This window comes from Diospyros lotus, chromosome 9, assembly GCF_014633365.1.
Source record: "Diospyros lotus cultivar Yz01 chromosome 9, ASM1463336v1, whole genome shotgun sequence".
NCBI lineage: Eukaryota > Viridiplantae > Streptophyta > Magnoliopsida > Ericales > Ebenaceae > Diospyros > Diospyros lotus.
This window is the reverse complement of record NC_068346.1, coordinates 978261-1096291: the sequence shown is the minus strand read 5'-3', so window position 1 is coordinate 1096291 and position 118031 is coordinate 978261. Positions and strand designations below refer to the sequence as shown.

At 37.5% G+C, this 118031-nt stretch overlaps 13 protein-coding genes across 17 annotated transcripts; 7 read left to right on the top strand and 6 right to left on the bottom strand.

Moving 5' to 3' along the window:
• Positions 1-1614: 1614 nt before the first annotated feature.
• On the bottom strand, positions 1615-2661 carry LOC127809715 (peroxidase 50-like). Its single transcript, XM_052348735.1, has 3 exons — positions 2366-2661; positions 2068-2268; positions 1615-1951 (listed from the first exon to the last, which is right to left on the bottom strand). The coding sequence occupies exons 1-3, from the start codon at positions 2657-2659 to the stop codon at positions 1733-1735; spliced, it is 714 nt and encodes a 237-aa protein (XP_052204695.1). The 5' UTR covers positions 2660-2661; the 3' UTR covers positions 1615-1732.
• An 8809-nt stretch (positions 2662-11470) lies between these two features.
• Positions 11471-16020, bottom strand: LOC127809713 (BTB/POZ domain-containing protein SR1IP1-like). The gene is made up of 5 exons (XM_052348732.1): positions 14209-16020; positions 14016-14085; positions 13174-13785; positions 12554-13093; positions 11471-12379 (listed from the first exon to the last, which is right to left on the bottom strand). The coding sequence occupies exons 1-5, from the start codon at positions 14259-14261 to the stop codon at positions 11837-11839; spliced, it is 1818 nt and encodes a 605-aa protein (XP_052204692.1). The 5' UTR covers positions 14262-16020; the 3' UTR covers positions 11471-11836.
• An 8562-nt stretch (positions 16021-24582) lies between these two features.
• LOC127809712 (casein kinase II subunit alpha-2-like) lies at positions 24583-41194 on the top strand. 2 transcript variants are annotated; one of them, XM_052348730.1, is made up of 10 exons: positions 24586-24909; positions 28687-28816; positions 30271-30465; positions 34952-35109; positions 36423-36513; positions 36678-36743; positions 37008-37090; positions 39035-39098; positions 39209-39277; positions 40824-41194. In XM_052348730.1, exons 1-10 carry the CDS (start codon positions 24677-24679, stop codon positions 40881-40883), a joined length of 1149 nt encoding a protein of 382 aa, XP_052204690.1. In that variant the 5' UTR covers positions 24586-24676; the 3' UTR covers positions 40884-41194. The 2 variants fall into 2 exon arrangements, with proteins under 2 accessions (XP_052204691.1, XP_052204690.1); XM_052348731.1 differs by lacking the exon at positions 30271-30465 and having other exon boundaries at positions 24583-24909.
• Positions 41195-43541: 2347 nt separating this feature from the next.
• LOC127809711 (acyl-CoA-binding domain-containing protein 3-like) lies at positions 43542-48371 on the top strand. Its single transcript, XM_052348729.1, has 5 exons — positions 43542-44267; positions 45284-45392; positions 45491-45576; positions 45689-45755; positions 48004-48371. The coding sequence occupies exons 1-5, from the start codon at positions 43672-43674 to the stop codon at positions 48013-48015; spliced, it is 870 nt and encodes a 289-aa protein (XP_052204689.1). The 5' UTR covers positions 43542-43671; the 3' UTR covers positions 48016-48371.
• Positions 48372-49928: 1557 nt separating this feature from the next.
• On the top strand, positions 49929-63490 carry LOC127809706 (uncharacterized). 3 transcript variants are annotated; one of them, XM_052348721.1, is made up of 11 exons: positions 49929-50255; positions 50530-50674; positions 51268-51354; positions 51438-51606; positions 51823-52081; positions 59849-59937; positions 61305-61487; positions 61596-61681; positions 61829-61913; positions 62553-62979; positions 63161-63490. In XM_052348721.1, exons 1-10 carry the CDS (start codon positions 50051-50053, stop codon positions 62685-62687), a joined length of 1443 nt encoding a protein of 480 aa, XP_052204681.1. In that variant the 5' UTR covers positions 49929-50050; the 3' UTR covers positions 62688-62979; positions 63161-63490. The 3 variants fall into 3 exon arrangements, with proteins under 3 accessions (XP_052204681.1, XP_052204683.1, XP_052204682.1); XM_052348723.1 differs by lacking the exon at positions 51268-51354 and having other exon boundaries at positions 63161-63484; XM_052348722.1 differs by lacking the exon at positions 63161-63490 and having other exon boundaries at positions 62553-63154.
• Positions 63491-64401: 911 nt separating this feature from the next.
• On the top strand, positions 64402-65072 carry LOC127809710 (uncharacterized). Its single transcript, XM_052348728.1, has one exon. The coding sequence runs from the start codon at positions 64626-64628 to the stop codon at positions 64899-64901; it is 276 nt and encodes a 91-aa protein (XP_052204688.1). The 5' UTR covers positions 64402-64625; the 3' UTR covers positions 64902-65072.
• A 2783-nt stretch (positions 65073-67855) lies between these two features.
• Positions 67856-70235, top strand: LOC127809707 (probable protein phosphatase 2C 63). Its single transcript, XM_052348724.1, has 4 exons — positions 67856-68123; positions 68456-68838; positions 69646-69882; positions 69966-70235. The coding sequence occupies exons 1-4, from the start codon at positions 67856-67858 to the stop codon at positions 70233-70235; spliced, it is 1158 nt and encodes a 385-aa protein (XP_052204684.1).
• On the bottom strand, positions 68123-74543 carry LOC127809704 (uncharacterized). Of its 2 annotated transcripts, XM_052348718.1 has the most exons (3): positions 72575-74538; positions 72105-72354; positions 68123-68254 (listed from the first exon to the last, which is right to left on the bottom strand). In XM_052348718.1, the coding sequence occupies exons 1-2, from the start codon at positions 74307-74309 to the stop codon at positions 72218-72220; spliced, it is 1872 nt and encodes a 623-aa protein (XP_052204678.1). In that variant the 5' UTR covers positions 74310-74538; the 3' UTR covers positions 68123-68254; positions 72105-72217. The 2 variants fall into 2 exon arrangements, with proteins under 2 accessions (XP_052204678.1, XP_052204679.1); XM_052348719.1 differs by lacking the exon at positions 68123-68254 and having other exon boundaries at positions 72139-72348; positions 72575-74543.
• LOC127809709 (probable esterase KAI2) lies at positions 70948-72024 on the top strand. The gene is made up of 2 exons (XM_052348727.1): positions 70948-71315; positions 71388-72024. Exons 1-2 carry the CDS (start codon positions 70948-70950, stop codon positions 71830-71832), a joined length of 813 nt encoding a protein of 270 aa, XP_052204687.1. The 3' UTR covers positions 71833-72024.
• A 1961-nt stretch (positions 74544-76504) lies between the features above and the next one.
• On the top strand, positions 76505-77833 carry LOC127809708 (lysine-rich arabinogalactan protein 18-like). Its single transcript, XM_052348725.1, has 2 exons — positions 76505-77282; positions 77551-77833. Exons 1-2 carry the CDS (start codon positions 76692-76694, stop codon positions 77620-77622), a joined length of 663 nt encoding a protein of 220 aa, XP_052204685.1. The 5' UTR covers positions 76505-76691; the 3' UTR covers positions 77623-77833.
• Positions 77834-81406: 3573 nt separating this feature from the next.
• Positions 81407-92375, bottom strand: LOC127809705 (FRIGIDA-like protein 3). Its single transcript, XM_052348720.1, has 4 exons — positions 92133-92375; positions 82782-83868; positions 82379-82554; positions 81407-82306 (listed from the first exon to the last, which is right to left on the bottom strand). Exons 2-4 carry the CDS (start codon positions 83830-83832, stop codon positions 81806-81808), a joined length of 1728 nt encoding a protein of 575 aa, XP_052204680.1. The 5' UTR covers positions 83833-83868; positions 92133-92375; the 3' UTR covers positions 81407-81805.
• Positions 92376-103623: 11248 nt separating this feature from the next.
• On the bottom strand, positions 103624-106016 carry LOC127809703 (metal transporter Nramp3-like). The gene is made up of 4 exons (XM_052348716.1): positions 105228-106016; positions 104977-105113; positions 104226-104875; positions 103624-104111 (listed from the first exon to the last, which is right to left on the bottom strand). Exons 1-4 carry the CDS (start codon positions 105743-105745, stop codon positions 103890-103892), a joined length of 1527 nt encoding a protein of 508 aa, XP_052204676.1. The 5' UTR covers positions 105746-106016; the 3' UTR covers positions 103624-103889.
• Positions 106017-107571: 1555 nt separating this feature from the next.
• On the bottom strand, positions 107572-110046 carry LOC127809702 (probable indole-3-acetic acid-amido synthetase GH3.1). Its single transcript, XM_052348715.1, has 3 exons — positions 109637-110046; positions 109435-109536; positions 107572-109298 (listed from the first exon to the last, which is right to left on the bottom strand). The coding sequence occupies exons 1-3, from the start codon at positions 109954-109956 to the stop codon at positions 107924-107926; spliced, it is 1797 nt and encodes a 598-aa protein (XP_052204675.1). The 5' UTR covers positions 109957-110046; the 3' UTR covers positions 107572-107923.
• Positions 110047-118031: the final 7985 nt, after the last annotated feature.

The window sequence follows — 118031 nt, the reverse complement described above, 5'->3', positions numbered from 1 at the left end:
TAGAAAAATAAAACAAAAATCATTAATTTACAATGTAATATCACAACTATATTAATTAATTTTTCATTTGATAAAGTTCATATTTTTTTATTTATATATTAATTAAACTAATGTGTATATAATGTATGTTTATATTTATATTTATATTGTTAATATGATTTTAATTCTAGGGCGGCTGAAAAGACTGGTCAAGCTAATACTGCAATGGTTTGAAAACTTTAATAAAATATTAAAATGTGATTAAGATCTCTTAGGGAAGAGTCTGCAAATGGAACTCTTAGGGCCGTTTGACAGCCTAATTTTTTTTTTCCTGAAAAAGTGGTTTTTTTCACTTAATTTTTTATTTATGCAGTGTTTGACAGTTAAATTTTTTCTAAAAATTCATTTTTCCATTTCTTGTCACATCATAGTTTTTTCCTTCAAATCAAAGAAATCAAATTCCTTGGAGGGAGGAGCTCTAATTTTTTAGGCAATTGAGAGAGCAAGCTAATGTGCTCCTATCTTCATCTCTTTCAACTTTTATGGAGATCTGCAACGAGAGAGACAAAGAGCGAACGAGAGGTAGGGCGGGCGAGCAAGAGAGAGAGTGGCAGCGAGAGAGGGCGAGCGAGGGAATGGGTCAGCAATGGTGAGTGACGACGGGTGGATGAGACAACAGATCTGTATGTATGTGTGCATATATATATATATGTGTGTGTATTTGTGTGCGAATGAGAGAGAGGGAAACACGAACGAGCAAGAGAGGGCCTCTATGTGTGTATATATATACATATATGTATGTATATGTGTGTATATATATATTTATGTATATATATGTATGTGTATACATTGATGGAGATGAAGAATTTTCGGTATTGATATATATATGTGTGTATATATATATTTTATATATATGTATGTTTGTATAGAAATTTAATATTTTTCAATACATTTTTACCATTGAATTCTATGAAGAATGTGTTATTTTTCATAGAAAATAATATTTATCAAATACAAAATGTCAGAAAAATGACCAAATTTTATAAAAAATATTACCAATCAAACACCAAAGATGTAAAATAATATTATTTTTCAAGTAAAAAAGTATATCAATCAAACAAGTTAAAGTTCCAATTTTCAGGAATTTATTTTCTCAAAAATTCAATTCTCTAGAATTCATTTTCTTTCCGCCTTACAATCAAAGGCACCCTATTGTTAACCCAATTAATGGTTTATATATATAAAGACCAATTGACTCAGTACTGGCAACCACTCTTGTGACGTCCAAAGGGTGTACATATTCTGTATTACATGTTAATTAGTCCATCTCTTGACTAAATTGATAGAATAATAACATTAAATTAACTATTAATTAATAATGAAACCATAAAAGGGTACCAAGCCGTGGCATTTTCATTGACTATTAAAGCCCTCGATGGTGACATGCATGCATGGATGCAAGCAATCAATCTTTAGCTTGAAATTATCCATTAGTAATATTAGTAGGGAAGATAGCTAATTAATGCTGGACTTTAAGACTTTATTTTTTTTTTAAAAAGATGGTTAAAACGAAAGGTGAGTTTCGGTCAATTTTTGAACGGTATTGAGTGCCATCAAAGTCATTATGGATAACTCTGTTAGGTAATTATTAGGGTTTTTATTCAAATTGGACACTTTTAATCTTTATTCAAGTTTGATTCTTATTGGGTTGCAATTTTTGGGTGACTTAGACTTTTAATGAAGAAGTAGAAATTTATAACAAGAAAATGAGTAGATAATTAATTAAGGGGGATTGATTTTGTTTACCTGAGAGGGCAATCATGTCGGTTCGAGACAGGCCATTAGCAGCAAACATGGAAGTGAGCTTATCCAAGCCGAAGCCAGGCTGAGGCAGCTTCCCGTCCACACTCGACGCCGTCGAGCTCAGCCCGTCCAATCTTCCCAGCTCCACCGCATACGACGGTCCTCCGGCCTGCATTTTCATCACAAGATCATACAGTTTCAGTCCCTCTTATCAATTGCCAGATCAGATAGCCACAAAGAAGATGAAGCCATCAAACCTGATGATCAAAATAACGTAGAAATTACCAGTGCAATGACGTCTCTGGTTGCCATGGCAAGAATGTCGGCGCAGGAGACCTTGTTCCGGCAACTCGAGACGGCATCCACCGCCGCTTTCGCCTTGATCACGGTGTCGAATCCATCGCCGGCCAGCGACAGATTGTCCGGGTGATCCTTCTCCGCTTTGTTGTTTGCGGTAGACACAACTATAACCGAAGCATCGCAACCCTAGATTGTGTATTCCGATTATCAACATGTACAGTTTAGAACAAATTAATTATAATTTAATTAACTTGCCTGACATTAATTAATGACGATCGATTACCTGGACAAAGCAATCATGGAAGAAGAGGCGAAGGGTGCCTGAGACAGTGGCAAACGTTTGTTGAAACTTTTTAGTAACTGCGTCTTTGACGATGTTTTCCACGTTGGGGCAGACGTTGGCGTAGTAGTTCTGTTTGAGCTGTGCTGATGCCGAATATGAGAAGAAGCACAAGCTCACGGCCAGTGACCAAACCGCCATTGTCAACACAGTCTTAGTCAATCCAGCCATCTTCAACGGGAGAGAGAGAGAGAGGAGGGAGATTGATGGGTTTCTGAGAAGTGGGCTGATTAGCATGACTGGGTTGCGTGGATATATATAGAGGCGAAAACGAATAGATCCAATTGAAGAGTCAATGAATAAGGGCTGATGAAAGCTCCCCACAAAATTTTGGTTTGAATTTTGATGTTAGTGGAAAGGGGCACCGGATATATTCCCCTATACCCTAAATACCTATACGGATGAGGTTTTTGTGCTTCAGAAACTAACATTTAAGAAAGAGATAATACAAATACTAAAATGCATGCTATGTAAGTTAAAGAATATGTCGATATCTACGTATTGAGATACTACAAGTTTATATAGGTTGAATATTTGATAATTAAGTATGTAAAATTCTCGACACAATAATCATCTTTTAAAATTGTCGAATGAGATCTTGGGGAGCCTTATTCCAAAGATTTATAGGCTATTATGGAAGGTCGCATGGATAGTTTCTTAGAACAACAAAGGAAGAAGTGTGACATAAGACATGGAAATCCTTCCACTAGGAGAAAAAAAAGGGGCTTTAACGAAAGAAAATTAATGAGAAGACAAATATTCTTTCATTAATTAAAGACATAATTTTCATAATTATAGTGAGAAATTATTTATGTGGAGAAGAATTAGTTTTTTAACAACGAACTTCTAAATTTCTAACTATTAATTAAGAAGTCTCATTGTTATTGGGTCTAAAAAAATGGACGAGAATATTTTTTCCTAAATACCTATAATCTTAGGCTAATTTTCTCTTAATTGATTTCTCTTTTACTTTTCATCTTCTTTGACAAGACCCTTCTTTCTCCCCACCAATCCAAATCCATAGACATTCTTCTCATCAATCAAAATCTCTAGTAATTTTATCTTTCGCTATTACGTTTTTTAGATTTTCTCTTATTTTTTCTGTCAACTCAAATTTAGCTTTCTATTATTCAGATTTTACCTTTCTCATCACTCTGTTCCCTTTTTTATTTGTGTGATATCTTTTTTCATATTATCGGTGATCGAAGCCTTTATAGGTATCGCTATTCTCAGTTGATCAAATATCATTATCGTAATATATATAATAATTATTATTAATTATTTATTTTAAAAATAAAATATAGATGTCTTTTGTTCAAAGATTCTGTCAGAATATTATTTTGTAAATAATAATTAAGCCAGCTGTATACAGAAGATTAGAATTCTTTTTAAAAGAAGGAAGAGAGAAAAGAAAGTTTAATCCAAGCTGAGACAAAATGGATTAATTAACTAACGATAATTGCCGTGGAAAGAGACAGCGGTACGTAGGAAGAGTCCACGGCCGCCTGTGTTTTAATATGATTATTATTGGGTTCACAACTGCTCCCCAGAAGCTTCAAACAGCGTGCATGCATGTGCCCAAAGCAGAAGTTGCCATGCATGCTCGCCAAGACAGCTTAATTAATTAATTTTCTGTGGGCTGCCCAATCAACATTTGTAGGAACCAAACGTAGCCTTAGTTAGCTACGTGTTAAATTCTGATTGAAAAATCATGAATTGACTGGTGTGGGTCTTAGCCAAGAGAGCAGCATCTTATTGACTGGAACGTCACAGTGAAGTGTTAGAATAGTTCTAAAAAACCTTTTCTTGGAGGCGAGATCAGGGGAGGGGAAATTTCAATTATCCAAACTAATTAAATTTATTAATTCGATTCAATTTTTTTTATATCGATTCGATTTAATTAATTTTTTTTAAAATTTAATTTTTTGATTAGAATAACCGAATTGATCAAATTTTAAAACGATATTATTTTGATTTCTAGAAAAGAACGTTGTTTTCTTTAATCTTTTGTATTTTTTCTATTAATCATTTTAATTTTTTATATTTCTTTAATTTAATCAATTCGATTCGTTTCATACAGTTTGAATTCAAGTTTTTCAATTATCGATTAATTCAATTTTTTGAATTAATAAATCAGTTCGATTTTACTCTTCAATTTAGTTTAATCGGTTAGTGAATTTTGATCGATTCAATAATCGAACATATTATTTGCACATTCTTATATGAGATTAGTGTTTTTACATTTTGATTATAAAGTAAAGCACCATCGTCATTCTTTTATTTCGATGATGCAAATATTTGTAAGAAAAAGTAAAATTAATTTTTTTAATATAGTCTCTAATTCTTAAAATAGTATTAAAAACGAAAAATAAAAAGAATAAAATATATAAAATTATTTGATTTATGTGTGAAGTTTCATGTTTTTATATAGGCGAGGAACCGAAATATTCGAATCATCGTCCCCTAAATTCCCGAATTTGATGATTTTGTGATATGAAAAAGTCCTTTGTTTCACGTAAATGATAATGGGTCCGGGTCGGGTCATGATAAGGCAATTATAGGTGGCAGGAAGAATCTTGTTCCTCTCAACGGATATAATAATTTTTTTAATATTTTTTAATGTTGTTCGTAACGACATCAGTCCCGATCGGCGGCGACGCAGACTAACAATAATAATAATAATAATAATAATAACATGTGTCTCAATTTAATAATAATAATAAAAAAATAATTATCAAATGGATGGGTCAATTACCATATGATATAAAACAATAAAGGGCATCTAATCGATTACACTAACATGTGCAATAATTTGGATTAATTCACATAAGCTTTGGAGTTTGACTTGTAATCAATTACACTAACATTATTTATAAAAAAAATTAATTCAACTTTATACTCTTCTATAACTAAATAAATTTTTATTCTAAATTAAGTATCAAATTGTTTAAGCGAGAACTTCCGTACACGCTCTTCTTTTTATTTCTTACAAAGTTCAAACAGTTTAGTAACGATATTTTTAATTAATAAATTCATTATTGTATTCGAGCGATAAACAAAAATATTTTTTAAATAAGAAATTTAATATTTTCTAAATTTGTATTAATATAATATATACAATATTAATTAATGAATATATTAAATTTAGTTTCTAAAACATGAATAATCGAGCAGTGATAAGATAGGATTCGTACCAACAGATCATGAGTTTGACTCTTCATTTTGCGAAATGAGACAAAATCTTACGCTTATGATTTATATCATCTATCAAATTCGAGGACACGAGTAGTAGAGACCGCGTAAAGGAGGTCATCTAAGATATTAAATTTAAATATATAAATAATAATTTGTGTTTTTCAGTTCTTCCCCAGCCGTGCCTGTCTTTTATTATTTAAAAATAACAATAATAATTAAGCGTCATTAGGTGGCATGGCATGGCATGTCAATGCCAGTGCGAAGCCGTGACTCGGATGGTGGACTATATAATAATAATCTTATTAAAATTGGATTAGTGATCCATCTAGTTGGTTAATGATTGCAATAAACAAAATTATCATTTTGTTCTACCTGGCCGAACCACTTGCCTAGCCAGGTTGGTCCAAATAATCTTTTTGTTTAGATTAATTATACGAGTATATTATTATTAATTATGAATTTAAAAAATAATATTAAAATATCATAAGAGTATGAATCACTAATTATTATGAAAATAATAAAAAAATCAAATTCAATTGTTGACTATTCTTATCAGAAATAAGATTGACTATAAATTAAGACCATGGTCGATCTTGGCCCGTGTTATTTTGAGATCATATTTAGTATTCAAAATTTATTTTAATTTATATCATTTTTATGCTCGCATCGAAAGAGTGCCTTATCACTAAATGTCTAGTCAATTGTTGTGCTTCAATGCATTTTTGGGTAAACCAGCTAGCTTTAGATTTAATGGCATTTCACCTCTAATCATAATTTATTTGTTAATTTTTCAATGCCAATCCATTCGAACCCTTATCCTCACCCAAATTCAAGTTTATAAGCAATGATAATTGATATATGAAGACTATTTTTGCGACGGGGTTCTCTTAATCAAGCTACTGCTTGGGAGCATTTCAAGTAATTGTAATAAAACTTGATTTGTTGACCTTTTGACTTTTCTAATAACACGAATGTATTTAAGTAATTATCGTTATGTAAAACTATAATGAATACATAATTTTTATTTTTTATTCTAGACAAATAAGATATTGAGAATTTTTCCGAGAATGCGATTAGTTTTTAAGATCATTTCCCCTTTTTAATGTTTTTTCTAACCTATAATAATTCTTTTCAATTTATTTAAGATCTGTCCCAACAATTTCATTATGGTTCACTAGCCTTATGCTCAGTGACAATAAAGATGAACTATAGGGACAAAGAGTAATTAGCCCATAATTCTTCGCCAACCAAAGTACAAGAAGTTCTGTTAATGTAAGGGGATGAAGTGTAATTAGCAACAAAAAAAAAAACAAAATTCTATAGGATAGAATGTTTCAATGGCCAATGTCCTTATGAATTCCTCTCCCCGTCTATATACTAACTCAAAACACAAAGCTCAAGTGGACCGTTTCGCTTTTCGAGCAATACGAAGGTATTTAAATAATTGTTGTTATGTAAGATCACAATAAAAATATAATTTTTTTTCTTTTAAAGAATACGATATTAAGATTTTTTTTTCAAAACGCGATTAGTTACTAAGATCATTTCATGTTTTAATGTTTTTTCTAGGGCATAATAATTCTTTTCAGTTTTTTTAATATTTGCCCTAACACTTTTTGTAATACCCAGGAAATTATTAAGGGTATAAATGGTATTTGAGGAAGGGTATAAAAGGAATTATCGAAAGAAAAAGGCTGTAAGATATACTAGCACAGCTTTAGATGACTGAATCAGTCGGAGAGAGTATCCCGGACCCTAGATAACCAAGGAAAATTATATAGTATCGACAAATGATTCGAATTATGATTTTTAGTGATGAAAGAAATGGAATTGGGAACAGTTTTCGGTACAACTGTAGACCGGGCTGAGAAAATCGAATCGACGTAGGAGACATCTGAAAAATCAACGGAGCATGTCAATGACCTATATTTTATGTATAAAACAACCCTTAAGAGATTTCGAGTTGAAACGAATGGATTTAAGGTCAAAATAATCAATCGGGCCTAAGTGCAATTTTCTAAATTTGCCCGAGGAATGTTAAAACGATAATTTTTCGAAAGTTTCGAGGATCAAATGAAGAGTGCTAAACTTGTGGGCCTTAGTGATGATGTTAGATAGGTCAGGGGCATCATAAAAAAGGCAAAAAAATTATTTGAAGAAAATAAGGGCCTAAAGTGCAATTTAGCAAAAATTACACAGTGTGAACGCAATGAGGATTTCGGCCGCCGCAAATCACCGCACGTGGAGGCCAAATCTGACGATGGGACGGACAAGGGCGACCTGGGAAAGGTAGTGACCGATGCTATGAGACTTGGGGACCAAGCCATGGCCGGTGATTGGTCGAAAAAATGTCGATTTTTCAGGTATAAAAGAGGCCGAGGGTTTCAATTTTTGAAGCATGAAATCGACCTCATTTTTGGATGATTTTGAGGGAATGGTTAAGGGGCTTTAGATCCTTGCATCAAAGAGAGTCATTCTGGAGCTTTTGGTGGGTTCTCGAGTGAGTTTAATGGCCGATTGAGGCTTGGCCGAAATCGGGTGGCGGACCGTTGCGAGCCGTCTGCAACTACCATTTTTCGATGGCCTTTCGGCCTGAAACTGGTACCACATGGATCGATTCAATGAGGGCTTCAAGGGGGTACCAATTTCGTGGCCATCGAACCATTTGCCGGCAGCAGAAATTTTGGAGAAGATGGTGGCGCGTGAGCTGCACACGCCACACATTACTTGCACCCACGCATTGGGCGCGTGAATAGGGGTATTCCGGTAATTTCTTCTCCAGTATTTTTATTGATTTATTTTAGGATTTATCATGTTGAAATAGTTGGGAAAATATTTGAGGAGATAATTATTTTTGAATTATCGAGATGAAAAATAGGAGAAAAATAGATAAAATTATGGAAAAATTGAGAAAAATGGATTTTAATGTTTCCTTAATTAAATATGGTGTTTAGGAGGTGTTGTGGCTCTAGGTTGAGTGTAACTTCAAGTGATTCCGATTTGGCATGTAAATCGAGATATTGCACGAGGATCGAGGCATTCTAAATGCGTTCAGGTGAGTGATCTGGCTCTAGTTTTACCCTCATTTTGTATATGTCTTGGTGTGAGTGTAGTGAATTTAGGTGAACGAGTGACATGGTAGGGCACTCGAGACCAGAACTCGGGATGTTATGCTTATGCGTTTTATTCATGTATATATGGCATCATTTTGCATATTGATCATATGGTATGTTGCATCAATTATTTTACTTGCAAAAGAGTCAGTGCATGGCGTGTGATTTTCATAATTATCGGGGTATTATTTTTCGTGTCATTGTTGGATCCGTGTGGGACGGGATGGGTTTTCTTGAGAATATGACAAGATTAATCCTGGTGAACGAGTGACACGGTAGGGCACTCGAGAGATTAAGTATGTCGTAGCAAGGTCAACCCCAACGGTGTGTGGAATGAATTTTCCACGGGAGGTTGAGTATGTCAGAGAGATTTCTCAAGATAGACGTGTTTGCGTGATATCATTTTGTCTGTGTAAGGCATTCTCGTATATTTGTTCATGCATTATGTAAACAGTTTCATGCCGTCACTTAGATGTTTTGTCATCTAACCTGGGTTATGCCCCTGGAACGTTCAATGTTCGAGTCAGGGACTGCTGCGAGGGCAAGGACATGGCTGGTAGAAGGTCAATGGGACTTAAATTGATAGTCATTGTAACCCTTTGGGGTTTTAGTATGTATTTCAACTTGTGTATTAATAGTTGTATGATAACATTGTTATCATTTGGTTATCTGTATTACGTATATTGTTATGGAAATACTATGTAAGAACCTCGATGTTTGATGTTAATATATCCGTTGCGTTGTATTATGACTCGTTTAGTTTAAGATTACTAATCTTGTTAGTTAAATGGGCAAGACTGAGGTTTTCGGGGTTTGTATCTACATGTAAAGATTGTTGATGTCACACCGCGCGTGTTGAATTTAAAAAAAAAAAAAGAAATCCCGAGAATTGCCTTATAATAACGCGCCGTGCGAGGCGAGGTGTTATACTTTTACTATGGCTCACCAGCCTTATGTTCTGTGACAATGAAGATGAACTATAGGTACAAAGCGTAATTAGCCCATAATTCTTCGCTAGCCAAAGTACAAGAAGTTCTGTTAATGTAAGGCGACAAAGTGTAATTAACAAAAAAAAATAAAAAATAAAATTCTATAGGATAAAGCGTTTCAATGGCCAATGTCCTTATGGATTCCTCTCGCCATCTATTCTATACTAACTCAAAACACAGAGCTGAAGTGGACTTTTTCGCTTTTCGAGCAATACGGAGGTATTTAAATAATTATCGTTCTGTAAGATCATAATAAAAATATAATTTTTTTTTTTAGAGGAATACGATATTGAGATTTTTTTTCAAAACGCGATTAGTTATTAATGGTGTGTTTGATTGCACACTTTTTCCATGAAAAATGACTAATTTCCACCCAAATTTTAGTTTTTGAGGTATTTGATTGGCCAAATTTTTCAAGTAATTTATTTTTTCACTTTCAATCACGTGATGCCCATTTGCCACTTTAGCTAGAAAACATTTTCCCCCCGGGGGGCTGGAATTGATTTTCCATTGAGAAATGAAAAATCAAGCAAACTAAAATCTTGAGCGAAAGAGAGGGTGAGGCAATCGAACGAGAGGCAGGGCAAGCTGAGCTAGTGAGGCGATGGCAACAGGAGAAGCCTAGTAGCGATGGCGATGGGGAAAGCTCGACTAGTGACGATGATGGTGACAGGGAAAGCCCGACAACGATGGCGAAGGGGGAAGCTCGGCAGCGATGGCGATGGGGGAAGCTCGGCAGCGATGGCGAAGGAGAAGCACAGAGATGGCAAAGGGGGAAGATCAGCAGTGATGACGATGGGGGAAGCTTGACGGCGATGGTGAAGGTGGAACGGCAATGGCAATGACGACAACCCTTCCCCTTCGTCTTCTTCCTCGTGACATTTGCAGCCATAATTTCATATATACACATATATATATATATGAAAATCAAACACCAAAATTAAAGAAATTTAATAATTTTTAGCTAGAAATTTAAGCCAATCAAACATCTTCAATTGACTTTTTCTTTGGAATTTAATTCTAGACAATTCAATTGCCTAGAAAATATTTTATTTCCACTCAAATTCTATGTTAACAATCAAACGCACCCTAATATCATTTCCCGTTTTAATGTTTTTTCTAGGACATAATAATTCTTTCCAGTTTATTTAATATCTGCCCCAACACTTTCACTATGGCTTACTAGCCTTATGTTCTGTGACAATGAAGATGAACTATAAGGACAAAGCATAATTAGCCCTTAATTCTTCACTAACCAAAGTACAAGAAGTTCTGTTAAAGTAGGAGGACAAAGTGTAATTAGCCACACAAAAAAAAAAACAAAATTCTATAGGACAAAATGTTTCAATCAATGTCCTTATGGATTCCCCCTCCCCCATCTATTCTATGCTAACTCAAAACACAGGGCTCAAGTGATTTCAAAAGCTATATTTCAGCTTGATAGAAGTAAATTTATATCGTAAAATTAATATTTTATCCTTATATTTTCACCTTTTTTTTATATATTCACTTATTTTTTTATTATTTTAATTATATTTTTAGATTTATATATCTAAATTAATTTAACTTTTTGTATTTTATTTTTTTTCGTATGATAACTCAAACTTTTTATTATTTCTATTATATCTCTAACTTATTTTTTTAAATTAATTTAATTCATATATTTTGACTTGAATAGTTAAATTGACTCTAAAATACATATCCATAACAATAACGTTGGATTGTCATAAAAAAAAATCAAAATACAGGAATTAAATTAACTTAAAAATTAGATTCAATGATATAATCGAAACAATAAAAATTTAAGTAATCGCACCAAAAAAACGTAAAAACATATTAAAAAAATATAGATTTGGCCAAATTTCTATTATAAGCAGGGAGACATAATCTGTTTTGCACTCAAGTAGGGAGCATATAAACGGAAGGAATCAATTCCTTAGACCTTAAATCTTAAACTAGCCGTCGGTTTCGGCATGAAATAGAAAAGCTTAAGAGGATGCTTGGCAAAATCTATGGAGAATAATTACCATAAACAAGCTAAAAGGATATCACACAGAAGTAGAAGAGATTGAAAAGGAAACAGCATGCAGCTGCTGAATTCAAACCTGATAATTGTGTCAAGATATGGAATGGCGCCTATCTCTGCTATCTTTCTTTCGCCCTTTGGTAGGAGTGGCTGTGGCTCCATCAGCTCGGAGAAACGGGTAGAGCCGGCCCAGTTTTTTGGACACCGAGCTGATGAACGATTTTCGGGAAAGGCGAGGCTTATCAGCAGATGACCCGGTGCTTCCTGATGGACTGTTCAAACCTAATTTATCAGTTGGTTTATCAATCTCTTGCAATCTAGTTCTCATCTTTATCAGCTCAAATTTGAGTTCCTGATTTTCTTTCTTCAACCTCGAGAGTTCATCGGGAACTGGGTGGATGTCGGTGGGGTAAACATCCCCTTTGGGAGGATGAGCAGGGGATTCAGCCCCCGTGAGGCTGCCACTCACCACTTCACGGAGCCTTTGTTGCTCGTGGTAAAGCACTTGAACGACAATTTGGACAGGAAGCCTGTCGTTCTTAGCAGCATGCGCGCAGGCCTCGCGAGATAGCTTCTGACAGTTCATCACGCTGCAAACTTTCTTCCTCTCCATGTCACTCAAAGCAGGATGAGCCTATGATCACAAATGAGAGAGGTGGATTAGCTTCTCCTCCTATCAAAACTTTAACTTCTTGACTGATAATTTGAAAAAATGAGATTGGCTGGGTATTCAACTAGTAATATGCAAACTTACTTTGAAAGATAAGAGACGGACAATATATCAATCAAATGTATAAAGGGACTGCACCTTCAAGTAAATATCTATGGCTCTGTACATCCCATCATCTGTGACCCTTGATTGTACTGGTATCAGTTCGGCAAGACTAGTGAACTTTAACACAGATAAGTTCCGGTCAGATGCTATCTCAGCAAGGTAGTTTTCCATTAGCTTTCCAACCCTTTCCACGTTACCTGGGGAAGGAGAAGCAAAATCTTCATCTGCACTGTAGCCTAAATTGTTCATCTCCATTTCTGATTCAACGAAATTAGCCAGGACCCTCCGCACAGTGTCCACGTCAAATAATGTGTCACCAGTGAAAGAAAATGAAGGGATCAGCAGATCATCAAGAGCAGCCTGTCCAAGTTGCAAGCCCATTCTCTTCTCCAAGTCAAGCCGGCAAGCAACTATTGTCTGGAGATATACTGCAGACCGTAGCAGCATTGAAAGGAAGCTAACTGAAACAGTATTCTTCTCCCTTGGCAGAAGACTAACTATTGTTTCTAAAACCATCCTCTTCTCATGTTCTTGTCTAGGATCAATCTTCTTCCTCCCTTTGCCAAATAGTTCCTGCCATGAACATACATATCAAATTCAAACAAAAACCCACATGATTGAAACAATTCAATTACTTGAGGATGAGATCTCACCAATCCCTGCAGAGATTTCTGCGCATACAGCATCAGTATTGGGCCTAGTGCCTGCTGTTTAAACCCTCTTGCCATCATTGCAACTAGAACACGCTGGAAGATATTGATTCTGAGAAGAGTTAAATCTTCGGCCCACCAATCAACTACAGGTTTCGAAACAACTGAAACAGAATTAACAAATCCAATTCCAGTTTCTCCCCGACTTGATGAGCAAAATTGGCTATCCTTGCAGGCTAGGTATGCTATCGTATCAATGCATCGACTCACTAATTTAACTTCCTCTGCTGTTGGAAGGAGGCTTTCCGAATTATGCAAAATGGAAATTGCTCCTGGAAGGCTTTTCAATGCTACTTCATTCAAGTAGGCTTCGGTTCTTCCAACAAGGTTTCCAACTGCATAGTCCTCTGTCATCTGTAGATATTCAGCCACACACCGAAGCATGGCAATATTTTCTGTGGTCATCTCAAAATTAATACCATAACAAAATTTTGCTGCAAACTCAAATGCATCTGCTCCACCAGGCACTTCAGGGAGTTCAATTGTAGAGAGATCAGCATCGCAGGTTTCTGATACCAATTTCCTTATGTGTCCACACTTTGAAATTAATGGAAACTGCATCGAAGTAAGGAATGTATACAAAATTTCTCCATTTCATGTAGAATTGTGAAACATATAATTTAGCTATGGCTCTTATCTTTCTGATCTGATGTTAGTTTGATTTGAGGGCTGAATTATACAAAAAAAAAAGGGGGGGGGGGGGGGGGGTGTAGGCCTTTGAAGCTGTTTTAGCTTTTAACTACACTTGAGTCTTGATATAATAAGAGCACAGTTTCATGATTTACCTTGTGCAATGCAAAGGAAGTTCCGCCAGCATGAACTGTAAAATCACTTGGAATCTCCTGGGAGAATATCCTGTTGAAGTTCATGGTGATTTCTCAAAATTCTTCCCTCCTTTTTATCAGGATCATCCTGTGCATAACAACAAGAAAAACAAGATCTTGGAAACGAAGGAAAAGAGAAGGATAGAACACAAACCATTCACTAGTCCTCTCCATGGCAGTAGAAAGAAGCTCCTTCTTGGTAGACATGTTAGTAGTGGTGACGGAGGGTGTAGTTTCTTCCTGAACAGGATTCACCACGGCAGAGATTAATGACAAGATTGTATGTTCACATCTCCATCACATACTGTATGAGGAGGCACAAGAAGGACGATAGGCACATGCTTTTCCACTTCTGGTTTCGTAAGAAAAAACAGCACACAATGAGCATGTCATCTCCTTTTCTTTTGTTTCCTTGTCACCACTTTCTGTTCCTAATGAACCCTGAATTGAATCGGCGGTAATAATCCTGATATTCATATTCCTTTTTTATAAACAACAACACGTCTAAAAGTCATGTTTGTTTAATCCAACGAGTTTTACATTGGCTATTAGCTTCCTAATGCAACGAGGTAGGAATCTCTATATAGGTGGACTTATATTCATATTCCTTAAGAAAATGGAAAAGAAATAGAGGTTAGAAAAATCACCATTCTTTGGTGAATTCCTAAGACTATCTATGTTCCAACTTTGACAAAAAAAAAAAACAGAGAGAGAGAAAAAAACGAGTGTACATGGGTAAGATAGTGTTCTGAAGGACAGAATTGGGGAAAGAATCACATTTTGGGTAATGAAGTGCACAAACATTCACGGGTAGATGAATCTAGAAGAGGATGAGTTTTTGGTGTGTGGTGGGGAGCTTATAGAATTCTGTTGAAGGGATGACGTTGTGGTGTCTAATGCTTGAATTTTCCACGTGGGAAGGACTTTCATCCACGAGAAATCAACCATTATTCCTTCTCATTATTACCATTCCCCTATATAGCAAATGCAGATCTAAATCCAAGAAAAGCAAAAGCTTACTTCAGATGCTCATTTGAGATTTAGTGGTAGAAGTTGTACATTTAAAGGTGTAAAGGAAACAGATACTCTAACAGAATTTATGGATAAAAAAATATTATCAGAGTAAGATTATATTTGCCACTTCTATAATTCAAAACCACTATGACAGACTATTTGCTTTACAATGAGTAAAAATAAAGAAATATGTAGTTCTAGTTATGACATGGATAATAAATTAATAATTTTGACTAATAATAACCCAGGTGAATGGGTCCATCCAAGTCAGATTCCAGTTCACAAAAGCTGGGTTAAATCACCTGGTGGACCGTGAAAGTTCAGTTGAACTGGATTCCTCTGGTGCCCGGAGATGCAACGTTTAAGTGGGAGGGTTAAAGTAGAACTGTACAAGAACATAGTACCTACAACTACTTATTTAAGCAAGGTCTCTGTAAGTGAGCAGCTTATGGCCTTTATACGCTCATTCTCTTTTAGCTTCCAATAAAAAGTAAAAAATCCTAACCAAAAGCTAAAAGAACTAAAATTCCAGTTGCAAAAGTTAAAATAAAAAAAAAAGCATTAGAAAATTGTTTTGTCAGCTTAGATGAACCCGGTCTATGAAAAATAATTCTCCCCAAAGCCCGCAATGCAGGAGCCTTGTGCACGAGGTTCACCTTGAACCTATGAAAAATTAATATATCAGATAAGTACAACAAACATTATACTGTCTATGTACCTGTCCGGACATTAAGTTCGCCAAGCCTCTGAAACAATTTTCTCCACATAAAAGGCTTCACCAATACGACTTTCCCTGTTACCTGTAAAAAAGCGGGGCACCGTGCACTAGGGACAGCCTTTAAACGGCTTCACCAAGAAACAGGAAGCGCTTAGACCCACCAATAAGCTGCTTCGGGTGCCGGTGCGTGCCTTTTTCTTCATAAATTAGAGGGCGGACCCCTTCAACTAAAGTTAATGGATCAATCAATATAAAATTAATCATTATATTGCAATCCATCTGCATGATAGTACATATCATTGTTCAATGGGGTCCTATAATAAAGACAGTGCTAGTGATAAGTCTTTGAAAGGACCCACCAATTGAAGTAGCCAGATGCTCCTGCAGAAACAATGTGTGGATACCATCACTTGCTCCTCTGTGAGTTGAGTTGCAGCTCTGCTTAGCAGTCTCACTACCCCTCCCAAATATATCAAACACCAAAGAAGGGATATGAAGTTGAAGCATTGCCATTGTGGTCTGTTTGGAGTTTATGGAAGGTAGGGCTTAAAAAGGGTAGGGAAAAATGGAAGGTGTAGGCAAAAAATCTAAGCTCGTTTGAGTTTGAAGCATTGGTGTAATATTAAATTCCATTCCCAAAGTTGTATGGATAATGAAAATTTGCCCCAAGGGGGCAGACGAATAGGGTGTTGGAGGGGGACACCCTGTTCTGCCACTCCCATCGGGAAAATTATCATTGACCGAATTGTATGAAGAAAAGTAAGCATACAAGTAAGAATCGAGATCCAGATTCAACTTCTTGACTAATATTTTTGAATGAATTTTCATCATAATTCCTTGTGGCATCTGGATAGATGTCATTTGCTACTCAATAAAATTTGTAGTAGTTCTACTAACCAGTATTACTGATTCAGTTTCTTGCTTCATATTAAAGGCCACAAAAAGAAGTTGAAAAATGGATATGAATGAAAATGACTCGAGTGTCGTTTGTTCAAGAATTTCATCGAAAGGTTCATAGGCATCAGAAACAAACAACACAGAACGGAATTCAAAGCAGGGAAAGTTTTCACACCAAGAATAATTGATGCTCCGGACATATATATCAATCAATCACACTCCAACACTTCCCTCCACGCGAGACATGGGTGGAAATTTTCACAGACAAAGGCTGCAAAATCAAACGGTGAAGATTCAAAACCAAAGAAGACGTTTTCAACTGAGTGTCCAATACTAGGGAAAACTTTCCTGCTGGGTTATGATAGAACGCGGGGCAGTACTCTACCATCAGACAAGCATGTGACTCATTACTCAGAGCCTTGCAGAAAGCAAGAGACCTGCTTTGTCTTCATCACTGTTGACAGATGGCCAATGCAATGCAGCATTTGAATTGGAGCAGTTGGATGCGTGACAACTACAAGAGATCCATGAAGAATAACATGACCATCAAAATGGGTCATGATTCATAATTGATGAGTGATGCAAATGCAATGCGGCATTTTCCATCTTTCTTTCTCATGCTAGGAGGGAGAGAGAGAGGGGCATAATTCCATGAAATTAGCACAGGCACCAAAGGTGAACTCTTTCACCTTAAGGTCCGCAGCTTAACCTTTTTGCAGGAGAGGTTAATCACGAAACCTAACAGCGTTATTCGAACATAAAACCCCTAACTGACGATTAAAGTCGAGGGCTCTTTGGGACCAACTCATATATAATCTCAACCATTAAACTATGCTCGTGGCGCAGAAATTAGCTCATGATTGGGCTCAGGAAAACCAGTTCATTCACGAGAATTGCCTGTAAAGTCATCTAGGGTTCATTAAACATGGACCCGCGAGTCCAGATTGATATTGATTAGGAATTTAGGATGCTCCTGTCCTTTCTACATTGCTTTCTTTCTTTTCAATAAGAAATTTGCTCTGTTCTCGGTGTATTTTGCAGTGTGGTGTATGATTGTGATTGTAATCTAGTATCTATAAATAGACAATTTTAGTAGATTATTCTTAATAAATTATAAAAAAAATATATTTAAATTATTATGCTTGTGTGTTATGTGTATTTTATACCTTAATAATTAGAGCGGGGAATAGTTACTTGAACACGAGATATTAATTTATTTTGTTTAATGAATTATTCTCTTATAAGATCATAAACATAAATTATCCAATTGAAGCAAGTTAATTTTTTTTACATATTATTATTTTTCTTATTTAATTTTGTTTTATCATTCTTGATCTAACAATTTAATCTTAATATTACTCAAGTTAGGGTGAAGCGGAATTAGACTTATTATTTGACAATAAAATAACAACAAATAAGTAAAGCTAGGGTTGAATTAAATCGAGTCAAATCGATTTTGCTCAGCTCAAGCTCGGCTTGAGGAGCTAGTTTCTAGACTTGAACTTGAGCTCCACGAGCTTTTGGTAAGCCTAAACTTGGGCTCAAGTTTAAATTTATCAGAATTATTTTTAAAATTTTTGATAATTTGATATACAAATAATTAACAAATATAATTTTAAATCAAATCTAATAATCAACAAATATAATATCATGATAATCAATTAAAAATAATTTTATGTTAAATTATATATTTATAAAATTATAAATAATGTACTTATAAATTAGTTTGTTCACGAACTTTTTGTGAATTTATAATCGAACATGTTTACAAACCTCTAATTAAGTCTATTAGTATTTACAAATCTTTAATCAAATATATTTGCGAGTTTTAACGAGTCAAACTTTATTGAGCTCCAACTTGACTAGTTTACAAATTGAACTTTGAAGTTATGCTCAAACTTGACTACTTTGCCTTAATAAACGAACTCGAATATTTTTTTGTCGAGTCGAACACCAATATACTCACGAACAACTTAGCTCATTTGTAATCTTAAATAAAAAGATATATCTATATAGTTGTCTTTTATTGGCATTGTTATGTATTGGAGTAAATTATATAGGAATAACTTTTGTGTCATTATGGTATATTTGCATACCTTTTCTAGTTCACAAATAAATTATACTTACATCTCAAATTTACTATCTTTCTTTGTTATATATAAAAATACAATTAAAACATATAAATCATAAAAATAATTATTATGTAATAAAGTATATGAACAATTTTTATTATTGTAAAAAGAATTAATTTAATTTTAAGTGTTTGAATGATTTATAAATAAGAGTATTCATTTAGTTTAGACTATTTTAAAATTCTTGAATTGATCATCGAATTAGTTAGGGTTGGGATTAGACCGATTTGATCTTATTTGGTCTTGAATATTCCTTTTGTTTTTCAATCTACAATTTTTAAAAGATATGTATATTTAAAATTTTAAATTTTAATATATTATATATTATATATTATATGTATGTTATTAATAAATAATAATATTATTATATTAATTGAAATCTATTTTTTATTTTAGATCGATCCCTGGACCAAATCATTTGGTTGAAGCCTATAAGTAACTAACATTCTACTAAATATTTTGTAAATTTGTATTAATATAATATATAGTGCAATATATTAATATAAAATATCGTTATAAAATTCTAGTTGGAGTATCTAAATAACGTTACGTTATTTTTGTTAGGGTCATGTGACAAATGTCTTGATCTAGTGGCATGACAAATACTCAAAAATTTTTTGAATCTTAGGGTGATTCATGTATTTAATGGATTAAAAATATTTTTTGTACATTCAATTATAATATTTATAGTGATGCTTATATATTAATATATTATATTTTGTGTTATATTAATATAATTATGTAGTATATTAATACACGGACATCATAAAAAATATTACAATTGTTGACGTTGGGAATTACTCGATCGTGATTCGTTAGCTCGCACTGAGTAAATGAACACGAAATGGAGGATGAGAAGGCATTTCAAAGAATGTTGTGTGATTCGGTCTGCGTTTCTCCGATCGGCCCATTCCTGCAAATACTCCGACGTTTCGAGTAAGTAAGGGAGTAAGGAAAAGCTGTGGATTAGTGGGTTGGCCAAAAGAAAAAACATATCTTGACTCTAAAAAAAGTTTATTGATATAAGAGGAAGAGATGTCCCTCCATACATCTGCATCGTGCGTATGCAAATAATAAGATTGAATATCCGGCATCGATGAAGGTATCTAGATGGCGATAAGGTGCCGACGAGACCCTCATTAATGTGGATGGGATTCGCCATTAATGAGAATATGATCTGAGGTGGGCATGTGGATCCCCAAAAGAGACTGCATAGATGTTGTTTGCAGGTTGATATAGTGTCAGGATGGGATCGGCATGGGCCAAAAAATGGGTCGAGAAAGGGGAGCCAGATTGGGCCTAGATGGCCCAGTTATAATAACGCTTAATTCACGATTGTTCTTTGGTTATTTCATGACCTTCTTGCTATGCGAGCTAAACAATTTGTCTAGTGAGCTGAAAATATCTCTAGGAGTTCGCTCAGCTACGTCAACGAGCTGAAACATCGCTAGGAGTTCGCTTGGTTCCCGCAGTCTAAACTCGGGCCTTAGCGAAGTGTGACCTTATTCTGGCGAGCTTGGCCTTGGGTGGTGTTCAAAAAAACCGGTACACCGCGGAAACCGGCCAGACCGAACCAGTTGGTTTTTTTGTTTTGCAGTCGAAAACGGTTTGAAGGTTGTCCAAACTGCGCGGTTCTCGGTTTGGACAGCAGGCGGTTCAGTTTTAAACCGAACCGCCCAAAAAATAAAATTAAAAAAATATATTAATATATAAAGTCTCCATCAGCCCCGTGCAACCCCTTCCCCCACACGCAACCCTAATCCCTAATCGCATTCGGCAGAGCCGCCTCCCCTACCCGCAACCTTATCACAATCGGCAGCCTCATCCCCCACCTGCGCAACCCTTCCCCAGTTCCCCCAATCGGAATCATCCATCAGCAACCCACACCCACGGTTCCACCGTCGGCTGTGACAAATCGAGGCAGATGAGAGGAAGCTCGAAGCCTCGAGCCGAAGTGGAGAGGAAGCCCAGTAGATCGAGGCACAGGAAAGGAAGCTCGAGTAGATCAAGATAAAGGAGAGGAAGCTCGGCAGATCTAGAGCTATCTACGAGACATAACTGGGGCCGAAGCTCAGGCCAAAATGGTTCGCCGATCTCACCAACGAGGATCATTTAGTGTTAATCTACTTCAAGTTTAAGGTGAATATATATATAAGCATCACATTCATTGCTACGTATACTTACAATGCTAAGAAAAGAATATCGATAGACTTTAATCATGTAGTGCTTTAAATGGGTTATATCCTTCATGTATATACATGCCCCTTCCTAATCCAAAAGCTCAGTGGAAGGAAGGAACCAACAAAAATTCCTGATAATTTCTTTTTGAAGCGGTCAGAAAACTCTATTAGTTTCTATTTTATTTGATGCTAATATATAGGTTCATTAGTTTCTGTTTTAGTGATTTTAAGGCACTTGTATTAGATTTTCAAACCGCGGTAAACCGCACCAAATCAGACCGTAAATGTGGTGCGATTGGTCGAAAAATCGCATTAACGGTTTGGCTTGCTGAAAATGGTTCAGATCGGTCAAACCGCACCGTGAACACCCCTAGTCTTGGGCTTGTTTGGGCTTCAAGAGATTGGACTGGCCTACTAGATTGAGTTCAGCCCATAAGAAGGGATTCGAAAAATATCCGTAACAACAATTGAGTAACACTTTTAGTATTCTCTGCACTAATTTATTATTTTTAGAAAATTTAGGGTAATGCTAACATTTGAGCAATGATTAAGTAACTAGTGTTAAACTCGCGCGTAATCATAATAAATTTATAATTTTAAAAATAAAAAATTAATCTTAGTATTTTAAATGACTATAATAGAACAGATGAACACTTTTTTTTTTAATACTCAACCTTTCATCAAAATTTAAGTTTAATTAATTATCCGTCATTCAATGTGCTAATAGAGAACATTCTTAATTTAATGTACTGTCATTCAATATTTTAAAAATAATTAACACATTAAGTAGGTTGTCACATTTTTTAACAATTAAACATCATGTTGAATATAAAAGTGATTCAAACAAATATTTTAATCTTAATTTGGTTTCTTAAATATTTTATTAAGAGCTGTTTCTTAAATATTTAACAAAATATGATAATTTAAACTAAATACGGTAATATTTATATAAATTGAATTTATAACAAAACAATTGTTGTATTTATGATTATATGGTAATACTAATATGTTAATATGTTATGTAATTATGAATATATACATATTAAAATTATAATAAGTTCATCTTATGTAATTCTAATCTCATAATTTCATTTTTACTAATATGTTATATAATTTGTAATATATAAATATTATAATAAAAATAAAAGCTATTATATAATTTAATTTTAGAATAATAAATCGTTAACCATACTTTTCTCGGTTGTCATTTCACAAGATTTTTGACACTTGACATTGTCTTTGTCAATGACCTATCTAATTATATATTTAATAAAATTAAAAAAAATGTCAATTATAAAGACATAAATAATTATATAATTAATTTTATATTTACAAATAATTCATTTTCGTCAATTTCAACTACACTCAAAATATTAGCAAATGATCTAAAAATATAATTTTATATTAAAAAACTTTCATCCATAATATCTATAATAGTAGTATTTGTGAATACAATTGTTGTATCCAACTACAAAATTTCTTAATTGGTATTTAAAACTAATTTCTTATACTTGTGACTTGTAGTTTACAATTTCATATTGTTGTATCCAACTACAAAATTTCTCATAAAATATAATTATTTTTCACAAATTAATGTTTTAAAAGACCGAATCAACGAACGTTTGATTATTGTATGAATTCTTCCATCCTATAAATTTGATGGCAAAATTTATATAAATAATTAATAATAAATTTATATAAAAAAAATGTTCATCCATAAAAACAATCTCAATGTTATAAGTTTATGACTTATCTTCAAAGTATGAAATCTCTCAAAACCTCATGACTTGAATCTTCCAAGTCCATTACGTATTGTTAGCACTGATTTGATTGACAAAATTAATTATTTTATTCATATTTTAAAAAATTAATTTAAAAAACTTTTATTAAATTATAGAACGTTATATAAAATGAAAAGTCTTAACATTAACTTCTTATTTAAACACAAAAGTTATTACATTGAAACAATAAATAATTAAATATTTATATTAAATTAAATGTAGTTATTAATTAATTATTAAAGTAAAATCACATTCCAATGCATGCATGGGTTTTTTTAATTCTAATTAAAATTTTTCTTAAAAATTTTAATTTATGCAATGATAACAAAATATTGAAAATATGAATTTTGACTTATTTTTCTTTCATGATGCATTAATTTTTTTCTATAGTCTTAAAAATATGATATATTAAATCTTAATTAATATTGAAAAACCCATACATTAGTTTTAAAAATGTGATATTTTAAATCTTAATTAGTATTGAAAAATTCATGTATTAGTCTTGCATTAAATTAAAGGTAATAATTAATTAATTATTAAAGTAAAATAATTTATTATATTATATATTTATTTATAAATTATAAATATAAATATAAATTAAAACTCTTAAAACGTGAGAAAGCATGGGTTTTCCATTGCTAATTAAAATTTTTCTTGAAAATTTTAATTTATAATATTAAAATTTAATTTATGTAATGATAACAAAACTTTAAAATACAGATTTTGACTTATTTTTCTTTCATCGTGCATTAATTTTAGGAAAATACTATTGGTACACCCATTTTGTACATCTTGGGCTACAAAATGGGATATTATGACAAAAAATCCCTCATGAGGCGCATAGAGGCGCGTGAGGCGCATGGAGAGGCACAGGGTATTTTTGTCATAATATCCCTTGTGTAGTCCAAGATGTACAAAAATGGTGTACATGTAGCATGATCCTTAATTTTATTTCATAGCCTTGTAAATATAATATCTTAAATCTTAATTAGTATCGAAAAATTCATGCCCTAGTCTTGAAAATGTGATATCTTAAATCTGAATCAACATCGAAAAACCCATGCATGATGCATTAGTCTTGAAAATTTGATATCTTAAATCTTAGTATTGAAAATATAATATAATAGATGATTTTATTTTAATATAATTAATTAATCACCACATTAATTTAATGCAAGTTTTGAAGGGAAAACAATTTATCACCACTTGACAAAATACTTTAGTGGACTATACTACTTTAATATATTAATAAGATAAGATAATAAATTTATGACTTAATACATATAATGTCTTTTCAACAATTAAAAAATATGGTATTTAGCTATTGATGTGTAAAATATCAAGATTTTTTATTTTAATTATTAAAAAATATTATTTTAAGTCTTTGATATGATAGAATGTTAGTGCATATATGAATGCGTCTGTTATCGTGAGAAGCACATCACGTAGATGATTAGTTGATAGTATTTGAATAAATTAATTATTTTATTATATTTTTTTAATAATTAAAAAATATAATATTTAATTTATAATATATAAAAACTTTATGATTTGTATTTCAATTATTATAATTTAATTTTAACATCTAAATACTTTTATTGGTTAATTAAATAATTTGATGCATAATATATTTATTATTAATTAATAAAATTATATAGATATTAAAGACAGTACGTAATAAATACATCGTATCCCATCTACAATAAAGATGTGCATTTATTACCACCGCTAGGACACGTGTATAGACGCTATCCGAGGACGTGTAAATGGGTTCCCAGTACGCATGCATTGCGTTCACTCCGAAAGCTACAGAATATTATGAAAATAACGATAAGCGAATCGATCGAAAAGCTTCTTCGATATAATCGTTGTTGAATGGATCGGGCCATGGCTACGGCACATGAAACATGCGCACAGGCCGACCCCGCTTCTCCTTTGCATCTCGCTAGCGTGCGCCGCGTGGGCCTTGCTTGCGCCGCCTGCGCTCGCTCTTAACCTGCTCCCCTCCTTCCCTTCCGTCAACGGCGCTCCTGATTGCTGCGGCGCCATGTCGAGAGCTCGAGTGTACGCCGACGTCAACGTTCTCCGCCCCAAAGAGTACTGGGATTACGAATCGCTTGCTGTCCAGTGGGGGTAAATTCGAAACCCTAAATCGCATCTAATCGTTTTTATTCAATTTTGCGTTTCCATTGCTTGATGCTGCTCTGTTTTCGCATAACTGGGACAAGTTACATTATTCCTAGCTGGATCACGGATCATTCCTAGCTGGATCACGGATCATTGGAAGTAAATTTAAAAGGAAATAAGTTGTAATCTTCCTAGCTGGATCACTGTAAATTTAAATTCCCATTTTGAACATGCTTACGGACTTAATTTTTGTGTTATTATGTATGTATTGTGGAGATATGTATTTGGAAAAGTCTAGAGAGCCCGATGGACTTACCCACCGGGTTACTGAAAGAGGGAAAAAAGACGAATTTGCCCCCACGAACCCCACCCCTGCTCTCTCCTCTCATGGCCGCCGCCGTCGCCTCGCCGAGATGAGGCGGCAATGGTAGAGAGGCGACGGCAGCGAAGCGAGACAGCCACCATGCGAGGGGAGATGAGAGAGTAGGGGCGGGGGCGGGGGCAGTGGTCCACTTTGCAAATTTGCAAAGTGGGTGGGGGCAAATTCATCATTTTGCCCCCATTCGGTGAGGTGCTCAGTAGGGCTGTCTGGCCCTGTAGAACGACTCTATGTATTTTGTATGTGATTACATCAGTCCATGAGGTTGACTTAGGATCTAACTAGATTAAATTATCTAATGATTTCCGTTTAACTTTATAATCATACTAGGATAGCAGTATTTACCATGCGTTTGTGTTGGTGTGTACCTAATACTTGCTGAGTTATTCCCTCTCCTCTGGAACAGGGGCGGAGCCAAGATTTTGATTGGCGAAGTTAAATACAAAAAATATAATTTAAAAAATAAGATAATAATAACAATAATAATAATATTAAAATATATATATTTACAATTATTCCTTACGACTTTTCATACTAGAAATTGCAATTGTTCAAAAAAGTTACCTTGATTATTTGAATCTTTAGAGTCGTTATGACCACAAAAGATTAGTTTTTGCCATAGAAGAAATCGAATATAATCAATTGATGCATTCAGACGAATTCGATAATCACACAGTGTTTGTTCTAACTGCTTAAAGAAAATTATTTCAATATTTTTCTCTTGATTCATTAAGATTTCACAGTTGTTTCAAATTTAATTGTGTGCACTATTAGCATCTCTACCATGAACTTGAAGTCTATTTTTTTTTTTAAATTACTGAACCATTTTTTCACAAAAGAATCACCATCTCCTTGTTCCCCATTATTTGTTTTAAAAAGATAACAGTATAAGCAAAATGCGACTTCTTTGCTTATACTATATTCCAATTATTCACCAAATTCATTGAGTCAAGCTGGAATGAATCGTCTTGATTTCGAGGCTAATACAGACCTCTTTGCAAGTAGGCTCTTTTAATTTGATCTCGAAAATTAACATTGTAATCCATTATTGTATTTCTTAGCCCGGGATTCATAGGAAGTTGTGCAACATCAATTTGCTCAATACTTGCTCTGTTAATTTGTTCATTTTCTTCAATATAAATTTCCTCCATACTTGCTTTCTTTGCTTCACAATTTTCTTCAATACTAAGCTTTATTTGCATCATCATTGTAAAAAAATAAAATTATGAGCAAATTGTAAAAAATGCTGCGATAGTTACTACTAGACCATTATATACTTGCTTTCTTCAATACTTATTTTTTTTTTATTTCTAGTAGTAAAGTATAATATAATTTTTTTTATTTCTAGTAGTAAATTATTGTAAAAAATAATTTTTTTTAAAAAACTGCCTCATGTGGCTCTGCCCTTGCTCTGGAGTATCTTTTTCTTCCCCCCTCTTTCTGTAAAATTTAAAGAGAAAACCTAACATTTAGGGTAATAGTGGAAGTTACAATTTATAGACATAATTTTCATATTCACGTCATAATCAATTAAAATTTATTTAAATAGAAGTTCTTGGAAACTATATATATATATATATATATATATGAATCATCAGTAAATTCAAGTTTTAAAAGCAGAAAGCAGGTTTAATGTTTCCTTATTTTGGAGCCCTGCCACTAATTTGAGATGACAAATATGCCCACACAAGTTTTGATTATGTAATCTTTAAATTAATTTCATCATAATCACAGTGTTTAGATTGTTGGGAAAATGTCTTCACATTTTCTCAATTTGAAAAGTGAAAAATCATTGAAGTAGAAGGGAAGATCAAAGAAATAGAAACTCAAAGAAGAGGTGTATCAATATATATTTTGGCACGCACATAATGTGTACCCTTTACCTCCCGCTTAAAGGCATAGTTAGGAATTATTTTGACATGTCTTCAAGAGTGGAAAACACCAAATTGATGTTTTCCTGTTATATAATGACAGAGGGATAGTGGCTTACAAGACAAGTTCCTTAGCTTTTCTATTATGAATTTTCTTCTGTTTCTCATTACCTCTTGATATATTGGCAAAAAGAGCATAGTGAGTTATTTTAGAAGGAAGTATCTATAAACAGATTTAAGTTTGGCTTTGTAAAATCCTAAAATTAAAAATTTCATGAAGGGATTAGTAGATATACTAGTACATAATTTTTAGTTTATAATTGTTGCAATTGAGAGCACTGGCAGTCTATTAATTCATCCAAGAAGCCAACAAATAACACTCTTCACTCTTTCAACTCACCGGTATTATCATAATACATAAACATAAATTAAAGAATTATAAAGAATAGAGTTAGAACAATCAAACCACACAATAGGCATCGAGAATTTATTGTGATTCGAACTGATAAATCAGTCCTACATCAAGCCTTCAACAGAGAGAGCAATCCACTAATTTCTTGATGAAAACAGTACAAGACTTTCACTCACACAATCCCTTCCCTTACTGTTACATGAGAACACTCACTGCAAGATTACAAGACTATCTCTCACACTAGCTTTCTCTCGCAATCCAGCCTTCGCACTTAACAATGAGAATGATCAGAAAAACAGGTAATCGACAGTCTCCTTCTCCCCCTTATTTATAGACACAAGGGCGAGATTTACAAAGAGAGAACTAATCTGGTTAATTCCCCATATACCCCTCACATAATAATATATTTACAATTAGCCTCTTTACCTAACTGCCACTGCCGCATTCAAATACCTAACAACTGATATGTCTGAGTCCCTCTAGTCTTCCAGCCACTCAAACAAAACTGAATAACTATAATTGAATTCCAACTTTTTGCTAACTCACAGTGTGGTTCTATTTTGTTGAAGTAATGGATAGCCATGTGTTTCAATAACTCCCCTCCCCCCCCCCCCCCCCCCACACACACACACAAAAAAAAGGTGCCAAAAGTGTCCGCTTGTGGAAGTTAAAAAATAAAATGGCACGGATGAGTTTTAATTTTATTTGGGAGTGGTGTGTTAAAAGAGTTTGTGTTACTAGATAGAAAGGGGAAAGAAAGGACAGAATTCAGGGAGGAGGAGGAGAAGGTAATCAAGGAGAAGTATGATAGGAAGTTAAGAGGGAGGACAGATAATAATTGATAGGGAGATGTGGATGAAAGTAGAGGCAGTGACAGGCACAGGGAGACCAAGAGAGGAATTCTAAATGGTCTATGAATAAATTAATGAAAATAAAATTTCCCATTCATTTTCATGCTTCCATCGGGATATTATTTGGTTCAACTACTTTGCTATTTTTCGCTTTTTTTTACCCCTAGCTTTCTTTGTTTCATTCAGTCAAATACTTCTATAGGATATATGATTTCTAATTTTCTATCTTCTTCGGAGTCTGATTAAGAATATTTTGAAATTTTGTTTCAGTGAGCAAGATGACTATGAGGTTGTACGGAAAATTGGAAGGGGAAAATACAGTGAAGTTTTTGAAGGCATTAATGTCAACAGCAATGAGCGGTGTGTGGTCAAGATCCTGAAGCCTGTCAAGAAGAAAAAGGTAATCCTTTCTTGGGGTTAGTAATGCATGAAGGAAGGTGGATTATCATCTAGGTGGTTCTCCCATTTTTTTTTTTTTTTTGCATCTTGTGGTGCAAAGAATGAAAAACTTTGTATTCTTGTTCACGTTTCTTGGACATGGACTCAGCAGAACCTGCAAATGCTGTCACAGTGAATCTTAAGAGGTTAGATTTTTTAAGACAAAAGGGCACAACTATTACATGAATACATATGCTAAAGTTCGACAGAAAGGTATAATTTTACTATTAATATTTAAGTCTACGATGAAACTTTCATCACTTTGTAAGGTGAAGCTCGACAAGTATGCATCTGTTATTATGTTTATTACCATTGCAACTATAACTTCGCTTTATTTATGAATTGTTTTAAGTGTGCTGGGCAGTAGTGGAGATAATTACTTACTCATTTAACATATATATAGGTGTAAGATGGGTAATCCCTAGGTTAGTGACAGAGCCACTAATTAACTAGGGTTCAATCGTGGCAGAAGAAGGATGCGCATGACAAGTTTTACAGTTGCTGTAAAGGTGGATGATATTGGTGAGCAGATCTTTAGTGTATAACGTTTTAAATCTCACAAGAGTATGTGAATCAGTGAGGTGATGTTTACCAGTTCCTTTCAATTATGACTGACCAAATATACAAATTCTACCAAAACCAAAAACCAAAACCATCAAACTTAGAGCCAAAAGAAAATACAAAGAGAGAGACAGAATGATGGAAGTCCCCCATCGGCCATGTAGGAAACTCACCCCTCCTTAGATAGTTATAAGTGACCCTTTGGGGTTTAGTGTAACATGTATCTTTTGAGTATGTTTTAATATCGTTAATACACAGTTTTCTTTGTTCTCTCTTCTCTAATTGACGAATTCTAGAGTGAGTATTTTGTATCATTGAGTTGGCCTCTCAAGCCTCAAGGTGGAGATTTGGCTAAAATTGTCATAGTGGGGTTATCAGCCTAACCAAGATTGACACCTCTTAAGACGTCCCTACGAGGAAGGAGGGAGGGCACGTACCTTGGAGCTTGAATCAATGAGCCCCAAAGCTAGGATTTATCACAGGTTTGCAGAGGAAGGATTGAAACACATGAGAGATGATTTCTGTGGTAACAATGGCGTGAGATTGATTGAGGAATCAGAATCAAAAACCACAATGTGCAGTGCAAATCGTGATTTAGGGGAATCAAATCAATGGTGGAATTTATGGATTGAGGGAGAAACTGAAATTGCACAGAACAGGAAATCGACTGAATATGTGAAGCCAAGGACAGAATGTTCGGTCAATTTCCCCATTCTGTGCAAACAAACTACAGGGGACCTGGTGCAAGTTATCCTTGATTTAAATATGATTATGTAAATCCATAGTATTTTGAAGTTCTTGATTGATAACTTACCAAGGAGGGTCCATCCTAATGTTCTTCATGATACTGTGCAGATAAAGAGAGAGATTAAAATACTTCAGAACCTTTGTGGGGGCCCAAATATTGTCAAACTCCTTGATATTGTCAGAGATCAGCATTCAAAAACACCTAGCTTGATATTTGAGCATGTCAACAGTACAGATTTCAAAGTCCTGTACCCCACATTAACAGACTATGATATTCGTTACTACATATATGAACTTCTCAAGGTAAATCAATAAGCAGCTTCTTCCAGAGCATTTCTTACCATCTTCCTCTTTTCTTATTTAATTCTTATCCAAATTGTGTAATTATGCTTTATTATGGAATTCTGTTATTGCATTGCTTACTTAGGGTATAAAAATTTGTTTGAGAATGAAATTAACCATATGAGGATATTAGGTGCATGATGGAAGAAAACTAGAAGACAAGGAAAAAGGTATATCAGCGGTAAGTTGTTAGAAACAAACATGTGCTTTTATGGGGGGTGCATGTGCAGGTGGGGGGGGGGGGGGGGGGGGGGGGGATTAGTTGGTCTTAGACATTCTAACACCTTTGAAAATCAGAAGAAATGCTTTAGAGCATCGTTTAACACATTTGAAAATCAGAAGAATTCCCGTTTAGACATAACTTGTCCGTAATATGCTTTTGTATCAAGAATTTTCATCATTCATTTTCATTAACTACACCTTATCATAACTAAGTTAGGATTGGTCGCGCAACATTCATAATGTTAATTGATTTCTAAAAGTCACATTAACAATATAAATTCATGCAAAAGAATAACATGGCAAAATTTTATATTGGATGCCCTTCTTGATGCAACCCTCTAGAGAAAGAATGATAAGATGAAATTCTAACACCTTTTTGATATGGGAAAGTTTCATGAGATGGTGAATGAAGATAGTTGATATGGTTGTGTTGTATCAAGAATTTTGTTTGAACAAAATAATTAGCTTAGGGTCCATTTGTCACTAGCTTCTTTTTGTTTTGAAAGATGCAAAAAATGTTTTATTTTTGCTTAAAATGAGAAAGCTCTTTGGATTGATAAAACCACAAGAAATCTAAAAAGCCAAAAGCACACAATGGCGTTTTTTTAGTTTTTTCCCACTTTTATCATAGAGATTATATATGTTTTACATTTTTTATCAATCTTTTTTCATAAGATGTTACATTCTTCCTATTCTAGGGTTTTGCTATTTTTAGTTATGCTACTACAAAAATGACTAATCAAAAGTCAATTTTTTTGAACACTCTGACATAGCTTGTTCTAAAGCTAGTTTGTGTGTGTATATACAAGAAAAAATAAAATTAGGAATGAGGGCGCTAGAAATTAGGTCAGAGCGGTTTCTATTGAAGATAAGATGTGTAAGACACAATTAAATTAGTTTAGTTGTGTGAAAAGAAGATTAATAGAAGCTCTTGTGAGGAGAGTAGATGTAATGGAATAAGTCTTTAGCAAAAGAGGTAGAGGAAGACCAAGAAAACTTGGTAGGAAACTCTTTAAGTATGATATGATTTATAAGGGCTTTAAAGAAGATAAGACCATAGATAGAAATGATTGGCAAGCTAGAATTAATGTAGCCTACCCCACATAGGGGGACTAAGCTTGTTATGTTGTTTTATATAATCCTATTGTCTTTTGTTGTCCATTGAAGCCTTGATATAATATCATGTTTCTTCACTTAAGTTAAAACCTTAACCAAGTATGAGTAATATTTTTCCTAACAAGACATCTCAATTAGCTATTCGTGTTTTCTTTCTTGCCCTGCAATTTGCCACCTGACAAATGAGTTTTGGAAACATATATTATAGACTAGTTTCCACTTATTTTGTTACTTTACAATCCTTGCCTTCAAAAAAAAAAAAAGAAAAAGAAAAAAAAGAGGAAATTATGAGGTCTAATACATTTTCAAAACTCTGCCATTTGGAACTCTATTATTTTCTTAAGTTGCACATTTAGGCATCATGCTTTTTGATACTTAAAGAGTACTTGTTTCAGCTGTTTGGAACTTTTAAGGGTTTCTTATGAGTTGCACATTTGTAGCATTATGTTTCTAGCCTTCTATAGATATGGTGTCATATAGATAAGATGGTTGAATGTAGAAAATAGATCAAAAGATGTAGAAGGAACAAAGAATAATACTTCTCTCAATTCATTGAGCTGAATATTACATCTCCTATTAATAGGGAAGAAGAATACAACATAGGAAAGATAAACAATAAGGAAGGATATGCTGTACACAATACAAAATTTAAAGATACAGAAAACAAGAATAGGAACTATCTAAATCTGTCTAATTTCTTTCTAAATACTGATGATAGAATCTATACTAGATTAGGAAGATTAGACCAAGAAATCATAATCTTCCCTATGGCTAGATCCTAAAATACACAAATATGAGGAGAAAAAATTATACAACAATTAAGATCTTGAGTGAGTTATGAATTGGTAGAAAGACTAGGCACATGAAGCACATGTTGGACAGGAAGGGAAGGGTTCAAACGCATACTTCCTTGTTCGGCTATAGGAACCATATGGCCATTAACTACTGTAATTCTTTTGGAGCTGGTTACTAGTTTATATGTCTCAAACATACTCAGGTTGGGAGTCATGTGATCAGTAACTACAGAATCCAAGATCCACAGCTCATTCCTAGTAGTGTTTGAGATAATGGAGAATTTAGAATTAAAACACATACCTGTTTGGGCTAGAGAGCATGATCCTCCTTGAAGAGTCTTGAAGAAGGATTTTAGCTTACTGATTTTTTCTGTGTTTAATGTTCCCAGATCTAAAGAGATAGTAGAATCGACTTTCTCAGCTAGTTCCTCTGGTTCTTTAGTTGTAACATACACCTTTGCTTGACTCTTAGGCTGTTGATTCTTAAATCCTCCCATTTTGGTTCAAAACCACCTCTTTTTCATGCAATTTAAAGCATGTCTCTCTTGTGTGTTTTGGCTTCTTATAGTAGGAACACCACAAGCCCTCTTTGTTTTTCTTAGAGGAAAACACATCTCTTCCTTGTATGATCCTTGATCCTTGTATCTTGTTAAACACATTGTTGACCCTTCCAGATTATGATCATTAAACATAATCACCCTTCTATGCTCCTCTCTACGTACTATAAAAAACACCTCATTCAAAGATGACATCTTTTCCCTGCTAAGGATCTGTGCTCCTGATCAAACTCAGAATTAAGCCCAACCAAGAATTCCGCTATTCTAACTCTTCCTAGCATAGAGGTTAGAATAACAATATCTTTGCTGCATACCATTTTAATGTCTTAATAATGGTCTAATTTAAGCAAAAAACCATTCATTTTATTGTAGTAATCAGTCACAAACATGGATTCTTGCTTTGTGCTACTGATTTTTTTTTTTTCATAGACAACTGATGCATCTTGCTCCTTAGAATATGTTTTCTTGACTGTATCCCAAATGTCCTTAGTTGTAGATAAAAACATATAGTTCTTGCTTACCTCAGGTAGCATTGAACTCCAAAGCCATGACATTAGCATTGAATCTTCTACATCCCAAGCAACAAATGCTGGATCCGAGGCTTTAGGTACTGGACCAATAAGGTGAACAATCTTCCCCCGACTCTTCAAAAACGTTCTCACCAACTGAGACCATTGAAGGTAATTCCCACCATCTAGGCGGTATGAATGGTGCATTCTTGGCAGCTCACTAGCAGGGGCACCATTGGTTGGTTGTTCGATTGGCATAGCTTCTCTCGTTGAGATGGGTGAAGCTGTTTCAGAAATTTCGGACATCATACAAGATTACAACAAAAAAATAGTGAACGGAAAAACAAGGTATAACCGTGGCAATTAAGGCTCACAAAGAATGATTTGAGAGAATAGGCTCTGATACCATGTAAAAAATAGATAAAAAAATGTAGGAGGAACAAAGAATAATACTTCTCTCAATTCATTGAGCTGAATATTACATCCCCTATTAATAGGGAAGAAGAATACAACATAGGAAAGATAAACAATAAGGAAGGATATGTTGTACACTATACAAAATTTAAAGATACAGAAAACAAGAATAGGAACTGTTAAAATGTTGTCTCAAGTATAGGATAAGAAGATCAATGAAAGCTGTGCACTTTGAGGGCCAATGAAGTTTTAACAGGAACTATCTAAGTCTGTCCAATTTCTTTCTAAATACTGAAGATAGAATCTTTGCTAGATTAGGAAGATTAGACCAAGAAATCATAATCCAATTTTCTCTATCATCCCGTGAATTAGTCAACATTGAACAATGTGCAATAAAGGGAAAAATTGCAGTACCAAGGAGTCCTATAATTCAAGTTAATTTTTTTTGATGGGGACAAGAAGGCAGTTTAACAGAACATGTGAAAGTGTTGGGTTATGATATCACTACCTTATAATCTAACAAAATCATGGTTATCTAAAAAAAAAATCTAGCAAAATCAGGAGTGATAGAGTTGATTAAAGAAAATGGATTCTTGTTGCGGCCCATGATCAGAGATTTATAGAATGGAGTTGATTAGATGAGCCAAATTTGATTTGCTGCATCCTTTCTTTACATTGGAATTAAGGTATATGCATATAGTCATGAACTGCAATTCCAGTTATAACATTCAGAGATGAACATGTAGATGTTCTTTTTTCATATTTTAGTGTAAATTTAACATCTTGTTTTATTTCAAATCTTGATGGTTAACCAGCAAAAAGTTTTGCATTTCAGGCATTAGATTATTGTCACTCACAAGGGATAATGCATAGAGATGTGAAGCCTCATAATGTTATGATAGACCATGAGTTGCGGAAACTTCGCTTAATAGATTGGGGTCTTGCTGAATTCTATCATCCTGGAAAGGAATACAATGTCCGTGTTGCTTCAAGGTTAGATGTTTTATTATTTTTTTATTTTTCCCAATAACTTTGAATTGTTGGTCTGTTTTTTAAGGAAGATGCCATCAGCTCTTAAGAATGGAGATGGCAACAACTCTTGATGTTACATTTTGCATGTCAAGGTGCAGAAGTCATTCAAGAGTGATGCAGATTTTCTAGAGCTTTTGGCTTTTCCCTTAACTTTTAGTTTATGCTTCTATAAAAGTCAAAAGTCAAATTAAATGACTATAAAAATTAGAATTGTGTACACATTGAGAAATTCCCAATAAACGTATATAAACAAATGCAAATGCATAAAGCTTTTCCTGAACTCTATGTTTGCTTGCATCTTTTTATTAGCTTTTCATTTTTTGTGAATGTGTTTAATCAGAAATGCAATTTTATAATTTTTTTTGATTTAATGCTAAAACTAAAACTAGTAAAATAAGCCCCTAATAAAGTTGCATCCAAAACTTTATGTAGTAGAATTGCAATAAAAGCATACTTATTATAGCTCCTATTTTAAATTACAATAGACTGTAAAGATCTAAACTAAGAGTGTTAATCAAAAACCTTGTAATGATTGGAGTGCTCTGTCTTCTGTAAAATAAAATTGAAATTTGCAAAAATTACAAAAAACTACAATGAGGGTTGGTGAGAGGAGCATGATATGTGATTTTATGTTGAGTGATTTATGAGGATATGGATTCTATGTAGAGTGATTTATGAGGAAACGGATTCTATGTTGATTGGTTTATGAGGATATGGATTCTGTGTTGATTGGTTTGTAATTTTTGTAATTTTAAATATTTATTGGAGGTAATTTTGGCTAAAAATAATTTTATTTCCTGCCTATGCTTTTGCTTTACAGCAGATGCTCCAAATTCATGGTTTTGGTTCACAGTGCAAAAATAGATTTTGCTGTCAGTAAACATGCCTTTTAATTTTGGCCAAACATGACAAAAACCTCACATAAGCACTTCTATGTAGAAAACAAAACAAAAAAAAGTACTTTTGTGATTCCCACTGCATAACCAAACAGACTATTAGTTCTGTAAGTAACGTGACATTGAATAAGAAAAACATGTAATCAGCAAAACTAGCACTCTTAAATAGACCCGCAATTTTCATTTCAATTCAAACCCAAAACAGAATGCATGGTCTGAAATGTCAAATCAAACATATATATGAGGTGGTTAAACACGTTCATATTACATGTTTTGGATGGTCTTATGTAACACTATGAATGCACCTTTCAGAGCCTATATTCAAAGTTCAGCAGTTTTTCTTGACGCAGATTTGAAACTTTCTTTCTTGTTTCTCAGATATTTCAAGGGGCCTGAACTTTTAGTTGATCTGCAAGACTATGATTATTCTTTAGATATGTGGAGCCTTGGTTGCATGTTTGCTGGAATGGTGAGAGTTACATCCACTTTCAGTATCATGCTCGAAACAAAAACAAATTCTCTATAAGAATAAATATCTTCATCCAAAGTCATTTAAAGTGTCATCTGCATATATACTTGGAAGGAAAGATAAGTTATCTGCATTGCTCACTGTGTTTCAGTGGTTCTATGTAGATATTTCGGAAGGAACCTTTCTTTTATGGGCATGACAATCATGATCAACTTGTCAAAATTGCAAGGGTAATGCAATTTCCAGATATCAGTGAAGTAATCTTTTTCCTATAAAACTATTGCAACCATAGAATTTCTGTTGAGACTGGATTTTGTCTGAAGAGCCAACTACACAAGCTTTTACCAGAGGTTTAATATCAAAAGCCTTGTTTTTTTCACCTATCCAAATGAAAATTTCTTAATGTTGTTCTTTCCCATGAAATAGCTAGATATTTAATTGCAGTTGTTCTTTATATGGCCAATGACTCATCTTCACATCAAATGCAATTCCAGGTACTTGGGACGGATGAGTTAAATGCTTATTTGAACCAATATCATTTGGAGCTTGATCCTCAACTTGATACTCTTGTTGGGAGGTATGTTTGACGTTATGCTACTTATGGACCATGCTGGTGACTAGATGATTGTTTTTTAGGGTTGTTCATATGATTTTTAAAATTGCCCAGCCAGCTAAAGGATTATGTTAGGCCTCCGGTACTGCAGACATACCAAAGGCGCTACAAGAATCAAAGGAATATTGGGGACACAGCTGGAGGGCGTAACAGCCAGCATGTGCGCCAAGGGTAGAGTAGGCACTTGGCTGGTTTGTTACACAAACCAGCATGTGCATAACCAAATACGGTTATGGAGGAGGGATAACAACCTATAAAAGGAGGTTAGAAGAGAGAGAAGGGTGTGAAGAATTTAGAGTTTTCTTGTAGGAGAGTCCTGGGCCTCTCGAATGCCCAGTCTTGTTGCTTGTTTACAATTTTTTCCTTGTAATTGGGAGTTGAAATACAGCCGAAACTCGCCTAATTCACTGGAATCCTACCTATTGTGTTGAATCTCATCAGATTACAGAAGTATTAGTCATCAACAACAACAATCACAAGGTTTAATCCCACTAGATGAGGACAGAAGTTATTAGTCATATAATCAAAATTTCCTTCTTGCTATGGTTACAAGAAAATTTTAAAAATCATTTTCTTGGTAAGTAAATGGATTGTATAATAAAGAGGCCCTGGGAGTCATGTTTATGCAACATTTACAGAAAACTATACACTTAGCCACCTAAATATCTATAGGAATATGCAGATCCCCAATATCTCCACAAAGTGAATTTACAATTTACAGAAAGCTATACACTTACCCTCCTAAATGTCTATTGGAATATGGCAATCCCTAATGTATCCACATTGTGAATTTTGGAAAGAGGGAAAGACTCTAAGCCAAAAATAAAAGGACAATAGCACTGTTCCTACAAACATGATAGAACTGTCCATTCCATCAAAGATCTGATATTCCTTTCCCAGCATACAGACCCCATCAAACATTAGGAACTACTTGTTCAACCTTTCCTATAAGCCTCTACATGAACACCTTTTCCCCAAACCACAAAAGTCCCTACTTTTTCCCATGAATAGAAAATACCACACCCCACACATCTGCAGCAATAAAGCGCTGCAATATGGTTCACACTAACCTGAAACCTCTGTATACAACGCCTGTATACAACACCTTCCCATCAAGAGCTTACCTTTCTTGAATCTCCATCATTATGTTATTTTTGTAAGCTGTTGTCTGAGCCATAAAGGACAGTTTGACAGGAACCTTTGACATCTCCATCCGGTCATTTTTCACTGAAACAGAGAAAAAAGATAATTGTTAGATTATTCTGTGTAGTGTTTTTTTGCTCAACTTGCTGTGTAGAGTATTAATTATGCCTCTGTGTGTGTGTTTAGGGTTTTTTTTTTTTTTTTGGGGGGGGGGGGGGTTCCTCACCTCTTTTGCTACCAACTCCTTCCATTCTATCTACTCTCTTCGTAAGAGTATTTATCTACTTTCATAACCAAACCACCTTAATTGCGTAGTCATTTTTTTTTTTAAATAATGAACTAAAGGAATGCAGTTGAAATTTGTGAATATTCATTACCAATTGCAGTAAAACCAGTAGTTCTGCAAATGTATAAGAATTGTGGGAAATTAAAAGAACAATAAGATTTCAAGCCTTAATCCCACTAGGTGGGTAAGAATTGTGGGAGAATAAACTCATAGAAAATAAACATGATTTCAAAATGGATTCCAGGCGGAGGAGATGGGTGGTGAAAGGAAAAGGGGAGAGTGCCCAAAATGGTTGGCCAAATATCACTGAACATTTGGCAGTCACTTATTTAGTCATGGCTCGGGCAAGCATTACTAGCCATCTGTCTGGCCATCCTCCTAGGATTTAATATGCGTGCAGCTCTTTCTTTGCCTTACCAGGAATCCTATTGCTTGGTTTTGTGGACATCTGCACTGTTTGTAATATTTTCTTTCTGCAGGCACAGTCGGAAGCCCTGGTCAAAATTTATAAATCCAGACAATCAGCATCTTGTGTCACCTGAGGTCTTTTGCTTTTTGTGTTGTTCTCTTTTTTACTTTTTTCAGATTGATGCTTTTGGATTCATTCTTACTCTGGCCTGTAACCTTCTAGCTTGTGTCTATGTGACATACAGGCTATTGATTTCCTTGACAAGCTTCTCCGTTATGACCATCAAGACAGGCTTACAGCAAAAGAAGCAATGGTAATTCTATACAACATATTTTATGTTTAACTGGGTTCTGGCCTTTTTTTATTCCTTCCACTTTGTTTCATTTTTCCCATGGTATCACTTTGGACAGCAAGGTTGCTCCTTTGTGACTGAAGGTTATGTTTTTGAGTTGTGGAAACAACCTCCTCCCTGCAAGAGAAAAAAGGGCAAGAGGAAGGCTACATACAAATATGATTGGCTGGCCCTTGCAAAGCATGGAGTCTTGTGCTCTAGCTTTTTATCTCGTGCTGACCTTATTTCATCTTGGAGATGTTATATCCTTCCACATGCAAGCATACACCCCGCCTGCGCCACCCCCCCCCCCCCCCCCAAAAAAAAAAAAAAGGGAAGGTTGATCTTCTACTGGCAGTGGCTAATGCATGGAGACATACATTCATACATATATATATATATATTTATATATATGAAATAAGCCATGTTTAGATTGCTTGCAAAATATCAGGGATAAGTAAATTGGTTCACTTTTCCCTGATCCCTCATCATTTTTGGAATTTAGGGTAGTTTCTGTGAGTTGTGTTTGATGGTTAAAAAAGCTTGTGATTTTGAAGTACTTTTTTTCTAAAATCAAAATTCTATTTGCTCTTCTGTTGCAATTCTTTTTTTAAAGTTATTTGGTCTATTATTTTTATTTTAGTGGGGAGTGTGAGAAGTCTGTAAGATCAAACTTTGGGAATGGGAGTCTTATAGTTTTTGTAGTTTTCCCTCGTTACATAATTGCAAGCAAAAAATCAAAAAGTGATCAAGATTCCCTGTTTTATTCCTTAAGTGGGAGAAGAGAAGACTGAAACTTGTGGAAATGTAGAGAGAGAAGTATGTCACTTCATTAGGACAATGGGTGTTGCACATAATTAGGAAAGTGTTATTAGACAATTATACGCCCATCTTTGTTGTATAGTTTAGAATATTGGGTAGTTTAAGTGCCAACATGTGTAAAATGTGAGTGTAGTTGAGATAAAAATTTTACAGTTGATATGCAGCCATACAAGAAAAGACAAAATAAGAAACGAGGTGATATGTAATAAGGTTGAGGTGGTGCCTATTGAAAATAGATGTGGGAGTCAAGATTGAGATGCTCTGGACATGTGAGAAAAAAGATTGATAGAAGCTCATGTGAGGTGAGTGGATGAAACGGAGAAAATTTATAGCAAAAATGGGAGAGGAACATCAAAGAGAATTTGGTGGGAAACTCATAGCCATGACATAAGATATAATAGCATCACAGAGAATATGGTACTGGATAGACATGCATAGCGGTCTAGAACTTATCTAGCTGACCCCACCTAGTGGAATTAAGGCTTGGAATTGTTGTTGTTGTATTCTGACAGAAGCATTTCACCATTAGAGATGGCCGGTGTTACCGCTTAACGCACTTGAGATTTAAATAATTTAGCTTATTTTCTCTCTTTTTCTGGTGTCAATTCTACATTTTTCACAACTTCTCCTGCTTTCTGTTAGAAAAGCAGCGTTTTCGTGGTCTTTGGTTGATATTGAGGTTCACTTATCTGTGTTCCTCGGACAGGCTCATCAATATTTTTCTCAAGTCAGGGCTGCAGAGAGTAGCAGGATTCGGACACAGTGACCCATTCGTTCATAGGCCACAAACAAGCCAGACTTCGTCTTATGAGAATGCAGATATTTGCTGTTCATACCACAAATCTGTTATTCTGACTTTTGAGTCTGCATATGGTAAACTTATATGCTCTTCTATCAATTTCAGATAATTTTGCTGTAACTTTAACCACCTCTTGGATTTGACATGTGGGTTTACACTTTACACGGCCGCCTATATTTAACCTGCTACTGTTCCATCATCCATGTATATATAGCTAGGTACTTCCTGCGTTGCTGCTGAAATGTATTTCTAGTTTGTTTATTCTATTTTCTTTGTCATCCCATGCTTACCTCGCTGCTGAAATTTATTGTTGTTACTTTACATAATCTTATTTTGGACCGCTTGACCTAATAGTGATCAATTTAAAATATAGATCTCATTCTATTCATTATGAAATATTTTCAATTTTATGTTATTTTTACAGGGCTGTTTTCTAGTTTTTAAGGTTAAGGTTGAGATAGAGATATGAACAGGCCATCCCCCCCCCCCCCCCCAGTCCATCGGCCTAGGCCAAGTCGGGCCGTGGCCGGCCAAATTGGTAGGCTTGCCAAGCCCATTGTCTTTTTTTTTTTTTTTTTTCCTTAATGCTATGGATTGGATATCTAGTAACAAGGGTGAGTTAAGTCGGGTTGGGTCGAGTGAGTCAAACCGGCACCATTCCTGATGCTGACCAGCAGAGCTCATGGAATTGGAGGGCCCCCGTTTAGTTGACATCGAATGCGACCCTTTTCATTTATGATCTTAAATAAGATATAAAAAAAGGTATTAATGTAAATTATCATTATAGATGTTAAACTTAAGTGCTTAAATAAATATTTTCGTAACATTTATAAGCGCCGATGAGTTGACGACGTTTGGGAGATGAAAGTCTTAAGGTCCTATCCAAGCAAAATGGCGTTTTCTTCACATGCATGTGAAGAACATGGCCAACAAGCAGGTATCGTAACCATTCTCGGGGGGGCCGACAATTGCGAAAGGCAGGGACGTGACAGCAAGCTTCAAACGCCACCGACAAGCATCGTCTGAAACTGTTGAATGCTTCATGTTTCTTATGGTTTGGTCAGTTGCTTATATTTCAAGCCCAAAATGTAATTAATTAACCCAAATTAATTCGGCCGAAATGGTGGATGGGACTGAAAGAGCTGCTTGATCTTATATTGCCCTTATTAATCAATTTCCTCTCTCTCTCTCTCTCTCTCTCTATATATATATATATATATTACAATTATTATGTATTTTGCCAAATGGATTGATAATCGTAGGATCATGACCATAGTAGAAAGATAATAATGGGTGGTTCATTTATGGCAGCTCTCATGTGGACGTAATATGGGTTACTTTTCCATCTCAAAATTGTATCGATTATGAAAGGAATAGTTGAATATTCAATCTAATGTTGGTATTATGTGTATTATAATAATGGCATGTATCCAAAATTTAGAACTAAAAGTATGATATCAGTTATTAAATTGGGCTTAGTATATGTTTTTGTTTTTTTACTTATATATTTTTTTCGTGTGACAGTTAAATTTTTTATTATTTTGATTTAATTTTTATACTTTAATTTTTTCTTTTGTATGACAATTTTAACTTGTTGTTTTGATTATATTTTTATTTTTATATTTTTAAGTTAATTTAATTTCTTATACTTTGACATGTAAAAAAATATTACATTAACTTATTTCACTTTATCTTTTTTTTTACATATCAAAGTATATAGTTTAAATTAACTTGAAAATATAGGTACATAGGTATAATTAAAATAATGAAAATTTTAAGTCATCATATGAGAACAAATTAAAATATACAAATTAAATTAATTTAAAAATATAAATATATAAGTGTAATTGTAATAATAAAAAAATTAAATAATCACAAAAAAATAAAAATACATGAGAAAAATGTAAATTTGACTTATTAAATTGTGATGTGAGTCAATGTAGACTATGTAATATTATTATTTTATTAAATAATTTTACTAAATACTTGTTTATCTACATTTATATCTATACCTTTTTATATATATCTACCTATTTACCTATTTACATCTAACATCTATCTATACTTAACAATAAAAATAAAATTTACTAATAAGATTATCATAAAATATATTTATGTTTATCATAAAATTTAATTTAATTTTGTCTAAAATATAAAAATTAAATTGTAATTATTAATTATTATTGAATGAACTTTTATTTAAAATATTTTATTTTTTATTTTAAATTTATATATATACCAAAATAATAGGTTAACTTATGTTAGTTTGATGGTGGGCCTAATGTAAATAAACATTTAAATAATTAAATAAATTTATTTTATAAGATAGATAAATAGGGACGCGAGTAAATGTGAGAAGACGGGCATAAACTCCATCCCCCTTCTCCTTGCTATCCCGCGTCAGGCATCTAATACCCTCATAACTTAATAGAAAGATATTAATGGTAACTAAAGCAGATAATATAATAGAACTTAATAGATAAATATTAACATATTAAGATGATAAAAGATATGATTAGCGGAATATAAATATAAAAATACTTTATAAATTAAATAGATAGATAAGATCGTAGAAAATAACTTTTAATTTCAAGGGGATACCTTAACCGCCTCACACTCACACACACTCTCTCTCTCTCCCTCACTCACATAAAAGGGTTGGTGAAAGAGTCCTTTTCGCCAGTCGTCTCCTTCTCTCGCCAACGCAGAGCTCTGCCGATTTTCCTCTGAAAATCCTCCATTCCGTTCCGTGAACATGGACTCATTAACGGAGATGATCCTCGTCTTCAGTTTCCATATTCTCTTTTGTAGCCTCATCTACAGGCTCATCCCAAAGCCGGCGAAAGTAGTTGCCGCTGCTCCTCAAGAATCCGGCGAAGAAACTGGCTGTTCAGACGCCGACGCGGTTAAATCTGCCGGAACCGAGCTGAGCGCTGAAACTGTTGGATCGGCGTGGCCGTGCGGCGGTGATCGAATCGGCGATGATGATGAAGAGGCGTCCGGGGGAAGGAAAGGGAGCGGGGTTGATGGATGTGCTGAGAAGGTTGAGGTGGAATCGGATGGGGATTTGGAGAGAGAGGATGGTGAAGGGAGTGAGGGAAAGGCTAGTGGCGGTGGAAAAGAAGAAGAGGGAGGACTGTTTGATGATTGGGAAGGGGTAGAGAGGACTGAGTTGGAGAAACGGTTTGGTCAAGCGGTGGTGTTTGTTGGCTCTGAGAGCAATGCTGATTGTGTTTCGAGGCTTGACAGTGATGTCGCGGACCAGTTGTTTGGGCTCCATAAGGTTGCTATTGAAGGTCCGTGCCGAGTGCCGCAGCCTATGGCTTTGATGCTCTCTGCTCGTGCAAAGTGGTAGTATGCTTCGTGTGTGGTCTTTCTTGTATGATTTTTTGCTATTACTGCTTTTACTTGTCTTAGTTTGCTTTCCAACTGCTACAATATTTAGGTCTGGAGTATGTTGGCTGCACTAATTTTGTAGGATTGAGTTAATTGTTCCCATTGGTTCTGTAAAATATTAATTAAGCAATACAAAGCAGAGAGTAACATCCAGACACTTGGAGTAAACCAGTGGTTAATATCGTACAAAAATAAAGGTGTATGAAAGATGGTAGGAATTGTGTGGTTGCATTGGGTATCATCTACTTCAAAACAAAAGGTTCCATCAACATAGCTTTTCAGTTCGCAAATGTCATCACTTATTATTTTGGAAGCATTTGATAAATGATTTTTATTTAAGAACAAACTTCTTGAAAGTATGGATGTTAGGACATGCTGAGTTATTAGGGAATTAATATGTTTTCAAAATAGAAATTGATTGTAGACATCAACAGTATAATTCTCTTATTCTGTGTTTTTTTTTTTTTTAACATTTTTTTATAAGAAGTTTCTTATTGATCCTTTATAATGCCATGATGGTCTTCCATGGAAAATGTAGATGAACTTCTATTCTTCCTCTATGTGAATTGTTGAGTCAGTGACAAGGAGGGAAGAAGTGCTTAACCTTTCGCTCCTTAAGCTTGGGAGGTCATTTTCCTTTTAAGAACAGATAATGGAGTTGGTTGCATATTGTTCTACTGCCCTTTTCAATTAACTTGCTTATGCCTAATACTTATGTTGCCCATCAATCTTTCTGTTTGGGATAGAAGTGTGGCTGCTTTATTGTAATATATAAGGAGGATTCCTGAAAGGGAAAAAAAAGGAAGAAGTTCCAGCATTCCCAATTAGATAACTAATGGCATAAGTTGGGACTATTTTGTATGCTTTGGTGCCCATTTTCTACCCATGTTCCCGTTGAGCTGCTAGTGTTGGTAGTAGTATTTTAAGGTGTACTGCCAAATTAATAAGGCAAGCTGGTGATATTTTGTTAGGAATGCTTGGAAACAGCTTGGGGACATTAGCCGAGAGGATGCTATGGAGCAATATGTTACCCTTTTGTCTAGGAGCATTCCAGGGTGGATGGGGGAAGATGACACAAAAGTATGTATTCTCCTTCAGCATCTACTGCTGTCTGTGTTATGAGTATATATTTGACATTGGTAGATGGTAATCTGTCTCTTAATTGACTCTTGTCACAGGATGGTAAACTGATTTTCCTGGATGCTGAATCATCTGCAGTTAATCCTTCCAGTTTAGGCAATCAACCTGGCACAGTAAATGAAAGGTAAAAGATACGTTTTAATTGTTTCTGTTGGTTGTTTTTGTGTAAAAAGGGGGAAAAAAAAAAGTAGGTTTCTTTATTGTTGATTTGTTGCTTTTCTCTCACCTTTCTGCAGTATGTCTCAATACCGTGGTAAAGATTGTGGGGTGATTGGGGCTGAGTGTTCAGAAACCGTAAACAAGGTGTGAACAAAGATTGATTAGTCAATATATCAACCCTCATGAATTTATTTCCTTATATTTTTGCGTATTTATGATGAAGATCTTTTGGATGTGCGTAGATATATTTGATATTTGAGAGAACTTATGGTTTGCATTACAAATGTCAATCCACGATCAATGTCCTGTTGAAAGGTCTGGAACTTACATTACACTTGCACACCATAATAGCTCAAAGTAAGGATTAATTTTGGTTCCTTTGGTCAGCCATAGCAGATATAGGATGCAATGACGTAGCTTCCACTCACAAAGTAGCTCAAAATCAAGATGACATAGGCACAACATCAACAGACTCTGTTGATAGTTTACCAAAACTGTCAACCATTTGGCCATTCTGTTGACTCACTCTAGTTGGTTGACTGGGTCCTTCAATAGCAACTATTGACAGCTAAAGAGAATCAGTCGATGACTCAATGCACAAGATCAACAGACTGTTGATAGTTTACCAAAACTGTCTACCATCTGGCCATTCTGTCAGCTCACTCCAGTTGGTTAACTGGGTCCTTCAACTGTCGAAAGTTCCTAAATCCTGTTGACAGTTATCATAACTTTCAACTGATTCTCTTTAGCTGTCAATAGTTTTACTCTCTTCTGCAGTCGCTAAACAGAACTTTCAACAGTTTCTCATTAACATTCAGTCTTTACTCAGGAATCCCATTGCTTCAGCTCTCAAGAAATATTCTATGCTTCAAAGACTTCAAAACATCATTCTTGGCCAATTTTTTTGTTTTTCTGGTTGGCTCTTGGCCAATTATTTTATTATTGAGAATAAATAATTATCCCCTCTCTGAGAGTTTAAATTATTAGACAAGTTGCTGCTATTAGTTTAATATGTCATCAAAACAAACAAATTTCCTAATTTCAAATCTTCTATTAGATGAGTTGGTGATTAACAATGTATTATGGCAGGCATCAAAACAAGCAAATATCATAAGTTCAAATCTCACTGCCAACCAATTATTTAAATAATTGCATGTGTTTAACCTAGTTATACACTGAAGTATTGCCACATGTGTGAGAGTGTGTTGCTCGTAAAAATAATATTATAAAATATGTAGTTATCCCTTTCTCTATATGCCTAAGTTTTTGGATGAGTCTGTGATTAATAATTTAGTGTTTGGCAACAATATGATGCTTAGCTATTCAACATTTTGAGCCATACAACAAAAATGCTCTTATAGTCATTTGATAAAACTATATATGCTTATAGCTTTAAAGGAATCTTACAATCGCATAAAATGCTGACCGCATTTCTCCAGTTTAACCATTGCGTCTTAAATCGATGAGTAATGTCCTCCATAATCTCATATTCTTTTTCAACACTTGATCCAAAGTATCAAAGTTAATCCTTTTTTTGGGAATAACTTTATCTCCCAGTTTCACAATAATATGATTCATGCTTATATTCTTACTGAACTTAAATTCCACCCACTTGGTTATCAGGGAAGGAGAAAGGTGATGTTTGGTTAGGTTTTTCTGCTTCAGACCTGTATCCTTGATCAAAATTTTGTTGGAAAAGGCCCTTAAACCCATACTTTTGTGCTGAAATGTCACCAGAACAATTAGGGGTGTTTCAGGAATATGGGCCACTTTGATGGTCTAGATTCGGGTTTACCACATCTTTCTGGTCAATTTTGCAATGGCACTCCATAGTCCGTGCCCTTCCCAAGGTTATTTTATCATTTAATTCTTCTTCTTATGACTGCCAAATACGATAATAAGGTGAATATATAGGTAGACTCCATCTATTAGTCACCTGATTTCTTTTCCCAACTGCTTGTGGATTGACTATTTGATTGCTATCTGTCTATTCTGCCGTATCAAGGGCCATGACCAGAACCAAAACAAAGTTATTTCTCTCTTTCTTTTTCCCTTTTTGTGTATGTTATGGATATAATTTGACATTTAAGTTGCTTTCCTGGAATGAAGGTCTTCTATAATAACTTATCATTGCCTAATTCTTTAAATTGAATTTCTACATAAAAGATTTAGACTGTTAAATGCGGGAAAAACAAGTTTCTTCATAGGCTATATTCGGTTGCTGGCCCTCACCTAGATAAAAAGCAACAATGACGACAACATATCAAACCCTTAATCCCTCTATGACAATTATAACCTACTAATCCCTCGCCCTAGCCATCCTCATGTACCAAAAACCATTATTGAAACCATTCATTTTACTTTCAGTAACTTGGTTCTTTTTGACGTGCAGGAACAAGAGTGACATCTTTGTCGATTGGTTAGACGGCCTGGCTTATCCAACTGGAAACTTAAAAACTGGTGCTTACGATGGCTGATTAGGAATTTGTCTTAAGGACTCAACGCTGCAGTCTGGCTTTTCCAAGTACATATTATGCTTTTGTAAATAAAGAACCACCCATGTGTCTATAGTCACTTATTTCCTGGGATTCATAGTGCTGGTTCTCATGGGCTTTAGTAGGGAGCATTTGGTTTATTAGGTTGGAATGGAGGAGGAATTTTTTAATTTCTTTCATATATTTACATATTGATGTAGTAGATATAAAGACGTTTTGTAGATAATTTATGGCAGTTCTTATTAACATTAGACATTTCCATTTTTATGAAGTTTGCATTTGCTTTCCAAAATAATTTCAACCTAGTCTTGTAAAAATGCAACTTAAGAGTTGTTAAGAAAAGTGTAGCGTACTTCTATGAGAAGCCAAACAAGGAGAGACTGTGACTGGGGTTAGTAAGGATTTGGGGCAGGGTCAACGGCCGTTGATTAGGGTTAGTTTCAGGTATTTCTGAATTGAAAATAGTTAAGGATTATAAAAGATTGATATTTAGTATCCTTAATTTATCTATTAATTAAGGAAATAGATCATTTTGAGATTATAAAATTGTTAATAATGGAAATTTTAAAAAGTCCTTTCTTATTTTACTAGAACAATAAAAACTTATGTGAACAATATTAAAATGTATTTTTCTATTTACATATGAATCTCTTTAAATTAATTTAATAGATATATTTGTATCTTTTATTTTGAATGTAATGTTATATTTGATAATTGACGATGCACAAGTTAAATGGTGACGAGGTTGGGACGGGATATACATTCTCTTGACCTCACCTCGCTTCTTCTCATTACTAATTCTATTATTTAACCTATATTTGGTCTGTTTGTTGCAGTTTAAAAGTTGTAACTTTTAGCTTCTAGTTTCAAAAAAGTTAGGATATAGTGTTTGTTTTAACTTATAAAATTCTAACTTATAGCTTCTACTAGCTTTTAGAAGGGGTAGAAGCTGATTTTTTCAAAGCTGGAGTACCCTAGCTTTTACAACTTCTACTTAAATGTTTACATTGTTATGACAATTTTGTTCTTATTTTTAATAAAGAATTACCCTCTTGTCTACGCAATCATGGTTTTTTCTTCTCCACCGCCATTTCCATTTTCAGATCTCTTCCTCTCTCTCGCCATCTTCCTCTCTCTCTATACTTTAATTAATTTTTTTATAACACTTGAAACTTATACATATACATTAATTAATTTTTAAATTATCATTCTATAACTACTAAGGATATTATGGATAATTAAATAAAAATAAGTTATTTTACAGTTTATGGTATCAAACATCACAACTACTTAATTACAGCTTCTAAGAAATTGTAACAAACAGGTTCACAACTTATTATAAGTTTTAGAAGCTATAATCTAAGAAATTAGAAATTATAATTTTTTTAATTAAGCTGCAACAAACGGAGCCATTATGAGTAAGAGAGAAACGTTTTAAGTAGATAAAAAAAATGTTTTAATAACAAAAATATTTTTTATAAAAAAATTGTAATAGTTTTGTTATTTTCTTTAATCTTCCCTTTTCATTATGTCAGATCCATCTCCTACCCTACCTTTCAACCAATCAAATACAAGTAAAAAATGAAATTATTAACTAAAATTATTTTTGATAAAAACATTTATAAAAGTAATTTTATGATAAAAATATCTAGCAAAATATCAAACTCATACGCTGGGCTGCGGAATCCACTTTACACACTCCTGGGCTTCCTTATCGGCCCATAAGCCAGCGGGCTGAAGTGAGGCCCAATTTTATATTCCCAGGAAACATAAAAAGGCGAAAAACATTAGAACAATCATCAGCTATTTGTTGTTGCAGAGCTCTTCATTAGCAAGTTTGAACTCCCCCCCCCAAATCTCTCTCTCCGTGCAATCGGGAGGCCGAATTCCGATCTAGGGTTTCTAGATCCCTAAATTCACCCACATTTTCTTTCCTCCCAAACGATGGGAGTAGTAATCGAGAGCGAAGTGTGGGAACCAAATCGGGCGCTATACGTGTTCATATCGGTGTCATGTTTTCTCTCAATCTTCTCTCTTCCTCGACCGTGGGCGAGTTCCAACAGATCTCCGACTCTATTCGATCACTCTCTTCCATCTTCCCTTCTTCGGTTCCAGAGACGGTTTCTTCTGATATATTCTCTTGCCTCAGGTATGTATTCTACATCCACACACTCATAGCCATCGGTTTGGACGAGAAAAGTGAGGAAAACGTGAGAAGTAAAATATCGAATACTGAAGGCTGAGTTCAACAGAATTGTTTATCTCGGCTGGTTAATTGGATCTGAAAAAAGTTGAGATCAACATTTGACTTCTTTGCGCTGATCTCAGCAACCAATCGGTGTCTGAATTTTTGCCGTGGTGAGTCTTGTTGCATCATTGAAAATTCATTTCTGATTATATTGTTTTCTCTATCTCTTCCTCAGTGATGGAAGGGCTGTGGTCAGTAGTTGGAGAGAATGAGTTGGCATACTACGGTGTTGGTCGGGGATACATGGTATTGTCGCTCTGTGTTGCTTATGCAGCTGCTCTCTTCCTTGGCACTTTGTTAGGCGTGCTTTCTGATCTAATGTGAGTCCACACTATGCAGTTGTTGCTTTTGGTTCTTTTTGATCTTATTGGCCTTTGTTGAGGCCTTTCCAGTTTTGGTCAAATCTTCGATGTGTTAATGTGATATCCCGGTAATCCATTTTTAATCTAACACGCATGCTGAGCCTACTTAATGCTTGATAATGCATAGATTCTAGAATTACTATGTATCTATGTGATAGCTGTTGGATGACATCTGAAACGGCAAAGAGCCCAAGGAGGAGACCATTCACAGGGTTTGAATTTTTACCTGTGGTTCATTTGGCAACATATTACAACATATTAGCTCCATAAATAAGTTGGCAATACATGAAGAAATTCGGAATTGTACAATAATGATGTCACAGTAATCTTAAATGCATGGTATTTGTTTGGAGACTAATTGTCTTCTGAACTATGCCCGCATTTTTTATGCAATTTGTTCTTTCCAATAAGATTGAACAGGCTCTTTGTTGATGTTATTTTGACATGAAAGCCTTTGCACTGGCATTCCTGTCTTTAGGTTCAGTCATAATATTTAGGATCATTATATAGATTTTGCGAGTGTAACACTTTATTGTCTACTGCGTAATCAGAATATGTAGAAATAGGTCATTTGCTCGAGTGCTGTTGCCAAAAAAGTGGAGCTTTAAGTTGAATGCTTTCCGTTTGGGAAATACAAGGCATGCTAAACTGAGTAAACTCTATCTAGTCAAATTATGTTTCTTTTCTTCCAAATAATAATGAAATGTTTTATTTAATGCAGAAGTCAAAAGAAAATTTGTTTGATATTTTTCATCCTACACCTCTTTGTTGGTGTGTGGAAGAAAATTATTGGACATCCAAGCATCTGGTTGGCAAGTGTCTGTCTCTCTATTGCCAGTTCTATATTTTCATTCAGTTTTGAGACATGGATGGTGGTTGAGCATGATAAGGTTTGTGTTATCTTTTCCATTTGTAATGATGGCTTATTTGATGCCACGAGATTTTAACACAAACAGGAGTCAATCTTAGGTTGATTTATGTGTATGTGCTATTTTCTTTTGTCCTTGGGAATACCAGGTCCCTGTTTGTCCTATTTCGCATCATGAAGATTGTGAGTAGAAACTGACAACTTACCGATGAAGAGTCTTTATGGTTTCTCTTTGCAGCTTGGGCACAGGCAAGATACATTGAATAACCTATTTTGGTTAATGACCTTCACTGAGTCAGCATCTCTCATTGGTAGCCAAGTAATGGCAAATTGGCTGGTAAATAATAATGTGGAGAAAAGCTTGCTTTCTCCTTCTACTGCAGCAATCTTGCTGGCGATTCTGTCTATCATTTTGCTCACTCGAGGGTGGAAAGAAGTTCCACAGAAAGCAGCATTTGAGGATTATAGGATATCTTTTGCTGCATACATCTTTGGTGGTATGACAAAACGTTCTCTTAATTCTTTCTACTTTTCTGTTGGTAAGATGAAATTTCTGAATGCTATCTGTAGGAGAGTATCAGTTATTCTTACACAAGCTTCTGTAGCTGCGGTACAAAAGATAGAAATGAATTTCTTTTCTTTTTTTTTTTGTAGTGGAAAATTATGTGGGTAATTGGAGAAAAAGATTGTGGTGTTCTTATTTAAACTTGATGATAATATCTCTAAATAAAGAGGGACAGGTGTATATTGTCTGGATTGAAATATCCAACAAATAGCAGTATGAGAAGACACCATTGTGGGGCTATGATCTATTTTAGGTTATTTTCTGTGTTTAATGTTGCTTTGGAGTCTTAATTACTATTTACATTTTCCGGAATTAGTTTAGGGTCATTCATTCAATTTCTAGTTAGGGTATATTGGTCATTGTGCTTTCACTGAAAAGATCATATATTCTTGATCCATGTAATTTTTAGTGAAAATTATTCTTATTTTTTGTTTTATCTGAAGAATAATAGCCCTTAAATTAGTTTTACTTAAATGGCTGTAACTTATCTTTATCCTTGAATTCTTATTCCAACTTATATTCACTAGCATCTGCACTGTATGCTTTTGCAAGTCTTGGTTTTGATATAGCAGCTTTCTTCCATTTATGAAGGGGCTTTGATAGGAACCCCGATAGAAATCCAAACAACAATCAAATATCAATAACTATCAATACCTTTCAGCAAGAAAACAAGAACAAACCAGGGCATTCGAGAGGCCCTTACTCTCCCAGTTCTTCTATAAAAAACTAGCTACCCTCTCCCTCTTCTTCTCAGCTCTTTATACTGCTCATCTACCCCTCTCTAACCGAATTCCCTTGCACATGCAGATTATTCCCTCAGCCTATGGATTACAAAACTACCCCCCATGCTAATTTTCCTATTCTCCCCTTCATGCTTGCTGGTCTTTGGTAGGTCTGGTACACCGGTGGCCTATCATTACTCCCCTCCCACACTTGGTGAAAAGTAGGAAATTGTTGCTGAATCGTAGGGCTCCCAGGTGGTCCAGGACCCATTTGGGCTTGGAATATGTGAATCTTGTCTTCAATTCGCTGGGCAGTCTCCATGATTTGCGATAGGCCCGATGGCCGTAACACCCTAACTTTTGTCCTGATTTTTGGCTTCAACCGGTTAACAAATGTGCCCTCCAGTATGGTCACTGAAACTTCTCCCACCCGGGCCACCTTAAGGAACTGCTTGGCAAGCTTATTCAGATCCGAATACTCTTGAGTATCACCTCGGCTCATCATAAGAAATGGGTGGTCGCAGCACTGGCGAAGACGCAATAGCGACGCAATAGTAGTTCCAGAATAGAAGCATAGTTATGGAGAACTCGTCCTTGCTCAACAAATTGGTCAAATTTCACCTTGGATCTTTTAAACAAGGCCTCATAGAAATCTTTTTCAGCCTCTGTGAGTTCACAATAAATCACCTTAATGTCTGCTGGCGGAAGAACTATAATTGGCTTGCCATCTCGGTCTATGCTAAACTTCGTTCTTCTTAACATAATTGGCCTCAAAATTGATTGCACCAACTTAGGTCCTCTCATCACCCTCCTCGAAAGGCCTTTGGACAGGTTTATTCCACTATGCCCACTTCCCCCATGGTTCCACTCTCAAAAAACGAAGGAGACTGTAAATGTCCTCCAGATTGTTCTCATCAAAAGTGGTAGGAGATGGCTGGACCCTTGATGGCGCCCCAATCATCGGTACGATGCCCTCCTTGGACGTTACTAGATCCGCTGTCCTTGACATCAGATTCTTGATCTTTTTCCTCGGCTGCTTCAATGCCTTGGCCGCTTCCAGTCTCGTCTTGAACTGGACGAAGCTGTAGCCCTTGGTCTTGCCCATGACCCGGTCGAAGATTACGTTGCAGTCCTCAATCTCGACGCATGACTTGAAGGTAGAGACTAAGGTTTCTCGCGTCGTGTCCCACGCGAGGTCGTAGACGACGAACTTGCAACGAGATATGTCGCGATCTAAGGCATCGCGGAGGCGAGTGAAAGGAAAGCGTCGGGCACGGCGGCGCCAACAAGGAAGTTAATCTGCTGGTACCTAGTGTAGGGCTCGAGAAGTTTCTGGATCTTCTTGGGCTTGGTCTCACCGGAGGAGGAATCATCGTCGGCGTCCGAATCGGACTGAATTGGCATTGCGGTGTCTTTGGTTGGGACTGGAGCTTGGTATTTCTGAAGCTTCTTCTTCTTCCTGCATTTCTTCTTGACGCTTTTGCTGTCACCTTGTGGTGGTCTAGTCACCGGTTTTTTCTTCTTCGCCTTCCCCTTCTTCGCCTTTTCTTGAGCAGAGATGCGATGGTGGCGCCCTATGGCTTCGTCTTTCAGGTTTGCTTTCTTACCCACACGAATCTCTCTTCGTCTCCTTTGCTCCCACGGGGCCCATGGAAGTGCAACACCCTCCAAACACAGTGTTGCTATGTTCGTCTTCTCATCAGCCAACACCGCAACTCCCAACTCCTCACCCATCGCCTTAGCGAAGGTCGGAGGCTAGTGTGATGTGGCGGGGCTGGGCATCACCCATTTTTGTGCCATCATCTGAGGAGGCAATATCACTACTCGCTGGTGATTCGAAATTGGGGACGAAGGGGCTTGACCTTTGTTTGGGTCGGGTCCAAAAATGCTTCCACGAATCACCAGATTCATCTCCTCAATTGGTTGGGCTAGGTCCATCATCTGCTCCAGCCCAATCGGCCTCGACACCCTCATCTCAGCTCGGATGATCGGCTCCATTCTGTTGATAAAGTGGCCCTCCAGCAACGCCTTTGGCATGCCTGTGAGCGGTGAGGTTAGAGTCTCGAAGCCAAGGCGGTAGTCCTTGACGGACCCCCACTGTCGAAGCGTGAAGACCCTTTCTTCCACTGTGCCTTCTTGCGCGAGCCTGAACCTATTCCTCAACATCGCCTTGAGCTCCTCCCAGCTCCTCACCTGTCGTTGTCTTTGCTCCCACTGGAACCAAGAAAGAGTAGCTCCTTCAAAACAAAGAGCTGCTGAGTCCAGCTTCTCCGCATCGAACAGCTGGTTCACAATGAAGTAGCGCTCCGCCCTAAAGATCCAGCCATCTGGATCATCTCCCTCGAAGATGGGTATTTCCAGGGGTCTCCCACAGTACTGCTGCCTTCTATCACCATCGACCCAGTCGCCCCCTTCGCCACTTCTCCCTCCAGCTACCAGCGTTCCCTCCCTTGACAAGGGCGAACCCTGTGTCATGAGCTTAGGGTTTAGCCTAGGATTAGAATGGAAATCGAAAGGATCCGATACCGTTGAAGTTAAGAACAAAATGTAGAGAAGGGAAATTGAAGAAGAATGGGGGAGAAAATTAGAGAGAATTGAGGGAGAATGGCAGAAGAACGAGGGAGAGAGACTAGAGAGAAATTGTAGAGAGAAATTGGAATTTCAATTATCATTCAACATCTAAAACCCATCCATTTACAGTAGCCTTATATAGGCATATTTGTCTCATAACAGCCTTGCACATGCAGCCATGTGCACCTAACTAATTGCTAAAATATCCAAAATAAACTATTCTACCCTATTACAATAATATCCTTTATTGCTTATATGGTCATGACAATTCCCCCTTCCTTAAGAAAGTTCTTGTCCCCAAGAACTTGCAACAAGTAGCCATGGCTTTTCATCCAATTCCAGCCTTTTCCATCTGGTTCATCCTTCTTCCTCCTTCGAGGTCTCTTCTTCTTCATTTTTAGGTTCTCAATTGAAACAAAAATGATAATCATTGCAGACAAGGCTGCATCTTCCTCCAAAAAGTAACATACTATTTCCCTTGGGTTTGTAATAGCTACCAAATTAAGATTGCTAGTACTCATAGTTTGGGGATCCAATATAATGCCAAAACCTGTCAAAGTGTCCACATCAAATGCCTTCAATGAATTTAGCCGCTCCTTGTCGCAGGTAGCAGCTGAAATATGCAACCCTACAGCTTTCAAATGTCGATCATTCTGAAACTCTAAGCGACCAGCTACCACATATGTTCCCCTCTTTTTATCATCTCCAAAATTGGCAGCAATATGGTGGCATTGTTTAGGATCAACAAGTCTTCCTTCTGCTGGGACTGTCTCCCTCTTATCATTTGATAAAAATCCCTCCACGTTATCTAATCCTTCAGCCTTCAATTGTTGTTGCTCCTCAATCTCAAAATTTATAGCAACATTGTGGCACATTTTAGGATCAGTTCTACACACCTTCACAACATTGGAAGATATTTCAGCTACAAGTAGGCCATCTTCATAGCAGTTCTGCTTCTGGTTCCGCCTTTCCTTCACTTCTGGTTCATGCTCCAAATCTTCCATAAAATGATCAATTCTCCTTGCTTCCTTGTTTGCTCTTTCTTTCAGCTTCTCCTCCTGCTCTCCATTCCAAGGAATTCCTCCTTGTTAAAGCTTCTATGATAATCATCAAAATATTCCACCGGAAAGTTGTAATGATATTTCTTAATAAGTATCATTGCAAACTCTTGTAGCTTCTCGCGGAACATTCGACTGAATTCCTTGCACTCTTCATCAAACCCACTACTGGTTCCTTTGTCCAATTGGCTGATCCCCTTCTTATGTTCCTTGTTGCTGCCAACTGAAAATGCAGCCTTCTTTGGCTGCCATTGAGGCTCCATTCCTACTGAAAATGCAGCCTTCTTTGGCTGCCATTGATGCTCCATTCCAACTGAAAATGAAGAATTCTTCTGCTGCAACTGAGATTCCAATGGTCTCAGATATGCACTGCTACCCATGGTTGAATTTTCACCAACAACATACTTCGACAGCCAAGGAATGGGAGTTATATACATGCTTCTGTTTTGCATGTTGTAGCAGTTCCTAGACTCGCCTCAATTGCAACTCAAGAGTCGGGCACCCACTCCTCTTTGCCTTTCCACTTTGACCCAAGTTAGCCAAAAATTTACAGCCAAAATCTACCTCTTGTTTCCTCTACTCACAGCCTCAACGCAATTCAATAGCCAAGGCAATTCGAAAGAGGTTAACAGTAATTCACAGCCGAAATTTGCCTCTTGTTTCCCCTTACTTACAGCTTAGATTTTTTATTGGAATTTTCGCTTGTGGAATACCTCTTCACTGATTCGCTGATCAATCCCTTCACCGGAGCCACGGATAAGTCGCCTTAAGCCTTACTCGTAGCTTCCAAAGTCACCAGCGCTTCAACACTGACTTTTGTTTCTATAAACGCCTACCACAAAGCGTTCAGCTTCTGCTTTTCCTCCACAATCTGATCTAAGACTCCTCTGACTTGATCTGTCTCCTCTTCTCTTAAATCGAATTGACCCACAACTGAGGCTCAAGGATTTGCTAATGGAACTGGAATTCGCGGCCAAGCATCAATCTCCGGTTTCTCCTTCGGAATTGAATGTGAGATATGCTCACCCGCTTCGATTTGCTTCCAGATCACGAAATGCCTTGTGGACGCCTCCCTGAACCACGCCTGGAATAGTTGAAATTCCAAATTCTATCGCGGCAAGGAAAGTTCGTTGGACTGGTGGACTCGCCTTGAATCCTTCCTCGGTTCTGCCTACTCACTAGTCGCGTTTGATAAAGGCCTCCACACCTTCCTCGCCCACGTCACCAACTACAATGGAGCTCTCGTATTGGCCTTCTGCTCTGGTAGTGAGTCTCCTGGCCGTCCGCGTTAACACCAAGTGGACTTGCTATCACCTTGGAACCTCTGCCTATTCACGAACGGCTGGGTTGCTCGCCTTCCTTAATCGGTTCTATTACTCAGTCGGCGCCACTCTAATATGTTAATCGACTCTAGCGCAACTCACGCTTCTTAAATTCGCGACCGAGAGTCATGGCGGACTCCTCTTCAATATTCCAACTCAAATCTACTACAATCACGAATGCCAAGAATTAATCCTTCGCCGAGAGCCCACCCAGACTCACTAGAATGCTGGAACTCGTTGATTCCGTTGAAATTGCTGCTCGATCAATCCAAGTCCAATTCCTCCTTGCACTGGTCACCACCCAATCACTGACCAAAAGCTCCAATCGTGAATCCTCCTGGCTTGCTCGCCTTCAATTCTGGACAAGATTGGAGTCTTAGCCGCGAGCCATCAGCCTCTTGCAGTGATCGCTCTCCACACAAGATTATAGCGGATTCAAGATTGCCCAAGCTCTGTGTGCGTTTGCTGAGATTCAATGACTACCTCCACTCGCTTCCACTTCGCGCCTTCCTTTCTCGCCAGAATCAACTCCTTTGTCTCACCCAACCGTCTTTGACGGACTCCCTCACCAACAACGAGCGTTGTCTGTTCGCAACGCTTCAAGTATGCTCGCCTATTGACCCACTCCAATCGTGAACACTCCACTATACTGATCGATGATGGGCTCCACTATGAATCGACGACGGAAATTACAGCCGACCAAATCGACCAACTCTCTTACAAGAACGATTGAATTTACAACTAAAGAACGATTGGCTCTAGTCGGAATCACCTTCGATCCAAATGAGCAGCACATTGCTGAGCCCCAATCGGATTCGCCTTCAAATCGAGCTGCAACAGAATCACAGCCGAGGATGGTAAGGCTCTGATACCAATTTGTCATGATTTTAGGGTTTAGCCTAGGATTAGAATGGAAATCAGAAGGATCCGATACTGTTGAAGTTAATAACAGAATGTAGAGAAGGGAAATTGAAGAAGAATGGGGGAGAAAATTAGAGAGAATTGAGGGAGAATGGCAGAAGAACGAGGGAGAGAGACTAGAGAGAAATTGGAATTTCAATTATCATTCAACATCTAAAACCCATCCATTTACAGCAGCTTTATATAGGCATATTTGTCTCATAACAGCCTTGCACATGCAACCATGTGCACTTAACTAATTGCTAAAATATCCAAAACAAACTATTTTACTCTATTACAATAATACTCTTTATTGCTCATAGGGTCATGACAACCCGCAGGTTGGTCTTCCTCATCTCGCTTCCCCTTTTCTCTCTCTCTCTTGCTCCTCCCGTCTCTCCTCGTTCTTCCTCTCTCGTTCTTGCTCTTCCCACCTTGCTCTCATCCAAGCGAACTGTTCTAGCAAGCTCGCTACCTTCTTCCCCACCGATTGGACCTCACTCCTCATGGCATCCATTCCCCGTTGCATGTTGTCCATCCTCCCTTCCAATTCCCTTACTTGATCCGTCAAGTTGACCATTAGGATCGATGATGCTCTGATACCAAATTGATAGGAACCCTGATAGAAATCCAAACAACAATCAAATATCAATAACTATCAATACCTTTCAGCAAGAAACAAGAACAAATCAGGGCATTCGAGAGGCCCTTACTCTCCCAATTCTTCTATAAAAAACTAGCAACCCTCTCTCTCTTCTTCTCAGCTCTTTATACCGCTCCTCTACCCCTCTCTAATCGAATTCCCTTGCACATGCAGATTATTCCCTTAGCCTATGGATTACAAAACTACCCCCCATGCGCACATGCTGGTTGTAACAACCTGCATGTGCTAATTCCCTATTCTCCCCTTCATGCTTGCTGGTCTTTGGTAGGTCTGGTACACCGGTGGCCTATCAGGCTTTTAGGCAATGCTTTATTTTTGCTAACTCCTTTTTTAAGTCTTTTTAACTTTTCTATCTTGTTTTTAATAGTGAATTGCATTGCTTTCAAATTCTTGATTCTTTACTGGTTGAGAAACTGCACAGCCCCAGCCCCATCAATGATTTTTTTATTTTTTTTATTTCAGATAAACGGGTATGGCTGTTGGGTTGTGCACAAGCTTCTGTTCAGTTATCTGTTGCAGTCTTCTGGATTCTGTGGGGGCCTACTATTGTGGTACATATTCTTGATCTCTATTTTACCACCAATAATTGATTTCACTTTTAGTTTCGAAAGGATTTTCAATCTAGGATGTAGGAACTGCAGAACTTGAAATCTAGTTACAATTTTAACTACATTTCTGTAGGTGTATAGCTAAATGTTTCTTTTGTTGATTTAGAATGAAGGATTTCTGATGAAAATTAATAATATAATAAGCATGGATGTTCCTAAAATTTTCAATTTTTAAAATGTATTGAAAACCATAAATGCCGATAAATAAAAGGCAAATACAAACTTGACCCTGGTGATTAGCCATGGCGGTGTCTACAGACATGCCCAAAATTTGTAAATTACCAAAATACTTATGTCTCGAGGGTGAGTCTTGGTAGCAACTATAAGGTTGTTCCTTTGTGACTGGAAGGTTACGAGTTAAATTTGTAAATTACCAAAATACTTATGTCCCAAGGGTGAGTCTTGGTGGCAACTATAAGGTTGTTCCTTTGTGACTGGAAGGTTATGAGTTTAAGTTGTGGAAACAACCTCCTTAAGAAAGAGTAAAGCTGTGTACAAAGACGATCCTCCCCAATCCTTGTAAAGTAGGGAGTCTCATACACTAAAGATGTCCTTTTACCAAAATACCTCTCTTAAAACTTACGAAACATAATTAGACTCAACAACATATTGAAGCTAAAACTAAAGCATTGTTGCCAAATAAGAAGTAGAAGCAGGAAATGATAGGGAAATTAAAGTCAGAAATGTCATGAAAAATATAGGAGAAAAAAAAAGAGGAAATGATAAAAAATTGAATGAAAAACTTAATAGCAACCTTCTAAGAAATTTTTGCGCCACTAGAAGGAAATTTTAGGAAATCTTACCGGAAACTTATAGTTATACTTTATTCAATTACGTCTGTATAACTTAATAGATGCTTGATTGAAAGTTAAAGGAAAAATAACATGAAAATATAAATTCATCAAGTATTTAAATATTTTTATAACCTTGTCTTGGCCTAATGGAGTTTCCTTTTAGTAACCAAAAAAATCCTAAATGTTTGCTGAAGTATCTGAAATGTTTATTTAAACTTTCTAGAATGTTGTCTCAAAAATTATAATGTAATCATATACTGTAAATGCTATTCAGAAGCAACTTTTCCCATTCAAATAGAGTTTTTCATTTTTGGGTTTATTGTCAACTCATGTAACTAGAATTCTTCTGATTGCTTCCAAAGGACTCCTAACTTGAAACCAACCACTTTATGTCACTTCATTGTGTTTGCATTACATTGATGTTTTTTGTAATCTCCATCTTCTTAGCTTTCAGCTAGTGCAAATTATAATATCCTGTTGTGAATAATTTATCAACTGACGTCTCTGTGGTTTTAGGCTGATGGACGTGAAGTGCATCTAGGTTTGATATACCCTTGTTTGCTGGGTGCTAGAATGCTAGGAAGCACGATATTTCCATGGTTCTTTAGTAGACCATCATCTCCTCGGATAGAGGATTGTCTGGTATATGTGTTCATTGTAATGGGTTTGATTTTGTCCATTGTGGCTTATGATTATCAGGTTAGGATGCCTTTACTCACCAATCATTTGATAACCGTATTTTCGGTTTTTTCTTGTTATTGGATTTGAAGTTGCGCTTGGACTTTACATTTTGACTTAAATATGCAGGAAATCCATGTGCTCGTGACACTGTTCTTTGTATTTCATGCTTGTGTGGGGCTGATTTTACCCTCGCTTGCCAGATTGAGGACCATGTAACTATATTGGGTTCCTTGTCTCTCTGGTTTCTATTTGGTTGCTAGTCTTTTGACTTGCTGCTTAATGGAAGGTTATTTCTGTGGATTAATTTGTCATTTAGGGTGGGACTGAGATATATTTCCTGCTGCTTGCTCAATGCGCAGGTACGTACCTAATGAGTTGCGAGGAGGGATGATAAGCCTTTCCCTGGCCCCTGCTCATGCCGCAATTCTGTTTCTCCTGGTGCAAGTATGTATTATCGTTCAACTAGGAAATATAAGTGTCCTCAAACCTCTATATGCCCAACATCCACCCAAAAAAATGTTAAATAAATAAGGCTAGAAGTTAAGTTTGCCCCTGTACTATATGCCACTGCCCACTGGTCAGTTTAGTACCTATATTTCTTTTTGGGTTAGTTGAGTACTTCAATTCTCAAAACTGTCCCAACTTCATACCCACCGCTAATTAAACTAACAGTTGATAAACGTCGGGTATGAAATTGGCCCATTTTTTGTATTTCAATTATTAAACTAGCCTAATTTTTTATTTATATGAAAATTCGAATTATTTTAGTGCTAATTTTTTTTTTCACAACTAAGTAGTAGTCACATGTCAATTTTAAATAATAGAGGTGCAAAATTATTTTCGAGAACATCTGCTAATTGTCAGATGCTAACTTTTGAGCGGGAAATATTATAACATTTATGCAGACTTCTTTCCATGAAGTTCCATCACTATGTTTGAGGCCTTAACATACTTCTCATATCTTATAATTTAACTTTTTTTTCTTTCTTCGTCCCATCCTTTATCTTTTCTTTTTTTATGATGAATTGGTGGGTTTACCCCAAATGGCAATAAAATATTAAGTTGGTTGCAACCTTTGTGCAGAGAGGCTACTATCAGAACATTGAGAATTCGACAATGATTGCGTTTACTGCTGTGGGTTTATTCACTGGAGCAGGTTGTCTGCATCTTTTAAGGCGCTGGGGGAAGCAACCCCACCAGAACTGGCACAAGAAATGATTTCATGTCCATGTTTCATGATCAAAGGCCAATTCAGGTAGATGTAGGTTTACCCGTTTGGTAAGCAAAAGAGGTTGAAGAATGGAATGGATACCATCAAGAAAATGCAACCCCATGAAAGCCCATCAAAACATGTAAAGTGGGAAAACAGAGCTCAGAAACGCCAATGTGAATCCAACACAGGGCAGTGCAGTTCGTTTGAGGCCCAGTTTTGTGATTCGTGCTAGGATGAAGGATGGCGGTTTCGCAGCTCTCGAAAAACACAGGGATGAGATGAAATGTTCCCTACCAAGTAAGAACAAGTTTCACGGAGACTTCCTTTTTTTTTTTTTTTAGTTAGCTATCCCCAGTTTGAAGTAGATTGATTGGCAAAGGAGTTTGCTTTCTCTCTCTGTGTTTTTTACTCCGTTTGTATTGAAAATTGCTTACATGATGACATGCGTTAATTTGCAATCTTTGATATAAATTTCCAGAGGCTGTCAGGAATGCATGCACCCTTGCGGATGAAGAGGTGTTCTAGTCCATTCATCCATGCATTTACAGAGCTTTACAGATGAACCAAAATTCGGGAATATGTTAATGAACAGTTGCTTGATTTTCTTGCATTTGAATCTTCTTGTTTATGCCCGAGCAACTGTCATGTACCCTTTACTTATTACAGTTGCTCCATGTTTCTAATGTTGTTAGAATGACTAGAACATTCAAATTAACAAAAGATCTTTCTCAAGCCATTTAACTTCTACAAAAGTGGTTGGGCCATGCCCATGTTTGTGTTTTTATATACTTTTTTGTATAGCCACTTAAATTTTTTTTTGTTTCAGTTAGATATTTGAACTTACATTCTCAGATAAATTTAACTTAGATATTTTAATGATTTTTTCTTGTGGCAATTTGTTATTATCTTAATTATATAATTATATTTATATTTTTGAATTAATTTAGTTTTTATATTTTGATGTGTTAAAAAAAATAAAATGAGATGAATGAATTTAATCTTTGTTTTTTTATAAGATTTAAATTGAATTGAAAATATAAGTAATTGAGTGTAATTAAAATAATAATAAATTTAAATAATTTAAGAAAAAAAAGGTAAAATTACATGACAAGGTATGAATTTGGCGAAAGTGATTGCTGTCCCAAAACAGAGGGACTCCAAAGTTACAAGTTATATTTAGAATATATCAGGTATTATTATTAAATTATTATATTAAATAAGGCATTCTCGAGATTAATTATACAATAAGCACAAATCAACTACCTTACCTCGACCCGAGATGATGAAGTAATCACCAAAACGAGAAGCCCTTGAACAGTATTTTATATAAGAATGTCGAAAATGAAAAACCACATTAATTAATTAATCAGAATCATATCTAACAAATAAATATTATTAATTAATACACACAAAAGTAACAAAGACAAACGATCAAACATATGTAATGCATCCATTATCCAGTGTCACATATAATAAATAAGTGGTATGTGAGCTTATTTATTATATAAAAGTGTCAATTTAAAAGAAAACTGCAACTCAATATTCTATATTTCAATTACGTCTTTTTTCTATTTTGTATATATCTTTTAAATGAAAAATTGGGCTAAATTTCATTTTCCCAAAATAAAAAAAAAAAATTACAAAAAAAAAGTTTCTTCTTGACATAATATGTAGTCAAAGGATAAGGCGGAAACACCGCTCCAGCCAGCCTCAAGCCGTGTCTCGCTCTCAAGCTTCCACCTCATACTCAATACCACACACTTGTCCCATTCGCGTCTTCCTCAATCACACCAGAAACCAGAAAATTACCATTTCCATATGTATATATATATATATATATATATATGCATCGAAGCCCAAATCCAAATCACAAACACAGAAAGCGGGAAAAAAATTAGAAATCGTTCACAAGCACGGGGAGAGCGAGAGAGAGAGAGAGAGAGATGGACAAGACGAGCAGATCGGAGCAGCAGACAAGAGATGAAGGCGGAGAGAAAAGGGCGAATTTGGAAGGGTTACCATTAGAGAGCAGTCCGTACACGCAATACAAGGACTTGGACGACTACAATCGCCAGGGCTACGGCGCTCAGGGCCACCAGCAGCCCAAGCCCGGCCGCGGCGCCGGCGCCACAGACGCTCCCACCCCTTCCGGCGCTGCCGTCAATTCCGACGCTCAGAACTCCGCCACCGGAGCCGTCAACCGCCAGGGCGTCCCTTAATTGAATTCTTCGCGTGGCCGGAGCGGAGTTTTCTGTAACGGATGCTAGGGTTCGCCTCTGTTTAAGAAAGCGTTTTATCTTCTATTTGATGACTCCATAATCTTTTATTTTATTTCATATAAAGTTAGTAACCCTATTTATAACGAGCAATTAAATCACTAATTTGGTCTCCTTTATATGTTCAAATGGGCCAGCAGTGGGCTCCGTAAATGTTATTTGGGCCAAACATGGGCTTAATTAGGCTCCAGAGATGTTGCTTGGGCCACAACAAGTTTGTCTTGTGCTTGTGTGTTAATTGTCTGGGTTCTGGTAGATGTTATTTGGGCTGGAATTGGACCTTAACCAGGGTACGAGAGTGTTATTCGGGCGAGCTTTAGGCTTCAATTGGGCTTTGGCTTTGATATATTTATTGGGCCTGACTTGGGGTTGGATTAGGCTAGAGATGTTATTTTATTTGGGTTAAATTACATCTAGCACCCTTAGGTTTAACTAAATTAGTGCATTTCATATTCTAAAAATTCCAATATTCTTTTTTCGGTCAAATTAGAAAAAAACCCTTAATTATGTCATAATATATAATCATTTTATGAAAAAAATATGATTATAGATACGACCTCAATTAGTAGAGTAAAATAACATGTGATAGGATAATAATAATTTAATTTAATTGCTATAATATTGTTGGAGTTTTGAAGGATAGAGGTCAATTTTAACGCATTATAAGCATATAAATTAAGCCAAATGACCAAAAAGACTTTGTCCAATCAATGAAAATGATGTGTGTGGTCGAAATTGTTTGCCCCACCCTTTGAAATCATGAATTAATGTGGGGGAAGGATTAGTCTTAGGAAAATGTTGAAATAAGACATCTAATAGTGGGGATGGATCTTTATGTCATTGTTTCATGGAGCTTTCTTTCTATGGTGACATCCAAAACTATTTGTCAAAACACTTGAACTTAGTACCCTTTGAACTATTTTAATGGATTTTTTTAAAAATATATGGTAAGTCAGTTGTCTAGTTTGATCTTGATACATGACCTAACTATAAATATAGAGAATAATGTTAATGAGTGTTATTATTGTGTAAACACAGTAGCAATAGAATTTATTTGTTAGAAAAGAATTATCTTGAGCCTTCGAATACTCTGCAAAAATAAACATGCAGAAGGCGTAAAGCATTTTTTGAGAAAATATTCTGATATCTAAGTTAGATTTTTGAAGATAGAAAAAGTAATTGCATAGTTTTTTAATCAATAAAGAGTAACTTATTTGAGAGAAAGAATTCTCCTTTTTATAGATGAATTTTTAAAAAGTGATAACAATTCTTAATATATTAGGATTGTATTAGAATTAAGATTGTTATAGATAATTCTCAAACGTTATGAATTTTTAGAAAGAGATTTCCAATATCAGTGTTTGCATGTTTATCAAGAAATTTTTTCATAATTTATTGGTCTTCTTTTAACAAAAGGCCACTGAGGGAGTCTCCTAGAGATATTATGGTCGAGAGGGTATTTTTAAATCTTTTTTTGTTGTGACTTCATTTTATATTTTATTTTTAGGCGTCATTTTTAATCTCTAGATGGACTGATTGGTCGATAAAATACTTAAGAACACAATACATTTATAATTAATTAATTAAATTTTTTAAAAAAATAATATTTAATAAATACATTTATTTTATTCAGAATATTGACTCTGTTGGCTGTTGCCTGTTGATAACCCAAAAGTCAGAAAAGAGATAAAAATAAAATCAGCATTTAACTTAGATATATAAAGTTGAGATATATTCTGACAAAGAAAGTGATTCCTCCGTTTGATTCGGACTATTGACTCTATTATTAGATTCCTCGAATTGGATCCATTTCCACGCAACCCTTTTATCTATTATAGTTGGAAATTTTGATGTTTATATTTATATTTATTTTTTTATAAAACATGCCGAAAAAAAAAAAAGACCCTTATTTAGAGAACGGTCAAAAATTTTATTATTTTAATTATACAATTAAATTTAATTTTTAAATTAATTTAATTTTTCTACTTTAACTTATTTTTTTATGTGATAATTTAAAATTTTTATTATTTTAATTATTCTTAAATATGTATTTTTGTATATCATGCCTCGTCTAATTTATATAAAAAGCAAAACCCGTACGAATAAAGATATTTAACTTACCTTGTTATTTAAAAATTTGAGTATCGATGCTAAACTAAGCGATTAAACCACACTTTTTTTAGCGAATAATTGTATTAAGATAGACTTTGGCTATCGATTTGAACCATCATCAATTGTAATATTTTATTTAAATTTGTTACATAACGAAAGACTATTCAAATTATAGTGTTTAAAACTTCAACTAAATTAAGAATAAAACCGAACTAATATGATTAGATTAGTTTAATTTTTATTTTTTTTAATTTAATTTTAGTTTTAATTTCTTTTTACTTACATATCGATTTTAAAAAATTATAAAACCACAATGGAGAGTCCATGCTCAACTAATCATCACTAACTACCTAGGTTAAAAAGTTCGATTCAAATTTGAATGATTTAATTAATTTATTTATTTTTATGTAATTCCAGAAGGGAAGATAGATTAGTTTAGATTTTTTTAACATTTTAATTAATTAATCATCACTTAAATATATAATAATGGCCACTAAGCTAATGTTAATTAGAATAATGTAGAGATTAGCCATTAAAATATAAAAATCTGTCAAATTCAACACCGAGAATTGAATGAAAGCATGTTCAAACAAAGGTGGTGCTGAGGGCACTAAACACGCCAATTCCGCGGCTCTCTTTCTCCCACGACTGGGATTCAACATCTGGTTTTGCAAATCAGCTAATCGCTTCACCAGAATCCAACAACTAAAGTTGATTTTTTTTTAGGAGAGAGCGAGCAAGAAACTACCATTTCTAGAGAGAGAGAGAGAGAGAGAGAGGGGAAGATGTTGGAGTCGTGTTACAGGCCACTGGAGCGGTGCTTCGGCTGCGATGGCGGTGGCGGCGGAGGCGACGGGCTTCTGTGGGACATGGGCTTGAAGCCCCACGCTTCCGGCGACTACTCGATTGCGGTGGTTCAAGCGAATTCTGCGCTGGAAGACCAAGGCCAGGTTTTTACGTCGCCTTCCGCCACCTTCGTCGGCGTCTACGACGGCCACGGCGGCCCCGAAGCCTCTCGCTTCATCACCCATCACCTCTTTCCTTTCCTCCACAGTACTGTTCCACATCCCTAGTTTCAGATTCCTCTTTTCCGTTACATTTTTGTGTGGATTTGTGTTTCGGTGCTTGTTCGTTCTGTACTTTCTCGGTAGCCAAACACATTGTTGCTCTCTTCAGTACGATTGCTGCAAAATTGGTTAATTGTTCATTCATTTTCAGTTAGGTTGGAAGATAAGAAGAAAATGAATAGATTCTTTTTATGAACTTTGTTAGAAGAAACGAGGGCACCTACTTATAGGGATAATTAATGGTAATACCTAATCAAAATTAAACTCAAATTAATCTAAATCGCTAAGATTTCATTAACAAATTTGTTTGCTTCCCAGAATTTGCTTTGGAAGGAGGAGGATTGTCTGCGGAGGTGATAAAGAGGGCATTTGATGCCACTGAAGAGGAGTTTCTTCGCTTGGTGAAGCGATCATGGATGGCTCGGCCACAAATTGCTTTTGTTGGTTCTTGCTGTCTTGTTGGCGTGATTTCCGATAACATCCTGTATGTGGCCAACCTTGGGGATTCCCGGGCGGTGCTTGGACGCAGAGTGGTGCACGGCTGGGCAGGTGGCTCCGCCACTGTGGTGGCAGAGCGCCTGTCCACCGATCATAATGTGGGCGTTGAGGAGGTGAGAAAGGAAGTTGTGGCGCTTCATCCTGATGATTCCCACATTGTAGTGTTCACACGGGGAGTTTGGCGAATCAAGGGCATAATTCAGGTATCAATTGTCGCTTTCATTTGCTAGCAGAACCAAATTGTTATGTCAAAAACTTTAATTGCTTATCTCATAGACTGATTGTCGGCTGTCGTTTTGCATTCAAATGTTGCATTCAATTTGTTCGGCGTGATTGACAAGAAATGGGTAAGATGACGGCTGTGAGTAGTTTGTTTTGATGATAATAGGAACAAATCCTGTTTGAAAGCAGCCCGCAATCATGAATGATTATTTCATTGAACTTATGATGCAGGGGAAAGAAAGGGTTTTCTAATTATTCATTCATGCTTTACTCTGCTATTAGTGTCGAGCCAGTGTTGCCTGTTCTAATTCATCTGTCATATCTGTTCATAGCTACTTTGGTATTCGTGTAATTGATATTTGACAAAAGAATTAGAGATGGATAATTGGGTTATCGATGCTTTTCACTAATCTTCCCTCTTTATGACTATTCGAATTCATCATCGTCCCTGAAGCTAAGCTGTATTCCAGAATTGGATAGAAACATCCCTTGTTCTCCCATTTATGCCTGTCCCTTAAACGGCTTTCTTCTTCCCCGCCGTGTCATCCTCCTTTCAGAGGGTTAATAAGCCCCAAAGAACAATCTATTGCAGCACTAATTGAAGAATCTCTCTTCCTGACATTTATCCAGTTGATTTGCATCTCACGCTCATCGATCATAATTATATATGTTTCCCATTGCAAATATGATATTTGTGCTGCTTCTGCGATGAAATTGCTACTCACAACTTCTATATTGATTCTTGTACTTAATGTGATGTCGTTCTTTTGATACTGATCCATCTCTAGGTGTCCAGATCGATTGGAGACATTTATCTCAAGAGACCTGAGTTCAATCGAGACCCTCTCTTCCAGCAATTAGGATCACCCGTTCCTTTAAAGAGACCCGTAATGTCAGCAGAACCGTCCATATTGATCAGAAAGTTAAGGCCGCAAGACTTGTTCTTGATATTTGCATCAGACGGCCTGTGGGAGCAACTGAGTGATGAAGTGGCCGTTGAAATTGTCACAAAACATCCGAGAGTTGTAAGCCCTTCCGATTTCTTATGAAAATCACACTGCTTGTAATGTGAATGTGATAAATAAGGCTTTTCTTCCTCTCTTTTTAGGGGATAGCCAAGCGACTTGTTATGGCTGCGCTCAGGGAGGCGGCGAGGAAAAGAGAGATGAGCTACGAGGACGTGAAACGAATAAGAAAGGGTAGTAGGCGACATTTCCACGACGATATCACAGTGGTCGTGATCTATTTGGATCGCCGGCAAACCTCTCCAGGTGCCGGATTCAGGGATCAGCGCACGGTCGATTGCACCAGTGCCCCGGTTGACATCTTCGCGCATAATGCAGATGAAGCCGATGATACACCTCGGATTTCTCCTTGAATCGTCGTCGACGGCGCTTTGATTGGTGGACTAAACAGGGAATTTAAGTACAGATTTCGATGTAATAAGCAGCAGGTGAAGTGGGGTTGTAGTTGTACATAGTGTTTTGGAGGAGGAAAGGAATTCTAGATTAAGCAGTCTTATATTCCCGCAGCCAGCTTGGGTTTTGACCTCAGTTCCCGCTGTCTGCGTTATGTCTGACGTAACTAAGATTGAATTGTACCACCTATGACTATGAGCACATTGCCAATGTTTGGGAGCAAAAGTTCAAATTCCTCGCCTCGGGCCCGAAGCTCAGCCCCAAAATTTTTGCAGAGGTTAAATTACGAAACCAACAATTAACTATATATATATATATATAGTAGTTTACAATCTAAGATCTCATTTTAAGAGTAATTTGTGCTCGCTCTCAACCGCTGTAATATGCCGTGTAGCACATTGCCAATGTTTGTTCCTTGTGACTCGGTGGTGTCCAATATGAATAACGTGTTTAATAGGGTGAGAGTATATAGTCTTATCATAGGCTGGACACGTGGATGGACAGATCTTGCACACAGTACGCCATTCATCGTCGTCATTGTCCATGTCTCCAACCACAAGACAACAATGAGCCCACGCTTTCAAGCTGAACTAAATCCAATACTGGATCGATCAAGATGGGGATTGTGCATTTTTTTATCTATACATTTGACCTTTTCCGACCAAAAAAAAGATGGGGATTGTGCAGGAAGCTCACAACGTCAAGGTCTTGGGCGCCGGCGAGGAGACCGTCGTGCTGGCTCATGGCTTCGGCACCGACCAGTCCGTCTGGAAGCACCTGGTGCCGCACCTCGTCGCCGGCTCCCGAGTCGTCCTCTTCGACAACATGGGCGCCGGCACAACCAATCCCGATTACTTCGATTTCGACCGCTACGCCACGCTCCAAGGCTACGCCTACGACTTGCTGGCCATCCTGGAAGAGCTTCAAGTCTCATCGTGCATATTCGTCGGCCACTCCGTCTCCGCCATGATCGGCGCCATCGCCTCCACCAGTCGTCCCGACCTTTTCACCAAAATTGTCATGATCTCTGCTTCTCCGAGGTAATGAAATAAATAATTCTCTAAAAGTTGATTTCTTTGAATGGAGAAATATTCATTTTGATTCGTGTTTAGGTACTTGAACGACGTTGATTACTATGGGGGGTTCGAGCAAGAAGAGCTAGAGCAGCTGTTCGAGGCGATGCGATCCAACTACCAAGCGTGGTGCTCCGGCTTTGCGCCGCTGGCGGTGGGCGGCGACATGGAGTCGGTGGCGGTGCAAGAGTTCAGCCGGACCCTGTTCAACATGCGGCCGGACATAGCCTTGAGCGTGGCCCAGATCATTTTCCAGTGCGACGCCCGGAGCTTGCTCCGCCATGTCACCGTCCCCTGCCACATCATACAGAGCGTCAAAGACTTGGCGGTGCCGGTGGTGGCGGCCGAGTACCTCCACCAGAACCTCGGCGGCCTGTCCGTCGTCGAGGTCATGTCGACGGACGGCCATCTACCGCAGCTCAGCTCGCCGGACATTGTCATCCCGATCATCCTCCGCCACATCCACCAAGATATTGCCGTTTGATTTTTCCAGAAACTAGAAAATTAACATAGAGAGGATGGAGTATATCTTCTTCCACTCAATACCCTTGAATGATTTTGACAGATTATTAGATGAACAGTCGAATGTTCTGAGGCTCTCTATAGTTTATTATATTATATAATAACCAGTAATTAAGGGGTGATTGCCAAATTAATAACAACCTAATTACCATTATTGGTGGAGGGTAGGTAGCACAAGAGATTTGGCAAATATAACTACAAGATTTTGAAGAGATTTGGGCAGATTTCTCGTACCATAAGAATTTTATAATGCAAATGGCAGGGAAAAGCATCATCAAAGTCGCTAGAATTATTGAACCCAAATGGTGTGGTGGGTGGGTGCCGACAGTGTCACCATGCACTTGGCTTCATTTCCTTCTCCATTTTACTTGCCTTATCCGAGCAACTTCAGCTTTGCCTTTGCCTTTGGCTTTGGCTGTGCTATGGTCTTTTCTGCTTTCTCCACTGCTTTCTTGCTTCTTCCACTGCTCTCCCCTTTCTAATCCTACCACGGTTGGTTACCAACGACAAAACAATGACAAAAAGGATGAGATTAGCCATCAAAGTCAAACCTTGAGCATATAATTAGATTCATGTATCTTCCCAAATAATATATATATATATTTATGTTTTGTGCTTGCTTTTTGACGTTTGTTTGGCCGCAAAATATGACACGATAGTGATATTTTATCATATATTTATCTGGTGTGTGTTTTGACACTCACCCGTAATGGCATTAGCATGGCCCATCTTCACGATCGTTGGATTGCGGGCCACAGAATCCTCTACTTCTCTGTGATCCTGAGAGTTCTCTGACCTGGCAGCAGCAAATATCCGCGTGGCGCTCATGTGCTTGCTGATCATCCGTGCAGCGTAGTGCGGGATCTTCGCCTTCCCCGTACGGATCCTTCCATTGATGAACATCAAGCAATCCATCAAGCTTTCTCGGGACATCCCCTTCATATCGTACGCCTGCGATCGCCTCCACAGGCTCTTACCGTGCATCCTCCCCTCACCCGATAAACACAGAGCTCGGGTCGCGTCTCTAATTGCAGATTCCGGATCGCTGAGCACCAAATAACACTGCGCCCGATTACTATACAGGACGATTCTCTCCTTCCTCATCTTCACCGGGCACAAATCCAGACCCTTCGTGTACCTCTTCACCGCTTCTTCAATGTCGCCAATCCAAAACCTTTCATTCCCTTCTCTTTTCAGCAAACCCGCCAATTTTTTCTTCTCCGCAGCGTCTTCCGGCATCATCTTCTCTCTCTTTCTTCTCTCCACCTTCAAATCCCATATCTCGTCGAGAGCTTTCTGAGTTTTACTGTTCTTCAGTCTCATTTTCCCGTACTTGATTCTACTGTAATCTTGCAACAGTGTTTGCGCGATAATGTCTCCAGTTTGCTCGATTTCAACCAAATCAGAGAGATACACAGCCCCCATATCTAGGACTAGTTGTCTCGTTTCTGGGTCTCTGAGAATTAACAGGAGAGACTCAATTGCCATGAACTCGAAATCGTCGGAAGATCTAGAGATATTGCAGAGGCTCTCTATGGCTTCCTTAGACTTGGCTACGTTTCTTCTTCCTGTTTTGGAGTTGCACAAAGTTCGGGTCAATCCAATTCCGGCCGGCGAATTTCTGTTATCTAGGCCACCCCAGAAGCCCGGCAATTTGTTCAAGAAATCTGGGTTGCAGATTAAGTGGATGGATCTTTCTTTGATGGCGAAACAGTTGAGGAGAAAGAGAGACCAACACCGGAGCTGGCCGGCCCATTCCTCGGCTTTTCGGCTCTCCATTTCCGACCCTACAAAACCTCTTGTGAGAAGATCAGATTGGTATTTGAATCTCCTTCTTCCCTTCACAAATTCAACATACACCAAATCAACACAGGTTTTGGCTATGTCAACGGTTAAATTCACAATCTCCACTTCGTGTTCTGCAATGGCTTCGAATGTTGTTTCGTGGCTGGCTATATGGCCAAGGGCTCGAACGGCGACTCTCTGCTCGACCCACGTGATCTTCCCTCTCAGAAGCTCCATTAATGGCGGCACAACGCCGCACGCGACGGCGATCTCCGCAAATTCGGCCTTGTTCATTGTGTAGGAGCCGATGACATGGGCTGCGTAGTAAGGAATGTATGTGTTTTGGCCTATGGAAAGCCAGTTCCGGTCATTGGCGCCTCGGTGAATGAGCTTAGCCATGCATTCGAAGATGCCGAGGGAGATGAATTCTGCGTCTTCTGGCTCGGCCATGGCAGTGTTCCACAGCCAGCTCACTGCCAGGACGTGCTCTCTGTTGTCTTGCAATGGCATCTCCTTGAAACTTTTGGAAATTAGGGTTCTTCTTGCAGATGGGTTTCGTTCATTCATAGCGCAGAAGAAACAGGAATGGATCGAGCATGCTTGATCCCTGGGCTTGCTGTGAATGGCGATCCTGTTCTGCAGCCTCCACTCCATTGCAGCAGGCTTCGAGAGATTCACAGTTCTGGAAGCTTTTTAAATTCCTTGCCCATGACAAGCAGGGATCAGAGCATGCAGATTTGTTCTACCCTCGAGATTATATATATATATATATAGACGTGTGGGCAATAAATTGGATTTATATACTATATATATATATATTCTAATTAATAAACAAAATGGTATTTCAATAATTGAACTTGCAATGTACGAGACATAATAGAGTTAATAGTCTTTCTTACCTTAATATGTACCAAAACTCATTTTCGTATAATTAAAATTTGCTATCGTACGTGTCGCCCCCTTCAAAATGAATATCATTAATCTCAACTCATGCACTCACTGCTTTGTCTGAGTTGCATTATTCTTGGTCCCGACTTACATATAATTAACCAAAGAATTTGAATAACATATAAGTTGCCTTGGCTGAACTGAACTCTTGTGTTGATAATTTGCCACATGCCGAACAGGTTAATTAGGGCCCTGTCTGGACCCAAGAAGGCCACTGCCATTGATGATCAAGGATCCCAACTCCATTAACAATGAAAAAAGCTAGCTAAAGGAGGAATAAGAAAGTCATGGAATACTAGGGTTTTAGCAGGGAACAACTAGCTAGCTAGCTAGCTAGCTAGGGTACGTTATGATGCTCTCCACCTTGACCTTGAAGAACCTAGCTCTGGTCCCCTCCACAGCAAGCCAATCAACGGCTTCCGATGCCAAGTTAAACCACTAGCTAGCAGCAGCAAAGCAAGCAAGTACGACTGGGTTGGTCTCAAGAAGAAATTAAGCGGCGAATTAAGGTGGGAAAAGCAAGTGGAAGTGGAAGCGCCTTAAATTATTTTAATGGTGGAAACTCGCGTTTACAGTGTCACTCCTGATGGGAACTTCAGTTCAACTGATCAGTTCAGATCTTGAGGGTTGGTGATATCGAGAACGGGATGAATACTGTTCGTTTGTTCGGCGTAGATTCACGCCATTGATTTCTCCGCACATGAACTGTGGCCTGCGGGAAAGCTCTGCTATAATTAACCATCTTTTTTTGGTGATTAATTAGCTATATATTACCTGCAGGGTCAAACACATCTTTTTCCTAGTTTGGCAATTCAAATTTTTCCTAAATTTGATTACACTCTTATATTTATATTTTTTAATTAATTTAATTCTTTTATTTTAATATCTAAAAAAAAGAAATAAAGTGAGATAAATTAATTTAATCTCTTTTTATTTTTAAAATATAAATATTAAATTGACTCAAAAATATAATACATAGTAATTGAAATAATAAAATCTTTAAGTTATTATAAAAAAATTAAATTAATTTAAAAATACAAATATAAGAATATAATCAAAATAAAAAAAAAGTTTGAGTGATCATATAATAAAAAATATAAAAATACATAAATAAAAATATAAATTTGACAATTACCCTTTGGTCATTATTAAGAACATTTGGAATGACTCTATGTTAGGTGTCATAAATTGACAAAATCTTATATTCAAATAACATTTTTGAAAAATTGCACAAGCTGGGCGTGCGTGGTCGGCCTCCACGTTGTTGTTGGAGTCTTAATTAAGGTTACGCGGGCTAGCCCGATGTACGTAATGGGCCTTCCTATATTGACGACGTGGCCCAACTCAAAAGTGTGAAAACTGCACAAGCCCAATAATATTAGGAGGCGGCCCAGATTGCAAGCATTTGGATTTGTCCAAAGGGCAATGACAATGGAATCTTTATTATTATTATTATTATTATTGTAAAATTAATATTTTTATTTTAATATAAGCAAGTGGGCTTCACGGGAAGAAAGTGGAAGTTGATTACAAGGCATGTGGGGACCACGCCCAGCTGGCCGTTAGCAAAACGCTTCTGTAAAACTCTCCTGGCAATCATGCCTCACCGCCTACGTGTAAGCTCCTCATTGGATGGTCCGCTTGCGGGTCACCACCACAGCATTTCCAGCTGTAGAAGCAATTCCACTCGCCGAAGCACGTCACCTCCAGAATTTGATTCTGCTTTCGAAATTTTATTTTATTTTTTTTGAAATTTTAATTTGCTTAATTCGATTTTTGAAAAATGGAAAAAATAGAAGACAAGAAAAGTAGCCGTTGTCACTCACATGGAGGCGGTGCGATTAGGCCCGCGTTACAGACTGTGCGCAGCGACACAGCGGAAACAACTTTTGTTTGGTAATGCGAGTGCATGGTCCCACCCAAACGTTGAAGCTTCTTCGATATTTATTCACAGCCCGATCTTACACTCCTTCCTCTTCATTCTGCCAAGCCGGTGATCGACGGCTGCTTATTTATAGTCCCGTGAGTCCGGGCCTCTCTCGCCGTCTCCCATCGTTGTCTTCTCTCTCCTGCTTCTCTCTACAAGCCATGGATCGGAAGCAGTTCTTAGCCTTCGCATTGCTGTGCGTCATTGTGGCCAGCGTCGGGGCTCAGTCTCCGGCGGCTGCCCCAACCAAATCTCCGCCTGCAGCCGCGGCGACGACTCCCGCTTCTTCACCTGCCACCGCCACGGCGCCTTCGTCAAAGCCTAAATCTCAAGCGCCTGTGTCTGCTCCCTCCTCTGCACCGCCGACGGCTGCTTCACTTCCTCCAGCTTCGGCTCCAACGGTAGCTCCAGCAACACCCGCCGCTCCAGTGTCAGCGCCGCCAGCGAAGACGCCGGCTAGCTCACCGCCAGTTCCGGTGCCGGCTAGCTCCCCGCCTTCGCCGCCGCTTGCTCAGTCTCCGGCTCCGGCGCCAGAAACTAAGCCAGCTGTTCCCCCTCCGGCTCCGGCTTCTGCTCCTCCGGCATCTGTTCCGGCTCCCGCTCCGAGCAAGAAGAAGACTAAGAAGCACAAAGCCGCTTCGCCTGCTCCGGCTCCGACTCCCGACTTGCTCGGCCCTCCCGCTCCGCCGACCGAAGCTCCTGGACCAAGTAGCGATTCGACGGTCTCGCCTAGTCCAGCCCTTGCCGATGAGGTACGAATCGCACATTTGAATTCGATTAATATTTCTCCATCATTACCGTCTAAATGCGCCTTGTAGCAAATGTATATACCTCCAGATCTACATTGAAATTTAAATAAATTCTTGGAATACAATCGGAACATTTGTTCAGATTTAAGTTTGTTACGAAGACAACAACAGATCTTAAATTCAATCAGTTACATCAGATCTAACTACCTAATTAATTAAGTCTGCTCGATCTGAAATGTAATATCTGAATTCAAATCATTGCTGTATGCAGAATGGAGCAGAGAGGTTGAAGTTGATCGGAAGCTTGGTGCTGGGATCGGCAATCTTCTGTTGGCTCTTCTAGACTCTTCCGATCTCTCTTCCTTTGCCTATCTCGGTTTTCTTTTTTGTTTTTTGAATAATGTCGCGCTTATTTGTATCTTTGTATAATTGTTAATTCATTTGTTGGATTGGGCTGGGATTTACCACACTGGCTTTGTAATATACTGAGGCTGAGGGGAAACTTGATTCTTATTCTTATTATTATTATTAGTCCAATCCTTTGCTTTCTTCCCCATAGTGATTACTTGACAGCCCGACATTCTTGTCCGTTCTTTCTTTTTAATGCTATCTGGACACTTCCTTACCATATTTTTTAATACTTATATATTAATTTATGTGGTGAAAGTATTAAGTTTTTGACAAAATTTAAAAATTAATCACTAATCCAATGAGTACTTATATGGGAGTTGGTTTTGTTTTGAACAATGATTGAATGTATTTCAAAACATCATATATATAATGTGTTTTATGGTTTCATCTCTAAAACCCATAACTAAACTTGAACTTGTGATGATGAGACCAGAGGGTATGCATTTGGTTGTTTTTGTTTGTTATAGTTTGATATAACAATCAAACCAAATTAGTTCAATTGGTATCCAATATAGTTAATTGAAATAAAATTTTATTAAAAGTCCTTAATCATATTAGCTGACATAACCCAATTGACTGAAATTAATTAAAATAACTAAATGTTATTCAAATTAATGTTAGGAAAGATTAGTAAAAGTTTAAAAAACATGCAATTATTACGATAGACATAAATCTAAGTTTATAGTTATAACAAGTTTGTAAATAGGGGTGAGCATTTAGTTATCGAATTGTTTGAATTAAATAGATCAAATATGTGCCAAAAATTGAACTAAACCAATCAAATAGATACTTAAATTGAAAAATTGAAAAAACTTAAAAAAATCGAACCAAACAAAAAACTAAAAAAATGAAAAAAAAAAAACTAAAAATTTGGTCAAAAACAACATCAATTTTGACATTTTGATATATTGGATTATTTTGATTTTTTTTTTTAATATAGAGATCAAACTAAATTGAAATAATTAAAATTGTCAAAGATTTAATTATTTTAGTTTAATTGAAATAGTACTCACTCCTATTTATAAGTAATTTAAAAAATAATAATATATTATTTTCAATTCAGTTTTTATACTTAAATTTAATAATATATTATTTAAATAACATTTCCGATCGATTAACAGTCTAGCCGTGAAAGCTAAGCTGACATACTTTTAAATAAAATAAAATACCCTTTTTCTCTTAAAAGTAGCAATTATTCTAATCTCCACTTTCTTCTTTTATGCTCTATGGGCCAGTCCCTTGGGCCATGGAAACTTGGACAACAATCCAAGCATCATCAAATTGGTTAAAACTATAGGGCCAATAAGATTATTTTAATAAAAAAAATTAAAATTGTAGCATATTTGTATAGCCCAACTTTAATAATAATAATAATAATAATTAGATCAAACTTTGAAAAATAATAGTAAAATTTATGCACATTGATAATGAAAAGAGATGACATGAGTATTAATCTCTCTTAAGTATTCGATATATGATCTATCAAAAGTCAAAACTTAAAAAAAAAAAAATCTCCAATTCTAAAATCATATTTTATATGAGATTTAGATAGTCGTTTATAATGCCTGAATGAGATTTGTAGTTAATGTTTGTTAACTCTTGTTATACATATTTTTCATACCATTTCTTATAGATTAGACTCAGTTCGATAGGCCGACCCAATCGCCTAAAGTCTAATAGGGCCAATCGAGCTCGTCAGGGCAACCTCATACATCGCTGAAATTTGAGCTCAGATCGCGAAACTAAACGAGCTCTCAGTAACGCTTCCGACTAGCTCTTAGCGACATACCCAACGAGCTTCTAACAATACTTCTAGCTCTCTGGCCTAACCATTTAGCTCGCTGATTAAACTATTCAGTTTGCATAACAACATTCAATAACATTACTATTGAATAACCGAAGGACCCACCTACTTTATCGTGCTTAAATGAGTTTTATCACTAATGGCTCGTTAAGGATTATTCTTAATAATTTAAATGTCTCTTAACATTAATTTAACACTTCTATTTTAAAAATCGCTTCAAGTCAGAATTTAAAATAACTATCCTTTAAATATGTATTAAATAAGTTCATCTAACACGCTCAATAACTTACTTACAAACCATATGTATCTAAGTATTTGACTTTAATTTAAGCATAAAGATTTAGTGGGTTTATATAATGTAATTTTTACACTTAAAGAACATGCAAGCAAATGCCAAACAGCTTGTAATTTTCAAGAATGAGTTCAGCCCAGAATATAAAATAGAATTAAAAACTCACCTCCTCTAATTATATGACAAAGCCATAGGCAAGTTGGGGAAAAACTAATTAGCAGATCTCTGCTTTGGAAGCTGCATGGAACCTCCCCCACAGCCTACACTACTGCAAAACCCCTTAATTTTGTGACCTAAAGAGTCAACAAAGACTCAAAAGGGTCTCTATTTCCACCTTCACACACCCTGGATTGGAGTTGTTCCTATGTTTCTTTTGACACACCTAGTGCAGGTATTACATTTAAGGAATTATATTAGTATGTATAACTTGTAACGCTGTATAATAAAAATTTCTTTATTATCAAAATAATATGACTCACTAATAATAAGAAAAATATTAACCCGAATAATTTATCGTTCCGGGGATGTATTTTCTATAACAAAATTTAATGGGTTTTCTCCTACTTCTCTCTCCAATGTAACTCTCTATAAAAAGTGAACGTGGGATTCATAGCAGTCATCCCCTCTGAAACACAATACAAGACTAGTGATTTAGTTCCTTAAGTCATTAGTCAATCCCTCCCTCAAGCAGCAGCAGGCAAAAAATGAAGCCAGCTCTTGCAATTCTGCTCATTGCTTCACTGGTTCTTGCCTCCTCTCTCTTGCAAACAGCCATGGCTCTGCAACCTGCTCCACAGCCTTCACCTGATCTAACCAGTAAGATCTCTCTTATATGCAACTAGTAATTTCATATCATCATCACACTGGTGTGTTACAGATACTGTGATATTTTTGTTTTTTCTTTATACTAACCCTCTTGTGCAAATCGAGTCTCGTCCGACCCCTGCTCCGCCCATGAAGCTTAGGCTTCGGGTGATTTTGTGGGGCAGTTTGACAGATACTGTGATTTCACAAAATGTGATGGGTTTCTTTTCTCAACTGTTTTGAAGGCTTCTGCGACTCCAAGTGTTCGGCGAGGTGCGCCAAGGCAGGGCACTAGAAGCGATGCATGGACTATTGTGGAATATGCTGCAAGAAGTGCAAGTGTGTTCCTTCAGGGACTTATGGGAACAAGTCTGAGTGCCCTTGCTACAGGGACATGCTCAATACCAAGGGCACTTCCAAGTGCCCTTGACAACCTGGGTCCTCCCATATTTCTACCACTTTGTGTTTCCTCATTGCATATCTAAGTTAATTTAGAATTTCCATGGGTGCTTTGGCAAACCTTTGATCCAAATCCAGTGTAAATCTGGCTACCAAATAAGTGTCATCATGCCAGTAGGAGTCGCTCCATGACTGATTTTTATGGTGCTAAAAGTGTCGTTTATAAAGGGCTTTGCATTGAGTTTCTTACCTTTAGTTTTGTGCTAAAAACTGGCATTTAATCAGCTGATGTGCTTTGGTTGTCTTATGTGAATTACTACATAAAAAAAAGTTGGGCAATGACCATCTCGTCTTCCTTTATTCGCAGAATAAAACAAAGGCCAATCCGCAAGATAAAGCTTCAATTTTAATCTGTGCTAAGAGCAAGCACCAACAGGGCCTTGTATTGTATAAACTACAACAACTAATAAAATAAAATCCTCCTGCAGTCCAGCCTCCGTCAATGCATATGGGTTATAGATTGTGATTTCAGTTCAACCGGTAATAACAGCTACATAAGGTAAAGTAAAACAATCATAGGCACCAACACTACAATTTAGGGCAATATGATGGTACATTCCCATATGTGTAGCAAGTTATGTTGCTTACAGCTAGAGGGGATCCCCAAAATCCCTGAACAAAAAGGACTTCTGCGGGAGATTCCATCGTGCTTGCAGCAGCAGGAAAAAGGAAGCAGAAATCATAAGATAACCAGGTCGAGCAGCAGCAGCACCTCCACCTAACTAAAACTGCCAGAGCTAAACTCGCATTAGTGGTTTACATGTACTGCTGGTGGGAAGGTTGAACTCCACTGCCCGCATAACTGCCATAACTAGATGGAGCAGCATTGTATGAAGCCGCAGTGGCCCTGTCTTCCGGGGCGTAATAGTATGATCTCTGATCATAAGCTTGCTGAGCATATGCAGTCTGTGTAGGAGTTTGGTAATCATAGGTTGACAGCCCAGCAGCGTGTGGACTCCTCTCGGGCATTCCTCCTGCATACATTGTTCTCTGAGCAAAAGCTGGCGGACCAGGTCTTCCAGCAGCAGAACTGGTTGCACGGAACCCATAAAATCCTCCATTCGCTCGTGGCTTCTTTTGTTGCTGTTGCTGCTGCTTACCCGACTCTCCTGGCCTCTTCCTTTCAGGCTTTGAATTCTCTAGCTGCATAACCCTTCTCTGAAGTGGATCAAGTGGGTACTCAGCCTCCAGCTTGTACTCCTTAACACATCGAATAACAGCCTTCAGTGCTGCAAGTTCTTGAGAATTAGCATCATTCTGCACAGGAAACACCAGTCAGTACATTATCAAACAGTAGTCCCAAAGAAGGCTTTAATTAGGGCCAATTACCCGAGCAGCAGCAGTGCCTACAGAGTTTCCATGTTTTCCTTGTGAGTTCCTCCTCAAATCCTTCAGATATGTCCTCAGAAGGGGCACGGGAGGAAAGCTTTCATAAAGCTCAAACGCTTGGACAAAATGCACAGCATCAATATGTCTCCCTCCGTTGACCAATGATTCAACAACACCTGCAAAAGGAGAGAGAGGAGTGAGTTATGAAACATAAGAGAACCACCATTTAAAGTGTGACCGAGGTAAATGACCTTCCCCTACCAATTGATTTTTGCACCCTATGTTTCACCAACAAATTTAACATACTACCAGACCTAACAAGATCAGCTGAACGGGCATCTTGACAAAAGATAGTCAAGTCTCCAGACCCCCTAGCAGGTCAGCCAATTAAAAGAAAACCAACCTGGTATTTTGTGTGTTAATCCAAGAGAACGGCAGAGCTCAGGTGCTCGCCTCTGGTGAGCAACTACAAGAACAAGCTCGCAGAGTTCATCTTCGTCAAACTCTGACACAATTCTAAATGTTGCAAGGAGCTGCAAGAATGCCTCAGCTTCCAATGAATTTCCATTGGCAGCATCAATGTCTGCATCAGCCAACTTAGGCTTCCACTCATTAGCAATGGCCTTGGCTTGCTGCTTAATTTCAGGGTTCAAAAGGTGATCGGATCCTGGGTCAGCCCTTGCCAAAAAGGTGGCCATGGCTTGCATAAATATAAGACAGGAATGACGCATGCCCTCAAGGGCGGCGTCCCTTTTATCCCCTTCTTGGGTGGTGTCATCAGGAGGGTAGAAACCCTCCAGTGTAGCCAGCACTAAATGGCCTGGTTCACTTGCACTTTCAAGTGCAATGGAAAGTTCTGCCTGAATGTCAGATATATTTTTTTGATTCTCCATCGTATAGGTCAGAAGCCCTTTTGCATCCATCTGTCCGCAAAATTGCGTCAGCTCTGGTCGAGGTTTCACCTCGCCAGCCAAACCTTCAGCATTTTCACCCATTTTATGGGGGGAATTCTCCTCCAAATCATCATGGATTGCATTTGAATCACCAAGAAAGCTACTTACCTTCGACTCTTTGATGTCTCCACCATCAACTGGCTCTGAAAGTTCTGGCTGGTGATTTGCCAGTGCCTCTGCAATGGCGGCAACAGCAGCATCTTTTAACTCCTGAAGTCGGTCAAACATATCTTGCTCTTTAGCAGCAACAGCACTTTCTTTTTCTGCAAGCATTTTAGAAGTCTCTGATTTTATTTCTTTAAATTCCTTCTCCCTAACTTCTAATTCTTCCATTTTGCTCTTCATCACTGTCTCAAGCTGGTGAAAGTGTGCTTCAATTTCGGACCACTGAATCCTGTCCTCAGCAGCTTCTTTGTGAGATTCCAGTTCAATAAATGCCTTACCAAGCTGTTCCATGAGGGAAGTCGCATCGGTTGCCACAACTTGATCCTTGTCAGCCATGACTACAAGCTATTGGGATAAGCTGCACAATAGGCTCTACAAAAGAGAAGCATATAAGCATGAGAATGGAAATCTAAGGCTGCAGAAGCACAAGGCAGGCAAAAAAAGACTACTGATTATTCCATGCATATATAGTATATATTAGAATTTTAAGCTCCTATGATGTAGCAATACCACTGGCAGGAAGCAACAAAAACAAGAAAGATGAGAAAAGAATTCAGAATTAAAGACAAAAGGAGGAAAAAGAAAGGTAAGGACAGCGCAGGAAAAGCAGCTGGTTAGAGAGCTGGATAACTGGCACAGAGTCTCTATGCTATATAAAGAAACTGCCGGTAAGTCCAAACATTCTACACACTGAACCTGCTACAAAGAGGTTGTGAAACCCCAAAACCAAAATAGAAGAGAGAAATCCCAAAATTAAGGAGTTGCAAGACAAAGTTCAAACATAACTTTAAATTCTAACTTATACACCACAGCCCAAACTCCCAGATTATAAAAAACATAATTGCATCATAATTCACAAATTCTTCATGGCTGAGAGCTCTCCTTGATCTCTCCCTCATTTACTCACAGTGTTCTAAAAAGTGCTAGACGTTAGTCAGGCGACAGACTAGCGCCAAGGCAAGGCCTAGGTGCCTCCTAGAATTTTTTTTTTATTTTTTAATAATACATTAACAAAGATTAAAATAAATGATGTAACAACACTTGTTGCTTGTAAATATTAAAATATTTGAAACATTAACAAATATTTAAATAAAAAATATTAACAAAGGCACAACAACGCTTGTTGTGCAGCGCATTAACAAATATTAAAATAAATTAAATAACAAAGGCAACAGCAAAGAGATGACTGGGGTGCGAGCAAATATTAAACTGACGAGGCTCGGTGTTGTAGCACCAAGCACGCAAGCTTGCGTTGCTGCTTGCTGCTGCTGGTGGAGGTGGAGGAAGATGGATAAATACCAGAGGAAGATAGGATCGGTGACGAGAGAGGATGACCAACAGATGAGATCAGCTATGACGAGAGACAACGGCCAAGAGATGAGATCGACGACAGCGCAGAGAGAGAGAGAAATGACTCGAGACGAACAACCAGAGAGAGAAAGGGTAAAGGGAAATAGAGAAGGGAAAGGGGAAATAAAGAAGGGAAAGGCCACGCACGACCTAGGCGGCCTAGGCCACGCGTGACCTAGGTGGCTAGGCGTCGCTTGGGTTGCTTGGGCCACCTAGGCGCCACTGTGGCCCAATTAATTGGGTCTAGCGCCTAGGGGTGCCGAGCAGCCCTTAATCGGGGCAACCAGTGGTCGCCGAATGCCTAGGCGGCCACCTAGGCCGCATTTTCGAACACTATTTACTCATACTCATTGGATTTCATCTTTTATGCATTTCATTTCACTTGGCTTATGTGATAAACCTACATAAACATATTATAATGAATTAAATGTTATATCACACTTTCAGTCCGAGTGTCATAATTTCTGCATCCTAATGTTTCACCGAGGACAAAACTTGTGGCTTCAGTCCATTCCTTGCTAGAAATTGAAAAACTCTTGCCAAAATTCAGTTTTCTTCAGATTTTAGCCTTCGATCCAAATAGTTCTCATCCCAAATTGCAGGAGCAAAAATAAAATGAACTAGGGAAAAAGAAGAAAATAAGAATCTTCAATTGATTTTTTTTATACAAGAATATTCCTATGAGTTACAGATGCCACTTCTAGCAAGCTATTTATAGATACTAATTATAAGCGATAACCACCATACAGATAAATTTTATTCAAAACGAAAGTAATACTCATTCAAAACTACAGTGAAACATATTTAGAACTAGGATAAGCTAAAGAAAAAGATAATCTTCATTGACAAGGATAATGACAAATAAACAAATAAAATATCAATTCAAACTAATTTGAATTTAAAAATAACATCCCCATAGTCCAAATGTTGTCATGCCCAACATCTTCAATTTAGTGAAAATGCCAAATCTGAAAGGCCTGATGAAGGTGCCTTCGATCCGGTCTTCTAACTTACAATAAACTACCTCAATCTCATATTTGCACCCTTGCTAAAGAAGTGATATTGTAAATCTATATATATGCTGCATTTATGAGTCATAGGACTTTATGCCAAGCTAATTGCAAAAACATTGTTTACAAAGATCCTTGCACCACTACAAACCTTAAATATATTTGACTTAAATTACATAAGAAACTACTTGGAAGGCGCTGGTACTTGTAGCAACACATTCTGCTTTACAGGATAACAATGCAACAACAAATTGGTTTTTCATGGTCCAAAAACTACTGATAAACCAAGCTTTAGAACATACCCTATAATGATTCTTCTATCATCTTAATCTCCTCCTTGAATGCTAGCTGCTTTACAGGGATTATAGAGGGCAGCCACTAGATTTCTATAAAAACCCTCCTCAAACAGGTGAACAAGATCAGATATCAGCATCCAAGTGATCACAATACCATATGATTGAAAATTTTTGAGTATATGAGAGGTGTTAAAGGCACAAGATGCACTGACGTGCCAAGGGTGCGGATTATAGAGGGCAGCCACTAGATTTCTATAAAAATCCTCCTCAAACAGGTGAACAAGATCAGATATCAGCATCCAAGCAGTACCATAAGATTGAAAATTTTTGAGTAAGTGAGAGATGTTAAAGGCACAAGGTGCACTGAGGGGCCAAGGGTGCTTGGTTGGGGCCTAGGCATGACCCTGATGCACACAAGGTGGACATTTATTCAATATACTTATAAGACACTTATACACCATAAAATCATTAGGGTTCATTAAAAAATAACAAAACATAAAATCATTAGAATAAAGTAAATGAAATAACAAAAGTTGCAAAAGAAAAAACATCATGTCATGAACCTAGGGTTCATGACGGACTGAAATGGACAATCGGAGAGATCCGATTGAATTAAGGTCAAGAGCAGAATGTATTAGAGGGAAAATTGAAGAAGAATGGGGGAGAAATTAGAGAGAAAATGAGGGAGAGTAGAATAGAGAAATGAGAGGGAGATTTGAGAGAATTCTTAGAGAGAGAATGAGAGTTTTCAATTATCAATTCAAGCCTATCTTCTCCTCTTACAATGGGGCATTTATATAGCCATAGTAGCTAGTTAACTAAACTCTAACAACCTCCTAACAGCACCCATGTGCTTCTAACAACTTGTAAAAATATCCTAACAACCCATTACAATCCTATTACAATAATACCCTTCTATTATTCCTTGGGTCATGACAATTCTCCCCTCCTTGAAAGAGTTCTTGTCCCCAAGAACTTACAACAATTTAGCCATTGCTCCTCAACCAATACCAACTCTCTCTAGCTTGGTTGTTCTTTCTTTTATTATCCCCTTTCTAGGCCGCTTCTTCTTTGTTCTTGGATACTCTTCAGCTGAAACAAAAATGATAATCAATACAATCAAAGCTACATCTTCCTCCAAGGAGCGGCATACCATTTCCCGTGGGTTGGTGATAGCTACCAAATTAAGATAGCTTGTACCCATAGATTGAGAATCCAATATGATGTCAAATCCAGTCAATATATCCTCATCTAGTGCCTTCATTGAATTTAACTGCTTCCGGTCACAAGTAACAACTAAAACTTGCAATCCTTCAACTTTCAATTGTTGTTGCTCCCCAACCTCAAAATTTACAGCAACATTGTGGCACATTTTAGGATCAGTTCTACACACCCTCACAACATTGGAAGATATTTCAGCTACATGCACTTCTCCTTCAAAAGGATTCGTGGGCTCCTTTTGATCTGCTGCCCTATCAACTTGATCAATATAATTTTCCTTGAGATTATGCTTTTCACCACCAAAATTACTCTCAATATTGCAGCCATCTTTCTGGTCACTGCTGCTTCTGTCAAAATGTTTCTTTTTTTGCCCAAAGTCTAGAGTAGGCAGTGAATCGATCGTTCGTAATTTTGTCTCCTCCTTCGACTACTCCACTCCAGGGAATTCTTCCTTGTTAAAACTTCCGTGATAATCATCAAAGTATTTTACCGAAAAGTTGTAATGATACTTCTTAATAAGTATTATCGCAAATTCTTGTAACTTCTCACGGAACATTCGACCGAATTCCTTGCACTCTTCATGTATCACACTTCTTGTTTCCTTGTCAACTTGGCTGGTCCCCTTCTCCTGTTTCCTGTTGCTGCCAACTGAAAATGCAGCTTTCTTTGGCTGCCATTGAGGCTCCATTCCAGCTGCAAGTGAAGCATGCTGCTTCATGTATGCACTGCCTCCCCTAGCTTCACTAGTAGGATAACCCATTGAATATGCAACACTGATCCGCTGCAATTGAGGCTGCTCTCTTGCTTGAAAATTAGCCACCAAAAATGCAGCATCATTCGACTGCAATTGAGACCCCATTTCAACTGAAAATGAAGAATTTTTCTGTTGCAATTGAGGCTCCCATAGTCTCCTACATGCACTGCTCCCCTTAGCTAATTTTTCAGAATCAGTATACTTTGAAGACCAAGGAGCTATATACATACTGCTCTTCTTCCAATAAGTTATCCCACAATTCAAAGCCAAAATTAACCTTTGTTTACCTTACTAGCAGCCTAGGATTTGATTGGAACTACCGCCAAAAGAGCGCTGGAATTCACAGCCAAGAATCACCCCTCCAAATTCGCCTTCCACAATCCACTCCCAGCTGCTCCAAATCTCAAGTTTCTGCTGTGCAAATACTTTCGGAACTTGATTGAATTAGTTTGGCCTCAGCTTTCAGCCCAATCTCAATCTCCGTAACCTTAGGAAAGTGATCGGTGAGTAGTTGTCGAAACTTCTAGTTCACTGGACTCTAGAATTCGTTGCTCAATCAATTCACCGGAGTTGCCGAAAACACCATTGCACCAGCCAGGCCAAGTCGCCTTCAATCCTTCTCAACCTGGACCTTAACTATGGAAACTGATTTCCCTGCCTTACACTCAAATCAAAATCACAGCCAAAGAACAGTTACTGCCCAATCACCATTCAAGGCTCCCAGCACAATTTGCAATCGCTTCTGATTCCAAAATCACCGGACCTCACTGCTGGTTAAATAGCTACACTCACTCCCGAGTCCAAATCACAACACCCACTATATCGAGACACTCCAGAATTGATTCCAAGATTCAACCAAAAATCTCCTGATTGTTTCTCGGTCTCGAACGCCAAATGCACTAGAATATTGGAATTGCATCAGATCTCTAGGAATCGCCTTTGAAGTGAGTCTCGTCCTCACCTTAAGCAACCCGACTCGCCTCCGACATTGCTACTTGAATTCGCCAGATGATGCGCAACTGCAAGCCACGAGCTTCCGAGAACGCATTTGACGGATTCCCTCACCAATCGTGAGCGTTGTCTGTTCGCAACGCTTCGCCTCACCCAGAATCGCTTATCATCGTTTGGGTTGGACTTGCCTCTCACTATCTGGGTCGGAATGGTCGACCAATCAAAGCGGCAGCACCAACAACACAACTAATTAAATTTGCGCTCGCCTCACCCCAATCACCGTTCAACGATCGAAGGACCACTGGCTTTGTTGTAATCTTCTTGGAATCATAGCGAAGCTCGCCTGATTGAATTCGCCAACACAAAGCTATCGTCGATGATCAACGATCACTGGAATTCCCACCACGCTTCTGATGCGTCTTCAATTCCGAATCTATATTTGATCGAAGGAACTCGCCTTTTGGATTAGTTGGCTCTGGATGTGCTTCAGCTCTAGATCGCCTACAAATTCGACTTAGACTCTTACTAAGATCGCTTGGTCAACAGTCGCCTACGAACGGCTTCCAAGATCGCCTAAATTCTTTTTCTAAGATCACCTTAATCGCAACACAGTGGCTAAGATCCAGCCCCTATGTTTTGCCTTAATCAGCTACTAAAATTTCCATAATCATAGCCAAGAAATGATCAGCTCACCTCAAAGTTTGCCTTCAAAATTCCAAACCAAACTGCAATTCCAGAATCACTGCCGAGGATCGCCTTGCTCTGATACCACTTTGTCATGAACCTAGGGTTCATGACAGACTGAAATGAACAATTGGAAAGATCCAATTGAATTAAGGTCAAGAGCAGAATGTATTAGAGGGAAAATTGAAGAAGAATGGGGGAGAAATTAGAGAGAAAATGAGGGAGAGCAAAATAGAGAAATGAGAGGGAGATTTGAGAGAATTTTTAGAAAGAGAATGGGAGTTTTCAATTATCAATTCAAGCCTATCTTCTCCTCTTACAATGGGGCATTTATATAGGCATAGTAGCTAGTTAACTAAACTCTAACAACCTCCTAACAGTACCCATGTGCTTCTAACAACTTGTAAAAATATCCTAACAACCCATTACAATCCTATTACAATAATACCCTTCTATTATTCCTTGGGTCATGACACATCAATGAACCAACAACGTAAACAAAAAAAAATATAATATAATGTTAAAACATTAATATATATTAAAACAAGAAAACATTTCAAACATTAGTGAACATCAGCACTCAGGAATATGGTTAGCAACATGGATAGAATATTATTTATATAGATTTGATTTAACACATGGAACACGGAACAAGCAACAAAAAGAATATTATTCAAATCAAATTAAGTAATATAATGCAACACATGGGACATAGAACAAAAAAGAAAACTTAGCAACAGCAGTACAGCATGCAGTGAAAAGAAGGTAACAGCTCAGGCAACCAGCCACACACAATAGAAAAGGAAGAAGCTATTTTCCAGAGGAGGTTGGCCTGCCTCCAGAAATACTGGATATCAAAACAGGTTGTCAGAGGTAAGGCTCATGCATCCTCCTGCATAGCCCATTCACCAAAGCATGAACCTCATGCACAGATGGCTGCTGGCACTTGCTAGCACATTCAGCCTCCAGTGAACCTCCGGTTTACATGGTTAGGGTTGCCTCTCACTGATAAATAAGAATATGCATTCAAATCTACAAACAGGAATATGAAATACAACAACTTGAGCCCAATAACTTTCGGACAAAAGAAAAAAAATATATATAAAAATACCTCTTTTTGGCAAGTTTGATGCTCGAAAAAATGTAAAAGCCACTAGAGAACTGATCTTGATGCTCTATTTATTCACTGGGCCTGTATTTTCTCTTTTCATTCGGTGATGTTAAGGTTTGAAACTCCGACTTTTTCTTTCGCTAAAATGGAAAAAAGCCCTGGTGACCTCCCGCTAAAGGCAACAAATGGATTTTGTTTCCTTTTTCTGTCTTATTTTTTTGGGTTTAAATGCAACATACTTTAGGCACATGAATGTGCCTTCACAGCACCTTCTGAAGGGTGCTGTGACTCCACCATGTCAAGGACCATGGTGCAGAGAGCTGAATCCCTGTGTACTTAGGCACACCTTTGACAACTATGGTGGTGGCCAAGAAAACAAAACGCAAAGAAAATTGGTCTGATAAAGACTAGAGTGGTAACCCAGGCAGGAGGGGATCTTTTAATTGACGGTCTTCATTCAATGGATTACCAAAAAGGAAAATTCCAAAAGGAGATAATAGTATTCATGAATATACTAAAAGTTATATGAGTTATCAGTAAAAGAAAGATATATTAAGTAGTACTTGTGCCAAAATACAGAGCTAGACAACAATATGATATCCAAACTGACATGATGGGATTTGACCAATAGACTGTGGAGGAGTCTGCTTCAAAGTATGAAGTTTGATGACCAAATAGTGCTACAGGATCCTATTTGAACCTTAACTGACAAAAGCTACTTGTTTCAAATGTGTCATGCTTGGTTGCAAAAGCAGCACATGCCCAAAGTGAGAAACTTGAGCTACCCAAGATGATGAAGACAAGGATCATACTGAAGGACAAGGGCAACACCATCAGTACTCCCCCATCTCCCAAACTCTCATGATGAATTTCCGTGATCCCACGCCATGAGGTGATATTACCACACCAAAGAACAATCCCCACTGGGGGATCCATACCTCATTTTCATAACTCTTTGTACGTGAAATTATTTTCATTCGCAGATCTCCAAATCCACTCTCCTAGCAGAGCTTACTAAAAAGTTCCACAATTCTCATGCATAAACCCTAGCCGAAACCCAAGCAGGTAGACCTAACTTCACCAAGTAATGAATATTGGGGCTTCTTCAGCTAGGAAACGTTTTCTAATTTCTGTCTCCAATTTCTCAATTCGTTTCCCTTCCCTACAAAAATATTTAGAAAATGCATTCCTTTTCTACAAAATGCTAACTAAATACGACGCAGAGAGAAGAACATGAAACACTCAGGCATTTGGCGTACCTCAAAAGGCGCGAACAACCCTTCAGGCAAAGAGCTGCGTGGAAGCGGCAAACGAAACCCTAGGCGACGATGCCTGAGCAGATAAGGTGAAGACTGGTTCTGGAACCCCTCTCTCTCTCTCTCTCTCTCTCTCTCTCTATATATATATATATATGTGAATCGAAATAAGCTGAGAAGCTATTGTTTTTGGTGAGAATATGAACCCTAACGGCGAATTTGCCCTTTTTTTCGTCGCCGAATTTGCGAGCCTTTCGCTTCTTAAAAGCGATTAACGACGCGTGCGGAGATCAAAATAGTTAATTTCGGAGAGAACCCCTGTTTTGTTACAATTTTGCATATTGACCCCCAAAGAAACACCATCTAAACACCGCCCTTCTCCGTTAGACGGCCATACCTTCGAAAAAAATATCAAATAAAATTTAATAAAAAATTCTTAAAAGTGTAGATCTCGTAATTTCGAGTTCTTTTATATGACAGATAGATTGACAGACACACTTATAAAATAAGGACTAAAAAACTAAAATATCTTCACTCATATTACATTAAAAAAATACAATATAACATGACAATGGCATTTTAATTTTTTAATTTTCATTCTGTACGCTTGTCTATCAATCTATCTGATTGTCAAAAATTTTCCAGCAATGTAAAAATGATAGATTTGGTCAATAAATTTTCTTTTCTTTTAAAATGTTTCACTCAAAGAGTTAAAGGAAAATAGTGTATCAAATTCTTTGTGAGAATAAAAAATAATAATTAATTATAAAGAAAAATTATTGAAATTTTAGAGGTCAAGTAGTTGATCACATTTTCAAAAATGATTGTAAAAAAGAATATAGTAAATATGGTGATCAAATTTGTAGTTTAAAAAAAAAAATTTACTTGTACCATTGAAATGAAAGTGTGAAAGTGAAACCATAATGCGTATTTGTCTCTTTTCAATTAAATTATGGTCTTTGTTTTGCATCTTTTAGTTAAAATAGGTATAATGGGTTATAAATAGGTTTCGGTTCATACTCACAAAAAATTGGTAGGTAATTCCAGAGGGGTGTTGAAATTTTAATCCAAATCCAAAAATTCAGTTTGATTCAGGACAAAATAAGTTTGATTCAATTTCGATTCAAAAAATTTGAAAAATCAATTTTCGATTCTATTTAGTCCGATTTTGATTTTGGACTGAAAACTGAATAAATTACTATACTATGACAAATACAATTGTATTTATAATAGTATATATATTATTGTATATATGTGCATACAAATTTAATAAGATCCATTTAGATTGAAACAATTTAGTCCCGTCCAAGTTTACATTTATACAATTTGATCTTTGGACCATCCTGGCTCAATCTCGACCCATTTCTTCCCGCCCGATCTCGATCCATCTCTCCTAGCTTAATCTCGACCCAGTTCTCATGGTCCAATTTTGGCTTGATCCTAGCCTTGCGCCAACATACAACAACATTATTATAGCTTTATACTGGATATCCACGCGCTCGCTCAAATCCTATCCTCATGTATGACAAATCTCATCTTCATTAATGGCGGATCTCATCCACATTAATGAGAGTCTCGTCAATACCATGCTATCACCTAAGAACCTTCACTAGTGCCGGATACTTAGTCTCATCACCTGCAAACACACGACACATACATGTAAAATGACTTCTCTTCCTTCTATATGAACCACCTCTCTTTAGAGTCAAAGTATATTCTTCTCACTGATACTCTAACACTTTTTACTCCCTTACTCACTCGAGTATCAAAGTACTTGCAGGTACCAGCCGCCCTTTCTCCCTGCCCAACGAACTGATCACCGTCTCTTGTTGTTGTAAGCTCACCTCTGACGATCTTTTTGTCAAGAAAGAACAGTATTCGATTTTGTCAATTTGGGTTTTGATCCAATCTAATGGGTAGCAATTAAATGCTCCTGCCCATTTACCATCACACATGCTTTTAATCCATTCAATAGACTTAAATAAGAATAGGTCAGGTTCGTCGACTTAATTCAAAATTATATATATATATATATATCGAATGCAACACAACACACAACCATCCATGTATTTGAGAGAAGAAGAATTCCACCAAAAGATACCCATTGATTGCTATCACCAAGGCAACCAGAAGCCATGAAATCATATTAACTAAGTGTTGTTGCCAAAATACAACAATTAAAATTTGTGATGTGGGGTCCACTCGAGCTCGGTGTCGGGTGAAATTAGGTTGCCGTAAGAGATGTTGCTTCAAGGGAGATTGCCGTTAGGATGCTCGCCGCAAGGATTTGTCACTAGCTCTCGCCACATGGTCTCGCCACTAGCTCTTGCCACAAGGTTTCGCCACTAGCTCTTGCCACAAGGTCTCGCCACTAGCTCTTGCCACAAGATCTTGCCACTAGCTCTTGCCACAAGGTCTTGCCACTAGCTCTTGCCACTAGCTCTCGCCACAAGGTCTTGCCACTAGCTCTCGCCGCTAGCTTTCGCCACAAGGTCTCGCCACTAACTCTTGCCACAAGATCTTGCCACTAGCTCTTGCCACAAGGTCTTGCCATTAGCTCTCGCCGCTGGGTTCGCTGCAAGACTTTACCTTCGCCGCAAGACTTTTCCCTCGCCGTTAAGTTCGCCGCAAGGATTCGGCCTTGTTAATGTTGAGAAAATGGGTTAGAAGGCTTGCGGGAATCTTCCCCGCGAAGACTCTCCGATGCCAAAGTCAGTCCCGAATCCCGATGAACATTCACGAAAAAATAGTAAAATTGTATTCAAAGTGATAAGTTTTACCGAAGTTGGAGGTCCCCATTAATGTCCTGTAGCTGGGTATTTATAGGGCACGATTCTCAAGGGTATCTGGTGTCGATACGTGGCGGTTGCTGAATGGGTCAAAAATAAAAGAAGGGAGAGGTTGCCACCAAAATCGCTGCGAGCTAGCCCTCGCGGCGAGCCTTGGCTCGCGACAGGCTGCCGCAGGCTTACCCAGCCTTGGCTCGCGGCAAGCTGCCGCGAGCTTGTCTTGCGGCCAGCCTGGCCGCAAGGCCATGCTGCCTTGGCTCGCGACAGGCTGCCGCGAGCCCATGCTGCCTTGGCTCGCGATAGGCTACCGCGAGCCTGCCTTGCGGCCAGCCTTGCCGCGAGGCAGGGCCTCGCGGCAGGCTGCCGCCAGCTTCATCTCGCGCCCCTTCCTGCCGTGGGGCTGACCCTCGCGGCTAAAACTTTTTATTTGAAGAAATCTCTCATTTTTTTCTACCAATTTTTCTTGGCACAACAATTGCCCCCTACTCTTTTGTTTTGTCTTTAGACGAAATTAAAGAGTAAAAATATTTAGCCAAGGAGTCGGGTCTAGCACCTTGTCTTAACCAAGTACTCCAGAATGCCTAAAAGATCTCACCTCGACCAGGGACTGAAGTACCAAATTATTTCTGAGCAACCATACCCCTGATAGATAGACTTCACTGTGGGATTCTTGCCGGGTGTCTGAGCCTGTCGGGAGGCCTAGGTGCCAGATCAACTTAAGGAGTCGGGTCTAGCTCGGGAGCATAGCACCGGACCCTAGTCAATGGATCCCGACGAGCCTTCGGGCACAGTCTCCAGAGCATTCGACGATCCTATGATGGATTATAGTGCTCTTGCTATTATGCTCTCCATGTCCGGCTTTCGGGGTTAGCCTATCTCAGGGAATCTGGGTTTGGCCAGTGATCCAGCACGAGATTTTTACCAGACATCCGAGTTTGCCGGGAGACCTAGACACCGGATCAACCCAGGAGTTGGGTCTAACCAAAAAGGCATAGCACCGAACTCAAACGAGGGATCCGGGTGGGTCTGCGGGCATAGGCATCGGATGTAATGGTAATCCCGGGCTGACTAGTGGTCATAGGCACCAGATTGCGACTGGATGACTCAGCTCCGATAAGTGGGGTCATGGTTGAGTTGTCATAGGGTTGTTGTCTTTTCATGCCTTCCTTGGTCCAGTCTACCTCAGGGGATCTGGGTTTGGCGAGTGGCCCGGCACGAGATTCTTACCAGGCATCCGAGTTTGATGGGAGACCTAGGCGCCAGATCAACCAAGGAGTCGGGTTTAGCCAAAAAAGAGTAGCACCGAACTTAAACGAGGAATCCGAGTGAGTCTGCGGGCATAGGCATCGGATCCTCTAGTGATCCCAGGCTAGCTCGTGGGCATCGGCACCAGATTGCCACTAGGCGACTTGACCTTTGGGAGCGGTCTTATGCTAAAGCTATCAGGTGATCACTTCTTTTCCGCCTTCCTAAGGCCAGTCTACCTCAGGGAATCTGGGTTTGGCCAGTGGTCCTGTTAGATATGAGCCCTAAAGACCAGTTCCAGTGACACAAAGGGACTCGATCTTGTAATTCTTTAAATATTATTTAAATGGCAAGTTTATGTTTTTATTTAAATTGCAATATGGTTTAAATTATAAAACATATATCCATTAGTATAATAAGAAGTGGATACCATTCTTAAGTGTTAAGAATACGAGTTACGGATAATCCACAATTTGTTATACTATAAACATGTTCCTGGCCATAGAATTCCTATCATGGATGATAGCAACTCGTAAAGGCCAGCACATTGTCTTCCTCCTTGTTTCAGTATGAGATACTGAAAGATAAGGTTGGTGAGTCTCGTGCCATTCTGTATGAGCTATAAAAGGAAGATAAGTGGGTGCTCGTTACAAGAACGAGTTCACTGAACGGGACTGTTAACATTAAATCACATGGGTTATTTCTCACGGGTCAATGATTTAATGTTAGCTGCGATTTTACAACTAGTCCTTAGACCTGAGATGACATGGATATCTGTGTATTGGTGGATTAGGATATCAACGATATCATGTGGTTGTTCTAATCAAGGATAATCATACGTATCTATGTGCCTGATTCAGTGATACATGAGGTATGTGTGCATTAGACATGGAATCTATCACCTCGAGATTTATGAGGAAGATATCCTATGCGATCCAGTAATCACTTGACGATAAATCCTTGGCCGAGGTAATATGACGATGGAATTTGTTCCATACAGGTTGTGTCATAATTTGTCAAGATTGATTTTGGATTTGGTTATATGACAAGATTAAGAGATTCGACCTACTGACCATGATCTCATATCTTGTCGGGATATAGGATGATAGAAGGACCGTATTGTATGGTAACGTAGTAAAAGGTTCACAATACCCGCTTCACAATAAATTGGGTAATCATGATATATTGCTAGATGTCACTCATGATTTACGAGAATTAATTGTTGATTATTCTTGTTGCCAATTTATTTGTGGACCCAGAAAGTCCCACCCAAAAAAGAAATTACTTTCAAAGAGAAAATAAATAAATTAGTAATTTTATAATTATTAATTATAGTGCATTTATTTATTGGATAAATAAGAATAATTAAATAATTATATTATGAATGTAATTATTTAATCATAGATTGGGTTGGGCCTTTTGCTAGTACATTAGGCTTGGCCCAATGGCACTATTGGATTCAAATAAATTCCATTGGATTGGGCTTGGTCCAATTGCATTAAATGGAATGGGCTTGAGAAGCCCAACCCATTTAATGAAGAATAGTTTTTAATTGGAACTATAAATAGCTCCAAACTCTTATTTTCTCTCATAAGTGTCTTCTTGATTCACTTGAATGTAGAGAGAATTTTGGAGAAGTGTTCTTGAATAAAAGAGGTAAGTTAGAAATTTTTGTGAAAAATTTCTTCTACTTATCTTCTCTCTTTGATATTCTTGAATAGAAGTGATTTCGGGTGGACCGACTCGGCATCCTACACTTGGAGGATTATACGGCGGGAAATCTAACGGTGAAATAAGATTTCATCAAAGAGGTATTTTTCGTTTATGCCTTCGTTTTATTAAACCATAATTTCTGAAAAACGGGATACCTCCAAATTAAATTTTAATTTCCGCTGCGCATATGATAAGATCTATGTAACTCAACAGGTCCAACACGGGATTCCTACCAGACATCCGAGTTTGCCGAGAGACCTAGGCACCAGATCAACCAAGAAGTCGGGTCTAGCTAAAAAGGCATAGCACCGAACTCAAACGAGGGATCCGAGTGAGTCTGCGGGCATAGGCGTCGGATGTTCTGGTAATCCCGGGCCATCCCGTGGTCATCGACACCAGATTGCAGCTAGGTGACTTGACCTATTGGAAGTGAGCTGTGCTTGAGCCGCCATACCAGCAAGACACGTACAAATAATCGGGGCTCCTGCAGATTTTACGTGGTTCAGCTTATAGTTTTGCACGGGAATACATGGGATATATTCTTTTATTTATTGGGAGATGTTATTACAATAGAAGATTTAAAGATAATTTCAACCTCTAACCGGGTCGAGGAACGCTTCTGACGATAGGCTTGACTCTATGTCTCGTGCTTCATCCCTTCTCCTGGGGCTAAAGTTGGGAAGTACCTCTCGAGGTGCATGGTGTTCCGAGCTTTTCCTATCGCCTCGCTTTGTGGTGTTGGTAGTGTGTACTTGTTGGTGTCTACCATCCTCTGGATTTTGTAAGGTCCTTCGCACTTCGGGTTAGGTTTTCCTTCCTCTTCTATTACCTTCCCCTGCGTCCAAAATTTCTATTTTGGTGACAAACTGTTCTGCTCGGTCGAACAACTCAGTCATTGAATTTGACTCGGAGAAGGCTAAAGATCTTCTAAGCGGGGCGTAGGTAGTTCCGTCTAGCAGGGCTAACGCTGCCAATCCGATTGGGAGATCCCTTACTTCCTGCGTCGCAACTCTAAATCGCTCGATGTATTGCTTTAGGGATTCATCCGACTTTTGCTGTAAACTCATTAGATATATTGCACTCTTTTTCTTTGGAAGATAGACGGAGAATGCATCTAGAAATTCTTTCTTTAACTGTTCGAATGATCGTATATGTCATGTCGGTAATTCAGTGAACCACTGCTGAGCTTGTCCTGCCAGGGAGAGTGGGAAAGCCCTGCACCTAGTGACCTCGTTCCATTCATGTAACACGGCCACTGCAACAAAATATTGTAAGTGTTTCTTGGGGTCCTCCCTTCCTGAGTATACCGAGAGTTGTGGTAGTTCAAACCCTGGTTGCACTGGTCGCCTCTAGAGTTCCTCAGATAGAGGGAACCCTTTTGAGGGAGTTACCTTTAGTATCATCATTACCTGTTTCTGTTCTAGCACCTTCTCTATGAGGCGTTTAATGTTGGACATGCTAAATATTTCTTATTTCCCTTTATTTTGGCCGAGAGATGGGTCATAAGGCGCTCCCGAGTAGGTATTTTCTGTTGTCTCTCTATACGTGGAAGCTTTTCTTGCCCTCCTGCTATTTTTTCTTCTCGAGTCCGTTACTTCTGGGACTTGACTATTCAGCCCTGGAGTTCTGATTCTTATCCCCTATTGAGAGGCTCTTGAAGGGTTGCCTTGGGATCTCCGATATTCTACCCCTGTATTGATTTGTCCCATGTGGGGAATGTAAATGTCCGGCCTTAGTTCACGTAACAAAGCAATGACTTCCTGTAGTCTTCTCATATTCTCCTCATTGGATATTTTGAGCTCGTCATTCTGTTTCTTTAGCTCCTCAAAATTCTTCCGCAATAGTTCATAATCTGAGAGTAAGACCTGTTGGAAATGTATGCCCTAAAGACACCTTTTGTTTAATTTATGGTAATGATGTTTCTTTTATTCAGTTTATGGCACATATAATATTTGCATTTAATTGTTGAAAAAGTGTCAATGCTATTAAGTAAGTGATTCATGTGATGGGTCGTTCTTCACAGTTAGGCATGAATCATGGGTACTTAATAAGCAAGAAAATATTACTCTTGATCTTTTGATAGAACTGGACATTCTATCATGATAAGATCATTGTACAATAGATCCTAATGGAGGATGGCTTGCCTTAGCCAGTAAACAGTCCGTTTACTCTAATTGTACAAGCACATTTGGAATGCGTAGAGTGGACCTGTGATAGAAGCTAATGACAAAGTACTAATTATTATGGAGCTAGTCTATCACTGCTACTACGTGGACGAGTACTCTAATACTTGAGTATTAGTTGGTGATCTAGTGAACCTAGAGCTATATTCTTAGATTCACTGTAGGTGAGGTCTATCAAAGATCAATAACCTTTTGAGTTGGGAGTATGGTTTCTAATTAGCTAAGACAGACTAATACAAGATAGTTTCTGTGATTCACCCCTTTGTGATTGTCCAAGAATAATCAAATAAGGATGGACTAGTGATCTAAGGATGGTAAAAATCATTTAGAGAGGTGTTAGTACATTATTCCTTTCTAAATGATGGGTGTTACGCAGAGGGGTATTTTCGTCATTACACTAGTAGGTCAAAGACATGGCATATGCAAAATTATTCGTGGGGTCAGTGTTACCATATGGTGATAGTTGGAACACTTAGAATGACAAAATATAGCTACTAGGTAACAGGGATATTTTGGTCATTTTAGTAGCCGTGAATAATTTGTCTTTTGGTCCCCGGGGTAGCTCGATGTAACTCATGTATTATTTAATACATTTGGCTTGTTGGGTGAATTACATTGAGAGAGAATTATTTTATTCAGAATGGTCCATAATTAATTGGGCTAGAATAAAATAATAGTTCATTAGTTTTTAATTAATTAATTGGGCTAACCCAATTAGAAAATTAATTAAATGGACTTGGCCCATTAGAGTTTAGCCCACTAGGGTTTTAACCCTAGGGTTCTCCCTATATATTCTCTCTTTGGTTATTTTTCATCCAGGGTTCTTTTACTCTTCTTCACCGAAAGAGAGGCCACGAGTTCGAGTCATACTTCGGAAGATCGAAAGAGAGCCTTCAAGTTCTGATGCGAAGGAGCCGAAGGATTGCAGGACAGCCGTCGTCTCCACCACGCGAAGAAGCTCCCGCTCATCCTCCTCCTATCGCTCCATTTCGTCCAGTAATCCGAAGGAAAAGTAAGTTTCCTAGATTCTAATCAATACGAGGAAAGTTTTTTTTTTTAAAAAATCACTTCCGTTGCATGCTATGTATCCTCGTTTATGGATCCTTCAAGACCGTGGGTGGAGCTATTCTTGAAGTTCCCACGAGGTTTCCATTTGGAATTGAAGATTGTCCAAATGAGCGTGGTTCCTTACTGGCAAGCACTGCATGGGGGACTTGTTCCTCTCGCCCTGTCGCGTATCTCCTCAATCCAGCTATGTGTGTTTCTCCTTGCTTTGAATGCTCCATGCCCCATAGTCCAGTGGTATATATGGTTGTATTCGAGCACAGGAAAGTTCTCAGAACGCACTTCGTTGCTAAGGTGATCTACCAAAAATTCTGATACTGTAGAGTGCACTGGGTGGGGGCCTTTTGTGGCTCCTGCCCTAGTATGAGCGCTCCTTCGGGTGGGGTCCGGCGAGCTCGCCCAACCTACTGATCTTGTCCCTCTCGACATCTTGTGTTAAGATTGGCTTTTTGTTATGTTTTCCACAGACGGCGCCAAATTGTTGTTGCCAAAATACAATAATTAAAATTTGTGATGTGGGGTCCACTCAAGCTCGGTGTCGAGTGAAATTAGGTTGCCATAAGAGATGTTGCTTCAAGGGAGATTGCTGTTAGGATGCTCGCCACAAGGATTTGCAGCTAGTTCTCGCCACTAGCTCTTGTCACAAGGTCTCACCACTAGCTCTTGCCACAAGGTCTTGCCACTAGCTCTTGTCACAAGGTCTTGCCACTAGCTCTTGTCGATAGCTTTTGCCACAAGGTCTTGCCACTAGCTCTTGCCACTAGCTCTCGCCACAAGGTCTTGCCACTAGGTTCGCTGCAAGACTTTACCTTCGCCGCTAAGTTTGCCGCAAGACTTTTCCCTTGCCGTTAGGTTCGCCGCAAGAATTCGGCCCTGTTAATACTAAGAAAATGGGTTAGAAGGCTCGCGGGAATCTTCCCCGCGAAGACCCTCCGATGCCAAAGTCAGTCCCGAATCCCGATGAACATTCACGAAAAAATAGTAAAATTGTATTCAAAGTGATAAGTTTTACCGAAGTTGGAGGTCCCCATTAATGTCCTGTAGCTGGGTATTTATAGGGCACGATTCTCAAGGGTGTCTGGTGTCGACACGTGACGGTTGCTAAATGGGTCAAAAATAAAAGAAGGGAGAGGTTGCCACCAAAACCGTCGCGAGCTAGCCCTCGCGGTGAGCCTTGGCTCGCAGCAGGCTGCCGCAGGCCTACCCAACCTTGGCTCGTGGCAAGCTGTCGCGAGCTTGTCTTGCAGCCAGCCTGGCCGCAAGGCCATGCTGCCTTGGCTCGCGGCAAGCTGCCGCGAGCCTGCCTTGCGGCCATCCTGGCCGCGAGGCAAGGCCTCGCGACAGGTTGCCGCGAGTTGGCCCTTGCGACCAGCTTCGTCTCGCGCCCCTTCCTGCCGTGGGGTTGGCCCTCATGGCTAAAACTTTTTATTTGAAGAAATCTCATTTTTTTCTACCAATTTTTCTAGGCACAACACTAGGAAAAAAAAAATAAATCAATGAAATAGTTTGATTGCAAACCTTAAGGTAGCATGTAAACTAAAGGTGTCCATGGTGTATAAGTAACTATATCGGGTGAGAAATATGTGAGTATTAACTTTTATAATCTATGTACGTGTGGTAGTGTGCATGGGAAGGGAGAAAATCAACAACACATGGAAAGAGAACACTAAAAAAAAACCAATGTATTACTTTTAATTTTCGAGAAAATAATTAAAAAACATGTGCTACCTTTAATGTAAGGTTTCTTATTTTGGAAACAATCATTGCCCTCTAAAAATAAAGAGTAATATTATTTATTTTCGATAGAGATGAATAACAATTCATATGATAGTTAAGTGATAGTATTTAGTTAGAAAAAATAAAAAATAGCTAACAAATTTTATTATAAAGTTAATCAAATACTATCATGTGATTGTCAAATAAACTGCTACTCATTTTTACTGAAAATGAATAGCGTTACTTAAAAATAAAAGTCAAAAAAGTTGCTTGGTATAAAAAAGGATTGTGTTGAGAATGAACAATAAGTCGAGTGATGGATATTAGTTGAATGTTAGTCTATGATTGAGAATTAGAACAAGGGTTGAGCATGCTACCGCTTAAGTCCAATCACTAAAAAGAACAATTTTATTGGATTTACAATATTAATTCTAATACCGAAGTTAAAATATGTCTAGTTTATAACTGTTTTTGACAAAAACTAAATTAATTTAGATATACAAAATATATTAATTTTAATTTTAAAGTAAAAGTTATTTTAACTTTACAAAATATATCATAGTTTAAAAATAATAAAATTAAAAAAGCTTACAACCCCAAGGCCTACAAGCTACTAGATTGGTTCGGTTTGTCAAGCTGCGGGTTAGTTTAAGCTACGAGCAAATTCATGGTGGTTGTTGAGTATTAGTGCGAAGGCACGTTGCAATTAAATGAACCCTAAGCTAATCTAGTTCACCAACTACATCACTCACCGAGTTGACCATTCACCCTTTTAGTCCCGTCTAGTTAGAAGTCGATTGTCCGTCTAGTTAGAGGCTAATACTTACAAACTTAATCCATTACATATATACTGAAAGAAGAAGGAAAACATCTAAAATCCTAAACACAAGAAGAAGTTTGTGTAATATGTAAGAATTCAGACACCAGTTTGCAAGTTTACAATTACAGGCAAACTGGTAATTGAGGAAGAAAAGACAATGGTTTGTTTGGTTCACTAGGGATTAATCCCCGGAAAGATGCATAAACATATGTTATCTGTGCCAAAATAATCAAGTCTCTGTGCTGGTGAAGTTGTTGATGCGTAGAAAGCCAAGGCAATTAGAAAAGGAAATGGCCCTTGACACGAGGTATATGACGAATGCAACATAAGCAGCTGTGAAAGCCAAAACCACACATCCTGACAACCATCCATGTATTTCGGAGGAGAAGAATTCCATCAAAAGATACCCATTGATTGCCATCACCAAGGCAGCCACAAGCCACGAAACCATCTAACCAGTTTGGGGGGGGGGGGGGGGGTGAAGAACAAGAAAGCGAATCAAACAACCAATGAACCTAAAGAATAGTAAGGGAAAGGCGTTCCTAGTGGACGAGAAAGGATGTACCTTTAGGACGGGGCCGATTTTGAAAACGCCCATGACCTCCTCCTTTGACACTAGATAAAGAAGGGGAATGAGGGCAAAGGGAATCTGAACTGACTGAAGCACATTGAGCCACTCATTCAAGTCATCCAAAGTGTCCTCCGATTCAAAGGCAACGGCAACTACGATAGCAGGGATGATAGCACAGCTTCTTGTTATCAATGCCCTGACCCATTTCTTCAACCGCAAGTCCAGGAAGCCTCCCATGATAAATTGCCCAGCATAGGTGCCGGTGATGGTGCTGCTCTGGCCAGCGGCCAATAACCCGATAGCCCAAATGTAGAGAATCGGGAACAGCCCTCCGCCATACTCGTCCTGAAGATACTGCCCCGCGTTTACTAGGCCAATGCTACTGGCTATATCAGTACCATAAAATGCCTTGGCAAACACAGCTGTGACAAATAGGTTGATGATAAAGGAAACAACAAGGGCAGCGGTGGACTCTATAGAGTAGTAGTTGAGGGCTTCGCGAACCCGGCCGATCTTTGTCCGATCAATCTCCCTTGATTGTACAAGGGCAGAGTGTAAGAATACATTGTGAGGCATGATAATGCAGCCCACAACAGCCACAGCCTTCTGTATTGTTTTTGAGCTCAGTTTTGGGACTAAAATGCCTGCAAGGAGATGAATTACCAAATACCCTTTTCAATTCAAAGCAGGGCATACATCAACGATGGAGCTGCCGCTAAGTGCGAGAAAGATATTGTATTCTCACCAAGAAGAAGTTGTAACCCACTGGGTTTTGTTTCACCAAACATCCAAGCAAACGACACTGCCATGGTTGCAATAAGAAGAGCGAAAACTGCTTCAAGTTTCCTCACACCGTAGTTCTCAAGAAACAGAAAGATGAAACTGCAGAGATAAGAAGTAGCAAAATGGTAAATTGCAACTCATAACTTAAACTATAACGCATTTGTGGTTTTCTCAGAAATCGAGAAGAGGAAAGGTGAAGGTTAATGAGACTACCAATCGGAGGCTGTTATGACAACACCGGCCCAGAGAGGAATATGGCCGTTGCTGAGAATGGTGATGGCAATGGCACTGCCGATGACTTCCTGAATGTCGGACCCAATCAGGGCAAGCTCCGCCATGGACCACAGCAGCAGCCTCGCCCATCTCGGGTACTCCTCCCGGCACAGCTCCGCCAGGTGACGCCCCGTGGCCACTCCGACCCGCGCCGCCAGGAGCTGGACGAGCAACCCCATGGCGGTGGCCCAAAGCAGCAGCCACAGCAGCGAGTATCCGGCTATGGCGCCGGCCTGGAGGTCACTCTCCAAATTACCCGGATCCAAAAACGCTATGCTCATCAAGAACCCGGGCCCGGTAAATAGCCACAGCTTCTTCCACGAAAAGGGCGGCGTCTTGCCCCAGTCGGCATCGTCGCCGTCGTCGACGCCGATGATATGGACTTTCTCGGTGGGTTCGTAAGCCGTCTCTTCTCCATCGAGCAAAAGTCTTTCGGCTTCGTGATCATCAGCCGGCATCGTGTTGATGATGGACTGGGGGGTTTCCGGGCGGCGTCGAAGCGGTGAGACCGCGGGCTACAGAGGCGGAAGAGGGAAAAGCGGCGGTTACTGGGTCTGATTTTCGATTGCCATTATTGCCGAAGGAAAAAAGACGAAGCTTTGGGATCGGATTTGGGGAAGGCATCACTCAAACTCCCCTTTTTAAGCTCCAACTGTGCCCGTGCGTCCTTCCTTTCGGCTCTGTTTGGATGCCGGGAAATGGGAAGGGTACTCATAAAGAAAGTTTGTGTTTATTTTTGCTAATGAAAGGCGCCAAATAAAATGGTTTTGGAACTAAATTGGAAGGCGACAACACACTGATAGATTTGGATGTCTGCCCTTTATTCGCTTTATTTTTTGGACACATTAACATTAAAGTATTATATATTATTAATTTAAAAATTATACATTTATTTAAATAATTTATAATTTAGAAATGTCAATATTGACGCCCAACCAAAATATCATATTAAAATTTTTAATATTTGTGATAGTAACATCAAGACATCTCTTTCATTTTTCAATTATTAGAAGTATTCTTATCTTTTTATCAAATCTCAAGTGCACTTAGTCTAATTTACCCTTTTTATCCAAAATCAATTATTTTGTTACATAATTGTTACAACTATTTATATTTGAATTCAACAAATTTTAATATGATTAGATAGATTTAAAATTTATCAATATATATATATATATATATGTATGTTGGTCATTGTCAAAAGATTAGAGATAATTTTAAATATTGCACACGTAATGTGCAAACCAAGCATGAAGCTTGCAGCCTCCATGTGAATGCAAAGATTCTTTCTACATGGGACAAGTTTTGGGCTTGGCTGTCACTGTCCAGGATTAGAAACCCAAGCCCATCTGGTATTTCTCCATATGGGCCAGACCCAACCCATAGAAAGTGAGGATAGCTTTTTCTCTAACTAAGGTTTCGGGCCAATTGGGCCCAATCTCCCTAATGGGCCTTCTTGATTAGATGCGTATTATTATACATTAAAAAAAATAAGAATACCAAAATTACATGGTGTGAGCAACAAAAATAAGAATGCCAATTTTTACCCATTTTGACTGATATTTGATAAATTTAGTTTATGGGATGGGATGAGTGTGTTCTGGGAGAAAACGAATGTCAGTAATTGAAATTTTGAATAAAGTTATGTTGTTAATATTTATTTATTTATTTTCCATATTGAAAAGTAATAGGAGTGGGGTGTTAAGCATATCGTCACCTCAATAGATTTTAACCATGAGATGGAATGGTGTGGTTCCTCTAAGCCTAAAAGTCTAAAATATCAATCCATCAACAACAAAAAAACATAAGAGAAAAAGGTATTGGCTAATGATTGTGAGGCCCAGTTCTTGATTGTGGGAAGGGAAAGCCTCTGACCTCTCATCTCTTGGAGGGGTAGGGCCAGTAGCCACATATATAGAACTTTTTGGTTTTTTCATGATGTTGCAAAGGGTTGAACAATGAAAAATATATATGTACTGGGTGTCTCATCAAATTGATTGGGTCATGTAGGAACAAGGTTCAATTCTAAGTGGTATGTAAGAATGCCTTAGTTGGATGCATTACGTTCACTTAATTGACACCTATATTGTAGTGATAGTTATGATCTTTACTTAAATTTTCACAACTTTTGTCACTACATCCTTGGGTATGCAAATTAAGGTTCATATCCCGTCTATATATTGTCATGGCAAGTGATCGAAGGATGTGAAGTACCCAATTCACCCTTCAAGGGTCTAGTCAATTTACAGCTATGCCACTACACCTCCCCCAGAAAGAAAGAGGATGAGTTCAACTAGGCGCACGCTTATATATATTTATATTCAAAGTCCTATCTTGAATGTCAGCAAATTCCAAACAAATACAATAATTACAATGTTCCACACGTAAAGACATGAGATGAACCTCCGCGACAAACCCAAACCTTGCAAATTCAAAGGAAACCTAATTAAACAGAAATTTCAAAGCTACGTACATCACGAAATCAAGAGACAAGATCAGAGCAAGCCCTTGTTTTCCCACCTATACGTACGTACCCTTTTGCTCCAGTTTTATTTTATTCATCCCAGTTGACGCAAATCTTGACTCAAACACGTTCGGTTGATCTTCCGGGTGAAGAGTTCACGTGCGCCGATTGATCAGCTTTTTCGCTCCGGCGTCCAGTGCGGCGCTGCCGGGCTGAAATGCACCGAGACAACCCTCGAGTCAAGGAGTTCCATGATCGGAGTGAAGCTGACGCACCTCGGAACCTTGTACTGGTTGATCGACGCGCCCCTCGAAATGGCGTAGTCCATTAACTCTTCGAACGTGCCTTTATTCACCACCCTTATCTCCAGCGGCCCGATCGAATTGTCGGCCACTCGGCCCTGCCGGTAAACCGAGTTCATGGACTCTTCCATGGCCAAGCAGCATTGGTTCAAAGCCTCTTCGGTGGGCCAGCTTGACGGGTCTTTCGCCATTAACTCCCAGTAAATCACGTAGTGCCCGGGGATGGCCTTGGTGTCGGCGTAGCTCGTGTACTCGACAACGGTGGTGTCGAATTCTCGGAGCAAAGCCGAGGCGTTCTCAACTGCCTTCTGGAGCTCGGCCTCGTCGGTCTTGTCGGAGTCGATGCTGAGCAGCGCGTTCTTCCGGCGGATAAACTTGAACTGCGGCGCCGAGTTGTGGAACCCGTTGACTCGGAGGATGTCGCCGACTCGGTACCGGCACAGCCCGGAGTAGGTCGTAATCACTAGCTCGTACTCTTTCCCGATCTCCACGTTAGCCAGGTCCACCAGCCGCGGCGGCGCCTCCCGTGACAGCGGTGGCGCAGCCGGGTCGTGGGGGAGGAACTCAAAATATCCCATATTCGGCATGATTGTGTAGGACACCTCCGATGGCTTCACCATCGGCTTCAAATTCAACCCAAAATAGCACTCCGAAGAAGCGTACATGGTGCAAGCTTGGGGCAAGCCGCCGCTGTAATAATCCAACGTCGGAATGTACTGCGCCATAGCTCCGGTCACAATCACGTCAAGATACTTCGTGTTCGGCCAAATCCTCGTTATAATCCCTTCCCAATTCTCTCCTCGGCATTCTTGCTCAATCAACTCAGCCAATTCCGGGTCCGGCTTCAGCAAGCTGGTCATGCATTCCCGCAATGGAGGGTCTGTAATTCGAGGGTTTAGAGTCCCAGTTCCAATGTCATGGGCTAGTTCTTTCCAGTTGAGCTCGAGGAAGCGGATGGCGCGGAGTAGGCCGGAGGCGAAGACGGCGCCGACTCGGAGAACCTCTCGGCGGCAGAGGAGGCCACAGAGCATCTGAGTGTACATGCTCTGGAAAGAATTGGCGCATAGAATGGCTTCATCAGGGCTTGTGTAGACGTTGTAAGGATCAAATGGCCTGGTCTTGAAGTGCTTGCTCTTGTAGTAGCTGGTAAGGACCGGGCGCGCCAATAATCCACCCGGGGTCTGGGTTTCGGCCTTGATGAAGAGGAAGTAGAGGCCCTTTCCTTTGTCCAGCCCCGGAACATAGCTGTTTAAAGCATAAATAAATTTTACATCTTGAATAATAATTACACGTGTCAATACAATACATGAAAGAAAGAATTTTGCATGTTTAGTAAGAAGGAAGAAAGAACCGTTTGAGAAGAGGAGCTTAAGCTTATTACAGGTTCATGACGGGTTGGAGAAGGCTGTAAAGCTTTTGTCTTCTGTCCAGTTCTTCGTGAATCGTTGGCATCAGTTTCCTCTCGCCGGCAGATGTGCCGGAGCTGCAGGTTATACAAGTAAGCATAACGTAAGATTTTAGTGTCATGAAATTATATAATATTTTAAATAATACGTTACGAAAGCGGAGCGCTCAACGTCTACCTGGTTAGGAACTCGGAGATGGGATGGGAGGAGAAGATGGGAGATCGATCGCCATTGGCGATGCGCTGGATGTCGGGTTGAAGATCCTCGTACGTGACGACCGGAACCTTGGACTTGAACGCGTCTCTGTCGGTGGCTCCGGCAAGCTTGAACCGCCGGAGATACTCGGTGTCGGCGTTGCGGCTCAGAATCTCGCCGAGAACCTGCTGCTGCACGGGGTCAACGTTCCTCGTCATCACCTCGATGAAGTCGAGCGCCTTGGCGTCCTTCTCGCACGCCGGAGGGCCGAGAGGCGACGAGAGGCCTGAATTGACTGCCATTAATCTCGTGAGAGATCGGACACGTGAAGAGATTTTGATTTCTTGTTGAAGAGTGGTGGAAGCGTGTTGTGCTGTGTTGTGTTGTGGTGTGGTGTGTGGTTTAACGTTCGAGCCAGAGCCGCTATTTATAGGAAACAAAATATTTCAAATAATGATAGAATCGCATGTAAATGTTAAAATGAAATAATTTACCAAACACGTTATTGGGTCCTTAGAGTAATGATTAAAGTACAATAAATGCATATTATTTTTAAATAATATAAATTTATATATCATTTGTCAAAATGAGTAAGGTAAGATTGTATTAAGATAAAATTAAAATATTTTTCAGATCAATGTATAAAATGATTTAGATAAAATTAGAAAGTATTTCAAAATTTTTAATAAATTATTTGAAGCATATTTTTTTATTTGTAAAGTCCTAGATAAATTTAACAAATATAATGAAAATGACTTTTATTTAGAATATTTTTCATATTTATTTTTTTAATTTATATCTTAGATAACAAACGTTGCCTTAATGTATTTTATTTTTAATTTTGAGATAATTTATTAATTGATAGAATGTTACAAATTAGTTTATTAGTTGAAGGGAGATAATATTTTGGTGTTTTCATTTGAACTATTAGCATATTAATTATTTGAACAATTAAATTTTTATTTTGATTAATATTTTATATATTTATATTATTTATATAAGATAAGACATTAATAAAAAATATTATTTTTATAATGATAATTTATCCTATTAAGTCTGTCAGCGACACGCCACGTCACGAGTCGACATGGAGGGCAGAAGGGGGAAAATATCCGCCTGGAAGGACTTTGACGGAGCATTGCCTTTGGATCGACATCTAAAATACCCAGGGGGGGGGGGGGACAGCTGGGTCCCGCACCACGTCGGTAATGTCGGAGGAGAAGGGGGACAAATGGGGCCACGCTGTCGCCAGGTCAGCACTGGAGATTCGTCCGGGCTCGGACAGTACGGGCGTTTCCTGTTGAGTCTGTTGGTCGCCGATAACGACCCGACGCCTGCGGATGGAGCAGTTTCCACTGTGGAAGCCTGCGGACGGCAATGGCCAGGCGAATCTATGTGGATTCTAGGAAACCGCTAACACATGGGACAATGTTTCTGGTACACTGGCGCTGACACCCTGCTAATGCTAAATGTTCTCGATTATTCTTTCTATCAAATTACAACGATGAAAAGTTGTTCCCTTTGGAGGCAATAATTTGCATTAGACGTGAGAGTAAATGATGGAAACGTCACGTTTTAAATATAACTGTCATTTATGCAACTGTTTTTATGTGTTCTTATGCTAAAATTCAAAATATTATTTGTATATAGAGTTTATATATTTGTAATTATAAGTTTAAATAGGATTTGTTAAGATGAGTAAAATAAAATTATATTAGGATAAGATTGGAATAATTTTCGGATCAAATATGAAATGTTCAAGATAAGACTGAGAAATATTATAAGATTTTTATTAAATTATTTATTAAATTTTTTAAAATATATTAAAGGAAACATGCATCATTTCTTTTTTATTGTAAAAGTATAAAGAAATCCCAATACATAAGCTTTTGATAGAGACTATCACCTTCTCCTTTATAGCCTATAGGCATCGACTCAAATCGAACAATCAGGCCGGGCCAAGTAAAATTGGGTCAAAGTTTCGTGCTTGTAGTCCCTCATGTAGTAAGTGACCAAAATAAATTTATTCGAAGAGGGAGGAGAGATGAATTTATTTGAAAAAAATCTAGATAAGAAGTCACGTGACTTCTTTTCTAAGGGTCGCTAAATAAATTTAACAAATATAATAAAAAATACTTTTATCTAAAATATTTTTTTTATCTCACTTTTTTCGGTCTATATTTTAATTAACAAACACTACTGTTGTAGTTCGAAAACTACGACAATAAAATTTGTAGTGAGGGAAAACTGAAACCTAAGCAGAGTAAGGTTAACAACTAGCAAGAGTCTGCTGGTGGAGATAGGGGTTGGGTAATTTTGATTATTTCGATTCTTAATGTACTGATGTCATAGGTGGACCTCTGAGGGCACATTCGGTGTTGCTTGAGATTGGCTTTCTGTGTGATGGGGGCCATATCTACACTCACGGGAACAAGTTAGAAGACTCACATTCTCCCGAAAGGCCTCCTAGGCTAATCGGCCATTTGGAGGGTTCTTTTTAAGCCCGTTCACGTGTTATTAATGTGCAGACATATACTGTTACAGGGGACGGGAGACGTATCTGCACGTTAGTAGCATGCGGACGGGCTTAAGAGAAATCCCCGCATGTCTTTAACTTGTTCCTATGAATACATATATGCCCCCAAGCACACAGGAGGCCAATCTCGAGCGTTACCAAATGTGTCCTTAGAGGTCCACCTATGACCCCGAACAGTACATCGATGACCGAAGCTACCTAAAAAATAAAAATAAAAAATTAAACTGATTGAAAAATCAAAATAATAAAGTACAAAAACAATATTATTTTTTATATTTTAATTTTTTAATTCAAAAATTGAACCGAATCAAGATAATTAAAATTGTAAAACTTAAAAATCAAATCAAACTAATCTATAATTCAAACCTAACTGAATTAATAATTTTAACTAATTCAACTTAATTATTTTAATTTAACTAAAATGTAGCTTACAAGTAACATTTTAGAAATGCAGAGGGTAAAATAGGAGATACGCCTTGCATTATTTAGGGTATAAATCATATGGTCGTTGTCAAGTGGACATTCGAGTTGTTGTAATCACATGATGAACGATCCTCGTTAACTTCGAATTTTTTGAATTGTACATTTCCTCCTTGTCGTCTATTACGGGATCGGCATCATTTGTCGTATCATCGATCCGTGCAAATCAATGAAATCATGTAACAATTTCGTCGCATTTCTTTAAACGAGGGCGTTCGGCCGACGGAGCATTCATGCGTCTACTCGTGTTTAATTCTACTTAAACATGCTAAGATGTTATATTCAAACTAATCATCTTTCCAAAATATAAATTTAATATCGACTCAATTATTATAAGATAAAATCAAACTAATTAAGATAAATCTTATACCACTAGTCGAGTTACGAAATCTAAGCGGTTTTGTCAGGGGTGGAGCCAGAAATTTTGTTCTGTGAGGACGAAATTTATTAAAAGAAAAAAATAATATAATAATATAAATATATAAAAAATAACATAATTTATTTAATACCTTACAATAGTTTTTTGCGAGGTTTCATATTTTGATAATGTTGTATAATAATTTCATTATCAATCTTCAAAAAATAATATTATTTTATTTCTCTTTATCAGCATATTTCATAGTCGAGGGAGATTTTCGTTTTAAAAATCTCTCCATGACTGTTTCAAATTCAATATAACGAATGATAATTAGAGAATGCATATATTTATAAATTTATCAAGTGCACATGTGCAAATTACAATTGATCAATATTCATATTACGTGCATCTATGTAATTGATCTACAAATCAAAATATCAAATTACGTGCACCTGTGTAATTGATAAACTTATTTATCAATCTTAACATTACATTAACAAACTTATTTTCGCAAAACCCAATATCAATTAACCAAACATCAGTTAACAAAATTCAAGTTTACTTAATTTTAAAAATGAAAAAAAGATTTTACCTTTTTGAGACAAAAATTGGTGAAGCTTTACTACTCACTAATTAAGAAAGAGAGAGAGAGAGAGCTAGAGTCGAAGAGGAACGATTGACCAGCCAGCGTTCAGCTCCAGTTAGCGATTAGCGACAGAAGGGCGAGCAGGCAAGGCCAAGGTCGAGATGGCGACGCTGACGAGAGATGAAGCGACGAAGCCAGAGACCCAAAAAGAGGTAACAACTAGCATTCAAGAGCAACTGACGATGACGGACTGAGCAAGGCGAGCGACCATCGATTGAGGAGGCGAATGGAGGGTGAGCGAAGTGAGTCAGCGACCTCACCTCAGTGATGGTCCGAGTCGCCAGACAAAGGCATGGAGGCCGAAGTGAGTGAGAGCAACAAAGAGGAAGCCTGCAGCCAGCAACGAGTGAGAGCGACAAAGGGAAAAGGGCAGGGGGTGGGGGGCAGGAGCTTGAGCGAGAGTTTTAGATTTTATACCCGAGCCTGAGTGTCGGCCAAAATCAATGGCAAGCTAAGGCCCTCACTGGGCCTATATTGGCTCTTTCCCTGGGTTTTATATATTAGGGATTAAATATCATATATTTTTAATTATTAAAGGAGTATAATAAATCAGTCAACTTATTCAAATATTACCTACATAATGTGTCATTTGAGATAAACGAGTGCAATCTTATATGCATGCACTAACGTTTTGTCATGAAAATAACTTAAAGTAATATTTTTTAATTATTAAGATATTAAACACTAAACGTCATATTTTTTAATTATTACTATGTAGGTGTAAATAAGTAACAAATTTTAAATAAAAGTTTATTGAGTGGTATTTAACATTTTTATATTTTTTAATTTTTTTTAAATAAAATTTAAATAATATGAATCTTGATAAAACTTAAATAATTTAAATTAACCCCAGGGTAGCACAAACTGTTTGCTACATGGGAGCTTGGAATGTCAGGAAATTGTAAGTTCAATTCTACTTATTTGTGAAATTATATAATTATTTGTGTATATGTGAGGGATTAGGTGTTAAAATTGGGCATGACGAATTTGTCCATACACCTAGCTCATATACAAGTAAACTCTAACGGGTGGGATAATGGAGCTTCTGACCTTAAAAAAAATTTTAAGTCACATTTTAAATTTATATAACACGTGCGCTTTCAAAATGGTAAAAGGAGAAAAGAAAGGTCAATTGGAATGGGGCAATGGCGTAGAGTGAAAGTTAACGTTCTTCCATTGAATTGACTTTGGTACCCTTTTGTTGGGGGAAAAAGGAGCAGGACAAGCAGGGTCAAGGTTGTCCACTCAGTTTGGTGTTATTTAAAAAGAAAAAGAAAAAAACAAAGAGTCAAACACGCAAATAAATTTTCTATTAAAATATAAATAACTTCTATTTACCAAAATACATAAATAGTTTTTTCCTAATAATTGTGACAGAGACTTTATATTTTAATAGATTATGAGTAAATAACAACTGAATTCTATGTTTTGTAATAAATTTTATTAAAAAATTTTAACGTGATAGAATAGGGTTACTGATAATCATTGTTATAGACTCTACAAAAGAACAACTCATTGTGAGTTCTTTTTTCCTCTTTAGAGGTTGCCGCGGCTTACTTCAAGGGATTTGCCTTCTAATTTCTTAAAAAATTATCATCAAAATTTTTTATTTTTATTTTATATATATGTAATATGATAATTTTTTGATAGACAAAATTTTTAGATACAATAAGGTTAATTAAAATACAAAACTGTTTTTGTTTTATTACGAAATTAGATCGAAAATAAATTATAATCAAACCATTAACCATACAATAAATACATAATTTAACATAAAAAATCTAAATTGAAAAAAATTACAAATAGAAAGAATAAATTTTCATTATGATAATATTGGTATAATAATAATAATATAATTATTACTAAAATATCACTAAGATGGTATTATTATAATTAATTATAGAATATTGAACATTTATTTATAGATCTAAAATCATATATAAATGTACATAAAAAATTATATCTTGATAAAAAAAATGATCCATGAAAATATTATTTCAGATGAAATAAATTCTAATCACAATTAAATTTAAAATTTTAATGACGATCAAATTAAGAAATTCAATCATAAATAAATTAAGAGTTTGAGTGATAATTATCACTCAAAATATAAAGTTGAGAGACTAAATGTATTGTTTATCTAATAAATCAATCATAAATAGTTGCATTAAGCACCAAAGTCATGGCCTCTGAGGCCTATGCATATATCCATCCATCCATCCATCCATCGATCTGTCTATCTATATATTAATTCCTTGTCAAATCATCTAAGTTCACGTGCATGGAGATTGCCGGTTGGTATGGGACATCTTGATCTTGGTAGACTTCATCTCCTGGCTCCCTCTTTTCTTCCAGCCTATCCAGGACTCATTTTCGGGTTCGGGCTCGGGTTTTGGTCAAACCATTTTTTTTTTTTTTATTTTGGGTCTCGCCTTATATTGAAGGAAGATATTAAGTTTAATAGATATGGCGTAATCTTAATAATTAAAAAATATAATATTTAATTATTAATATTTAAAATATCAAACATTCGATATCATAACTATTAAACATTATTAATTTAATTTCTTATCGTGATGAAACGTTAGTGTGTGTTTAAATGCAACCATTTTCATAAATGATACGTCACATGGATGACTCGCTAAAAGCATTTGAATAGGCTGAGTGATTTATTGTGTTCCTTCAATAATTAAAATAATATAGCATTTAATCTCTAATGTACAAAAAAGTCAAAATTTCATATTTAAATTATTAAAAAAGTATTATTTTAAATCTTTTTATCCAGACTAAATGTCATATTTTGTAATTGTTGAGAGCGCATCGTATGTATTATGCCAAAATATTATTTGAACACTTAAGTTTGATATTTTTATTAACATTCTTATCTTACTATCTTATATAAATTTAAATTAATATGACACACAATATAAAATATTAATACGAAATATCATCATAAATATCAAATTTAAATGTAAGATAGCATTTCCCATCCAATTATAAATCTCATTATCCTTAATTGGGAATGTTTTATATTTACCATTAAATCAATGTATATTAAATATTATAATGGCACGTGCTCATCATCCTCTTTATTTCCACACTTACCAGACCAAAAAAAAGATTAAAATTTTTTAGTTAGATTTTGTTTGATTAAAGTCATAGACCCACAATTAATCATTTATTTTGTATGATAATCCAAAATACTTGCATATAAATAATCTTATAAGCTTTCCAACTGTAGTGGACCACAGAGGGCCCAACAACATGGGCTTGGGACTAGAGGTCTAGGGCTAAGTTGGAGTTGAGGCCCATTAGCCCAGGTCGTACCCCAGAATGGAGAGAAATCTGGCCCGGAAAGCGCTTTTTTATTTTTTTTTATTTGCTTCGAGGCCCTGAAAACTTTTACCACCCTCATCGTGAACAAAAGCAAAGTCTGCTTGTTCTTCTAAGAAAAATTTTTAACCACATAAATTCTTCATTTTTGGGGTGTAAATTACAATCCTAAACCAACTTTTTCACTCATTTTAAAAGATCATATATAAGGGCAAACATATGTTTGGTGTCAAAAGATCAAAAAAGTTGGTAACCTAATGATAGATGAGCCGATGACTGAAGCCCTACTATTGATAAAGTTTTCATCAAATTATAGTGTATTCCCACAATTCAAAAATTACATTGGCCTTCCATGACTAAAGAATTATTAACAAAATTTGTTAGTCTAATCTTTAGATCTAGGAGTTTTCAACTTAAAATGAATTAGATCCAAGGGCATGAACATGATAATATCTCATGCTATTGTAGTAAGTCTATCCTTTCTCCTCTAATAAATATAACCTCCATTTGGAAGCTCATAAAACTTTTGAATATGCATAGCAAGATGAAAATAATGGTTTTTGATACACAACACACTAGCAACGAAGTTCCAAGTCGAAAATTGACCAACGATCGAGGATGGAAGCAGTATAGTAGCAAGAAGTAGGCAGAGAAGTGGAAGTCCAAAAATAGCCTATAAATGCATAAGGTTGAATAGAAAAGAAGGAAAATGGCCTACAGATATCTTTATATAGATATCGCTTAATAATCGTGATCTAGGCCGATTCGTAATGATAAATTAGCACCGCACAATACATCCAATGGACATAGATCAAGCGTTGTCAATCGCCCACAAAGATTGCGCCACCTATCACACCCCCTGACATGCATTTAACACCTTGAGTGGAAGTGGCAAAACGACTCCTTGTCTGCTCACGACACCCAATCTTTCGGACCAAGCACCTTGAGTTTCAAGATCGCATGTTTAATTTGTCGGAGCATCGAAAATGACGACAAAAATCATTAGATTGACCTTATTAAGCTC

What these genes read in the sequence shown, in the direction of transcription:
- LOC127809712 (XM_052348730.1), top strand. Translation starts at nt 24,677, where the DNA reads ATGAAACATGCGCACAGGCCGACCCCGCTTCTCCTTTGCATCTCGCTA. An exon ending in AGCCTGTCAAGAAGAAAAAG is followed by an intron (nt 28,817 to 30,270) that starts GTAATCCTTTCT and finishes GATACTGTGCAG; the next exon opens with ATAAAGAGAGAGATTAAAAT. An exon ending in AATGTCCGTGTTGCTTCAAG is followed by an intron (nt 35,110 to 36,422) that starts GTTAGATGTTTT and finishes CTTGTTTCTCAG; the next exon opens with ATATTTCAAGGGGCCTGAAC.
- LOC127809708 (XM_052348725.1), top strand. Translation starts at nt 76,692, where the DNA reads ATGGATCGGAAGCAGTTCTTAGCCTTCGCATTGCTGTGCGTCATTGTG. An exon ending in GTCCAGCCCTTGCCGATGAG is followed by an intron (nt 77,283 to 77,550) that starts GTACGAATCGCA and finishes TGCTGTATGCAG; the next exon opens with AATGGAGCAGAGAGGTTGAA.
- LOC127809711 (XM_052348729.1), top strand. Translation starts at nt 43,672, where the DNA reads ATGGACTCATTAACGGAGATGATCCTCGTCTTCAGTTTCCATATTCTC. An exon ending in CTCTCTGCTCGTGCAAAGTG is followed by an intron (nt 44,268 to 45,283) that starts GTAGTATGCTTC and finishes ATATTTTGTTAG; the next exon opens with GAATGCTTGGAAACAGCTTG. An exon ending in TGGGGGAAGATGACACAAAA is followed by an intron (nt 45,393 to 45,490) that starts GTATGTATTCTC and finishes CTCTTGTCACAG; the next exon opens with GATGGTAAACTGATTTTCCT.
- LOC127809707 (XM_052348724.1), top strand. Translation starts at nt 67,856, where the DNA reads ATGTTGGAGTCGTGTTACAGGCCACTGGAGCGGTGCTTCGGCTGCGAT. An exon ending in CCTCTTTCCTTTCCTCCACA is followed by an intron (nt 68,124 to 68,455) that starts GTACTGTTCCAC and finishes TTTGCTTCCCAG; the next exon opens with AATTTGCTTTGGAAGGAGGA. An exon ending in GAATCAAGGGCATAATTCAG is followed by an intron (nt 68,839 to 69,645) that starts GTATCAATTGTC and finishes ATCCATCTCTAG; the next exon opens with GTGTCCAGATCGATTGGAGA.
- LOC127809715 (XM_052348735.1), bottom strand. Translation starts at nt 2,659, where the DNA reads ATGCTAATCAGCCCACTTCTCAGAAACCCATCAATCTCCCTCCTCTCT. An exon ending in TCCATGATTGCTTTGTCCAG is followed by an intron (nt 2,269 to 2,365) that starts GTAATCGATCGT and finishes TACACAATCTAG; the next exon opens with GGTTGCGATGCTTCGGTTAT. An exon ending in CCAGAGACGTCATTGCACTG is followed by an intron (nt 1,952 to 2,067) that starts GTAATTTCTACG and finishes ATGAAAATGCAG; the next exon opens with GCCGGAGGACCGTCGTATGC.
- LOC127809709 (XM_052348727.1), top strand. Translation starts at nt 70,948, where the DNA reads ATGGGGATTGTGCAGGAAGCTCACAACGTCAAGGTCTTGGGCGCCGGC. An exon ending in ATGATCTCTGCTTCTCCGAG is followed by an intron (nt 71,316 to 71,387) that starts GTAATGAAATAA and finishes ATTCGTGTTTAG; the next exon opens with GTACTTGAACGACGTTGATT.
- LOC127809706 (XM_052348721.1), top strand. Translation starts at nt 50,051, where the DNA reads ATGGGAGTAGTAATCGAGAGCGAAGTGTGGGAACCAAATCGGGCGCTA. An exon ending in TGCTGCATACATCTTTGGTG is followed by an intron (nt 52,082 to 59,848) that starts GTATGACAAAAC and finishes TTTTTATTTCAG; the next exon opens with ATAAACGGGTATGGCTGTTG. An exon ending in TTGTGGCTTATGATTATCAG is followed by an intron (nt 61,488 to 61,595) that starts GTTAGGATGCCT and finishes TTAAATATGCAG; the next exon opens with GAAATCCATGTGCTCGTGAC.
- LOC127809704 (XM_052348718.1), bottom strand. Translation starts at nt 74,309, where the DNA reads ATGGAGTGGAGGCTGCAGAACAGGATCGCCATTCACAGCAAGCCCAGG. An exon ending in CCATGCTAATGCCATTACGG is followed by an intron (nt 72,355 to 72,574) that starts GTGAGTGTCAAA and finishes CAACCGTGGTAG; the next exon opens with GATTAGAAAGGGGAGAGCAG.
- LOC127809702 (XM_052348715.1), bottom strand. Translation starts at nt 109,956, where the DNA reads ATGGCAGTCAATTCAGGCCTCTCGTCGCCTCTCGGCCCTCCGGCGTGC. An exon ending in ATCTCCGAGTTCCTAACCAG is followed by an intron (nt 109,537 to 109,636) that starts GTAGACGTTGAG and finishes TATAACCTGCAG; the next exon opens with CTCCGGCACATCTGCCGGCG. An exon ending in CTCCAACCCGTCATGAACCT is followed by an intron (nt 109,299 to 109,434) that starts GTAATAAGCTTA and finishes TGCTTTAAACAG; the next exon opens with CTATGTTCCGGGGCTGGACA.
- LOC127809703 (XM_052348716.1), bottom strand. Translation starts at nt 105,745, where the DNA reads ATGCCGGCTGATGATCACGAAGCCGAAAGACTTTTGCTCGATGGAGAA. An exon ending in GTCATAACAGCCTCCGATTG is followed by an intron (nt 105,114 to 105,227) that starts GTAGTCTCATTA and finishes TTATCTCTGCAG; the next exon opens with TTTCATCTTTCTGTTTCTTG. An exon ending in TGGGTTACAACTTCTTCTTG is followed by an intron (nt 104,876 to 104,976) that starts GTGAGAATACAA and finishes ATCTCCTTGCAG; the next exon opens with GCATTTTAGTCCCAAAACTG.
- LOC127809705 (XM_052348720.1), bottom strand. Translation starts at nt 83,832, where the DNA reads ATGGCTGACAAGGATCAAGTTGTGGCAACCGATGCGACTTCCCTCATG. An exon ending in ATTAACACACAAAATACCAG is followed by an intron (nt 82,555 to 82,781) that starts GTTGGTTTTCTT and finishes CTCCTTTTGCAG; the next exon opens with GTGTTGTTGAATCATTGGTC. An exon ending in TAGGCACTGCTGCTGCTCGG is followed by an intron (nt 82,307 to 82,378) that starts GTAATTGGCCCT and finishes TTTCCTGTGCAG; the next exon opens with AATGATGCTAATTCTCAAGA.
- LOC127809710 (XM_052348728.1), top strand. Translation starts at nt 64,626, where the DNA reads ATGGACAAGACGAGCAGATCGGAGCAGCAGACAAGAGATGAAGGCGGA.
- LOC127809713 (XM_052348732.1), bottom strand. Translation starts at nt 14,261, where the DNA reads ATGTCTACCAAGAAGGAGCTTCTTTCTACTGCCATGGAGAGGACTAGT. An exon ending in CTTCCTTTGCATTGCACAAG is followed by an intron (nt 13,786 to 14,015) that starts GTAAATCATGAA and finishes ACTTCGATGCAG; the next exon opens with TTTCCATTAATTTCAAAGTG. An exon ending in CCATAGATATTTACTTGAAG is followed by an intron (nt 12,380 to 12,553) that starts GTGCAGTCCCTT and finishes TTGTGATCATAG; the next exon opens with GCTCATCCTGCTTTGAGTGA.